This window comes from Muscardinus avellanarius (assembly GCF_963383645.1).
Source record: "Muscardinus avellanarius genome assembly, chromosome: 1".
NCBI classification, from domain to species: Eukaryota; Metazoa; Chordata; class Mammalia; order Rodentia; family Gliridae; genus Muscardinus; species Muscardinus avellanarius.
In genome coordinates this window covers 108,574,512-108,718,690 of record NC_137786.1, presented here as the reverse complement: position 1 = coordinate 108,718,690, position 144,179 = coordinate 108,574,512, and the positions used below count along the sequence as shown (strand labels likewise).

Sequence of the window (144,179 nt, the reverse complement as noted above, 5' to 3'; positions counted from 1 at the left end):
TCATAGTGGGATACATACTTTTGTAGACATACATGCACACATTGCCCAGTCAGCCCCCACCCGATCCCCACCCCATTCTCTCCCTATCCCCCCCTCCTATGCTTGGCTTAGTAGTTGACATCTAGTATTATAGCAATTTATCCAAAATTAAAAATGATAATCTCACATAACAGTTTCATTTGTCTGATACCAAGCTTTTGATGACTTAAAGATAACATTTCAATATTTCTTTTTGCTTTCTTTCTTACCAGAGAATCTATTTTTTTCTATTTTTTAGGTGAAACTATCATATATTTATATATTTATTTTTCAGAAAAAAAAATCTATCCTAATATGGAATATGGACTCTAGGTACCCACATCGATCTTGAAAAAGAACAAAGCTAGAAGATATATATTTTCTGATTTCAAACCATATAAAGCTACAATAATTGAAACAGTGTAGTACTATTCTAAAGGCAGATATATAAACCATTGGAGTTAAATAAAAGCCTAGAGATAAATTCTTCCATATATTGTCAAGTTATTTTTGACAAGGTTTCCACGAACATTTGGTGGTAGAAATAATAATCTTTTAACTAAATATTGTTGAAAAATAATAATTACATGGAAAAGAATAAAATTGGACCCTTACCTAATCCCATATACAAATATTAACTCAAAATAGATAAAAGACCTAAATATAAATCTTAAGACTATAAGCTTTTAGGAGAAAATCTGGGTCATAAAACCTCACAACATTGAAATTGGCAGTGATTTCTTGGATATGATTTCAATGGCACAGGCAACAGAAGAGTATACAAACTCCCTAAAAAATAAAAAAAATTTTGTATATCCAAAGACAATGTAAACAGAGTTAACAGTTACTAATAGAATGGGATAAAATATTTCCAAATGCTATATCTGAAGGTATATTAATATTCCAACTAGAAATCCTAAAAATTAACAACAATAAAGGCAAACAATACCCTTTAGAGATAGGTAACAGACTAACATAAATAATGAATCTCCACAGATAATCAATCTTAGTTGTCTGTTGGATGGAAAATCTTGTTTCTCTAGTTCTGATGTGTGTCACCTATTTCTTCTTTGTAGTTAATCTCTTTGAGTATTATCTCTAGTGCTGGTTTTGAAGACATAAATTCCTTCAGTTTCTGTTTGTCATGGAAGCTTCTTATTTCTCCATCTAATTTGATAGAAAGTTTTGCTGGGTAGGAAATTTTTGGCTGGAAGTTGTTTTCTTTCAAAATTGGGAATATGTTACTCCAAGCCCTTCTGGCTCTCATGACTTGGTTTGTGAAGTCTGGAGTGATTCTAATTGGTTTGCCTCTGAATGTCACTTGGCCCTTTGCTTTTGTTGCCTTTAAGATTCTCTGCTTGGCTTCCACATTGGTCATTTTGACAATTATGTGGCGTGGGGATCCTCTTCTCCGATCCTGTCTAAAGGGAGTTCTATAAGTTTCCTGGACCTGTGTATCGACCTCTTGCTCTATGTCTGGAAAATTTTCTGCTATTACTTCCTTGAAGAGATTGTTGATCCCTTTGGTTTCACTTTCTTTTCCCTCCTCTATTCCAATTATTCTTAGGTTATCTCTCTTAAAATGGGCCCATATTTCTTCAATATCAGATTCCTGCTGTTGGATATTTTTTCCTAGATTAGAAACTATGCGTTCATTTTTGGAATGATCATCTTCTAAGAGCGAGATTCTGTTCTCCATGTGTTCTAATCGGTTGTTTGTGCTTTGAATTGAGGCCTTTACTTCATTAATTGCATCCTTTATCTCTTTTTGGCTCTCTCTGAGTTCTTTTCGAAGCACCTCTATTATTTCTACAGTTATTTTCCTGATTTGATCTTCTAGAAATCTCTGATTTTCTGTTTTATCGGGTTCTGATGTTGTGGGGTTGTGAGCATTCATTGCTCCAGTATTATTCCTCTTTCCCATGATTTCGGAAGTTTGTGCCTTCTCTGGGTTCTTCCCTTGGGTCACTATGACTTCACTTAAGGTGCTCTGGATCTCGAGTCAGTAGTATCTCAGACCCCACTACTCCTTTACTGGGTTGTATCACAGAGTCTCCGACCCAGAGAGTCGATAGAGGCTGCTTTAGACCGTGGGGGGTGCCAGGTTGCATGTTCTCCTATGGTGTGATATCACTGCCACCGCCCCTCTCCCACTGGGTCAAGTCCCAGTGAGTACAGTAATGGGATTTCTCCTCTGTGGCCCACAATTTGACTCACTGTTCTTGAGTACGCAGATGTAGCTGTAGTGAATTCGGTGCTGCTGCCGCCGGTGGCAATATGGCGCCGCTGCTACGCCCTCGGCTGTTGGGCTGGCGTTTTTTTTTCTTGGTTTTGATTTCCACTCTGAATCCCTGCAGCGTGTGCTGAGCTCAGCCACTGGGAGCTTTAGATGTCCTCTGTGCCAAGAAATCCCGCCTGGCTGTTCCGCAGCGGCTCCCCTCGGCTTGCTGTGGCCTTCCCGTGAATTCGCCGGCAGTATGGCGCTGCTGCCGCGTCTGCCGCGTCCTCGGGCGTGAGGATCTCCTCTGTGGCTCTGTTCTCAGTCCGCTTTCTCTCTGGAGCCTGGTGATTTTTTTTGTTTCTCTGGTGGTGTTGTTTTCTGGCTTTGAAAGGCACTGATTTTGTGGTAATAGATATTTGTTGTTAGCGGGGCTCTTAAGCCCCGCTTTTCTCGGTCGCCATCTTCCCGTCTCTCGCTGCTCTCTGTGTGTGTTTGTGTGTGTGTGTGTGTGTGTGTGTGTGTGTGTGTGTGTGTGTATGCCACTGAGAATAAAACCCAAAGCACTGTGCATGCTAGATTAGGCAAGTGCTTTACCACTGAGCTACATTCCAGCACTTTAAAACATTTTTATTATAAGACAGCATCTCCACAATTTGCCAATCCTGAAACCAAACATGAGATCTTCCTGCCTCACATTTCAAGATAACTAGGATTACAGGTATGCATCACTATGCCCAGCAAGATTCAGCTTTTGGTGAGGTTCAAACAGGTAATGATTTTGGCTTCAGAGATATGTCCAAAATCATAAAGTTTCCTCTAAGACTTAAGGCAAAATCTTCACCATGAGCCTTGTTTTAAAAAAAATTACATATTTTCAACAAACAATGGTAAAGTAAACCTTTGCATTCCAAAAGTGAGGAATGGGAACATCATAGGAGGAAGGAACAAGATCCACACACAACCCAAATGTGGCATCAAAACATTAAATCCTCAAGCTCCATAGCTGGCATCGGGGCACACAGTGGTGAGATATGGTCATCAGAGGAATTCAGTTGCCCCAATGGCTTTGCAAGTTGTGACTTGTGTGGCTGTTTTCTTAGTCTGGCTCCTTGGAAGACATTCCTGGCATTTCTCAATTTAGTGGGTCTCCACTGAAGCATCACCTTCACTCTTAGAGTTTTACACATTTTCCTGTAGGGCCTTCCACAGAGATTTTGACCCAGCTACATTTTGTTTGGCCCCCAAGGCTTTCTCTTGAAATCTGGATGGGAGCCTCCATACGTCCTTAAGTTCAACATTGTACATTACTGTAAAATCAGCACTACATGGATGATGCCAAGGTCTACCATTAACTTGGACAGTAGCTAGATCTTTCTTGATCAGGGATGTAGCTGTCTCTTAGTTCCTTGGTGGTTGAGAATGGTGAAATAATTTTTAAGCACTTTCATGTGAGCAGTGTGCTGCCCTGGCTGCTTCTTAAAGCAAACTTTTCAAACAGCTTTCTATCGTTATATTCTTGAACCAGCAATGGGTGGGGTCTTGATAATTCCTGAAATCCCTGCTATGGATCTCTTCTATTGTCTCTGTACAAAGTACTTAACTTCTCTTTAGTAAGCACACCATTTCTGGTTCTAATTTTACACATACCATTCAAGCCAAATTGCACATTTAAAAACCTTTCTGCTCCTGATTCTTATAGTAAACCTAGATAAAACCCACCAGCAATACCCATGCCACTGACTGAATGCTCTGCTTCTTTGAAGTTTCCACCACCAGATTAATTTAATCATCACCTTTGAATTCAGCCTCACACAAATTCTCATGACATTGGCAATATGTAGACAAATTCTTTGCCAGAATGAATATGTGCATTCTACTTCATTTATCAACATTTTTGTGCTCTCTGCTTCATTTATCTATGGAGTTCTCCCTTTGAAACCTTGTGGGCATGGTACGTACTGTCCACATTCCTATCAGAATTCTGACTCTCCAGGCTCCCACCAGAATTGTCTATTAAGGTCTACTTACAATATTCTAAGGCTTCTCCAGCCTGCATCCCAAACTTTTTCAAATCCCTCCTGAAAGCCAGTTCCAATTTTTTCTGAACAACATGGTGAGGTTTAGACAAAGCACTGACAGACTCCATTCATGGCACCAGCTCTTTTTTAATTAGCTCTTTTGCCACTGTGACAAAAATAACAAGCACAACTTACAGGAAGAGATGTTTATTGTCTTATGATTTTAGAGGTGTCAGAGATTTTTGTCTACTGTTGTCTATCTCCAAGACAGAAACAGCTTGGCTGCAGGTCTTGGTGCATAGTGAAGGAAAAGCCACTCAACTCATGGTAGCAAGAATCCGAGGAAGAGATAGAGAAGCCAGGGACACAACTCATCCCTGAGGTCACACATCTAGTGGTACACCTCCTCCAGCCATATCTCACTTCCAAACCTGGCTGCATTGGCAACACATGAGGTTGGGGGAGACATCTTAAATTCAAAGTGTAACAAATAACCTCGATTCTATCCTACAAGCATAAGGGCTTTTTTTGCTGAATGGAATGATGTTGATTTTATTAACTAACCAAAATTAGGACCATCATATTTAAAAGGATTTCATAAAACAAAAATAAATCCCGAGGTCTTTTAAGGGCCTAATAATTTTATTCCAATATTTATTTCAATTCCATTATTAATCTGGGGAGCCAAAAACTATCTACTTACTTTTTATTCTCTATTAGTAAACTCACAATACTCTTTTGTTTTTGTGTTTCTTTTTGTTTTTGCTTTTGTATCTCAAATAGAATTCTAACCTAGAACCTGAGCGTGGTGACGCACACTTGTAATTCCAGTACTTGGGAGGCTGAAACAGAGGATTGCAGATTCAAAGCCAGCCTTGGCTCTCAGGAACCTAATGAGACCCTGTCCCTGTTTTCAAATAAAAAAATAAAACCAGGCCATGGGTGATCTTGGAGGTAGAATGTCTCTGGGTTCAATCCCCAGTACCTACAAACCCCTCAAAAAAAAAGAAAAGAATTCTAAGCTAGAGCTATTTCAAAGCTTGCAGTAAAAAAAAATCACAGGCATGATACTATTGATTGTTGCTTAATTAATAGATTGTATTGTTCAGTTGGAAATGTTTATGGTGGGCAGGTGCAAACATGTGTCGTGTGAGGAAAGAATTTTTGTTCTAAAATTTGTTCTGGTCATCTCTTATCAGTCCTGAAATTTTTAACACACTTTGTGAGTCTTTAGGAACAGAAAATTAAAAAAATATACTTTTATTGGTGCATTGTAATTATACATTATAATGAGGTTCAGAGTGATAAAAACATACATACATACAGCACATGGTATGTTTCCCTTTGGATTCCATACTATTCCATCCCCTTCAATATTATCGAGATTGGAATTGATAACTTCATATATGTACACAGAATTGTTTGAACTGTTTTCTTCAACAAGTCATCCTTTTCCCAGCCCCATTTCCCTCACCAAATCCCCTTCCTGTATTTGACTTGTATCTTCCCTCATTTTCTAGTCTCTTTTGTCTCCCAATTTTTCCCTAGGTTTAAGATAGAAAAGAAATTATATGATCACTCAATTTCTGAGACTGGCTAATCTCACTTGGTATAGTATCCTCTAGTTCCACCCATTTTCTACAAATAAATTTGTTCTTCATGGTTGAGTAAAATTCCAGTGTGTATATACCACTATTTTGTAATTAATTCATCTGTTGATGGACACCTAGGCTGAAATTATGCTGCTATAAACATGGATATGTATGTATCACTATAATATTGTGACTTTAACTCCTCTGGAAAAATACCTTTGGGTAGTACATCTGGGTCAGATGGTGGTTTCATTCCCAGTCTTCCAAGGAACCTGCACACTGATCTCTCTGTACTAATTCCCAACCCCTCCAACAGTATATAATTGTTTTTATTTTCCCATTTTCTCCCCAACATTTATTTTTATGCTTTTATTGGTGCATTATAGTCTCACATCATAATGTAAATCATGATGACAATGACATACATGCACACAGTACTTGCCCCCCCATTTCCCTCCCTCTTAATACCAAGTACCCAGATTGACACTGGTATATTCACATATTTACACATAGTCAGTGATAGTATTTCCATTAATGAACCTTAGTAATCCTCCTCCCCTCCCCTTCCTTCCTGGCTCCACTGAGGTTTTTCCTCCATTATCTGGAGTCCCTCTGGTATCCCAATTACTCTCTAGCTTGTGCATATTAGAAAAAACATGTTATTCTTCACTTCCTGTGATTGGCTGATCTCACTTAATATAATGTTCTCCAGGTCATTCCATCTTCTTGCAAGTGATGTAATTTTGGTTTTCTTTATTACTGAGTAGAATTCCACTGTGTGTATTTACCATAATTTTGTAATCCATTCATCTTTTGATGAACATGTAGGTTGGTTCCATAGTTTGGCTATTGTGAATTGTGCTGTTATGAACATGGGTATGCATATATTACTGTAGTTCTGTGGTTTCAGCCCCTTTGGAAAGATACCAGTAGTGATTTAGCCAGATCGTATGGTGGATTCATTCTCAGTTTTCTAAGGAATCTCCACATTGATCCCCATAGTGGCTGAACTAGTTTGCAATCCCATTAACAGTGTAGAAGAGTTCCTATTTTCCTACATCCTCACCAACATTTATTATTATTTGACTTCTTTATTATTGTGATTCTGATTGTGATTAGATGGAATCTCAGTGTAGTTTTTTAAAAATTTATTTTATTGAAAGTAAATGTTATACATTTAATCTGTATTTGGTGCCCTCTCCTCCCCTCATTTCCCTCCCCCCCTCCCAATACTTAATACCCAGGCTAACCTTGCTATATTTATACTTTTACACCTATTTGGAAATAGCCGCTCATCAATCAAGTTCAGCCTCCTTTATCTCTTAGTTTTCCATTCAAACTTTGCTGAGATTTCCCTTCCATTATCTGGAGTCCCTCTGGGATCCCCAATGCTCACTCGTTTGGGCATATTAGAGGAAATATATGTCCCTTCTCTTTGTGTTTGGCTGATCTCACTTAACATAATGCTTTCCAGCCCTTTTCATCTTCTTACAAATGACATGATTTTGTTCTTCTTTATAGCTGAATAGAATTCCATTGTGTGTATTTCCCATAACTTTGCAAACCATTCATCTGTTGATGGGGGCCTAGGTTGTTTCCATATTTTGGCTATTACAAATTGTGCTGCTATGAACATAGGTAAGCATATGTTGCTGTAGTTCTCTGTTTTCAACCCCTTTGGAAAAATATCCAGGAGTGGTAAAGCTGGATCGTATGGTGGATCTATTCCCAGTTTTCTAAGGAATCTCCACACAGATCTCCATAGTGGCTGAACTACTTTGCACTCCCACCAACAATGTAAAAGAGTTCCTCTTTCCCCACATCCTCATCAGCATTTATTATTGTTTGATTTCTTTATGCTTGCCAATCTGACTGGGGTTAGATGGAATCTCAGTGTAGTTTTGATTTGCATCTCCCTGATGGCTAATGATGAAGAACATCTTTTCATGAATCTATTGGCCATTTGTATCTCCTCTTTTGTAAAGTGCCTATTCATTTCAGTTGCCCATTTCTTGATTAGGTTGTTTGTTTTGCTAGTCTTGTTTGCAGAGTCTTTTGAGCTCTTTGTATATTCTGGATATTAGCCCCCTATCGGAGTGGTGACTGGTAAAGATCTTCTCCCATTCTGTAGGCTTCCTCTTTAGATTCTTGATGGTTTCCTTTGATGAGAAGAAACTTTTTAGTTTGATGCTATCCTACTTGTTGATTGCTTACTTTAATTTCCTGAGCTTTGGAGGTTTTGTTGAGAAAGTTACTGCCTGTGCCTATATGTTGTAGTGATGAGCCTATGTTCTCCTCTAATAACTTCACAGTCTCTGGTCTAATTTCTAAGTCTTTGATCCATCTTGAGTTGATTCCTGTGTATGGTGAGATATAGGGGTTTAGTTCCATCTTTCTACAAATGGATAGCCAGTTCTCCCAGCACCATTTGTTGAAAAGGCGGTCTTTTCTCCAGCGTATGAGTTTGGCCCCTTTGTCAAAGATTAATTGACTGTAAGTGCATGGATTTGTTTCTGTATCTTCTATTCTGTTCCACTGGTCAGTGTACCTGTTATTGTGCCAGTACCATGCTGTTTTTACTACTATTGATCTATAGTATAGTTTGAAGTCTGGGATTGTGATGCCTCCTGCGTGATTCTTGTTGCTTAGAATTGCTTTAGCTATTCTGGGTCTTTTCTTTCTCCATATAAAGTTCATGATTGCTTTCTCTCGGCCTGTGAAGAATGTAGTTGGTATTTTGATGGGAATTGCATTGAATCTATAAATCATTTTTGGCAGAATGGCCATTTTGATGATATTTATTCTGCCTATCCACGAGCATGGGAGGTCTTTCCATCTTCCATGGTCTTTATACCTTTCTTTAGTGTTTTATAGTTTTTGTTGTAGAGGTCCTTTACATCTTTGGTTAGGTTTATTCCTAGGTATTTTATTGGTTTTGAGGTTATAGTGAATGGAATTGATTGTTTTATTTCTTTATTTCTTTCATTGTGGATTCATTGTTGGTATAAAGAAAAGCCTCTGATTTCTTTAGGTTGATTTTGTATCCTGCAACTTTGCTGAATTTGTTAATTAACTCCAGAAGTCTTTTGGTTGAGTTCTTAGGGTCTTCTAGGTAAAGAATCATGTCATCTGCAAATAAGGATAATTTTAATTCCTCTCTTCCTATTTGAATTCCTTTTATTTCCTTCTCTTGTCTTATTGCTGTGGCAAGAGTGTCAAGGACTATATTGAAGAGGAGTGGTGATAGTGGACATCCTTGTCTTGTTCCCAATTTTAGGGGGAATTTTTGCAGTTTTTCCCCCATTCAGTATAATGTTGGCTTTGGGTTTGTTGTGTATTGCCTTAATGATGTTGAGGTATGTTCCTTTTATTCCAATTTTCTATAGTGTTTTTAACATGAATGGGTGTTGGATTTTGTCGAAGGCTTTTTCAGCATCTATTGCTATGATGATATGGTTTTTATTCTTGATTCTATTTATGTGGTGGATGACATATATTGTTTTGCGTATGTTGAACCAACCTTTTTTCCCCGGGATGAAACCAACTTGATGATGGTGTATTATTCTCTTGATATGGTTTTGAATGTGTATGGCTAGTATTTTGTTTAGAATTTTTGCATCTATGTTCATTAAAGATATTGGTCTGTAGTTTTCCTTTCTTGGGGTATCTTTATTTCGTTTGGGGATTAATGTGATACTGGCCTTGTAGAAGGAATTTGGGAGAGTTCCATCTCTTTCAATTTCCTGGAATAAGTTATGAAGTATTGGTTCTTTACTGAAGGCTTTGTAGAATTCATCTGGAAACCCATCTGGGCCTGGGCTTTTCTTTGATGGAAGAATTTTTATTGCCATTTTTATTTCATTGTTTGCTATTGGTTGGTTTAGGCTTGCTATGTCCTCTTGGTTTAGTTTAGTAGGTTAACTGTGTTTAAGAATCTATAGATTTCTTCCATGTTTTCTTGTCTATTGGAGTATAAATTTTTAAAGTAGTTTCTGATAATCCTTTGAATTTCTTCACTATCTGTGGTGATGTCTCCTTTTTCATTTCTGATTTTAGTAATTTGCATTGATTCTCTTTTTCTTTTGGTTAGGTTGGCCATGGGTTTATCAATTCTATTAACCTTTTCAAAGAACCAGCTTTTTGGTTTGTAGATTCTTTGAATTGTTTTTTTTTTTTGTTCTCTATTTCATTTATTTCTGCTCGGATTTTAATAATTTCCTGTCTTCTGCTGGTTTTGGAGTTGGACTGTTGCAGTCTTTCTAGATCCTTGAGTTGTGTTAATAGGATCTGAACTTGGTGATTCTGAGTCCTTCTTATGTGAGCACTCAATGCAATAAACTTTCCTCTTAATACTGCCTTTATAGTGTCCCAGAGATTTTGGTAAGTTGTGTCTCTGTTTTCATTTATTTCCAAAAATTTCTTTACTTTTTCCCTAATTTCCACTCTTACCCATTCATCATTCAATAGTGTATCATTCAATCTCCATGTATTTGAATAGTTTCTTTTGAGTTTCCTGTTGTTGATTTCTACTTTCATTCCATTATGGTCTGAAAAGATGCAAGGAATTATATTACATCTTTTGAATTTGCTGGTGCTTTCTTTGTGTACCAGGATGTGATCTATTTTGGAGAAGATTCCATGGGCTGATGAGAAGAATGTGTATTCTGTAGTTTCTGGATGAAATGTTCTGTATATGTCTATTAGGTCCATTTGGTTTATAGTTTTCTTTAGTTCTAAAGAGTCTTTAGTCAACTTTTGCCTTGAAGATCGATCCAGTGGTATGAGAGGCATATTGAAGTCTCCCAGAATTACTGTATTTGGGTCTATTTGAGATCTGATGTCCTGAAGGGTTTGTTTTACAAACGTGGTTGCATTCACATTTGGAGCATAAACGTTTACTATCATGATATCATCTTGGTGTATTTTTCCTTTTAATAAAAGGAAGTGCCCTGATTTGTCTCTTCTGATGTGTCTGTCTTAGTTTAAAGTCTGTTTTGTTGGATATCAGGATTGCTACCCCTGCCCTTTTTTGTTCTCCAGTAGCATGGTATATCTTTTTCCATCCTTTCACTTTCAGTTTGAGTGTCTTTGGCTGTTAGGTGAGTTTCTTACAAACAACATATATTTGGGTTATGTTTTTTGATCCACATTGCTAATCTATGTCTTTTGATTGATGAGTTAAGTCCTCTGATGTTAAGAGTTGTTATTGAAATATGATTTTTGTTTTCTGTCATTTTGTGTTCTGTCATCTGTTTGGTAGCTTTTTCTTTCTTCCTTACTTAGAAGCCCCTCTGATCACTTTCCTCTCTTCTCTGGTTCTGAAGTCTGCTTCTTTTTTCTTCTTTACGATTTATTTCTTTAAGTATTTTCTCTAGTGTTGGCTTTGAGTTCATAAATTTTTTGAGATTTTGTTTATCCTGAAATACTTTTATTTTTCTGTCGACTTTGAATAGTAGTTTTGCTGGATAAAGCAGCTTCGATTGGAAGTTATTTTCTTCCAAGGTCTGGATCACGTCATACCAGTCTCTCCTGGGATTCATGACCTGGGTTGTATAGTCTGGGGTGATTCTTATTATTTTGCCTCTGTATGTCACCCGACCTTTTGTTCTCACTGCTTTTAAGATCTTTTCCTTGGCCTCTATGTTAGTCATTTTGACTATTATGTTGCGTGGGGAAGTTCTTTTTTTATCTTGTCTTAATGGTGTCTCTTGAACATGAAGATCTATCTCTTGTTCCATGTTAGGGAAGTTCTCCAAAATTATTTCTGTGAAGAGATTACGAATGCCCCTGGTCTGTACCTCTATTCCTTCTTCAATGCCTTTTATTCGTAAGTTAGGGCGTTTCATGTTGTCCCATATTTGCTGTATGTTTAGGTTTTGTTGCTGTAATGACTTCTGCATACTATTGACTGTGTTTTCGGTGTTGGATAAACTGTCTTCTAACAGTGATATTCTACTTTCCATTTCCTCTAATCTTCCAGAATTTCTTTCTATTGCTGACTTCATTTCATTTATTGACTCTTTCATTTCATTCCAAGCCTCTTTCTGATTCTTTTTTAGTGTTTCTAACTCATCTTTCATTTCCTCTAAACTTGTTTTAAATCCTTTCATCATATTGTAGATCAAGATTCAAATCTCCCCTTCCTGTATTTCTTGTAGGTCAGTATTCATGATTTCTGTCATTTCTCCATTATTCCTAGATCTCATATTTTCAGATCTCTCAGGTCTGATTTTCTGCTGTCTTCCCATCATTACTGGGTATTATTTTTAGCCCAGTCTTTGTATTAGGACTTTAGAAAAGACTTATCCCCCCAGGAAAAAAAAAAAAACTTATCCCCCCAGAAAATCAAAAACAAAAACAAACCCAAAGACCCAAAAAGTAAAACAAACAATACCAAGCCACAATAGTAAAAAATAAAATATAAAAGGATAGAAAAATAGTTAAAAAAAAAAAAAGAATAAAAGAGATAACAGTCTTACTATGTTGTTGATATATGGTGAATCTTGTATTTGCTTGGAGTGTCCCCTTGTGGCCCCGTGCAGGTATCATGCCTTAAGCGCTCTTCTTTGGTCCTGGAGTTGAATTGGCCCACTTTGCGCACACTGGCACTCACATATATCGTACTCACTGTGTGCTCGCCGGGTCCATGGCTCCTCTGAATTCACGCTGGCAGTCCAATCTGTGGCTCTGAAGCTCTGGCAGCTCTCCTGTATCCTGCTGACTTTTCACTCCTGTGGTGAGCAGGTCCACTTCCTGGTCCCTGCCAATCTCTGGGCGTGTCTGCAGGGCTGCCTTTTTTGGGTGAACAGTGCCGCTCAGGAGCTCCAGTTAGCTAGCAACTTCAGGTATTGGAACTCTCTGGTCACTTTCAGACTTTAGAGCTTCTCTGGGAATGTTAAAGACCCAAAAGTCCTGTTTGGGTCAGCGGCCCTGAGGCCACTGCGCCTGCGCCTGCACTCCACCGGCCGCTGAGTCTTCAGCTCACTATCTGCTTTCTTTGTGTGTTGTGGTGAATCTTGCAGTTCAGTTGCTGGATTTTTTTTCTGCCGTACTCCGCAAATCTGTTTTGGATCGTATGTTTAATTTTTTCTTTATTAAGACACTTCTGTCTCAGTAGTTGAACTTAGTTTGCTTCAGCTAGTGAGGGACGCTGCGTCTCTTGGTCGCCATCTTGGAAAAAAAACCTCAGTGTAATTTTGATTTGCATCTCCCTGATTGCTAATGATGCTGAACATTTTTTTCATGTATCTATTGACAATTTGTATCTCTTCTTTTGTGAAGTGTCTATTTAATTCAGCTGCCCATTCCTTGATTGGATTATTTGTTCTTCTAGTGTAAAGTCTTTTAAGTTCTTTGTATATTCTAGATATTAGACTTCTGTCTGAATGATAGCTGATATTCTCCCATTCTGTAGACTTTCTCTTTAGACTCTTGATGATTTTCTTTGATGAGCAGAAACCTTTTAATTTGATGTCATCCCACTTGTTAATTCTTGTTTTAATTTTCTGAGCTTTGGAAGTCTTACTGAGGAAGTTACTACCTGTACCTATATACTAGAGTGTTGAATCTATTCTCTACTCTAATAGCTTCACAGTCTCTGGTCTAACTCCCAGGTTTTTGACCCATCTCAAGTTGATTCCTGTGCAGGGTGAGACGTAACAGTTTAGTTCCACTTTTCTATAAGTGAATAGCCAGTTTTCCAGCACCATTTGTTGAAAAGGCTGTCTTTTGTCCACCATATGTATTTGGCCCCTTTGTCAAAGATCAATTGATTATAAGTGTGTGCATTTGTTTCTGTATCTTCTATTATTTTCCATTGGTCTCTGTGCCTGTTTTATGCCAATAACATACTGTGTTAATAACTATAGCTCTGTAGAATAATTTGAAGTCAGGAATTGTGATGCCTCCTGCATGGTTCTTATTGCTGAAAGTTGCTTTGGCGAGTCTGGGTCTTTTGTTTCTCCTCATGAAATTTATGGCTCTTTTTTTAGGTTTATAAAGAATAATTTTGGTATTTTGGTAGGAATTACTTTTGGTAGAATGGCCATTTTATGGTATTTATTCTGCCTATCCAAGAGCAAAGGAGATCTTTCCATCTTCCAAGGTCTTCTTCAATTTCTTTCTTTAGTGTTTTATAATTTTGATTGTAGAGGTCTTTTACCTTTTTGGTCAAGTTTATTTCTAAGTATTTTATTGGTTTTGAAGTTACTGTAAATGAAATTGTTTTCTGTATTTCTTTCTCTGTGGATTAATGGTTGTCAATAGAAATGCTACTAAATTATTTAGATTGATTTTGTATCCTGCTACTTTGCTAGATTGGTTAATCAGCTCCAGCAGAATTTTGGTAGAGTTTTTTGGATCTTCTAGATATAGGATCATGTCATCTGCAAACAAAGGTAATTTTAATTATTTTATTTGAATTATTTTAAATTTTGGTGGTGCTGGAGATTGAATCCAGGGCCATTCTACCTCTGAGCTACACCCCCAGCCTGATTTTTATTCTTTGTTTTGAAATAGGGTTTCACACGCCGGGTGTGGTGGCGCACGCTTATAATCCTCGTGCTTGGGAGGTGGAGACAGGAGGATCGCGCTGGTTCGGAGCCAGCCTCACCGGCTTAAGAGACCCTGTTTCCAAATTTAAAAAATATATAAAATAGGTCTGGGAGTGTAGCCCAGAGGGAGAAGGGCTTCCAGGAACCCCAGTACCACCAAAAAAAAAAAAAAAATGAAATAGGGTTTCACTAAGTTGCAGGGTTTCTCACTAAGTAGCTGAGGTTGGCAACAAACCCAGATCCTCCTGTCTCAGCTTCCCAAGTACTGGGATTACAAGCATGCACCACCACACATGGCTTATTTGAATTCTTTTGATATCCTTCTCTTGTCTTATTGCTTTGGCAAGAGTCTAAAGGACTGTATTGAAAAGTAGTGGTGATAGTGGGCATCCTTGTCTTGTTTCTGATTTTAGAAGGAATTTTTGCAGTTTTCCCCATTAAATATGATGTTGGCCTTGAGTTTATTGTATATTACTTTAATGATGTTGAGATATGTTCCTTTTATTCCAATTTTCTGCAATGTTTTTTAACATGAATTGGTGTCAGATTTTGTCAAATGATTTTTCAGCATCTATTGATATGATCATGTGATTTTTGTTCTTAGTTCTATTTATGTGGGGAATAACATGTATTGATTTGTGTATGTTGAGACAGTATTGCTTTCCTGGGATAAAACCGATTTGGTAGTGTTGTACAATTTTCTTGATGTGATTTTGAATTTGCATAGCTAGTATTTTGCTTAGAAATTTTGTATTATGTTCATCAATGATGTTTTCCTGTAATTTTCTTTTCTTGATATATCTTTACCTGGTTATGGTATTAATGTAATATTGGCCTCATAGAAAAAAGTTTGAAAAATTTCATTATGAAAAAACTTGTAAAGTATTGGGTTTACTTTCTTTAAAAGTTTTGTAAAATTCAAATGGAAACCAATCTGGACCTAAGCTTACTTTGATGGAAGAATTTTTATTACTGTTTCTGTTTCTTTGCTTGCTATTGGTCAGTTTATTTTCTATGTCCTCTTGGTTCAATTTGGCAGGTTATATATGTTTAGAAATCTGTGGATTTCTTCCATGTTTTCCAGTTTGTTGTAATATAAATTTTCAAAATAGTTTCTGATGATTCTCTGAATTTCCCCACTGTCTGTGGTAATGCCTCTTTTTTATTTTTATTTTAATAATTTGAGTTGATTCTCTCTTCTTTTTGGTTATGTTGGCTAGTAGTTTGTCAATCTTGTTAATCTTTTCAAAAAACCAGGTTTTTGTTTTGTTAATTCTTTGTGTTTTTTAAATTCTCTATTTCATTTGTTTCTGCTCTGATTTTAATTATTTCCTGCCTTCTTCTGGCTTTGGAATTAGACTGTTCCTGTTTTTCTAGGTCCTTGAGGTGTGTTACTAGGTTGTTTATTTGGTGACTTTCTCTTTTATGTGGGCACTCAGTGCTATAAATTTTTCTCTTAACACTGCCTTCAAAGTGTCCCATAGGTTATGGTATATGATGTCTCTATTTTTGTTTAATTTCAGGAATTTTTATTTTTCCCTTTATTTCTGTTATGATCCATTCTTCATTTATGTATTTATGTAATTTATTTTGGTCTTCCTGTTGTTTATTTCTATCATTCCATTGTGATCTGAAAAGATGCAGAGAATTATATTACCCCAACATTTATTATTGTTTGTGTTCTTGATGATTGTGATTCTAAGTGGAGTTAGAAAATATATCAGGCCGGGCATGGTGGCACACGCTTGTAATCCCCGCACTTGGGAGGTGGAGACAGGAGGATCATGCAGGTTTGAAGCCAGCCTTGCTGACTTAAGACCCTGTTTCCAAATAAAGTATAAAAATAGGTCTGGGAGTGTAGCCCGGAAGTAGAAGGGTTTCCAGGAACCCCTATACCATCAAAAATAAGAAAAAATAAAAAAGAAAAGAAAATGCATCAGTATAGTTTTGAGTAGCACTTCCCTCTTTACTAATGATACCATTTGTATTTCTGCTTTTGATGCTTATTCAGTTCAATTTCCATTTTTAATAAGTTTATCTGTCATTTTCATATTTTCTAAGTTCTTTGTATATTTTAGATATTAGTACTCTATTAGAGAGGAAGCTTGTGAAGATTTTCCCTTTAAATTCTTGATGGTTTCCTTTGCTGCACACAAGCTTAACTTAATGTCATCCCATTTATTAATTCTTGTTTTTATTTCCTAAGCTTTGAGGGTCTTATTGAGGAAAAAATCTTCTAGTGCCTACATGTTGGAGAGTTGCTCTATGTGTTCTTCTAGTAATTGCAAAGTTTCTGATCTAATTTCTGGGCCTTTCATCCATCTTGATTTGACTTGTTGTGCAGGGTGAGAGACTATGGTTTAATTCTTCTACATATGTTATCCAGTTTTTTTAAATGCCATCTTTTTTCTAGCTTATGCTTTTGTCACCTTTGTCAAAAATTAACTGGCCATAACTATGAGGAGTTTTCTGTATCTTCTATTCTGTTGTTCTATATGTAAAGATTTTGGAGGTTTGTTTGTTTTGTGGTTCTAGGAATAAAACTCAGAGGCATTATAACTCTAAACTACACTTCCAGCCCATTTTATTGTTTTATTTTGAAACAGAGTCTCACTAAGTTTCAGATGGCTTCATTTAGTTGCTAAGGCTGGCTACAAACATGCAATCCTCCTGTCTTAGCCTTCCAAGTACTTGGATTATAAGCATGCACCACTATGCCCAACTCTATGTCTCTGTTTTTGTGCTACTACCATGCTGTTTATTTTACTATAACTCCATAGTATAATTTGATGTGGCTCTAACATGGTTCTTATTACTAAGAATTGCTGTGACTATTCTGGGTCCTTTGTTTTTCCATGTGAATTTTAGGATTATTTTTTCTAGCTCTGTGAAGCATGACATTGGTACTTTATTGAGATTTCACTGACCCTGTATATCAACTTTGGGTAGTATGGCCATTTTGATAGTACTTTTTCTGCCTATACATGAATTTGGAAGGTTTTTTTTTTCATTTTCTTCTTTTTTCTTTTTTAAAATATTTTAAATTCTAAACACCTAAAACAATCTCAAAAAAGAATACAGCTAGAAGATGTACCTTTTCTGATTTCAAACCTTATAAAGCTACAATGATTAAAACAGTGTAGTACTGCTATAAAGACAGATATAGAAACCAGTGGAGTAAAATAAAAAGCCTAGAAATATATTCTTCCATATATGGTCTGGTTATTTTTGACAAGGTTTCCAAGAACATTTGGTGAAGAAATAATAATCTTTTCACTAAATATTGTTGAAAAATAATAATTACATGACAAAGAATAAAATTGGACCCTTACCTAACACCATATACAAATATTAACTCAAAATAGATAAAAGACCTAAATGTAAATCTTAAGACTATAAACTTTTGGAAGAAAACCTGGGTCATAAAACTTCACAACACTGAAATTAGCAGTGATTTCTTGGGTATGATTATAAAGGCACAAGCAATAAAAGAATAAACAAGCCGGGTGTGGTGGTGCACGCTTGTAATCCCCACACTTAGGAGGCAGAGACAGGAGGAGCACGCAGGTTTGAAGCCAGCCGTGCTGGCTTAAGAGACCCCATTTCCAAATAAAAGAAAAGCATAAAAATAGGTCTGGGAGTGTAGCCCGGAGGTAGAAGGGTTTCCAGGAAACCCAGTACCACCAAAAAAAAAAAAAGACAAACTTCATAAAATATAAAAAAATTGTACATCCAAAGACAATGTAAACAGAATTAAAAGTTACTGATATAATGGGATAAAATATTTCCAAATGCTATATCTGAAGGTATATTAATATTCCAAATAGAAATCCTAAAAATTAGCAACAATAAAAGCAAACAATACAGTTTAGAAATAGGTAAAAGACTAAAATAGATAATGAATCTCCAAAGATTTTTATATGACCAATAAATACATGAATATCACTCATCATTATAATTATATAACTAATCATTAAGGAAATACAAATGAAAACTATAGTGGAATACTACTGCACATTTGTTAGGATGGCTACTTAACATGGGTTATCTTGCTCCAGCCCTTTACCTTGAGTTTGTTACTCTCTTTACCTCTAAAGTGTGTTTCTTGTAAGCAGCAGATGGATGGATTCTGGTTTTTAACCCATTTTGCCACTTTATGTCTTTTTATTGGGGAGTTGAGGCCATTTACATTCAGTGTGGTTATTGAGAGATAACTTTTAATTCCTAACATGTTAAGATTTTATTTCTGTTTGAAATACTGTTTTTTCTTCTTTGCTTAGTTTTCTGCTGGATGGAAAATCTTGTTTCTCTAGTTCTGGTGTGTATTACTTCTTTCTTCTTTGTAGTTAATCTCTTTGAGTATTTTCTCTAGCACTGGTTTTGAAAACATAAATTCCTTCAGTTTCTTTCTTTCTTTCTTTCTTTCTTTCTTTCTTTCTTTCTTTCTTTCTTTCTTTCTTTCTTTCTGGTGGTACTGGGGTTCCTGGAAACACTTCTACCTCCGGACTACAATCCCAGACCTTTTTTTTTGAAACAAAGTCTCTTAAGCCAGCACACGTGGCTGGCTTTGAACCTGCGCGATCCTCCTGTCTCCGCCTCCCAAGCGCGGGAATTACAAGTGCGCCACCACGCCCAACCCTATTCCTTCAGTTTTTGTTTGTCATGGAAGCTTCTTATTTCCCCAACAAATTTGATAGATAGTTTTTCTGGGTAAGAAATTTTGGGCTGGAAGTTGTTTTCTTTCAGAGTTTGAATATGTTACTCCAAGCCCTTCTGGCTTTCATGACTTGGTTTGGGAAATCTGGAGTGATTCTAATTGGTTTGCCTCTGAATGTCTCTTGGCCTTTTGTTTTTGTTGCTTTAAAAATTCTGTTTGGCTTCTACATTGGTTATTTTGACAATTATGTGGCATGGGGAACCTTTTCTCTGATCCTGTCTAAAGGGCGTTCTATATGTTTACTGGATCTGTGTATCGACCTCTTGCTATGTTTGGAAATTTTTCTTCTATTATTTCTTTGAAGAGATTATTGATCCCTTTGGTTTCACCTTCTTTCCCCTACTCTATTCTGATTATTCTTATGTTAGCTCTCTTAAAATGGGCCCATATTTCTTCAATGTCAGATTCCTGCTGTCTGATTTTTTTTTCTAAGTTATAAATTATGCGTTCGTTTTTGGAGTGATCATCTTCTAAGAGCGAGATTCTATTCTCCATGTGGTCTAATTGATTGTTTATAGTTTGAATTGATGCATTTACTTCAATGATTACATCCTTTATTTCTTTTAGACTCTCTCTAAATTCTTTTCATAAGTCCTGTATTATTTCTACAGTTATATCCCTGATTTGATCTTCTGGAGATCTCTGAATTTCTGTGTTATCAGGTTCTGATATTATGGGGTTGTGGGCATTCATTGCTCTATTATTATTCCTCTTTCCCATGATTTCAGATGTTTTTGCCTTCTCTGGGTTCTTTCCCGGGTTACCACGACTTCACTTAGGGTGCTCTGGATCTCAGCCACCACTACTCCTTTACTGGGTTGTATTGCAAAGTCTCAGACCCAGGGATTTAATAGAGCTGCACAAGACTGTGGGGTTGCCGGGCTGGGCGTTTCTCTGCCACCACTACTCCTTCACTGGGTTGGACTGTAAAATCTCAGACCTAGGGAGATTATCAAAGCTGCGCAAGTCCCTGGGCGTGCGGTGCTGGAATTTCTCCTTTAGGGGCCGCAATTTAACTTACGGTTGCTGAGTGCACTGATCTGGAGCTGTTGTGGGCATAATGAACTCCCAGCAGGTGCTGGCAATATGGCACCACTGCCACACCCTCAGCCCTGAGGCTAGCATATTTCTGGTTTTGAGCTCCGTTCCTAGTCCCTGGAGGGTATGATGAGCTTGGCTACTGGGAGTTTTAGACAGTCTTTGTGCTGACTTACACCCGATTGATCCGCAGCTGCTCACTTCAGCTCCTTGTTTACCTTTCCTCTCTGGAGCCTGGTGCTATGAGACAAGATGGCGCTGCTGTGGCTCTGCTGCCACAATGTGGGCTAGTTTCTTTTCTGATCTCTGGTTGTCCTTCTAGTCTTCTTTTTCTCTATCCCTTGTGTTTACATTTTCTATTTCTCTGCTGATCATGTTTTCTGGCTATGAAAAGCACTGATTTTGTGGCAATAGAGATCGAGTGTTAGCAGGACTCATAAATACTGGTTTTCTAGGTTGCCATCTTCCTGGAAGTTGTTTTTTCTTTTTTTTTCATTTTCTAAAGTTTTCTTCAGTTTGTTCTATAATTTTCATTGTAGAAGCCTTTTACGTCCTTGGTTAGATTATTTCTAAATATTTTATATTTTTTCAGGCTATTATAAATGGAATTATTCTCCAGATTTTCTTTTCAGTAGATTCATGAATGATGTGTAGAAAAGCTGGTGGTTTTTGTAAGTTGATTTTATGTCTAGCTAGTTTGATGAATGTTATGGTTTAATATAGAATGTCTCTGAAGAGCTTATCCACTAGTGATCAGAGTTGATATAATTAAGTCACAAGGTTTGTAATCTCATCAGTGTTTAAATCCATTGTATTGAATTTAGTGGGTGGTAACCTAGGTGGGTGGGATCTGGTTGGAAAAGCTCCCAAGTAGTGCTGCTGCTACTGGTCCTCAAACCACAGTTCAGTAGAAGATTGTTTACCTCCCCTCTTATGGGCATCTTGAGCCATTTTTAGTCTATGTGCTCATTTTCCTGTATACAAATATTCAAATATTCTTATCCTAACTTTAAAAATATTTAATGGTTTCATTCATATCTCATTCAACAATGGGCCCTACCCTTCATTCAAACTCTATTTTTCTTTTTTTTTTTTTTCTTTTCTTTTTTTGTGGTACTGGGGGTGGAACCCAGCGGCTTTCTACCTCTGGGCTATACTCCCAGACTCTTGGAAAAAGGGTCTCACTAAGTTGCTGAGAGCCTCACTAAGTAGCTGAGGCTGGATTTGAACCTGTTTAATCCTCCTGTCTCAGCCTCCCAAGTACGGAGATTACAAGTATGCACTACCACGCCCGGCTCAAACTCCAATTTTTTGTTTCTTTCTCTTTATAGCACTGGAGGTTGAGCTCAGGAGTGCTTTACTATTGAGCCCCACCCTTTTTTCTTTTTTTTCTTTTTTTTTTGTGGTACTAGGGGTGGAACCGAGAGGCTTTCTACCTCCAGGCTATACTCCCAGACCTATTTTATATTATTATTTGTAAACAGGGTCTCACTAAGTTGCTGAGAGCCTCACTAAGTGGCTGAGGCTGGCTTTGAACCTGTGCGATCATCCTGTCTCAGCCTCCCAAGCGTGGGGATTACAAGCATCCACCACCACACCTGGCTTTTGAGTCCCACCGTTTTTATGTTTTATGTTTCATTTTGAGAGACAGGTCTCACTAAATAGCAAAACTGGTCTTGAACTTGCCATGCCCCTGCCTCAGCCTCCTAGGCACTGGGACTACAGGTGTGAGCCAGCTCCAACCCCTATTTTTACATATCACTCATTAACACCTCAAGCTCCCTTCAGCACACAACATCTTTGTCTATTAGAAGAACAGCATTATGAATTGTCACCAGGGGGCATTCATCAGAGTCATCTTTGTAGAGTTGTGGAATTGTGAAATTACATGAACAGATTAAAAGTGAATGGGAGTTGAAAAAATATAAATAGGACCAAAGTTATATGAACTGCATGAGTTCTGACAAAGATCTCAGGCTGAATGGACCACTGCTTTTACTCATGACTTATTTTTCCTCATATTCCTTGCAAATGTGGTCAAAACATTAGTAGTTGTGGCTTAATTATACATTTATCTAACACTTGATAGTTTGCAGTGTGTGTGTGTGTGTGTGTGTGTGTGTGTGTGTGTGTTTTGCTGGAGTTTGAACCCAGGGGTGTTCTACCTCTGAGCTACACCCTCAGTCCCTTATTTCCCCCTCTTTTTTTAAACACAGTCTAAGTTTCAGAGGACCTCTTTAAATTGCTGAGGCTGGCTGTGAACCTGTGATCCTCTTGTCTCAGCCACTGAGATTACATTCTATTGAGAAGTAGTGAAGAAGACAGGTACATCCCCTGACTTCAAAGTTCAGCTTTCAGAAGCCATGCTCACTACTGTGGCCTACTTTCTGTCGGCTAGACTCAATGAGATTAATATTGATCCTAGACATCAGTCAGACAGTCACCTCAAGATGAAGGGGAAGCTAAGAAGTGCACTTTGTACTCCATGTAACCAAATGCTAGGCAAAACTCAGGTTTTCTATTACCAAGAAGAGAGAAAGGGAGCAGGGGTTACAGGGAGCAAGAATTACAGGCATGTGCCTGCCACCATTCCCAGCTTGCAGAACATTTTTTACTAACCTATATGATATAACTGTTGACCTCTCATTCCCCATGTAGATTTGTAAGCAAAGGTTATACCTCAGACTTTCAATGACTACATGAAGCTAATAGAAAAATCTAAATCCTTGATTTACCTAATTCATCAAATGTCTTCCTCCCTCTATCCTTGACTTGCCTCTTAGAAGAAAGAAGGTTGTCATAGAGCAAGAGAGATGAAGGTCAGCTTCATTCTGAAACACTGTTATAGCTTGAATTATGCCCCCTTCTTCACCCCAAATTCATCTGTTGAAGTCCTTAAACACCAGTACTTCAGAATGTGACTTCATTTGGAAAGGTGCTCAAGTTTAGATGAGATTAATGGTGATCCTCAGCCAATATGACTGGTATCCTTAATGAAAGGGAAATTTGGAGATAGACACATGCACAAGGAAAACTCTATGCAAAGACAGGAGCAGATTGGGGTGATACAGCTACACTCCAAGGGTGCCAAAGATTGTCAGAAACCACCAGAAGCCAGGAGAAAGGCATAGCCTTCCTCTCAACCCTCAGAAAGAACTAGGCTTGCACCTCCACCATGAATTTCTATACTTTAAAACTGTAGGACAATACATCCCTAATTTTCAAGCCATCTGGTTGGTGATACTTGATCACAGTAGCTCTAGCAAATGCTACATACAAGTTACAGGTGTGAACTGGCATTGAAGCACTTTAGATCAGTACCCTTTCCCTTAGTGACTCATAGATAATTGTTACTTTTCAAAATTGTTAATGGTTTTCCAGTTCATTGGAGAGAGCCAAGAAAAGTTAACTAGAGCATATTTAAGGTTGTTTTGTTGTTATTGATGTTGATATCAATAACTCTCAGAGCCATGTATGGGAGTGCACACTTGTAATCCCAGTATTTAGGAACCTGAGACAGGAAGCTCACAAGTTCGTGACCAGCCTCAGCTACTTAGTGAGGCCATCTGAAACTTAGACCCTGTTTCAAAACAGAAGAATAAAATAGAGCTGGAAGTGTAACTCAAAGGTAGAATGGTCCTGGGTTCCATTCCTAATAACACACACACACACACACACACACACACACACACACACACACGTTTCTCAATCCATAGCCTAATTAAATTACTGTTTATAAGAGCTAGAGTTCTGCTATGAACGGTTAAAGAACCAAATGCAAAATTTAAAAAAACAAGCTAGAAAACTGAATAGTTCTTAAAAGTTGATTTGAATGCCCTTCCCGTGGATCACAAGTTCAAGGCCAATATCAGTAATTTAGTGAGATCCTGGTTAAAAAAAATTTATATTTATTTATTTATTTATTTATTTATTTATTTATTTATATTTTGTGGTACGGAGGGTGGAACCCAGGGGCTTTCTACCTCTGGGCTAAACTCCCAGACTGATTTTATATTTTTATTTGGAAACAGGGTCTCACTAAATTGCTGAGAGCCTCACTAAGTAGCTGAGGCTGGCTTCAAACCTGTGTCATCCTCCTGTCTCAGCCTCCCAAGCTCAGGTTTGCCACCACGCCCGGCAAAAATAAATTTTTAAATAGTACCTTAGAGGTAGAATGTCCCTGGGTTAAATCCTCAGTACCAAAATAAATAAACAGATAAACAAATATCCTCCTTGGCCTGTTTATTGGCAAGGTAGGGTGGGGCTTAGGCAGAGACGCAGGGCAAATTGTGAAAGCATTAATAGAACTCCAGTCAGTATTATATACCTATATATAATTTACTTGTAAACATGCATAAAGAGTTCAGTGGAAGACTATTCACTAAACTATTACACTATTTTCTACAATAAGTAAGTTTCCCATTGAGAGTAAATCCTATTGAGTGGTTTGGGTTTTAGTCAATATCTCAGGTGAAAGAATCATGTCACATGAGGATCACTGACAGTTCCTGTATGCACACTTCTGCCATTCTCCAGTGGCAAGTCTCACGTTGCCCTTTGATAACTCCTTATTATTCCAGAGAGAAAGCGTATTTTGGGGTAGATTAATGACTTATAACTCAAGTGCCAAAGTCAGACTATATAGAATCAAATTTCAGGCCAAATTATACTAGCTAATATGACTTGTAATCCAGTCATATCAATCATTGTGGTGCACACTTATAACCTCAATACTTGGGAGGCTGAGACAGGAGAATAACAGTTTCAAACCCAGCCTCAGCAACTTAGTGAAGCTGTCAGCAACTTAACAAGACTCTGTTTTAACATAAAATGATTGGGCTGGGGATAGCTCAGAGGTAGAATGCCCCTGGGTTCAATCCTATGTAACACACACACACACACACACACACACACACACACAAATGTCAAAGACAAGAAAATAATAGCTACAGCAAGTTTTACCAGCTCGGTGATCCAATTTCATGTGATATCTATAGGCAAGAATGACCCTCTCTTTTTTTTTTTAATTTAAAAATCTTTATTGTAAATAAAATACTTGTTTGGGTTACAAATGCATCATTAATTTTTTCTTAGAACATGCTCAGATGAAACTGACTCATGTAACACTAACTTCTCAAAGTCTTTTGTTTTCTGTCTTGTACCCCTGCAATTTGTTGGTTGGATCACATGGTTTCTTCAAAATGTTTACCTCTATTTTCTTTTTTTTTATTAATTTATTTTTTAAGTTGGTGCATTGTAGTCATATATCAATCACATTGGAGTACAAGACTTGAGAGGATATACAAGCACACATCATCCAATTAGCCCTCCTCCAGCCCCCATCCCATTCCCTCCCCCTCCCTCCATCGCACGCTTCTTTGGTGATTTACTTTGATACATTTGTTTATGTACCTCCTGCGTTTTAAAGAGGATCCGTCCTCCAGTATTACATACCCTCTGATTGGTCACATTAGTTGCTTCACTATAGGGCCCTTTCTATAGCTCAACCTCTTCCTGTTGCCCTTTTCCTCCTAGTTATTGCTGATTAAGAGAAGCGTCTGATTTATATTTTCTGCGATATTTCTCTGTGCATGCTGTGTTGCAAGTACCGATCCCACTCTTGATGGTCCCAGTAGTGGCCTGGCTACTCAGTGGACTGATCCAGACCTCGCTGGCTCAAGCAGCGGCCTTGCCTCATGGGAGGCCCCAGTTCTGGTCTCGCTGGCCCCTGCACCGGTCTAACCCCTAAGCTGGCTTTGGTCCCAGCCTTGGAGGCCGCAGGAGTGAACTTGCCTCACACCAGGCTCCGATGCTGGCCATTGGCCCCTGCACCAGCCTAACCCCTTGGCAGGATTCCAATCCCGGCCTCGGAGGCCCCAGCACCGGCCTAGCCTCACGGCAGGCTCCAATGCCGGCCTCGTTGGCCCCAAAACCGGCCTAACCCCTCGGCAGGTTCCGTTCCCGGGTTAGGAGGCCCCAGCACTGGCCATGTCTCATGGCAGGCTCCGATGCTGGCCTCGCCTCACGGCAGGCTCCGATGCCAGCCTTGCTGGCCCCAGCACCAGTCTAGCCCTTCGGCAGGTTGTTATCCTGGCCTCGGAAGCCCCAGTACCGGCCTTGCCTCACGGCAGACTCCGATGCCGGCCTCGCTGGCCCCAGCACGGGCCTAACCCCTCGACAGGCTCTTATCCTGGCCTCGGATGTCCCAGTACTGGCCTTGCCTCATGGCAGGCTCCAATGCCGGCCTCACTGGCCCCAGCACCGGCCTAACCCCTCGGCAGGCTCTTATCCTGACCTCGGAGGCCCCAGTACCGGCCTTGCCTCAAGGCAGGCTCCAATCCCGGCCTCGGAGGCCTCAGCACCAGCCTTGCCTCATGGCAGGCTCCAATGCCGGCCTTGCTGGCCCCAGCATCGGCCTCACCCCTCGGCAGGCTCCAATCCCGGGCTTGGAGGCCCCAGTACCGGCCTTGCCTCATGGCAGGCTCCGGTGCCGGCCTTGCTGGCCCCAGCACCGGCCTAAACCCTCGGCCGGCTCCGATACTGGCCTCGGAGGTCCCAGAACCGGCCATGCCTCACGGCAGGCTGCAATGCCGGCCTCACTGGCTCCAGCACCGGCCTAACCCCTCAGCAGGATCTTATCCTGGCCTAGGAAGCCCCAGTATTGGCCTTGCTTCACGGCAGGCTCCGATGCCGGCCTCACTGGCCCCAGCACCTTCCTAACCCCTTGGCAGGCTCTTATCCTGGCCTCGGAGGCCCCAGTACCAGCCTTGCCTCACGGCAGGCTCCGATGCCGGCCTCACTGGCCCCAGCACCGGCCTAACCCCTTGGCAGGCTTCGATCCCGGCCTCGGAGGCCCCAGCACTGGTCATGCCTCACAGCAGGCTCCGATGCCGGCCTCGCTGGCCCCAGCACCGGCCTAACCCCTCGGCAGGCTCTTATCCTGGCCTCGGAGGCCCCAGTACTGGCCTTGCCTCAAGGCAGGCTCCGATGCCGGCCTCGCTGGCCCCAGCACCGGCCTAACCCCTCGGCAGGCTCTTATCCTGGCCTCGGAGGCCCCAGTACTGGCCTTGCCTCAAGGCAGGCTCCGATGCCGGCCTCACTGGCCCCAGTACTGGCCTAACCCCTCGGCAGGCTTCGATCACGGCCTCGGAGACCCCAGCACTGGTCATGCTTCACGGCAGGCTCCGATGCCGGCCTTGCTGGCCCCAGCACCGGCCTAACCCCTCAGCAGGCTCTTATCCTGGCCTTGAGGCCCCAGTACTGGCCTTGCCTCAAGGCAGGCTCCGATGCCAGCCTCACTGGCCCCAGCACTGGCCTAACCCCTCGGCATGCTCCGATCCCGGCCTTGGAGGCCCCAGCACTGGTCATGCCTCAAGGCAGGCTCCGATGCCAGCCTCGCTGGCCCCAGCACCAGCCTAACCCCTCGGCAGGCTCTTATCCCGGCCTCGGATGCCCCAGTACCGGCCTTGCCTCAAGGCAGGCTGATGCCAGCCTCGGAGGCCCCAGTACCGGCCTTGCCTCACGGCAGTCTCCAATGCTGGCCTCGCTGGCCCCAGCACCGGCCTAACCCCTCGGCAGGCTCTTATCCCGGCCTCGGATGCCCCAGTACCGGCCTTGCCTCAAGGCAGGCTGATGCCAGCCTCGGAGGCCCCAGCACCAGCCTTGCCTTACGGCAGGCTCCGATGCCGGCCTCACTGGCCTCAGCACTGGCCTAACCCCTCAGCAGGCTCTTATCCTGGCCTCGGAGGCCCCAGTACCGGCCTTGCCTTGAGGCAGGCTCCGATGCCGGCCTCGCTGGCCCCAACACCGGTCTAACCCCTCGGCAGGCTCTGATCCCAGCCTTGGAGGCCCCAGCACTGGTAATGCCTCATGGCAGGCTCCGATGCTGGCCTCGCTGGCCCCAACACCGGCCTAACCCCTCGGCAGGCTCTGATCCCAGCCTTGGAGGCCCCAGCACTGGTAATGCCTCATGGCAGACTCCGATGCTGGCCTCGCTGGCCCCAGCACTGGCCTAACCCCTCGGCAGGCTCTTATCCTGGCCTCGGAGGCCCCAGTACCGGCCTTGCCTCAGGGCAGGCTCCAATCCCGGCCTCGGAGGCCCCAGCACCGGCCTTGCCTCACAGCAGGCTCCGATGCCGGCCTCACTGGCCCCAGCACCGGCCTAACCCCTCGGCAGGCTCTTATCCCGGCCTCGGAGGTCCCAGTACCGGCCTTGCCTCAAGGCAGGCTCCGATGCCGGCCTCGCTGGCCCCAGCACTGGCCTAACCCCTCGGCAGGCTCTTATCCTGGCCTCGGAGGCCCCAGTACCAGCCTTGCCTCACGGCAGGCTCCGATGCCGGCCTCGCTGGCCCCAGCACTGGCCTAACCCCTCAGCAGGCTCTTATCCTGTCCTCGGAGGCCCCAGTACCGGCCTTGCCTCAAGGCAGGCTCCGATGCTGGCCTCGCTGGCCCCAGCACTGGCCTAACCCCTCGGCAGGCTCTTATCCTGGCCTTGGAGGCCCCAGTACCGGCCTTGCCTCAAGGCACGCTCCGATGCTGGCCTCGCTGGCCCCAGCACTGGCCTAACCCCTTGGCAGGCTCTTATCCTGGCCTCGGAGGCCCCAGTACCGGCCTTGCCTCAAGGCACGCTCCGATGCTGGCCTCGCTGGCCCCAGCACTGGCCTAACCCCTCGGCAGGCTCCGATGCCGGCCTCGCTGGCCCCAGCACCGGCCTAACCCCTCGGCAGGCTCCGATCCCGGCCTCGGAGGCCCCAGTACCGGCCTTGCCTCACGGCAGGCTCCGATGCCAGCCACACTGGCCCCAGCACTGGCCTAACCCCTGGGCAGGCTCTTATCCTGACCTCGGAGGCCCCAGTACCGGCCTTGCCTCATGGCAGGCTCCGATGCCGGCCTCGCTGACCCCAGCACCGGCCTAACCCCTCAGCAAGTTCCAGACCCGACCTCGGAGGCCCTAGCACAAGCCTTGCCTCATGGCAGGCTCCAATGTCGGCCTCGCTGGCCCCAGCATCGGTCTAACCCCTCTGCAGGTTCCAATCCCGGCCACGAAGGCCTCAGTAGTGGCCTTGCCTCACAGCAAGCTCCAATGTCAGCCACTGGCCCCGGCACCCGCCTAACCCCTCAGCAGGTTCCGATCACTGTCTCTGTGGTTATTATTTCAAAGGTTCCAGGTGTAATGTATCAGATCTCTGCCTCCCCTGAGTATTGGCCACTGGCATTACCACTGCCTCCACCGTTTCAAATCCTTCCCAGGCTCTTTTTCCACTCTGAATGTTGTCCAGTGTTCCTAAGCATGTGTGATGGTAGCATTCGACATTTGGTGTAATTTCTCCAAAAAAATAAAGTTGGTAAGATCCGGTTTCTGCTTCTCCTGAATACAAGTCTCCACCACCATCGCGGAGAACTCTTTCAACACCGCATTTCTCCTTGGTCTCCGCTAAACTCTCTCCTTATATGTGATGTCTGAGATTCTTAACAATATAGAGAAATAGCAGTCCTCTTTCACGGCGAATTTTTCCATAAGTTCCAGTGCATTTAGATAAGTTTTGTCTGCATCTCCAGTGTCCTGGCATCCATAACGGCTTTCTTACCTCCTCTCCGATATTTTTCTTTATCTTTTTCTGTTCTGGGCCCGGTTTCTCCAGGGGTCTGGCATGCTACTCGCAGCTCGGCCGGGGGCCCAGAGTCCTGAGACCCGGGCCCCAGCTGGCGTGCCCCGCGCGCGACCCCCGCCCAGAACCCAGCATCTTACTGGGCCTGGTTTCTCCAGGGGTCTGGCGTGCTACGCGCAGTTTGGCTGGGGCCCAGAGTCCCGCGACCCGGGCCCCAGCTGGCGTGCCCCGCGCGCGACCCCTGCCCAGAACCCAGCTTCTTACTGGGCCCGGTTTCTCCAGGGGTCTGGCATGCTACACGCAGTTTGGCCCGGGGCCCCAAGAATGACCCTTTCTAAAATGAATTGCCGGGACTTCTAGGAAGATGGTGACCAAGGAAAGCAGCACATACGAGTCCTGCTGACACCCAATCTCCATTGCCTTAAAAAGAGTGTTCTATGAAAGCCAGAAAATAATATTACTAGAAAATAACATGATAAGTACAAGGTGGCTGGAAAAAGAGATTAGAAGACCAATCAGAGAGCAGAAAAAAAAATCTGCTCCCTTTAGCCACAAGCACCACAGCAGTACCATCTTGCCTCACTACACCCAACTCCAGAGACAAACAGGAAAACAACCAAAACCTGAAGTAGGAAGATAAAGATCATCAGAATTGTAAGCCATCAGTTCCTCCTACACAAACACCATCTACAACTTCCAGCAGTGGCAGCTGAGCTCACCACGCCCTCCAGACATCCAAGCAGCACTCAACAAAACAGTTAAAAAACCTGCCCACCTTGAGACCGTGGGTGCCATGGTGGCACCATCTTGCCTCACAGCACCCAACTCCAGGAATGAACAGGAAAACAACCAAGGACCTCGAGTAAGCAGCTGCAAATCATTAGAATTGTAAGTCATCAGTTCTTCCTGCACAAACACTGGCTACAACTTGCAACAGTGGTGGCCAAGCTCACCATGCCCTTCAGAGATCCAGACTGGCACTCAACACCACCATAAGTAAAGCCACCATCCCTGAAGGAGAACACCCATCGCAGCACCCCCAAGGACTTGTGCAGCTGCATAAAGTCCCTGGGTCTAAGACCTTGTGGTTCAACCCAGAGAAGGTGGGTATGGAATCTGCTGTTGGACATAGCAGAGGCTCAAACAGACTTAGGCTCTGCAACAGTGGAAAGTGTTGGGGGAGACATATACTTAACACTAGATCCAACTAGTAGGATCTCTGGGATCATAACAAACCACCTAATCATGGTAAACAGGTAGGAGTCAGGCCAGTCCAGCCCTAGCTGTGGAGAACAAACACTCTTACATTGGGTTTGGACTCAGAGTCATCCACCACCTATAAAGGCAGGGAGAGACTGAGACTCCACATCTGTGGTGCATAACACTAGATCCAGCCTTATTGATAACAGCCATCTGCATAGACTGAGAAAAACTCAGAGAACCAGGATTGCAGAAGGAAAGGTGCCAGTGGCACTCAGTGTCTGGAGAGAGAGAGAGAGAGAGAGAGAGAGAGAGAGAGAGAGAGAGAGAGAGAGAGAGACTGAGACTGCAGAAGCCCAGTCTGAATACGTTTGTAGAGTTGCATTAATTTGTTGTTGATTTTTTTTGTTCTGTGTGTGTGTGTGTGTGTGTGTGAGCCTGTTTTTTCACTCTCTTCCAAAGCCCTCTCCCAAGCTTCTTCCCTTGTACATACCTACTCTCTTCTCTCTATCCCTTTTCTTTTTTCTCTTCCTTGTCTTTTTTAAAATAAATTTTTATTGGTGCATTGTAGTCATACATCTTAATGGGATAAAAAAATACCTGTGGAGATATACATGCACACATCACACAATCAGCCCTTACCCAATCCATAATCCCTTCCCTCCCCCTCCCTCCTACCCATGCTTGGTTTCCTGATTGACTTTGATATGTTTAAGTATATCATGTGCTTTAAAGAGTTTCCCTCTTCCCCACTCCCATCCCCTCAGATAGATCAACTTAATTGCTCCTCTGTAGGATCCCTTCTTCATATAGAGCTCCTCCTGTTACCCACTTCTCCCTAGTTTTCACACATTAGGAAAAGCATCTGATTTCTTATTTTTGTGACATTTCATGTAAATGACATAATTTTGTTCTCCCTTATGGCTGGGAAAAATTCCATTGTGTACACATCCCATAGTTTTGAAATCCACTCATCTGTTGAAGGACATCTTGGCTGGTTCCACAGTTTGGCAATGGTGAACTGTGCAGCTATGAACATAGTTGCTAATGCATTAGTTTGGTATTTTGGTTTTCATTCTTTTTGGTAGATACCCAGAGGTGGTATTGCTGGATCATATGGTAAGTTAGTTTTCCTTCTTCTGAGGATCTTCCATACTGTTTTCCAAAGTGGTTGCACCAACTTGCAATCCCACCAACAATGTATTAGAGCTTCTATTTCTCCATATCCAATTAATTACAGTTTCTTTCTTCCTTGGAAGCCCCTTTAATTTTTACACTTATTTCCACTTACTGAAAGAAATCCTGAGAAGGTGAGTAACTTTGACAAGATGATCCACTCATAACCAATTTTTTTATTAATAGAAGTCACTTGGATCTGGGAATCTGCTGAGAGATGAGGTAAGGCAGCAGCAGCTTCTAAAGCTTTCTGGCCACATGGTTGCAGGGACCTGCTAGCCCTTTGCTGTGGAGCAGGCCCCCATCCCAGGCCTGCCACACAACAGGCTCCGGGCCCAGCCTCACTGGCTCCAGACTCAACCTCACCATGTGGCAGGCTCCAGGCCCAGCCTCACTGGCTCCAGACCCAACCTCACTGTGTGGCAGGCTCCGGGCCTGGCCTCACTGGCTCCAGTCCTGGCCTCACCCCGCAGCAGGCTTCGGGCCCAGCCTTGCTGGCTCCAGACCCAGCCTTGCCACAGGGCAGGCCCCAGGCCTGGCCTCACTGGCTCCAGATACAGCCTCGTCACATGGCAGGCTCTGGACCTGGCCTCACTGGCTCCAGACCTGACCTCACCATACTGCAGGCTTTGGGCACAGCCTCTCTGGCTCCAGACCCGGCCTCGCTGTGGGGCAGACTCCGGGTGTGGCCTCATTGACTCCAGACCTGGCCTCGCTGACTCCAGACCTGGCCTTGCCCCATGGCAGGCTCCAGACCTAGCCTTGCCCCATGACAGGCTCCAGGCCTGGCCTCGACGTGCAGCAGGCTCTAGGCCCGACCTCGCTGGCTCCAGACCCAGCTCGCCGTGCTGCAGGCTTTGGTCATTGTCACCATGGGCAGGACATCTACAGAGATTCCTATTTTTCTTTACACACACACACACACACACACACACACACACACACACATATATATATATATATATATATATATATATATTTTTTTTTTTTTTTTTTTGGTGGTAGTGGGGTTCCTGGAAACCCTTCTACCTCCGGGCTACACTTCCAGACCTACTTTATACTTTTATTTGGAAACAGGGTCTCTTAAGCCAGCGTGGCTGGCTTTGAACCTGCGCAATCCTCCTGTCTCAGCCTCCCAAGCATGGGGATTACAAGTGTGCGCCACCACGCCTAACTACATTTTTTTTTAAGTAAGAGAAAATAGCACATGTTATTTACAGAAGCTGGGAGCCCAATTCTCTAGCAGCATTAACGACTTCACTTTCCTCCTCACTCAACATTCACTGTTGAATACAATACAACTTGCCCTTAGATATACCAGCTGACATTTACAGACTGACAGCAATCTATCAAAAGCAAAAGATACAAACTTCTGAAATCATGAGAAGGAAGAATAACAAGGAAGCAATGAGCTAACACAACACCACAATAACTGAACCTGACAACATAGAATTCCAGAGATCTCCAGAAGGTCAAATCAGGAACCTAACAGTAGAGAAAATACAGGACTTCAAAAAAGAATTTACAGAGAGACTGAAAAAAAAATAAAAAATGCAATCATTGGCCACGCATGGTGGTGCATGCTTGTAATCCCATACTTGGGAGGCTGAAACAGAAGGATCACAGGTTCACAGGCACCCTCAGCAACTTAGTGAGGCTCTCAGCAACTTAGCAAGACCCTATTTCCAAATAAAAAATAAAATGGAGCTGGGGCTGTAGCCCAGAGGTAGATAGCCCTTGGGTTCCATCCTCAGGCCACACACACAAAAAAAGTAAAAAGTAAAAAGTAAAAAGATGCAATCATTGAACTGAGGGCATCAACTCAAACTATAAACAATTGATTATACCACATGGAGAACAGAATCTCACTCCTAGAAGATAATCACTCCAAAAATGAATGCATAGTATATAACTTAGAAAAAACAATTTGACAGCATGAATTGTACACTGAAGAAATATGGGCCCATCTTTAAAAAGCTAACCTAAGAATAAATGTCATAGAAAAGAAAAATAGAAGGTGAAGTCAAAGGGATCAACAATCTTTTCAAAGAAGTAGTATCAGAACATTTTCCGAACATAGAGCAAGAGGTTGATAAACAGGTACAGGAAACTTATGGAACCCCCTTTAGACAAGATCAGAGAAAAGGTTCACTGTGCCACATAATAGTAAAACTGACTAATGGAGAAGCCAAGGAGAGAATCTTTTTTTAAGGCATACATTAAATATACTTTATTTAAATAGTATCAAACAAAGTTGGCTCTAAGCCAATAGGTCCTGGTGTTGAATAAAAAAAAAATATTTACAGGTAAAAAGGGATGAAGTAGAATCTAGCTTTCAGTGATTCTGTGTGTGTGTGTGTGTGTGTGTGTGTGTGTGTGTGTGTGTGTATGTGTGTGTGTGTGTGACTGGAGATTGAACCCAGGGGTATTCTACCTCTGAGCTAAGTCCCCAGCCATATTTTATTTTAATTTTGAAAGAGCATCTTGCTAGATTAATGAAGGTCTCACTATTTGATGAGGCTGTCCTCAAATATACAATCTTCCTGTCTCAGCCTCTCAAGTACTGGTATTACAAGCATGCATCACCACACCCAGCTCCCTTTTAAGATGGGATCTCCATGTTTTCCAGGCTGGTCTTAAACTCCTGGGTTTAACTGATCCTTCATCTCAGCCTCCCAAGTAGCTGAGAGGTATGTACCACCACACACAGCTTCTGTCCAGGTTGGTCAGAATCTGCAGTTGAGCCCAGAGATCTGTTGCTAAGCAACTGTTTTCCAACTTCAGTTGTTCTATTTGGCCTTTGCAGTACTTTAAATGGGCACAGACTTTTTCCAGCTGCCTGGAAACCTTCTGCTTCTCCTCAATTACAGGATCACGCTCCTGCAGGTCCTGCCAGCTCTTGGTTGTGAGTTTTTCTGTGAGCTGTCGAGACAGACTCAGCAAAGCTCTCCATGTCACATAATCCAGCTGCATGGATGTTCAGTCTTGTTCTAAGGTAGAAGTCAGACTCTCTGTCTGCTGAGCCAGCTCTTCCTGTTCTGTATGAAGCCCTACCAGCTGGGCCTGGACCTCCTGAAAGAGGCCTCTGAATTTCCTCATGGAAGTCACATCCTGTTCTAGTTGGCTGATGCACTGGCTGGCATGTGCACAAAAAGCTTCTAGCACTGTCTCTGCTGCATCTTTGCTTCTGAGGGCCAGCTCTTCTCTGTGTCTTGCCTCCTCTCTGTTTTGAGGCTCTTTACCCTCAATTTCTTCAACACATCAAAACAAGAGTAGGAGACCAAGGTTTCTGCACACCAAGACTCTTGACTCACAGTTGTTTTACCTTCTTATATGTGCAACAGGGTCAGGTGAAACAAAAATGTCAACTCTTTGGAGACTAGCCCCCATGATTGTGTGACATTTTTGGCCTTCTGCAAGGCCTAATTTCTTGGCTCTCCTGAGGATGCTGAGGTTTCTTCGTTACCCCACTAGGAAAGACATCAGTCTCTGTGCTACTATCCCAAGCTTCTTGGTGAAGGACAGCCATCTGGCTCCTCCAATCCTGCAGCTGGGGAGAGAGAATCTCCAGAATGACAAGAGAGTTCAGCAGGTTATCATCTAGGTCATGTCAAGACAAGGAAGTCAGATTTGGAGGACAACAGCTCTGCGGAAGGAGCTCTGCCACTGAAGTGCTATCCTTGGTGTCCAGCAAGCCTGCCTGAGATTTGTCCGTACTCTTTTCCTGAGTGCTGGAGGTGTAAACCAAGTCCTCACAGAGCAAGCAGAGAAAGGGGTAGTGCCAATGGCAGCATCCTGAAGCACCGAGGGAAGGAAAAAGCTTTGGTGGAGGTTTCCTAGCATAGCTGAGATATTTACATCTTTTTCTAGCCAGGCCAATGGGGATATCCAAGTCTCTGTTGACTCAGAGTCAAAAATCCCACCAGAATCTTCTACTGCTGGACCTGGAGCTGCCTGGGATTCCATTTTTACTAGATTTGGCATTAGGCATGGGGATGGAACATCTTCCACATTTGAGATAAATACCTGACCTCCCAATTCAACCTCCCCGGGAAGTGTGGGAGAGCTCATTTCTCTCTCCTCTATAACTCTGTGCTCTATAATTTCCTCCTCTGGATCCACATGGTTGATGGGGAAGTCTTCTGCCAAGGCAGGTGAAGAGGAAAGCCACAACATGGAGGCAGGTGAAAAGGCATTACTTTCAGAAGGTACTAAGTTCTCAGACACAGCTTCAGTCCTACTGTCCCTCAGGCTTTCCTTGGAGCAGTGTAGTTGTTGCTCAGAACATGGATTTGGTGGATATTCCAAGAGTTGGGATAGAGAATCCTGAAATGTAAAAAGCTGTCTTCTATGCAAGAAGCCACCTTTCTCTCCAGATCTACTGGCCTCAAAGGCTTACTCAGGAAGCTGCTGTATCTCTGCCATCTGGATAGGCCTCAAGTGTAATGTCTTGTTGCTGCTCCAATAGAGTAGGTACAAGGCTCATGGTTTTAACTACATAGTCGTCCACTGGGTCTACTGTTTTCTCAGAGGTTTTTGGAGTAGAATTTATTTGGGGAAGTCAGGTGTAGGAACTGTTTATATGATTCATACTGACAAGCTTCTAGCAACTTTGAAGGATGACTGACCTGTTCTGAAGAGGAGTTAGTCTTCTTGGCATTGACAAAATACAGTAGAGATGAGTTGTTGCTGCCTTCCTACAGCCCCAGCTTGTACAGTGATGGAATCAGTGAGGAGCACAAAGGAGGCCCTTTTCCTGAGTTGGTAAGGGCATCAGGCTGCAGAACAAGTTCTCAGAGAGGAGTCCTCATAGCTGGTTTTCCAAGTTGGGAGGGGGAAAGAAAATAGGCTGAGGTTCAGCTTTTTCACACATCACATCTTCAAGACCAAAGGCAGCTTGCCCGCATCTCAGGTTAAATAGAGTTCCATGTTCACTGGCCATCTTCATTTGAACCTCTAAGGAGAGAATCGTAAAGGCAAGAAAAACAAAAAACCAAGTGACATTCAGAGGCAAACCAATTAGAATCACTCCAGACTTTTCAAACCAAGTCATTAAATCCAGAAGGGCCTGGAATAGCATATTTCAAAATCTGAAAGAAAACAACTTAAAGCCAAAAATTTTCTACCCAGCAAAACTATCTCTCAAATTAGACTGGGAAATAAAAATCTTACATGACAAACAAAAGCTGAAGGAATTTATGTCTTCTAAACCAGCACTAGAGAAAATACACAAAGAGATTAACTACAAAGAAGAAATAAGTCATATATGCCAGAACCAGAGAAACAAGAATTTCCATCCAGCAAACAACTAGGCAAATAAGAACAAACATTACCTCAAACAGAAGTTAAATCTCAATATGTTAGGAATTAAAAATCATTTCTCAATAATCACACTGAACATAAATGGCCTCAACTCCCCAATAAATGAAATAGAGAATAAAAAACAATACAGAAAATCAACAAAACCAAAAGGTGGTTTTTTGAAAAAAATCAAAAAGATAAACCACTAGCCAACTTAAACAAAAAAAAGAAAGAGAACCAACCCAAATTACAAAGAGATGAAAAAGAAGATATTATCACTGACAGTGTAAAAATTCAGAAGATTATCAGAAACTGTTTTGAAAAACTATACTCCTACAAAATGGAAAATGTGGAAGAAATTGATAATTTTTCAGATAAATACAACCTTCCTAAACTAGGTCAAGAAGGTACAGAAAATTTAAACCAACCAATAGCAATCAAAGAGATTGAAATAGCAATAAAGAGCTACCATCAAAGAAAAGGCCAGGACCCAATGGTTTCCCAAGGGAATTTTATAAAACCTTTAAAGAAGAGCTAATCCCTGCTCATCATGGTGGTGCATGCTTATAATACCAGCATTTGGGAGGTGGAGACTGGAAGATCATGGTTCACAAACAGCCTCAGTTACTTTCCACAGCCCTTCACAACTCAGTGAGACCCTGTTTCAAAACCATAAAAAAGGACTAAAAAATAGGTCTGGGAGTATAGCTTGGAGGTAGAATGCCCCTGGGTTCCTTCCCCAGTACCACAAAAAAAAAAAAAGAAAGAAAGAAAAGAAAAAGAAGAAAAAGAGCTAATTCTGATACTCCTCAATCAAGTTCATGAAATAGAAAAAAATGAGACTTTCACAAATACATTCTATAAAGCCAACATCACATTAATACCAAAACCAAATAAAGACAACTCAAGGAAGGAAAACTACAGACCTATATCATTGATGAACTTGGATGCAAAAACAATGCTGGTTCAACATATGAAAATCAATCCATATAATTCATCACATAAACAGAACAAAAGACAAAAATCACATGATCATTTCAATAAATGCTGAAAAAGCATTTGACAAAATCCAACATCCATTTATACTAAAATTACTGCAGAAAATCAGAATAGAAAGAACATACCTCAACATCATAAAGGCATTCTACCATAGGCCCACAGTCAACATCATATTAAATGGGGAAAAACTTTGAGAATTAACCCTAAAAACAGGAACAAGACAAGTATGTCTATTATCACCACTTCTTTTCAGTACAGTACTTGAGACTCTAGCTAGAGCAATAAGGCAAGAAAAGGAAATCAAAAGAGTACAAGTAGGAAAAGAAAAACTCAAACTTTCACTATTTGCAGAAGATATGATACTATACTTAGAAGACCCAACAAACTCAACCAAAAAGCTTACAGAACTGATCAACAAATTCAGCAACATGTCTGGATACAAAATCAATCTTAAAAACTTGGAAGCTTTTCTGTATACCAACCATAAATCTACTAAAAAAGAAATCCAGAAAACACTTTTACTCAGGATATCCCACAAAAAAATAAATTACTTAAGAATAAACTTAACCAAGGAGGTAAAAGACCTCTAGAAAGAAAATTATAAAACACTGAAAAAAGAAATTGATGAAGATCTTAAAAGATGGAAAGATCTTCCATGTTCATGAATAGGCAGAATAAATATCATCAAAATGACCATACTTCTAAAAGTGATATACAGATTCAACACAATACCCATTAAATTACAAAAGTCATTCCTCAGAGACAGAAATATCAGTCCTTAAATTTATTTGGAACAACAAAAAATCCAAAATAGCCAAAGTAGAAACAAAAACCATGCAGGAAGAATCACAGTACCTGACTTTAAACTATACTACAAAGTTATAGTAATAAAAAACAGCATGATACTGTCACAAAAACAGATACACAGACCAATGGAGCAGAATAAAAGACTCAGAAACAAATCCACACATTTACAGCCAACTCATTTTTGACAAAGGTGCCAAAAACATACACTGGAAAAAGATAGCCTCTTCAACAAGTGATGTTGGTAAAACTGGTTAACCATCTGCAGAACAATAGAAATAAATTCCACTTTCTCACATGCACAAGAGTCAATTCAAGATGGATTAAAGACTTGGAAATTAGAACAGAGACCTTAAGGCTTCTTGAAGAGGGCATAGGTTCAACACTGTAACACATAGACACAGATTAAAAAAACTTTCTAACAAGACCCCAAAGGCACAAGAAACTAAAAGGTGAATCAATACTTGGGATTGCATTGAACTGTAGAGCCTCTGTACAGCAAAGGAAAATATCTAGACCCCCAACTGAGATCCAACAGAACGGGAGAAGATTTTTTTCCTACTACTCCTCCGATAGAGGACTAATATCTAGAATATACAGAGAACTCAAGAAACTAAGCACTAAGAAAACTAATAACCCAACCAAAAAATGGGCAAGTGAACTAAATAGACACTTCACAAAAGAAATTCAAATGGCCAATAAATGCATGAAAAAATGCTCAACATCACTGGCAATCAGAGAGATGCAAACAAAACTACCCTGAGATTTCACCTAACTCCAACTAGAATGGCAATCATTCAAAACACAAACAACAACAACTGGAAAGGAATACATTATTGGTGGGACTGCAAATTAGTGTAACTACTTTGAAAAGTGGTTCCAATTCTCAGAAGAATGGGAACAAACTTATCATATGATCCAGCAACACCACTTCTGGGTATCTACCCAAAAGAATGGAAACTAAACTACCAACTAATGCATATGTATCTATGTTAATAGCTACACAATTCACTGTTGCCACACTATGGAACCAGCCAAGATGTCTATCAACAGGTGAAAGGATTTTTATAAAACTATGGGATAGTACACAGTAGAATTTTACTAAGCCATAAAGAAAAACACAATTATGTTATTTACAGAGAAATGGATGGAACTGGAGGACATTATGATAAGTGAGATTAGTTAGTCACAAAAAATAGAAAATCAGATTCTATTCCTATTATGTAAAAGTTAGGGAGAAAATGGGTCATAGGAGGATCTTTAGAAGAAGCAGATACTATAGTTGAACAAATAAGGTGGCTCAACTGAGAGGATGGGAAGGAGGAAGAGGGAAATTCTCTAATGCATAATACATTTTTCTCATCAGCCCATGGGATCTTCTCCAAAATAGATCACATCCTGGGCCACAAAGCAAGCACCAGTAAATTCAAAAGATGTAATATAATTCCCTGCATCTTTTCAGACCATAATAAAATTAGAGTAGAAATCAACAACAGAAAGATCAAAAGAAACTATTTAAATACATGGAGATTGAATGATATATTATTGAATGACAAATGGGTAAGATCAGAAATAAGGGGAGAAATAAAGGAATTTCTAGAATTAAATAAAAATAGAGACACAAGCCAGGCATGATGGTGCACGCTTGTAATCCCAGAACTTGGGAGGCTGAGACAGGAGGATCATATAGCTTCAAAGCCAGCCTCAGCTATTTAGTGAGGTTCTTAGCAACTTAGTGAGACCCTGTTTCCAAATAAAATATAAAATAGGTCTGGGAGTATAGCCCGGAGGTAAAAAGCCCCTAGGTTCCACCCCAGTACCACAAAAAAATAAAAATAAATAGAGACACAACTTAACAAAATCCACCAAAATCTTACCAAAATCTATGTACAGGTAGTGAGGATTGAACCCAGGGGCATATTAGCTCTGAGCTAAATCCCCGGCCTGATTTTGTTATCTTAAAACAGGATCTCACTAAGCTGCGGAGGGCCTCACTAAGTAGCTGAGGCTGATCACAAACCCAGATCCTCCTGTCTCAGCCTCCCAAGTACTGAAATTACAAGTGTGCGCCACCAGACCTGTCTTATGGGACACTTTGAAGGTGGTGTTAAGAGAAAAGTTTATAGCATTGAGTGCCCACATAAGAACAGAGAGTCACCAAGTAAACAACCTAATCCATTCAACATGACACATCTCAAGGACCTAGAAAGACTGCAACAGTCTAATCCCAAAGCTAGCAGAAAGCAGGAAATTATTAAAATTAGAGCAGAAATAAATGAAATAGAGGACAAAAAAAATTCAAAGTATCAACAAAACAAAAGGCTGGTTCTTTGAAAAGATTAATAAGATTGACAAATCCCTGGCAAACTTAACCAAAAGAAAGAGAGAATCAACTCAAATTATTCAAATTACAAATGAAAAAAGGAGACATCACAGACAGTGGAGAAATCAAAGGATTATTAGAAACTATTTTGAAAATTTATACTTCAATAGACTGGAAAACATGGAAGAAATCAATATATTTCTAAGCACATATAACCTACCTAAACTGAACCAAGAGGATATAGCAAGCCTAAACCAACCAATAGCAACCAGAGAAATAGAAACTGCAATAAAAATTCTGCCATCAAAGAAAAGCCCAGGCCCTGATGGGTTTATACCTGAATTGAAAGAGATGGAATTCTCCCAAATTCCTTCTATGAGGCCTGTATTACATTAATCCTCAACCAAATAAAGATACCTCAAGACAGGAAAATTACAGACCAATCCTTGATGAACACAGATGCAAAAGTTCTAAACAAAATACTAGCTATATGCCTTCAAAACCATATCAAGAGAATTGTACACCATGTCCAAGTTGGTTTCATCCCAGAAAAGCAAGGCTGGTTCAACATATGTAAATCAATACATGTTATTCACCACATAAATAGAACTGAGTACAAAAACCACATGATCATATCAATAGATGCTGAAAAAGCATTTGACAAAATCCAACACCCATTCATGTTAAAAATACTGGAATAGAAAGAACATATTTCAACATCATTAAGGCAATATACAATAAACCCAAAGCCAACATCATATTGAATGGGGAAAAACTGCAAGAATTTCCCCTAAAATCAGGAACAAGATAAGGATGCCCACTATCACCACTCCTTTTCAATATAGTCCTTGAGAATGTTGTGACAACAATAAAACAAGAGAAGGAAATAAAAGAAAATAAATAGGAAGAGAGGAATTAAAGCTATCCTTACAAAGAAGTCAACCAAATGAATACTGGAGCTGATTAACTAATTCAGCAAAGTTGCAGAATACAAAAATCAATCTAAAGAAATCAGTGGCTTTTCTTTATGCCAACAATGAATCCACAATGAAAGAAATAAAGAAAACAGTTATATTCACAATAACCTCAAAACCAATGAAGTACCTAGGAATAAACCTAGCCAAAGATGTAAAAGATCTCTACAACAAAATCTATAAAACATTAAAGAAAGAAATTGAAGAAGACCTTGGAAGATGGAAAGATCTTCCTTGATTATGGATAGGCAGAATAAATATCATTAAAAAGGCCATTCTGCCAAAAGTGATCTACAGATTCAATGCAATTTCTATTAAAATACCAACAACAAGCCGGGCATGGTGGCGCGCGCTTGTAATTTCAGCATTTGGGAGGCTGAGACTGGAGGATCACGGGTCACAGACAGCCTCAGCTACTTAGTGAGGCCCTCTGCAACTCAGTGAGACCTGGCTTCAAAATAAAGAATAAAAAATAGAGCAGGAGGTGTAGCTCGGAGGGCGAATGCCCCTGGGTTCCATCCCCAGACCCGTAGAAATAAATAAATAAATAAATAAATAAATAAATAAATAATAAAGTAAAATAAAATACCAACAACATTCTTCATAGACCTAGAAAAATCAGTCATGAATTTTATATGGAGAAATAAAAGACCTAGAATAGCCAAAGCAATAATCAGCAATAGGAACTAGGCAGGAGGCATCACAATCCTGGACTTCAAATTATCCTATAGTGCAATAGCAATAAAAACGGCATGGTAGTGGCATAACAACAGGCATACTGACCAGTGGAACAAAATAGAAGATACAGAAACAAACCCACACATATATAGTCAACTGATCTTTGACAAAGGGACCAAACTCACATGCTGGAGAAAAGACAGCCTTTTCAACAAATGGTACTGGGAGAACTAGCTATCCATTTGTAGAAAGATGGAACTAAATCCTTACCTCTCCCATGCACAGGAATCAACTCAAAATGGATCAAAGACTTCAAAATTACACCAGAGACTCTGAAGTTAATAGAGGAGGGCATAGGCTCAACACTCCAACATATAGGCACAGGCAGTAACTTTCTCAACAAAATCTCCAAAGCGCAGGAAATTAAAGCAAGAATTAACAAGTTGGATGGCATCAAACTAAAAAGTTTCTTCTCATCAAAGGAAACCATCAAGAACCTAAAGAGAAAGCCTACAGGATGGGAGAAGTCCTTTACCAGCCACCACTCAGATAGAGGGCTAATATGCAGACTATACAAAGAGCTCAAAAGACTCTACACTAGCAAAACAAATAACCCAATCAAGAAATGGGCAACTGAATCAAATAGATGCTTCACAAAAGAAGAGATTCAAATGGCCAATAGATACATGAAAAGATGTTCTGCATCATTAGCCATCAGGGAGATGCAAATCAAAACTACACTGAGATTCCAATCTAACCCCAATCAGAGTGGCAAACATAAAGAAATCAAACAACAACAAATGCTTGTGAGGATGTGGGGGAAAAGGAACTCTTTTACACTGTTGGTGGGAGTACAAACTAGTTCAGCCACTATGGAGATCAATGTGGAGATTCCTTAAAAAACTGGGAGTAGATCCACCATATGATCTGGCTATAGCACTTCTGAGTATTTGTCCAAAGGGGTTGAAATCAGAGAACTACAGTAACATATGCATACTCATGTTCATAATAGCACAATTCATAATAGCCAAAATATGGAACCAACCTAGTCTCCATCAACAGAAGAATGGATTGCAAAATTATAGGAAATGCTCACAATGGAATTCCATTCATCTATAAGGAAGAAGAAAATCGTGTCATTCACAAGAAGATGGAAAGATCTGGAGAACATTATGCTAAGTGAGATCACAGAAAGACAAGGGACATATGTTTTCTCTAATATGCCCAAACTAGGGAGTATTAGGAATACCAGGGGGACTCTAAATAATGGAGGGGAAACCTCAGCAAAGCTAGAATGGAAGGATAGGAGAGGAAGAAGGCTGAGGTTGATTAGTGGAGGAACTACCTCTGAATATGTGTAAAAGTATGAATGTAGCATGGTTAACCTGAACACTCATTGTTGAGAGGGGGTAATGGGGAAGCAAAGGGAGAGGGTACCAAGCAGTCTGAATGTATGCCACTTTTAATATGTTCCACTTTTAATATGTTAAAAATAAATAAATAAATAAATAAACAAAAAATAAAGAATAAAAAATAGGTCTGGAAGTGTAGCTCAGAGTTAGAGTGCCCCTGGGTTTAATCCCAATAACTGTTAAAACAAATAGTCACAACAAATGTAAGCTCTAGAAATTATTCTCAAAGTTTAGAGAAGTCATATTTAACTTTGTTTAGACCAGAAATTCTCAAATTTACTAGCAAATTTTTAAAGATATATGAAAAAATATTTCACCAAAGATATCTGCACCCTGACAGGAATGTGTGCAGATGTTATCTTACTTGGCAAGAGAAACTTTTTAGATGTGCTTGAGGTAAGGAGTGTGTGTGTGTGTGTATGTGTGTGAGAAATACTGTGGATTAAACCCAGGGCATTCTTCCCTCAGCCTATACCCTAGCCCTATTTATGTTTATTTTGAAACAGTGTCTCACTAGGTTGATGAGGGTCTTACTACTTGCTGAGGCTGTCCTTGAACTTGCAATCCTCCTGTCTCAACCTACCTGGGATTATAGGTGTGTGCCACCACGCATGACAAGGAAAGTGATGGAACCCAGGGGCTTTTCTACCTCCAGGATATACTCCCAGACCTAGTTTTTTATACTTAATTTGGAAACAGAGTCTAATTTGCTGCGAGCCTCACTCATTAGCTGAGGCTGGCTTCGAAACTGTGTGATCCTCCTGTTTCAGCCTCCCAAGTGCAGGGATTACAAGAGTGTGCCACCATGCCCAGCAAGGGAAGGATTTTGAAGTGAAAAAATTATCACGTACAGTGTAATTACAAGGGGTCCTTTGTAAGAGGGAGGCAGGAGGGGCAATGAGAGAAGATGTAATGAGGGAAGCAGAAGCCAAAGAGAGAAAGGTGTGTGTGTGTGTGTGTGTGTGTGTGTGTGTGTGTGAGAGAGAGAGAGAGAGAGAGAGAGAGAGAGAGAGAGAGAGAGAAGAGAACGAACACGAGAGAAAGAGATGTTGAGATCTGAACACTCTGTACTGCTGGCTTTGACAACAGAGGAAGGGGGCATGAGCCAAACGTGGATGCCCTCTAGAAGCTGGAAGAGATAAGAACACAGATTCTTCTCAAGGGCCTCCAGAAGGAACACAGCCCTGCTGATACACTAATTGGAGTACTTCTGACTTTTAGAAGTATATGATACCATGAGTTTTTTTTGTTTTGTTTTGTTTTTGTGGTGGTACTGGGGTTCCTGGAAGCCCTTCTATCTTCGGGCTATACTCCCAGACCTATTTTATTTTTAGAAAAAGGGTCTCTTAAGCCAGCACGGTTGGCTTCGAACCTGCGTGATGCTCCTGTCTCTGCCTCCCAAGCGCAGGGATTACAAGCATGCGCCACCACGCCCAGCTAACATGAGTTATTTTAAGCTACTAAATTTATGGTAATTTACCCAGACAGCAAGAATAGGAAGTGAATAAAAAATGCCTGAAAACATCTCTAGAGATATCAATGACTCATTGGAAGGCTGGTCTCATGGAAAGAACTAAAAGCAGAATCAATAATACAAGGTCCATCTCAGTTCAGCAACTAAGCAGCTTTGTAACTATGAACAAGTCATGACCTCTAAGACACCTCGGTTTCTTCTATAAAATGATATCACAAGCCAGGTGTGGTGGCACACACCTGTAATCCCAGTACTTAGATGAGACAGAAGGACTGCAGGTTCAAAGTTATCTTCAGCAACTTAGTGAGGCTTTCAGCAACTTAAGACTTTTTTATAAAATAAAAATTTTTAAAAAGGGGTTGAGGTTATATCCCAGAGGTAGAAGGCTCCTGGGTTCCATCCTCAGTGCCTCCCACACATACTTTTGAAAGATTTGAAGTCTATTTGTTATTATTGATATTAAATATGTTACCAAACCAGGCTCATTTTGCCTACTGGGCAGTATGCCAATCACTGAAAAGACCAGTTTTGCAAGAGAAAGAGCATTCATGGGGTGGCCATGTGAGGAGAGAGAAAAGCATGTGCCTTAGCAAGTCTCAAAAACAGGTTTCAAAGAAAATTTACAGGCTGAGGCTGGGGAAAGGTGCTTGAATCAAACTTCATCAGTTGTTACCAGCATGACATCAGAGGTGCTATCTATCATTAATCAAATCAAAAGTAATTGAGAGCAGGTGAAGCAGTTATATCTCCAAAAACAAGCAAGTAGAAACAGATAAAGGGTTACTCAAGAACTAAGAGCAGGTGGCTTATTCAAATTTTTTTAAGATTCAATAATAAAATTTTTTTCAAGAATAAATAAAAATACCAAACTATAGATCATGAGAAGTGCCTCTCTCATTTTAAAAAGGACGGCAAAGTCTGTTACTCAAGTCAGGCAAGGTGCTTTTCCTTCTTCACATGCCACCAAGAAATCAAATTAGTGTTAGATCTCTGAATACTGTGCCATTCTTCCCTGGCTCATCTAGTCCTAAGATGTTGAAAACCTCTGTGAAGATGCCAAGCCAGCTGCTGGTATTTGTAGCCATGGAAACAGACTTAGTCCTGTTGAAGAGACCATCACAAAGCATGCTGGCCACTCAGGGTGGGCAGGATAGGAAAGAATGATAGCTTCAAACCATGAGCCATATGCTTTAATGGGGAATTGCAAAGTATGTAAATTTTAACTCAATGAAGGTGTGTTTGAGTGTGTGTGTTTGCGCGCACATGCGCAACATGGGCTTAAAGGATGTGAAAATAATTAACTGTACAAGGCAAATTGTGGCAATAAACTTTTTATTTCAATCATTAGATTTCCCTCCAAATGATGGGACATGTCTTTTAGTAAGAAATCACAGCACATACTTTCTATAAAAATGAGACATCTGTAGCCAGGAATGGACTTGTTATATCTAAAGTAGAGCAATTTTGGTCCCATAGAGACATCTTAGTGCTATATTTGCTAAAAAAAAAAAAAAAAAAAAAAAAAAAAAAAAAAAGCAGCTCTGTCCTAGGATGACATGTCTACAAAATAGTGACCCAGGTCTTCCCTATAGATAAATCAATTTTCAAGACACTTCACTTCAAGGTCTTTTTGTTGTTGTCGTTGTTGTTTTTGGTGGTAGTGGGGATGGAATCCTTCTATCTCCGGGCTACACTCCCAGATCTATTTTTTATATTTTATTTGGAAACAGGGTCTCGTAAGCCAGTGAGGCTGGCTTCAAACCTGCACCATCCTCCTGTCTCCGTCTCCCAAGTGCGGGGATTACAAACATGTGCCACCATGCCCGGCTGCAAGGTCTTTTTTGAATGACTAGGGCTTCTCATTACATTACAACAAAAATAATGAACGCAACTATAGTAAAAAAAAAAAAAAAAAAAAAAACTCTTCAGAAGGAAAAAGAGGGGTAAAACTACCTCAAAATATCAGCCACAATCATGTTTGGATAAAGCTGTGAATTTATTTTTTTACAAGAAAAGAAAGTTTAAAATTCTACATAAGCTGGCACATGGTAAGAAAAATACTCCTGTCTTACCCTCCTTTTGCTTCCCCAAGAGCCATCACATCTATTCATCAAGTCAAAGCAGGCAGTTATTACCAAAGACAAAGAATGCTGATAGGAAAAGTAGGAGAGGGTGAAGGAAAAATCCTATCTGCCTGGCAGCTGAGAGTCCTGGACTCCAGACCCTGGCTCTGTGGTTCTGAGAATACACAGGCTGGCTATCAAGCCTAGAAACATAAGAAAATAGATAAGGAATTGTTTATTTAATAGCATAATAAAAGAATCGTGTTCCAGGTTTGATGACTACCTTGAAACTACTGGCACAATCTTTGTCCATCATCTTCTTTGCAGTGGGACTTAAGAACTAAATGATCAACAGGAAAAGCCAGTGATGGGTCTCTTGTAGAAGTAGCCACTGAGACTCAACCATACTTTAGAGAAGGATCACCTTTGAGGTGGATTATTGCTCCACTTGCATCTGCAGCCTGGGCCGACACTGGGACATTGAACACTAAATCATGGGCATGTCCCTCAGGAAGACCCCAGAGCAGAAGATACTCCACAAAAACAAGTTAACTGTAGTCCAAATAGGAGTACAACCAGGAGGCTGAAGAAAGGGAAAACACAGCAAAACACAGGCGTCAGCCAGAAAGAAACACTGATTGCACATCGCTGCCTTCCCATAACATTGTGGGTGGACTGAACATAGAGCCAAGAGCTGCACAACTGAGGGCTGTGCAATGCCCACACAGAGACTCGGTGGAGCATATCCTACAAGCTCTACAGCCTGCTAACAAAGTGAGCCTCTCTGTTTCACATGGAGCTTCACCTGCAGTGTTCAAAGCCTGAATTAACACCCAAGAGATGAAGTAAACAGTACTTAGGTCTCTGAGAAGCAGGTGTGTTCTGGTGTGTTGAACACAGAATCACTGAATACACAGCAATGATGAGCTCCAAAGAGGTTCTAGCAGAGGTGAGGAGCAGGTGGCTGGCAAAGGTCTCAGCTCCAATATCATTTCTTCCAAGGAGACTTTGCTGACTCTCTTCTCCAGCTTCCGATTCCTGGAGTTAGATTATAGCTCCTCAAAGAAAAGGATTCTTCTACCATCCTGAGTTCTCAGGGTCTAGCATCCTACCTGACACAAGAAGAGCTCACTAAATATTCACTGAAAGAAAAGTACATGAGCTTTATTTGCCCAGTGCCAAAAGGCTCAAGTGATGCCTGTTGACTGAACTACACTAATTTGAGAACTACATTTCTTTTTTTTTTTTTTTTGCGGGTCTGGGGATGGGACCCAGGGGCATTTGACCTCCAAGCTATACCCCCTGCCCTATTTTTTATTCTTATTTTGAAACCGGGTCTCACTGAGTTGCAGAGGGCCTCACTAAGTAGCTGAGGCTGTCCTCGGGTATCAGCCTCCCGAATGCTAGGATTACAATCGTGAGCTACCACGCCCGGCTGAGAACTACATTATTTAAAGAACACTATCTCATAACTTCTTTGGTGAGGCAGGATAGCATACAGATCATCAACAGCTCTGAAACTCTAGCTCTGGACCTATGAGGGTTCCTTCCACAGCCCTGTCATCTACTGGCTGGGTACAACTCCACAGGCAAGTTGTTATATTTCTCACTGGGAGAATCTGTAAATAGAGGATGGTTAGTGATCATCCCTTTCCTGGAGTTGTTATGACGATCCTGGTACCTTAAACAGAGGATGACACTTAGGACATACTCAACCAAGGTCACCATAATCATTGGCTCTTCTCTTGAAAGCTACAGGACAAACTTTAGCCCAGTGCTGGTATGAGGTCATACTTAGCTCTGCTGCTACCAAAAGCTATTGATAAGGTTGGCCACCAACTTGTTTTGTCCAAGTTCTTTTGAAGGTTAGGCTGCCTGCAATTCCTTACTTTTTAAAAGATGCCTACCAAAAAAGGAGGAGGAGGAATACCCATGAGTCCCCAGTGAAACCGTATTTCATCAGAGACACCACTCTACCCTTATGAAGGAGGAAAGTGCAGGTTAAACCTGTGCTTCTAAAACCTTAAAGAATCACTAGAGATTGCAAAACCTGAACTATTTACTACCTGGCTATTTATAGAAAAAGTTTGCAGACCCTTATTCTACATAAATGCTCTTTAAACTGCAATAAAAAAAATCCAGAGACCTTAAAATGTATATTCTGATTCAGCAGAGCTGGGACCAAGATCCTTATTTCTAATGACCGCCTAGGAAATACAGAATCTGGGGTTGCAGGGCAGTCCCACTGACTTGGCAGCTCCATGTCACCAGGATCACAAGTAATCCTCATGCCTATTAATGACTCAACCAGAAACACTGGTGTGCACTACGAGAAAGCATGGCTTTTCACTTCAGACGAAACTAGGTTGAAACACCGCTCTCATTTATTAGGCAGGCATAACAATGCAGTCTTCAGTTCAAGCTCTCAGGACTCGGACTCATCTTCCTCACTGTTAAAAGTGGAAACAAAAATGCTTTGTCCACTCACATCAGAACTCTGTTGTGAAAATCAAAGGACACATGGGTAGCCAGTAGGATTGATGGCTCAATTAACTAAAAGGCACCTACAGCTTACATTTCTTGTACTACTGCTTCTCAATTTCTGGGGCAGAGGGTGGTGTCCCTGTCAGGAAAAGCAACAAGGGGGAACCAGCTGAGGCATCTGGGGGATGGGAGCTACACGGTTTCTAGAGTCTTAGCTCAAGTGTGTAAGTAGACGAGACTCAGCTGGAAATCCTTTTCCAAGCCAGAGAAACCAGGTAGCAGAGGTCACAAACTCCCACATTCTTGTTATCCTCTGTCCCCAAAACCTCTTTCCACCTGGCACTGTCCTTTGTCTTGGCTCTTCTAGGCCACAACCTTTTTCTCCATAAACCTCCCCTGCCTCTTTTATTCCCTAATTAATCTCAAAATAACACCCCCTCAGCTGGAAGCTACCCAATATTCTAAGAGCAAGGAAATCTCCACCCCAAATAACCTTTGTCTTGAGAAAAAAGTGTAATTTAGGTATTACAAGATTCACAAATTCTGAGTGTACAATTTAAGGATTTAGTAAATTAACAGTCATGCAGACATCCCTACAACCCAATTTTAGGACATTTCATCAGGCCAAAGAAGTCCTTTGTGCCTAGTTGCAGCCACTCCCTTTGGCTCATCTGCAGTCCTGGGAAACCTCTTATTTTACATCCCCACACCACTGACACTTTCCTATATATTGGTCAGAACCTACTGTTGAGTTCTGGGACTTTAAAGAATTTTAAAACATCATCCTTTTCTTTCCTGAGGAAAACGTGAAAGAATTAATACCAGAATCCAGAGGTGACTCTCAGTCCAGCACGCTGTCTCGGCACCACACAAAAGCCTTTCTGACACACTCAGGGTAGAATGCATTCACTTCAACTCCACAAATCACTTCCTCTGAATGATTTGAGCTCCTCTAATGCCCTCAAGTGTCCGCTGCCTTGTAACAGTTTTTCTTTCAGTTGTAGACTGAAAGAAATCATGTTATCTGTTTAGTTTTCAGCACTGGTTCTAGAATGTGTGTGTGTGTGTGTGTGTGTGTGTGTGTGTGTGTGTGTTACTGGGGGTGGAAACCAGAGGCTTTTCTACCTCTGGGCTATACTCCCAAACCTATTATATATATATATATATATATATATATATATATATATATTTTTTTTTTAAATTTGGAAACAGGGTCTCACTAAGTTGGTGAGAGCCTCACTAAGTAGCTGAGGCTGGCTTCAAACCCATGCGATCCTCCTGTTTCAGCTTCCCAGAATCATTTTATCTGATTAGTTTTCTTTTACCAATTGTATTCTTTTAAAATCTTAGATGCATTCAATATAGAAATTGTTGACTTTTGTCTCAGTAAATTCTTTAGGAATTCTCTGAAAAAAGCTTAATTTATCATGTGATGTGGTTGTCTGTATCAACATCACTTGCTAAGTCTTATTAGTATGAAAACCAAATTTAATTCAGAGCTCCAAAATTACATCTAAAACCTCACAATATATCAAACTCAAGGTGTCTACAAATAGGCTTAATAGGACTTCTTTTTGGCTTTTTATTATCCAGCTGCACTTGATAGCAGCCAGCTGTTACAGGACTGAGGAGTGGTAAGGGTTGCTTAAGAGAGAAAGCTCCCCTCTGCAAAGCAGGAAGGAGCAGCAGCATTGATTCTTCCTTTAAACCAGTGGCTCTCAGTGAGGTTTACCAACCACCTGCAACACCCCCCTGAACCTTGTTAGAAATATAAATTTGGGGGCCCTCATCCAGACCTACTGTAGCAAGCCATCCAGGTGATTCTGATGCATGTTTAAATATAAAGGACTTGGTTTGGACGTACATTTACTCAATTATAGACCTCAGTCAAGATTTTACAAATAGCTGGTTGAAAATAATTACCTTGACTGGCTCTAGTGATTTCCTCCCAGCCCTCAGGAACATATCCCACTTACATGTATGTCCTCATCTATCATTTATGGGTACATCTTTATTTCTCTACAGGGCTGGTATTTGGTATTAGACTTGCTAATGAGCAGCAACCATGTGTTCCTGCTGCCTGTCATCTAGTGCAGTCGCAGGTCCATAGCATGCAGCAGAGAAGAGCTTAGCAATCAACCTTCCAGCCTACTCTCAGAAAACAAGCAAGGAGGAGGGACCAGAGGTGTCATCTGACACTGACGACACAGTTTATTTCCTTCGCAGAAGAGCCCAGGCAGAAAGACATAACTAAATGAGAAGCTAACTTGTGAGGAACAGGATGGAAAAGATGCTAGCAGCTGCCTTTGCTGACTCCAACTCTAGCACCATGAATGTATCCTTTGCTCACCTCCACTTTGCTGGAGGGTACCTGCCTTCTGACTCCAAGGACTGGAGGACCATCATCCCAGCTCTCTTGGTGGCCGTCTGCCTGGTGGGCTTTGTGGGGAACCTGTGTGTGATTGGCATCCTCCTTCACAGTGCTTGCAAAGGAAAGCCATCCATGATCCACTCCCTGATTCTGAACCTCAGCCTGGCTGATCTCTCCCTGCTGCTGTTCTCTGCACCTGTCCGAGCTACAGCATATTCCAGAGGTGTTTGGGATCTAGGCTGGTTCGTCTGCAAATCCTCTGACTGGTTCATCCACATGTGCATGGCAGCCAAGAGCCTGACAATTGTTGCAGTGGCCAAGGTATGCTTCATGTATGCGAGTGACCCAGCCAGACAAGTGAGTATCCACAATTGCACCATCTGGTCAGTGCTGGTGGGCATCTGGGCTGTGGCCAGCCTGCTACCACTTCCAGAATGGTTCTTTAGCACAACCAGGCATCACGCAGGTGTGGAAATGTGCGTGGTGGATGTGCCTGCTGTGGCTGAAGAGTTCATGTCAATGTTTGGTAAGCTCTACCCTCTACTGGTATTCTGCCTTCCATTACTTCTGGCCAGCTTTTATTTCTGGAGAGCTTATGGCCAATGTAAAAGACGAGGAACTAAGACTCAAAATCTCAGAAACCAGATGCGTTCAAAGCAACTCACAATGATGCTGTTGAGCATTGCCATCACCTCGGCTCTCCTGTGGCTCCCTGAGTGGGTAGCCTGGCTATGGGTATGGCACCCGAAGGCTGCAGGTTCAACCCCTCCACAGGGCTTCATAGCCCTGTCTCAAGTCCTGATGTTTTCCATCTCTTCAGCAAATCCTCTCATTTTTCTAGTGATGTCCGAAGAGTTCAGGGAAGGCTTGAAAGGCTTATGGAAATGGATGGCAACTAAAAAATCTCCAACTGCCTCAGAGTGTCGGGAAACACCAGTTGGTCACTTGGAGGTTCTTCCAGACAAGGTTCCCTGCTCAGAGTCTCTAATATCCATTCCAGAGGAGAAACCTGGCTCTCCCAACTCCGGCAAAGAGAAAACCGAGAAGGCAGGGATTCTGATCCTCCCTGACGTAGAGCAGTTTTGGCATGAGAGAGACACTGTCCCTTCTGTACAAGACAATGACCCTATTCCCTGGGAACATGAAGATTGAGAGACAGAGGGTTGTGATAAGTAGATTTCAGTTTTAAAGAAAAACAGATTGTGACTATATTTACTTGTATTGCCATTTATCAACATTACTGGCTTTACCATATAAGATATAAAATTATTAGGAATTAGAAAAATTCTTCATATTGTATATTTTAAAAATGTACATAGACTACCATGTAGCAGTTATGCTTCAGAATTTGTACCTGGCTATTCAAAATACTTAAGTGTTATATAAAGATGCTACTGCGAAAGTGATTGCAGAGTCCAGCAGTTTGTTATTTGTTCAGAGTGTGTTTACTTACTCAGCAATCCTTAGGATCAACCCTGTATTGTGCTGGCTGGAATAAAGCTTATCTTTGTCAAAGGCTGAGTCCATCTATACTTTCCATTTCTTCCTCCCTCCTAATGTTATCAAGTTTCATTTCACATAACGTTACAAAGCTCAAAATCTACCTTCATATAAGAACTTTTAACACACTGAATAAAATTTACTTAATGAGTTGTCTTTGTTTAATAAATGCTAATTTACTTGACAAAAGTCCATAAAATTTTCCTGAGAAAAAATAATATACTATCTTATTCTGGGCTAATTTCAATTTTTGGTCAAATTTAAGTAAATTGAAATTTTGCTTCATACTATAAAGGCTGCTTAGGTGTTCTTTTTAAAGCCACCAAAATGAGTCTGTAGTTTCAAAGTCTGTGAATTCTAGCAGCCTAACATGACTCTTTGTATTGTGATATGCAACAACACTACAAGAAACAATTCTACAGGAAGAAATATTTTTCTTCCCAGTATCTTCTTTCCTCCCAAGACAAACTATTTAAGTAAGCTACAGTTAATGATACAGATATTCACTATGGATTAAAGGCAAGCGTCAAATATAAAGGAGGGATGGAGGATGTGGTCATTCTTGTTAAAAGATACAAAATTTACCCCTTACAATGAACTTGAATCCTGCTCAGATTTTAAAAATATCATGACTTCTAAGTTATAAAATAATCGAGAGCATAAAGTGTGAAGCACAGAAGAGGAAAAACCCAAGAAACATTATACCAGAAATTGAATAAGGATAGGGGAAAAAAAGACCCAAAAGGGTAATGCAGAGTGAAAAGCAATAAAAATCAAGTGTGTGTTCCTACACTTAAGGTAAAATTAAGTAACAGGTAATACCGCTCAATTTATAGAAAGATAAAGCATAATTATGATATGCTCCTTTTAAATATATAAAAGACATTTACTCATATTTTTCTTTCTTTCTAATGGAACTCTAAGGTACTCCCACTGAAGGGAGTCCCATTAGGGATGGAATGCCTCTAAAGCAAGTAACAGAAAATTCGAAATACAGAGAATATCCTGTGCTGAAAACTATTGTTTTGGTTTTAATGTTCATTCTGGGGTTTTGGATTGCTTTTTTACATATGATCATAGCCTGCTTTTCAACACAGAAAACAGACCTGCTTTTTATTTGCTTCATTACAAATTTTATTTAAAACTTTCATAATTCAATTAAGTATAATTCAAAACCCAAGAACCAAAATATTGTTTTGTGATACCATAGTTATACAAAGAATTATCACTATTTGTGATGAACCATTCAAATGAAATGTTTTTATGTTCACTATATATATGGTAAATGTAGGATATATGTTTTCAGTGTTTGGCATTTTAACTTGTAAAAAAATTTAAAAAATACATTTTACTCCAGATAGTTTTTGGAGACTTAAAGCTTTTTGTCTTGAATCATCTTTTCAAAGGCAGTCTGACTTTAATGGCAACAATCTCAGGGTAAGCTGATTCTCAGTGTCTACAGATTAACACCACAAAGGTGTAGACACTGGAACAAACTATCATCATAATGAATCATTAACAATTTAAGATTTCTGATTTGATCCCTTTAAAAATCTGTATAAAATAACATGGTTTGCACCCTATCTGATCAAACCCAAATATAAGACAAAAGTAAGACAGAGAAATACATATCATCAAGCCATTTCCTTTAGACTGCTCTACTGTAAGAAACACAATGTGGGGAGTAGAAAAATAATATCATGTGGAATTCAGAATAACAAAATAAGGCATTCTAGAAATGTCACCTTTGCAGGGCAGTCATACTTCTGTAATAGTTGTGTTCCTTTTAGCAATCATTTCAATTTCACTCTTCATAAAACTAAAAATCACCTGGTAAATTTATAAAAATAAATGACAAGATAGAAAAAAGAAAATAAAAATCCAGTTACCAATATTACAGGTTAAGACAGTGCCAGGTTTCTACATATAAAGTTCACTTAATTTCTACAGCACTTAACAGTTTTAAGTTATATACTAATATGAATGTGAATGTGTCTGTGACTATATACACAAATACAGATCTGCTGGCATTCCCTTCTTTCTAAGTTTTGTTGCAATCAATAATAGGCACGATAACAAGAGAAATAAATTATAATTTTCTTACACATTTTATTTATGTTGTACTCTGGTAAGCTATGAGATAAAATAGAATATTTTAAATTGAGGAAGTAAGACAATTGGGAATCAAAAATCTGTTTCATAGTGTGATATGCATGACATGATGAAAGCATGCCAAAGAGGCACAAACTGTCAGTGTTAATGTAAGAGGCAAAACCCAAAATCAGCATGTTCTTGCTATTAAGCAATCCTTATAACTAGGAGATAAGCAAAAACATGGTTCTCTGCAAATTTCTTCTTTTATACTGGAAATATTGTATTATATTGAAGCCTTTAAAAACTATGTAATACTTAAGATTTAAAGTGAACTTTCAACTGGGTGTGGTGGGGCACAACTATAATTATCAGTACTTAGGAAGCTGAGACAGGAGGAGCACAGGTTCACTGCCAGTCTTAGCAACTTAGGTCCTTTACAACTTAGTGAGATGCTGTTTCAAAATTAAATATAAAATAAGGTTAGGTATGTAGTTGAGGTAAAACACCCCTGGGTTCAATTCCCAGTACTACAAACAACAGTAATAAAGTAAACTTTAGTTGCACCAAATTTGCTGCTTCTTTTTAAAACAGGTTCAACATAGCCGGGAATGGTGGTGCACACTTGTAATCCCCAGGCTTGGGAGGCTGAGACAGGAGGATCGCACAGGTTCAAAGCCAGCTTCAGCTATTTAGGCTCTCAGCAACTTAGTGAGGCCCTGTTTCCAAATAAAATATAAAAAATAGGTCCGGGAGAATAGCCCAGAGGTAGAAAGCCCCTGGGTTCCACCCCAGTACCACAAAAAAAAAAAAAAAAAAAAAAAAAAAAAAAAAAAGTCAACATAAATTTTTATAAATCATGTAACAATAACCATATACAATCCACATATATAAAAAGGATTGGTTTATTGTAGTTCAAATACATAAACTGAACATTCAAACATCTTAAACTTTAGAAACAGAAGTTTAACATTCAAACAGGAGTATAGTTTACAGGGAATATCCAGAAAGGTAATTTTGTTGTCTAATCCAGAATATTGATGAAGATCATATAATAGAGAATAAAATATGTTTAACCAGCAGTTCTATTCTGGCCAACATGTTAGTTATGAACGTGGTTCCATACCTGAGAAGAAATTACTAAATAAATCTTCTCTTAGGCTAAATAATAAGACTTGGCCTATAATTCAGAGGGAATAATCAAAGTACATAAGTGAACAAATAAAACTAAACTGTTCTTTAGAGACAAAGGTAAAAGTATGCCCATTATAATACTCTTAGCCTCTGGAAGAATTCAATTTTCAGTGTTTTCTTTTACCCGCTTTAAAAAACAAAATAAAAACAAAACAAATTCCAACTTAGGTTTTCTTGGAGTCTGGTGTTCGCATCTTGCAAGGTCAAACCACAAATGTTCTTTTGTCTTGCATGTATAACACTGCTAGAAAGAATGTCACCAAGTCACTGACTTCCACATCTCATAAAAGGATGATTTTTAGCTTCAATATTTGAGATTTACTAGAGACGGCCTATATTTGAGTATGTATGTCAGTCATGCCACACAAAGAAAAGCATAAATATTTCCAAAGCGTTCTGTTCAGACTGTTCATGAATGCTTCTCCTTCTGTTCATCAGATAGTTTTGCAATAGGTTGACCAATGTACATATATGTAAAAACCTGAAAATTGGCTCATGCAAGCATTTTTAATTAATAGATACTCCCTGTAGAAGAATATCTAGAATTATTTTGTTGATCGTCTTGTGGGCTCTGATGCTGTGGGAGGTGGGGGAGGACCCCGGCGATCCAAGTCATCAACATATGCCACAATCAGTTTCCGCCTCTCCTCTGGCACGCAGTCCAGTACCAGATACCGTTTGTCATTCTGCAAAATCTTTTCTACATCTTTCAGGTGCTGATCAGATTCTTGGATTAGCTTTTTGGATCTGAAATAAGAAAAAGAAGTCCAAGAATTACTGACTACTATTCACTGGTCTCTCAAAAATGAGCTGGAAATGTCCATCTAGTTCCTAATTGTGTTTCCATTTTTTTTTTTTTAAGAAAAATTTCACTGCAGTAATCACCTTTGTAAGTCGCCTCAGCAAAGACTCCAACAAGTGAAAGGGCCTCAGAAGCTAAATTACCCTCCCACCCCTACTGGTGGTCCCTCCAGATCAGGGCTGAGGGTGGGTGGGTAAATCTTGCCCGTGCTGTACCTGTTCTGTGGATGAACAGAGGACTTCAGTCTGCGGGGCTGCCAATCCCAGCATCTTTCACAAGCTTTCACTTTCACATCTGTCACTAAATTAACTATAAAAATGTAGAAAGAAGTCTTACTTCACATCTAATTTAAAAGCCCAAGCTGATGCAAAACATTAAGGAACCTGACCAAAAAATCCAAATGACAAAATATCTAAAAACCACACCCTCAGCACTATCTATCCTCCCGTGCAATACCCTTCATTTAAATGTTTCCAATTTTTCTTTTAAAGGAAGAAATGCTGGAGCATGGAATAAAAATGGTTTCCTGCATACTGACTGGTAAGCAATGAAATCTTATTTTCCTGATGATATATGGGAAGGGGAGAGTTTTGGGCATGCTATACAAAAATTTTGTTTTAAAGATTCTGATTTAAATGTACCCAGAAAACTGCTTTCCTCTTAAAAAAAAAAAGTTGTGATAAGTAATCAAAATGGTCAAGCCATATTGGACAGTCTTCAAAGAAGACAAAGATAATCATAGTGAAGGGTTAAAGGTCTCTTCATGAAATATAATGCTTATATAGTTGGGGTGTGCTCCTTAAAAAAAAAAAGCAGTGAAGTAAAGACCAAAGTATATTTTAAAAACTGGATGGGTGGGTAACACAAAATAAGAACATCTGGGCCCTTTCTTTCAAAAAAGGAAAAAAGTATGGTATATATGGACTATATTTGGTTTTGGATAAAAGTTAGCATCTTCATATTCCTAAAAATTAATAATGTCAATATGTGTGTGAATGCAAAGTATGCTTTGGCCGTTAGAGTCAAGACTAGTAAGGACAACAACTGTGATATGAAACATTTCCTTACACGCACCTATATGTTATAAATTTGGTCTCTTTCAAAAGCGTCCTAAAGTCAGCTTTGGCTGTGATGTATTTGTCTCTGATGTATTCTTCAAACTCTCTTTGTTTTTTCTGCAAAAAAAAAATAAAAATCAAGAGACAATAAGATTGAAAAAAAAATCAGTAACTTCAAAATATTATTATTCATTAAACCAGTAATTTGCTGTCATGAAAAAAATTTTAAATTCAAACAAAAAGGCAAAATTTTAGTTCCTATAAATTCACTGAAGTATATAATCTGCAATGCATATTTTTAAGGCAAAAAAGCAAGAATGAGGAACCATTCTTGAGGGCTTACTACATGCTAAACTTTTAAAAAAGATCATTGCCTTCGATCTTCTCAACAAACTCAAGTAAATACTTAGACACTTGAAAATAAGAAAATTAAGGGTTAAGTATTAATTTCCTGAACTGTATATCTTCAAGCACAAAGACACTAATAGCATACATTTTATGGATACAATAAGTATAACTCTCAGAAGTTATATATTTTACACTGGACATTTAGTTCTAGTAAGGAAATAGTAATGATATATACTCTTTGGTTTAAAGAAGACCACATTGCTGAGTGTTGGTGCACACCCGTAATCCCAGTACTTGGGAGACGGAGACAGGAGAATCACAGGTTTGAGGCCAGCCCCAGCAACCTTTGTGAGGCCCCTGCAACTTATGGAGACCCCCCCCCCCAAAAAAAAGAGGGCTAAGGGTACTGCTCAGAGGTAGAACGCTTCTGGTTTCAATCCCCAGTACCAACCTCCCCAACACACACACAAATGAATAAGACCTTACTATCAATTCTAAATATGTAAGTTGGAAATGGAGAGTACGTCTCCCAAGCCACGATTCTTTCCCAGTCATGTATTTAAAAAAAAATTACTACCAGAGTTTGAAGGAATAAAAGACTATATATATGGGTTTTTAGATGGTCAACCTAGGGAAACCAAGTAGGCAAGGGAAATGATGGGAAGAAAGAACACAGAAAGGCCAAGGGATAAAATGGACTACAGTAAGCAATATTTTTCTTAATATCATTCACTATCCCAGACCTTCAACGAGTTTGTTTCCTACATAGGAAATCAGATGCACAGGGAACAGAGCTCAGCTTTTATAAACCCCATGCATTTACAAGTTTCCTATGCTGCAAAGTTTGAAACATACAAGAATTTGAATCTCGTTGAGGTTTTCCACCAGTGTGGCTTAAGAGTCAGGTGCTTTAAGCCAGGCACACGCTTGTAATCACAGCATTTGGGAAGCTGAGAGGGGAGGATCGTGATTCAAGGACAGCCTCAGCTACTACTTAGTGAAGCCCTTTGGAATTCAGTGAGACCCTGTCTCAACATAAAGAATAAATGAAAATAGGGCTAGGGGTATAGCCCAGGGTAGAATGCCCCTGGGTTCCATCCCCAGGACTGGAAAAAAAAAAAAAAAAAAAAAGAGTCAGGTGCTTTGATAGCTTGGCAACTACCTGAACTACTTAGTGGGACCTGACTATAAAGTAAACTAAAACCAAGGTTTAAACTCCGATTCTCATTCATATTCATATTCATATTCATTCTCTCTCTCTCTCTCTCTCTCTCTTTTTTTTTTTTTGTGTGTGTGTCACTAGGGAAGTAACCCAGGGTTTCTACCTCTGGGCTACACTCCCAGACCTATTTTATATTTTATTTGGAAACAGGGTCTCAGTAAGTTGCTGAGAGCCTCACTAAGTAGCTGAGGCTGGCTTCGAACCTGTGTGATCCTCCTGTCTCAGCCTCCCAAGTACTGGGATTACAAGCGTGTGCCACCATGCCCGGCTATGGTTTAATCTCTTAAGATCTCACAATATAAGCTTAACTCCAAGAAATAAAATGCTAACTTTAATATATTGTGCAAAACAAAACAATATAGATGAACTTAAATTCAGAATCATTTTTCACAGATCTAAAAGTAATTGACTTAGCTGGGTACAGTGAGGCATATTTCTAATCCCAGCATCCAGGAAACTGAGACCAGAGAATCACAGATCGTGGACAGCGTCAGCCACTTAGGCCTTCTGCAACTTAGTGAGACCCTGTTTCAAACTAAAGAATAAAAAACAGGGTAGGAGGTATAGCTCAGAGGTCGAATGCCCCTGGGTCCCATTCCCCAACCCATCAAAAAAACCCAAAACTTAAAACCATCAATTTCATTATGACCAAGATAATGGTGCTGCTGCTAACCACCCAATTAATATGTATAAAATGACACTGTCAGACACAAAATCCTCTTACCCTGTCACTAGAAGAGAACTTAATGCACCGAGGATCTTCTTTAATGATTTTTTTAACTTCCTTCCATGTAGATGTTAAGGTAATCTTTGAAAAGACAAGTGAATTAAAAGCATAAATACAATTTATTTTTATTTAGAGGGTCAAACTGCAGTACATACAGTACATAATATTACACACTGACCTGAAATCTCTTGTAATGCCCAAGCGTAACTGGACTAGTTAGGGACAGGGAACCAGCTTTAATGCAATTTCTTTTTGTTCGCTTGCCACAAGAGTTATTTTCATGGCCAAACTTTCAAGGTGGCCTAAGACAATCACCTGCAAACCCTGTGTTTACGTGGGCAAACATCATAACTTCTGGAGAAACCATCACCAAAAAGAGCAGATAAACAGGAACAAGACCTGGATAACAAAGTGTACAAACTCCCAGACAAGGGCCATAGTACCAAATTGAAAATGGAGCAAAAGATGGAATTCACTAAACCTATAGTCAGGAAGGATCATTGATCACGCATAGCTAAGGACACTTTGAATTAGCATAGGAACAGCTGTGAATCTGTAAACTGCAAAAAGTAGTTGTTTCTAAAAAGTAGGTAGGAATGCCATAACATATTAAAAAGAAAGAAATCAGAGAAGAGTGTAAAAAAAACAAAAGAAGTCCAGTAACAGATCTAAAGATCATAATACTAAAAATCATATCAATATTTTACTTTCTGAAATTATGAGAGATTCATCCAGATGAATGAGAGGAAAAATAAGATTCTCACCGCAGAAGTTTCATCCAGAAGCTGCCTAAAGTGCTCCCTTTTCTTTTTGGTGAGTGCTTCAATATGTTCATTAAAAAGCTTCTCTTTCTCCTCTCTTTCCAATAAGGATCCAGATTCCCAACGATGATCTTTTCGGAGGGTTCTCCGAGTATCAGACCATGAAACATCTGAAGAACGTACCTAAAATGAAGAACTATACATCTCACCAAATGAACTTTTCATATTTCAGTAAGTAATAAAAGGTTAAAGAAATAAAAAGAGGTTCAATTATTTAGTTGAGAAATTTTTATTTTAAGAAAGTAGAGTCATATTCAGAAAAGAAGACACAACATTTTGAGGAAAATAAATATGTCCCATTGACTAGAATATATTATAGGTGAATCATGTAAAATGGCCACTTGTATAAAACTTTACCAAGTTAAAGCCGGGCGTGTTGGTGAGCTTGTAATCCCAGCGCTGGGGAAGCTGAAACAGGAGGATCATGGTTCGAGGATAGCCTCAGCTACTGAGTGAGCCTTTTTGCAATTCAGTGAGACCCTGTTTCAAAATAAAGAATAAAAATAGGACTAGGGGTATAGCTTGGAGGTAGAATTCCCCTGGTTTCCATCCCCAGTACTGCAATAAAATAAAACTTTACCAAGTTAATTAGTTCAAGATACTAGAGTACCATTAAATTAAGCAATGTACATTTCCAGTGATCCAGAAAAGAAGCTTCTATTAATTCCATCTTGGATAAGAAGTCACTGAAAATCTGTTTTATTTTAGGCCATGGTTTATTGGGGGGGGGGCATAGGGGATTAACAACGGATTGAACACGGAAGCTTTGACCTATATCCCCAGCCCTATTTTATTTTGACTTTTAAAACAGGGTCTCACTAAATTGCAGAAGCTGGCCAAAAACCTGTGATCTTTCTGTCTCACCCTCTCATCATGCTTAGTGCTTTAAGTCATAATTCTTACCACCCAGTGCTCAACCAAACTGTTAAATGTGTTTACAGATTGGAGAAAGAAAGATATCTCCCATCAACTATAATATTTTAAGAACTTTAGCCGGGCGTGGTGGCGCACACTTGTAATCCCCGCACTTGGGAGGCAGAGAAAGGAGGTTTGCGCTGGCTCGAAGTCACCCTCGCCGGCTTAAGAGACTCAGTTTCCAAATAAAAAATATAAAATAGATCTGGGGGTGTAGCCCAGAGGTAGAAGGGTTTCCAGGAAATATATTTAAATATATTTAAAAATAAATAAATAATAAAGGTAATTTTATCATTTAAAATAAGTATGAACCTAGAGAATTCTATGTCAAGTGAAATAAAGATAAGCACAGACAAAAACCCTCTTATGTGTAGAATCTAAATCTAAACCTAAAGAAGTTGAACTAGAAATAGGCAACAGAATCATGGCACAAGAGAAGGAGGCAGAATGGGAAGGGAGAAAATCAGGACTTAATGTTTAATAGGTACAAAGTTTCAGACAGCAGGAAAAAGTTTTGAAATTGAATGAACAAGAGGCTAACTAGTTAATGATATTGTATTGTATACTGAAAATAACTATCTATTTAAAATGTCTTACCACAAAAAATAAGTGTACAAAGTGATGGTTATGTTATTAGCTTGATTTACTCAGCCCACATTGCATATATATATATATATAAAATCAAGGAGATTATAGAATACCCCACTGAGTATACATAATTACAATCTGTTAAATAAAAATAACAAAAAGACAAAGTAACAAAGGATATAACTGGGATGGCTGTCTCACCAATACCACTGACTAATGGCATTAAAAGTTAAGTTGCACTGTTGCCAATCTAGGAAATATGGGAGAATAAAAAGGAAAAAAATTAAAAAAATACAAAAGATGCTATCACTTTGTTCAAAGAGTACACTTTGAAGGCCGGGCGTGGTGGTGCACGCTTGTAATCCCCGCGCTTGGGAGGCGGAGACAGGAGGATCGCGCAGGTTCGAAGCCAGCCGCGCTGGCGTAAGAGACCCTGTTTCAAAAATATAAAATAGATCTGGGAGTGTAGCCCAGAGGTAGAAGGGCTTCCAGGAACCCCAGTACCACCAAAAAAAAAAAAAAAAAAAAAGAAAGAAAAGAAAAGAAAAAAAAAAAGAGTACACTTTGGTGGGGCAGACAGACATGTAAGCAAATAATACATGTAATAAGTGCTAGAGAAGTGTATGCTGAGCACAAGGTGGTAAAAAGAACAATAAGATCAAATCTGTCTACATGCACAAGGACAGACTCACAGAAGAGAGATTTGATTTGTGTGCCTGACTAAATTATGAGAAAGTGTGTAACCGCAGTGGGAACAGTTTCAAGCATTCCAGTGGAGAGACTGCCATAAAGCAATAGTGGGATGGTAAGGGTTCCAAGTCTGGAGCTCGAGGAACAAGTGAGGAAAGCAAATGTTGATAGTTTATATGCAGGTGGGGAAATCAAAGAATGGATGGTATTTCATATTCTGCTAAGGAACAAAATTTAGCCTGTAGGGAACTGCCAGGAGTACAGAGAACAGGAGAGTGACAAAATTAGATTTTTTTTTTATAAAGATTTCTTTCTTTTCTTTCTTTCCACATTTTTCATAAAGATTTACTATTTTCCCCTCTCCCTCTCTCTCTGCTGAGGACTAAACTGCAGAACTCAAGCATGTTAAACAAGCATTTGATTTACAAAGATTTCTCTGATAGCAGTAAAGCAGATGAATTTGGGGAAGTGTTAAAATCTTCATAACTGTCTAGAATGAACCGGGCGTGGTGACACATGCTTATAATCCTAACATTCAGGAAGTTGAGACCAGAGGATTGTGGTTCACTGACAGCCTCAGCTACTTAGTAAGGCCCTTCGCAACTTACTGAGACCATGTTTCAATTGCCATCTTCCCAGAAGTCCTCCATGTTTCAAAATAAAGAATAAAAAATAGGGCAGGGGGTGTAGCTTGGAGGTAAAATGCCCCTGGGTTCCACCCCCTGTACCAAAATATAAAAAAATAAAAAACTATCTAGAATGTACAAAAAAAGGGGAGAAATCAGAGGAAGCCAGAGGAGTAATAAGAGTTCCACTGAAAGAGAGAAAAGAAACAGTATACAGAACATACTGACAAAGAGGGGTAAAAATAGAACAATTACCACAGCATAGCAGTGTGGGGGAAATCAGTGTAGGAACAAAAACCCCTGCACACCTCAACAGCCCTGATAGTAAGGCAGAAGGATTTTCAAGAAAGGCTCAGAGTATCTCCTGGGGTCAGTATACCTCCAGTCCCACATCTCATACCAACTATATGGACAATAACTGATCATCACAATGATGACCTTAAATCATCCAAAAAAAAAAAGGCCAATTATATTCAGCATACTTTATTATGGCAGGTGTGTAATTAAGATGATTTCATCAAGAATAAAGAATATAAATGTTGAGACTAAATGGTTATAAATTTTTATATGTCTAAAACATAATTTCTAAATTTATTTAAATAACAAGGATTTTCCTCTTCTAACAGTGATAATATCAAACATTTATTTTTTGAAAGCTTTATAAGTAAATACCAAGTCAATTTAAAGAACATCAAAATATTCCTAATAATTAAGTAACATGATGGATTTCTAATATCCAGTACTGGAGAAAGGAAAAAGATTAGCATACCATGTCAGACAGAAGAGCCTTGAAATTCTGGATAGCTTCTTCTCGCTTGTGTTGCTCTCTCTCCCGGTCTATTTCTTTTGTTTGTTCTGAACGTGCTTTCTGAACTTCCCTTTCCCGTTCTCGAAGGCTCGCCTCAATGCGAGCTTGCCTTTCAAGCTCCTTTTCTTTTTCTGAGTCTAAATTCTGTAAAAGTAAAATTACATTATTTTTCTTACCAACTCCATCAAAATGTTTTCACAAAAAAACAAGTTTACCAAATAAAAGTTTCAAGTCTAGTTTTTACCAAGAATATATCTAAACACTGTACATTTCATGCCCAAATCAACTACTAGAGATTCTTCCATTAAAAATACAAACAACAAAAGAAAATTCCAACCCTTTTCCAAACAGCAACATATAACCTTAAACACAGTTAAGAATTTTACTATTCAATGACAAGCACACAAGTAAATACAATGGTTACCTTAGCTATTTTTTCAATGTACTGCTTGAAAAGGTCTTCTCTCATTGAGGAGCTATCCACTGCTTTATACCGTGGATCACTTTCTACTTTGTCTTTTACTTTGCTCCATCGAGATTGACTATCCAAATGATGATTGGATAAGAGTTCAAAGAAATCTGATTTAATCTGTATTTTAAAACAGAAAAGAGAATTGCAGAGAATACTGTACCATTAAAAAATTCTCATTCCTAAATATCTACAAATAGAAAAGATGTACTTACCTTAAATATGAGAATAATAACTTTAAACAACATACAGGCTCTCATTTATAATCTGCCAAATTCAAGATAAGTAACATTTCATAAAGAAAAAACTATACAGAAAAAACATTTTTAGGTAGTTTTATAACTTCTTAGAACTGCCATGTTTTCAAAGGAAATATAAATTTGCATTAAGCTACATTTATGTTTAGCTTAGATTCAGCCTTATAAATTGACAGTAATATACTTTAATATCAAGATGGTAAGAACAGCCAGGAGTGGTGGCGCATGCTTATAATCCCAGCATTTGGGAGCCTGAGACAGGAGGATCTTGGATCACGGGACAGGCTCAGCTACTAAGTGAGGCCCTTTGCAACTCAGAGAGACCCTGTTTCAAAATAAAGAATAAAAAATAGGGCTGGGGGTGTAGCTCAAAGGTAGAATGCCCCTCGTTCCATCTCCAGTACCGTGTTAAAAAAAAAAAAAAAAAAAAAAAACATGGCAGGAGACAGGAGGATGGCGCAGGTTCGGAGCCAGCCTTGCTGGCTTAAGAGACCCTGTTTCCACATAAAAAAAGTTTAAAAATAGGTCTGGGAGTGTAGCCCGTGGGAGTGTATCTGGAAGAAGAAGGGCTTCCAGGAACCCAGTACCACCAAAAAAAAAAAAAAAAAAAAAAGAAAAAAAAAAAGAAAAACAAACAAACAAACAAAAACATGGCAAGAATAAAAAAAATCAGATGAATAAATTTATTAATAGACTTTAGAAATCATTTAGCACAAATACCAAGATATATCTAAACATATTTAATATACTTCATATTTCAAATTTATATTCGGATCTGGCATAATAGAGCATGCATATAGAATATTTCTTGGGAGGCTGACACAAAAGCATTGCAGATTTGAGGACAGCCTTATTAAGTAATGACACGCAGTAACCTAGAGACCCTGTTTCAAAATTAAAAAATAAAATAGGGATGGGTGTCTACAGAGGTTTTGAATGCCATTGGGCTGGATCCCCAGTACCACACACACATGCAAAAAAAAAAAAAAAATTATGTTCTTGTTTAAAAAAATTAACATTTGCTGGGCGTGGTGGTGGCACACTTGTAATTCCAGTACTTGGCAGGCTGAGACAGGAAGATCATACGTTCACGGCCAGCCTCAGCTACTTAGTGATGCCCTCTGCAACTTAGTGAGACCCTGTTCCAAAATAAAGAATAAAAAAATAGAGCTGAGAATACAGCTCAGAGGTATACTGCCCCTGGGTTTCATCCCCAGTAACATAAAAAAAAAATTTTTTAATTAAAAATAAAGCTGGGCATGGTGGCGCACGCTTGTAATCCCCGCTCTTGGGAGGCAGAGACAGGAGGATCGCGCAGGTTCGACACCATCCATGCTGGCTTAAGAGACCCTGTTTCCAAATAAAAAAGTATAAAAAAATAGGTCTGGGAGTGTAGCCCGGAGGTAGAAGAGTTTCCAGGAACCCCAGTACCAATAAATAAATAAACAAACAAACAAATAAATAGATGGCGGCGGAGGAAAGCGGGGCTTACGAGCCCCACTAACAACCAATCTCTATTACCACAAAATCAGCGCCTTTCATAGCCAGAAAACACCATCAGCAGAGAAACAAAAAATGTAATTACAAGGGACAGAGAAAAAGAGGGCTGGAAAAACAAGAAACCAGAAAGAAACCAGACCGCAGTGCTCCGGCTGGAGCCACGGCGCGGGCACCATCTTTTCTTGCAGTACCAGCCCCAGAGAGGAGGGGGACTCAGAACAGAGCCCAGAGACACAGAGATACGCCGGCCTCACACCCGAGGACGCGGCAATAGCGCCTTACTGCCGGTGGCAGCGGCGAATTCACCGGAGGGCTACGGCTACGGCTACAGACTAACACATTCAACAGCCCACCAGACTCCAGAGAGGAGCGGCAGACAGCGAGCCGAGGTGAGCCACTACGGATCAGCCGGGAGGAATTCAGCAGATTTCTCAGCGCAGGGAGCATCTAAAGCTCCCAGGGGCTGGGCTCGGCACACCTTGCAGGGACTCAGAGGGGAGCTCAAAACCAGAGAAGAAATACGCCAGCCTCACGGCCGAGGGCGTGGCAGCACCGCCATATTGCTACCAGCGGCAGCAACAGCAGTGAATTCAGAGTCCACTACAGCTCCATCTGTGCACTCAACAACAGTGAGTCAAATTGCGGGCCCAAGAGGAGAAATCCCAGTACTGTACTCCGAGGGACTTGACCCAGTGGGGGAGTGGCGGTGGCAGAGATATCACACCATAGGAGAACGCCAAACCTGGCACCCCCATGGTCTAAAGCAGCCTCGATTAACTCCCTGGGTCTGAGACTCTGTGATACAACCCAGTAAAGGAGTAGTGGGGACCGAGATACCACAGACTCGAGATCCAGAGCACCTTAAGTAAAGTCATAGTGACCCAAGGGAAGAACCCAGAGAAGGCACAAACTTCCGAAATCATGGGAAAGAGGAATAACAATGGAGCAATGAATGCCCACAACCCCACAACATCAGAACCTGATAAAACAGAAATTCAGAGATTTATAGAAGATCAAATCAGGAAATTAACTGTAGAAATAATAGAGGTGTTTCGAAAAGAATTCAGAGAGAGTCAAAAAGAGATAAAGGATGCAATTAATGAAGTAAAGGCCTCAATTCAAAGTACAAACAACCGACTAGACCACATGGAGAATAGAATCTTGATTTAAGAAGATCATTCAAAAAATGAATGTATAGTTTCTAATTTAGAAAAAAAAATCCGACAGCAGGAATCTGACACTGAAGAAATATGGGCCCATTTTAAGAGAGCTAACCTAAGAATAATTGGAATAGAAGAGGGAAAAGAAGGCGAAACCAAAGGGATAAGTAATATCGTCAAAGAAATAATAGCAGGAAAACTTCCAAACATAGAGCAAGAGGTCAATACACAGGTCCTTTAGACAGGACCGGAGAAGAGGATCCCCACGCCACATAATTGTCAAAATGACCAATGTGGAAGCCAAGCAGAGAATCAAACAAAGGGCCAAGTGACATTCAGAGGCAAATCAATCACTCCAGACTTCCCAAACCAAGTCATGAAAGCCAGAAAGGCTTGGAGTAACATATTCCAAACTCTGAAAGAAAACAACTTCCAGGCAAAAATTTTCTACCCAGCAAAACTTTCTATCAAATTAGATGGGGAAATAAGAAACTTCCACGACAAACAGAAACTGAAGGAATTTATGTCTTCAAAACCAGCGCTAGAGAAAATACTCAAAGAGATTAACTACAAAGAAGAAATAGGTAACACACATCAGAACCAGAGAAACAAGATTTTCCATCCAACAGACAACTAAGATTGGTTATCTGTGGAGATTCATTATTTATGTTAGTCTTTTACCTATCTCTAAATTGTATTGTTTGCCTTTATTGTTGCTAATTTTTAGGATTTCTAGTTGGAATATTAATATACCTTCAGATATAGCATTTGGAAATATTTTATCCCATTCTATTAGTAACTGTTAACTCTGTTTACATTGTCTTTGGATATACAATATTTTTTTTTTATTTTTTAGGGAGTTTGTTTACCCTTTTGTTGCCTGTGCCATTGAAATCATATCCAAGAAATCACTGCCAATTTCAATGCTGTGAGGTTTTATGACCCAGATTTTCTTCTAAAAGTTTATAGTCTTAAGATTTATATTTAGGTCTTATCTATTTTGAGTTAATATTTGTATATGGTGTTAGGTATGGGTCCAATTTTATTCTTTTTCATATAATTATTATTTTTCAACAATATTTAGTTAAAAGATTATTATTTCCTCCACCAAATGTTCGTGGAAACCTTGTCAAAAATAACTTGACAATATATTGAAGAATTTATCTCTAGGCTTTTATTTAACTCCAATGGTTTATGTATCTGCCTTTATAACAGTACTACACTGTTTCAATTATTGTAGCTTTATATGGTTTGAAATCAGAAAATATACATCGTCTAGCTTTGTTCTTTTTCAAGATCGTTTTGGGTATCTAGAGTCCATATTCCATATTAGGATATATTTTTGGTGAAAAATAAATAAATAAATATATGATAGTTTCACCTTAAAAAAAGAAAAAGAAAGAAATATTCTCTGGTAAGAAAGAAAGCAAAAAGAAATATTGAAATGTTATCTTTAAGTCATCAAAAGCTTGGTATCAGACAAATGAAACTGTTATGTGAGATTATCATCGTTAATATTGGATAAATTGCTATAAAGCTAGATGTCAATCACTAAGCCAAGCATGGGAAGGAGGGATGGGGAGGGAAGGGGGTGGGGATCGGGTAGGGGCTAACTGGGCGATGTGTGCATGTATGTCTACAAAAGTATTATTTTTATCCCATTATGATGTATGAATACAGTGCACCAATAAAATAAATAAATAAAAATAAATAAATAGTTTCAGCTGGGTATGGTGGTGCAGACTTGTAACCCCAATGCTTGGGAGGCTCAGACAGGAGGATCACAGGTTCATGGCCAGCCTCTGAAACTTAGGGAAACCCTGTATATTCTTTTATTTCAAAAATAAAATAGTAAGAGTTGGGTATAGCTCAAGAGGCTGAATTTCCCTGCATTCGATCCCCAGTACTACAATAAATAAAATTAATGTTCATAATTGAATATAAGAAAATTACAGAATTTCTATGGTCATAATTAAAAATATACTCAAAGAACTTCACTCAAATTTTGTTACCTTTTAGATATTACGCACAAGTGCCTGTACTGTTACAGAACTCAGAATTCCACATTCACCATTTACTTTGTGGTGGGCATTCTAACTGAGCCACACCCCCACCCCTATTTTATTTTATTTTTATTTTTTGTGGTGCTGGAGATGGAACCCAGGGGCCTTCTACCTCTGGGCTACATTCCCAGACCTACTTATATTTTATTTGAAAATAGGGTCTCACTAAGTTGCAGAGGACTACACTAAATAGCTGAAGCTGGCTGCAAACCTGCTATCCTCCTGTCTCAACCTCCCAGTACACAAGTACCACTGCACCACTTGATACCTTGATATAATTTTTCTGTTCATTCTGTCTACTTTGTATCTAACATGATAAATGCCAAACTTATAACACTTATTATAAAAAACATTCAATTTGTAGCAAACAAGAATTTCTCTATGCCATTGGAATTTATATTAATTTAAACCAGTCTTCAAATATTAGTCCAGAAATAAGGGTTATCATGTAATGGATAATGTATAAGCAAATGAACTATAAATAAATTAAACTTCAAATTCCTTTCACTTAAGAAATTACCATGATAGACTAAAATGGGTGTACTGAGGCTGATGTGTAAGAATTAATACTAGTGCATTAAGTTCCAAAAAATGTCTTTTAATATTAGTTTAATTTAAGGCCCAGATATTGTTTTCTTCTCTTACTCTAACAAAATACTTAACTTCTTTAACAGGAGTTGATTTGTTTTTTGGTGTGGTACTAGAGAAAGAACCCAGGGCACTTTATAACTGAGCTATATCCCGAACTTTTTTTATTTCTTATTTTGAGACAGGGTTCATTAAGTTGACCACGTTGACCTCGAACTTGTAATCTTCCTGCCTTAGCCTGGGATTAGATTTGCAGCCTAAATTGCTGGAATTAGATCTGCTGGAATTAAGAGGCACGTACCACCTTGCTGTAATCAGCAGAAATTTTGAGGAAAAAAGAAAAATGCCAACCTCCTAAAACAGTGATAAATTCCAATATGTGTAACTTCAAATGTGCTGTTCCAAAAGCATAATTGAGCCAAATTTTACAAAACTTGATTATAGTAATAAACAATAAACAAAAATTTAAAGGTAGTTGCTTTAGCAAACAAAATAAATGTAAGCCAAGTAAGTTAAAGGAAATTTTTTGTTTTTTGGTGGTAACTAAAGATCCAAAGGCATGCTACCTCTGATATACACCACCAGCCCTACTTTATTTGTAAGTTTGAAACAAGAGTCTCACTAAGTTGCTGAAAGCCTCACTCAGTTGCTCAGGTTTAAGTTGGTTAAGATCATAGGTTTAAGTTGCCCTTAAACCTATGATCCTGCCGTTTCAGCCTTCCAATACAGGGATTACAAGTGTGTACCACCATGCCTAGGTAAGGGCTTTTTACTTTTTTAGATAAAATAAAAAATACTGATCAAAACAATGATTGTACCCTTCAGCTTAAAAATGCTAAAGAAAACAATTTCACTAGAAGTCAATGTTCACAGGTTTTTGACTTGGCAAGTAATTAGTTTTAAGCCTTTATTGTTCAGCTATTGATTCTTTATTCAGTCACAAAGTTATAACATGATTTTTAAAAGTATAGACAATATACTTCATAAGAATATTAATAATACAGTAGAAGTCATAAAAGTGACAAAATTTCATCAACCCGATAGTTCTTAGAATATGAATATAAAATCCACTCTATTCAAACCCTTATTTTATTTTTTAGTGGTACTGGGGTTCCTGAAAACCCTTCTACCTCCAGTCTACACTTCCAGACCTATTATTATATTTTTTTATTTGGAAACAGGGTCTCTTAAGCCAGCAAGGCTGGCTTCGAACCAGCGCCATCCTCCTGTCTCCGCCTCCCAAGAGCGGGGATTACAAGCGTGCGCCACCACGCCCGGCTCAAACCCTTATTATAGTCCTTGATTTTACCTTCTTTAAACTAGCTAAGAACAGCAATTTCCTGTCTTAATATTTTTTTTGTTTAGTCATGGCATCAAGCCAAATTAATATGTTAGAGAATTCAATACAGCAATTAGAGGAAATAAAGCTGAATACATTAGGTTTTAGATGTCATGTCTATTTAAAATTTCATTTTTCAAATTAACACATTCTGAGCACAACTCTCATCACTTCATAAATAAAAGGACTAAAACAAGTAATGTACCATAACTGCCGGAAGCTAAAGCCGTCACACAGAGAGATACTACCTCTTCCCTCACTAGAAAATCCTGAAGCTGGGCATGGTGGCACACGCTTGTAATCCCAGCATTTGGGATGCTGAGACCAGAGGATCACAGTTCATGGACAGCCTCAGCTACTTAGTGAGGCCCTCTACAACTCAGTGAGACCCTGTTTCAAAATAAAGAATAAAAAATTGGGCAGGGGGTATAGCTCAGAAGTCAAATGCCTCTGGGTTCCATCCCCAGACCCGCAAAAAAAAAAAAAAAAAAAAAAAATCCTGAATCCTCTGATTGACAGACGAGACGAGACAGAGCTGACAGGTAGGTGGTGGCATGACACAAAACTGTAAAGTCTATCCACTTGTTATTTCACTTAATGTTGTTTTTTAAATGAAAAAGGCTTCTTCTGACTAAGATTAGTGTTACTAGTGTTAACACTAATTATCAAAATTTTTAATACAGAATAAGCACTTTTCAGAATAAGCACTGGTTTGAAATGTCAAGAAAGATTAGGCTCTAGAGGTTACACTCTCCCATTCATAAAGCACACCGGGACACTAAGGAAAGTGGCTGAATGTTTTGATGGTGATGAGCCACTGGTGCCACCCCCTACCAGTCTGCCTCCTCTGTGAAGAGCTTTGCTCTAAATCACAACATCGCTCTCCAATGACATTTGAAATTCATTAATCTTTAATAAATGACCTTTAATTCTGATAAGCAATAATTTATATGTTTGCTCAAAGATTAGAAAGTCACTAAAATGCTATTTCATTAGAGGGTTAAAAAAAGATAAAGAAGTTCTTTGAAATTCAAATGTTCCCAACTATAAAGAATCTTAAAAACTTAGCAAGCACTTAGCAGATCTGGGTTTAAAAGGCATCGTAGTGCTGATGAAATTTAAAAGCAGCCCTAGAGTTTAGTGAAGCTATTAAAATAAGCACATGGAAATAAAGTGATAAAATATATAAGTATAAACCATTGTAAAAGATAATGTGAAAGAGCAATAAATGTAGCTCAAATTATTTGTGCCACCAGATCAGTACTTTCCTATTCACACTATCATCTATCACACATTGAAACTAAAACCAACTTACCTTCTCACCTCTGGTCTTCGAATCTTCTTTCTCTTTCTTCCTTGCAGCTGCCACAAATTCATTAAACAATGCTTCTCGATCTTTCATCTTTTCAATTGCTTTGAATCTTGAATCTTTAGCATGTTTGGCTGCAAATTCACTAAAAGTAGCCCTGGAACAAAATGGTTAGTGTGTTAACTTTGGTTGAGCTAAATCCGCTTAAAGTAAAGCAAAGCAAGAAGATACCATTTTCCTAGTAAAAACATACACCAGAGACAATGGGTTTGCAAATCTGCCTCAACAGTGAACAATGAGTCACAAAAGGAGTAAAAAGCACTAAAGGGTAAAAAATGTAGTTGGTGATTGGTATACCACTGGCATAGAATTAGGAGGGTATACATTTGTTATTTGAAAAAACGTGCAGGTTATCAAAAGATTATTTATGTGCTTTAATAGACTTAAGAGCTCATCTGTGTATTACCCTGATGAAGCTAAGTTCTAGAAATACAAATAACGCTTGGGATTAGCTCTCTTTCCATAGCAATGATAAAACTAGACATAATATATGAGGCAACTAATTTCAGCAGAGTAAAACTGAGAAGATTGAAAATAGGGAAACTCATGAAGTGACCACTGCCATCAGTGTTCAGTTTCAGCTCAGACAATTTCCCGATGTGTAAATAGCTACACAGTGCAAGTAGAGCATGGTGGTCCGAAAGCTGCAGAAGGCAAAGGTCCGAGTGTGGGTGCTAAAAGAGCAGAGACAGAAGCTATAAAGAAAGGGGACCCTAGAATAATCCTTCTCAGGAATTATTCCCAATGAGATCACAGATATGGCTAAATTGTCCCAGAGGAAGAAATGCCCATTTCCTATGCCATGCTGCCACAGGATTAAGAGTGAAAAGAGAGAACTAAAATGTCAGCAGTGCTGAACAATGAATATAATCAAGCCCACAAAGTTCACAAAAGATCCCCAAAGAAGATACCTAGGAAGAAGAGAAAAACACATTGCAATTTCTGAGATTCATCCAAATAAAACATAAAAATCAAGCTTAAATTAAGGGGGCAGCCAGTAATTAAACTGCCTGATGAAACAAAAATCCCAATCTACATATCATCCACAATGTCTAATAACCAATTAAAAAGTCACTACACAAAGAAACACACAAGATAAAAAATTTAGTATCAATAGAAAATGAATCCAAGATGTACAGATATCATTCTAAATAGACATTTACTTTATTTTTTGTGATTAACTAGATATTGAACCCAGAGGCATTCTACCTTTGAACTATACCCCCAGTCCAATTTTATTTCTTATTTAGAAACAGGGTCTTGCTTGGTTACTTTGCTAGGAAAAAATTAACCAGGTGGACTTAACATGAGTAGACACAGAATAGTTATTTACTTGATGGTATATTAATAACAATTACCTAATCAAGAGATACTAAGAATTAAAAAAAAAAAAGACTGGAGTACCTGTGTGATAATATCAAACACTTGAGTGAATGAAGACAAAAAAATTACTACCCAAAACTTGAAAAAAAAAAAAAAAACCAAAAAACTTATAGACCCAAAAAGTTCAGAGAACTCCAACCAGATTAAAAAACAAGATTAGAGCCAGGTGTGGTGGCACACACTTGTAATCCCAGTACTTGGGAGGCTGAGACAGGAGTATTGCAGGCATTCAGCCAGCCTCAGCTACTTTAGTGAAACCCTATTTCACAATAAATTTAAAGAGTAAAAAACAGGGCTGGAGGAATAGCTCGGAGGTAGAGTGCCCCTGGGTTCAATACCCAGTACTACAAAAAGGAAAGAAAGAAAGAAAGAAAGAAAGAAAGAAAGAAAGAAAGAAAGAAAGAAAGAAAGAAAGAAAGAAAGAAAGAAAGAAAGGAAGGAAGAAAGAAAACTCTTTCAACCCAGAAACAAAACACTTTCTCTTTTATGTTAGAACAAAGACTATACTTTAATTATGAAGAAAAACTCGCTGGCTAATTTCTTAATTTAAAACACCAATGAAAGATTAAGAGTAGCACTCACAGGTAAATTTATTTCAAAGCTTTTGCTAGCAAAAAAAATTAGATTATAATCTAATTATCTTTGTACAGCCAAGTTGCTTACAAACCTTCATTAACAAAACAGTTAAAATAACAGGATAGTTAGACCTGGTTTGAATGATATACAACCATTAAAAAAAAAAAAAAACATTTTAGGTAAAATAAAAATGTGCATCCCAGTAATCAGATAACATTAAGTCCATTAAGACTGTTTTCTTTCCATGACAAGTTAAATACCTTGCTTTATAATTTTAGGACAAATATAACTAAGCTTAAGAAACAAACCTCCTAATAATGTAAATAAAAGTATTAATTATTTTAGACATTATAGTGGGTAAAACATTTGATATCTTTTACTATAAAAAATCAAAATGAAGTTTTAGCAACAGTCTTGTGGAGATGCTTCTTGATCACATTTTGTAACTATGAAAACCATTACTTAAGATGGACTTGGTTTAAAAAAAAATTCCCTTTGGAGGAAACAAGTGATTTTGTAATAGAGGCTGGGAGGATGAAAATATACTTGACCAGAGAAATTATGTCTCAAATTTCCACTGAAAAAAGAAAATAAAAAGGCACATAAGATAACAAGCAGGTAATTCTCCCTTGGAACAAACACCAGTGTCCTTTATTAGCTGCACTAAAAAGTCTTATGATAATGGCCTCCCAGTCCAAAATGAAAATTAAATAAACAGTATTTTCCCACCTTATTTTCTTCTACTGACTACAGATGGTCTTAATCTATATGCTAGAGTTAAATGTACCAAAGTTGTGAAATAACGCCCTAACTGTTAAATGGTTTTAGTTTCTGAGTAACCTGTAAGTTATCATTTGAATAATCCTATCTGCTCAAAAGGAACACCCAACAGGACACCAAGATACAATATGACTTAGATTTACAAAAGAAAAACCTCTTCAGAGTTTCAATTCTTCCCAAACTCATAGATTTTTCAATAAAATTATCTTACTGAATCATTTAAAAATAAGCTACAGTTAAGCCGGGCGTGGCGGCACACACTTGTAATCCCAGCATTCGGGAGGCTGAGACAGGAGGATGGCGGTTCGCAGACAGCCTCAGCTACTTAGTGAGGCCCTCTGAAACTTAGTGAGACCCTGTTTCAAAATAAAGAATGAAAAGGGGGGGGGGGGCAGCAGGTGTATCTCGGAGGTCAAAGTCTCCTGGGTTCCATCTCCAGACTGGCACCAAAAAAAATAAAAAATAAAAAAATAAAAAAAAAAAATAAAAAAAAAAGCTACACTTATCATAAGCCTTCGTCTTTTAACTATTTCAACCCCTATGAATAAAGCCTTCTGTCATAATCACAACTATAGAAAATTAGTAATTTTCTAATTTTGTCAAATATCTAATACATATTTAAATTTCCTTAACTGACCCCAAAATGTCAGTCTCAACTACTCTGAACCATGAATTCGCTCTTCTAAAAAAAAGCTGAAGACCACCCATAGAAAACTTTACTATCCCCTGAAGATTAATGGTCACAAAGACTTTATCACCCGAATTTTCTGAAATTTAATATTAATATTAATATCACAGTTTTCACATTTCAAAATTAAAATTACAAAACTAAGATACTCTCTATAAATACCATCACTCTTTCCTACCTACACTAACAAAAGTAAGTATTTAAGATAAACTTTTATTTAAGTCAAAAACTCCATGATTCTACCCTATAGTTTTTGAAAATTTCCATGCAAGCTGGGCATGGTGGTGCACGTTTGTAATCCCAGTACTTAGGAGGCTAAGACCAAGGATCATAGTTTTGTGGCCAGCTCAGTTTACTGAGGCCCTCTGCAACTTAGTTGAGACTACGTTTCAAAATAAAGAATTAAAAAAAAAAAAAAAAAAAAAGCAAGGGTAGAATGTCCCTGGGCTCAATCCCCCATAACACAAACAATAAGATTCCATGGGGTTAGGAATATATTGCTCAGTGGTAATGGGCAAGGCCCTGAGGTCTTATCCCCCAGCACTGAAAAAATAAATATACAGTTTAATGGCTGGGTAGGGTGGTACACACAGTCATAGCATTTGGGAGTCTGAGGTAGGAGGGTTGATCATTTGAACCGAGGAGTTTAAGGCCAGCCTGTCCAGTAGAGAGAGATCCTGTCTCAAAAAATAAAATAAATTCAACATGTACTGAGGTATTCACAACAACCTAATTATCACTATTGTTGCAACTAATCCATAAATTAAGAATAATTCTTCCTGCTGGTACTATTCTATGCAATATTGGAAAAAACTGAAATTCCAGTTTTACCACCTAATTTGCTAGTCTTACTTTCTTACATGTAAAATAGATATGACATGACTACCCAAATCATATTGATTGTCGTAGAGATTTAATGAGGTGTACATATAAAAATATATGTTTTACATGCACATAAGCACATGAAATATTCAATGATTGCTATTATTATACTCGTACACATATGAGTTTAAAATATCTCATTTTCTCCAGCTCATTACATGTATTCAATACACATAAACAATCAACTGAAAATATCAGACAAGATCACAATCAAGAAACTTAGAAAACTTTGAAATGAAACATGATTCACCACCACTTCAGTTTGATCAAAATGTTTCTCTTCTGCAGTTTATTATGCATAGAACTTTAATAAAGACAGGGACAGATTTTAAATCAACTGCCATTTTCTGGGGAAGAACTTAGTTCCACAGGGAGAGACACTTAAATCAAAGGTACTTGCAGGCTCCCTCTAAAGGAAACATTTTAAGAATAAAGATTAGAAAGGCAGAAACCAATAACAAACGTGGAGCTTTGCATGTCCAAATATCCAAGAGACATATACACACACGCACGCACGCACGCACGCACGCACACACGCTAACTAATCTTAGGAGAAAATGCATACCTACTTTGATATTTGACAGTAATAAACGACATACCTTGGATTAAACTTTGCTTCTTCCATCATTTTTTTGAAATCTTCCTTGGCTTGCATTATTTTATTTTTCTTTTCCCTGCGTTCTTCCTCTGCCCTAGTCTTTACATACTGATCAAACACCTATCACAAAAACACACCAATATGACAAGTCAGTCTTGCATATATGTATTTAACTACCCAATTATATCTTTGTCTAAACTTTAACAGGAAAAATTTACTAAATACAGATAGTTAAAAGCAAATTATAAGCCGGGCGTGGTGGCACACACTTGTAATCCCTGCTTCAGTTACTTAGTGAGGCTCTCAGCAACTTAGTGAGACGTTGTTTCCAAATAAAATATCAAATAGGTCTGGGAGCATAGCCCGGGGGTAAAAAGCCTCTGGGTTCCACCCTCAGTACCACCAAAAAAAAAAAAAAAAAAAAAAAGGTAAATTATAGCTGGGAATGGTAGCACACACTTGTAATCCAAGTACTTGGGAGGCTGAGACAGGAGGGTCATAGGTTCTCAGCCAGCCTCAGCTATACTTAGTGAGACCCTGTTTCAAAATCAAGAATAAAAAAATAGGGCTGGGGTTGTAGTTCGGAGATAAAATGACCCTGGACTTAATCCCCAGTTCTCAAAAAAGTGGGGGAAGGCAGATTATAACAAGTATCACTTTAAAGCTTTACTAAAGTGCTATACAAGCATATAATTCTCTGCTTAGGATTCCAGAACAAAAGAATAAAAGCTAAGCCAGGCATGGTGGCACATGCTTGTACTCTCAATACTTGGGAGGCAGAGACAGGAGGATTGCAGGTTTGAGACCAGCCTCAGAAACTTAGTGAGACCCTGTTTCAAAATAAACAATAAAATTGAGCTGAGGGTGTCGCATGGAGGTAAAAAGCCCCTGAATTAATTCCCAATAATAAAAAAAAGCTAAGCTGAACCTCTTTAATTTTGTAATTTCCCTAATTACAAAACAAATATATGATTATTATAATAATTATAAATAACTTTAAACAATTTAGAAATGTGAAAGAGAAAGCATAGTCCCCTTTAATCTTTTAGGAAAAAAATAAAATATATAGTTTAATTTTACTTCAATGCTTAAGACAATCATTTTCACTAAAATACAATCATGCTGTGTATGGGGGGGGAGGGGTACTGGGGATGAAACACAGGGGCATTTTACCTCTGAGAGCTACACTCTCAGCACTATTTTATTCTTTTTTTTTTTTTTTTTTTTTGAGACAAGGCCTCACTATGAATAGCTGAGGCTGGCCACGAACTGTGATCCTATTATCTCAGCCTCCCAAGTACTAGAATCACAAGTGTGGGCTATCACACTAGGTATAATCATACTTTAAGTCTACATTTTTCCCTATTGATTAATGTACAGTCGGCCACTTGGGAGTGTGAGAAGGAAGGAGCATGAATCCAAATACAGACTAGGCAACACAGCAACACTCCATCTCAAAAAAAGAAAATAACACAGTCAAGAGGATGAACTACAATCCAAATCCCACCTTCTTCAGACCACAATAAAATGACAGTAGAGGAATTGTTTTCTTTAAAGTCAGAAATCAACTAAGGCCAGGTAATAAGAAAGAGCCATTTGGGAAGTTGCTAATGAAAGAGGCAAGAGGTAAATTGGGAACTATTTTTGTCTTCTATCTTTCCTTGACTTAAAATAAACTTTCATATTTCTTTAAAAGGGATATAGCTCTTCTGTAGAGCAAAGGGTTGGCAAATCATGGCTGGCAAATTGTTTTTATACAGTTCAATAATAATATTTACATTTTAATAGGGCTAGAAAATTTTCATGATACATGAAAACTAAGTGAAATTCAAATGTCAGGATACATAAATAAAGCTTTATTTGAATATAGTTATGCTCATTCCTTTACATATTGCCTATGAGTGCTTTCACATTCAAACAGTAGTTAAACAATTACAAGAGATAGAATGGTCCACAAAAGCCTAAAAATATTATGACCCTTTCCATTAAAATAAAGCTGATCCCTGTTTTTTTTTTTTCTTTTTCTTTTCTTTTTTTTTGGTGGTACTGGGATTCTGGGAGCCCGTGTACCTCGGGCTACACTCCCAGACCTATTTTATACACTCCCAGACCTATTTTATACTTTATTTTTGGAAACAGGGTCTCTTAAGCCAGCGCGGCTGGCTTCGAACCGGCGTGATCCTCCTGTCTCCGCCTCCCAAGCGCGGGGATTACAAACGTGCGCCACCACGCCCGGCCAAGCTGATCCCTGTTCTACAAGGTAAAACAAAGTATACCTGGATCAAGGGACCATAAACTGAGATGAAGCGTACCACAGATTCTCCAAACACTTACTAATATCATACACAGTTCTCTCAGAACCAAAGCAACAAGGCAGAATATTAGACACCCTCATCAGAAATCTAACCAGTCTAAACAACACTGCCTCCAGGAGATTCTCATCAAACCAGCCTAAATCACCCTACCCAAGTTTCTCGGCATTGGTATTATTAACATTTGGGGTTGGATGTTTAACAGCATCCCTGGTCTCTACCTCCTAGATTCCAGTCACCCCTTCCGCTGTGACAATCCAAAACGTTTCCTGGGTGCAAAACTGCCTCTGGTTAAGAACCAGCACTTGGAATAAAATCTCAAATCATGAGGGCAGACCCAGAAGCTAGAGTGCCCAAACAGTGTGTTAATGCTTCATAACTACCAACCAGGCAAAGATTGCAGGAGAGTTAAGGAAGTTCTCCAACACAAAATGCAGAGCCCTAAACAGAAAAACCTAGTGAAATCAAAGGCTATGCCATAAAATAAAAAGTTAAAAGAAAAAGATAAATCCTAAATAAACTCATGGACTTAAGATACTATTACCATAAAACAAGGAAAATACTTCAAAACAACAAACTCTTAGACACTGGAAGATGAGAAAAGAAATTTAAAAAAAATTTTTTGAGCTGGGCGTGGTGGCTCACCTTTGTAATCCCAGCATTCAGGAGGCAGAGACAGGAGGATCACAGGTTTGCAGACAGCCTCAGCTATTTAGAGAGGCCCTTGCAACTCTGTGAGACACTGTTTCAATAACAAAGAATAAAAATTAGAGCTGGGGGTGTAGCTCAGAGGTAGAATGCTCCTTGGTCCCACCCGTGGTACCACAAAAAAATAAATAAATGAATAAATAAGATAAAATTGAAGAGTTGATTTAGAAAATCAAATAAAGTTTCAAAAAATACAATGGAATTCTACTCAGCTATGAAGAACAAAATTATGCCATATGAAGAAAAATGGATGGAACTAGATATAACAAGTGAGATCAGCCAGTTTCATAAAATTAAGGAGGTAGGGAGGAAAAAAACAAGGCTAGAGGAAGGGTACAGTTCAAATAATGTATGTACATACATGAAGGCATCACTACCAACCTCACTACCAACCTGTATAGGCAAGGAGAGTGGATTGGGGCAAGATAGAAAAGGAAATATAGTGATTTGTGCATGTATTAATTTATCACTTTAAATCTCTCACAATGTATCAATAAAAGTCTATTTTTAAAAGACAAGTAGAAAATAGGATAGTAAAAAATCAGCAAATTAGAAAACCAAGTGTTTTGGCCGGGCGTGGTGGCGCACTCTTGTAATCCCCACGCTTGGGAGGCGGAGACAGAAGGATCGCACTGGTTCAGAGCCAGCCTTGCTGGTTTCCACATTAAAAAAAAAAAGGTAAAAAATAGGTCTGGGAGTGTAGCCCGTGGGAGTGTATCCCAGAGGTAGAAGGACTTCCAGGAACCCCAGTACCGCCAAAAAAAAAAAAAAGAGAGAGAAAAAAGGAAAACCAAGGTTTTTTTTTTTGTTTTTTTTTTTTTTGTAAGAGAGAAAACAGAAAATGGGTGGAGAACCAATTTAGGAGGACAAATTCTTTGTCCCAGAATGACAAAACAAAAAACTGGAGGGGAAAAAAAAGAATATAAAAAAAAAATTAAAGGTATATTTCCATACTAAAAGATCCCCCCACAACCTACACAATGATTCTTTTCGCCGGGCTCTTTTGATTTTTTATTTATTTTTGGTACTGGGGATGGAACCCAGGGGCATATTCTTCCTCAAAGAGGCACCCTCAGCCCCACATTTTATTCTTTATTTTGAAACAGAGATGGGAGGATTGTAGCTCATAGACAGCATCAACTACTTACTGAGGGCATTTTTTTTTTTTTTTTTACCAGTACATGTCAGTACACTAAAGAGTAAGAGAAAGTCTACATACTTATAGAGGAAGAAAAATAAAGTAACAAGTAGTAGACTGACTTCAAAAACAACAGTGAAGCCAGGCGTGGTGGCGCACGCTTGTAATCCCAGCATTCAGGAGGCTGAGACCGGAGGATCGCGGTTCGAGGACAGCCTCAGCTACTTAGTGAGGCCCTCTGCAACTCAGTGAGACCCGGTTTCAAAATAAAGAATAAAAAATAGGGCAGGTTGTGTGGCTCAGAGGTTGAATGCCCCTGGGTTCCAACCCCAGACCTACCAAAAAAAAAAAAAAAAAAATAGTGAAAGCTACAAGCATAGAATGCCTTCAAAATCCTGAAAGAAAACATCTCCAATTCCAAATTCCTTAGTCAAAAACATAAGGGTGTGAGGTAAAGGTTTTTCAAAAATATATAAAATGAGAGGCCATTCCTCCCCCCACCCCCCAAAATGAAGAAAAAACCCAGGAAAATGGAAGAGAACTACCATCCTCAAAGATGATAGATGTACAGGTCACCATTACAGACCGAGTCAAATCACAAGGATATAGTTATTTTACATGTGAGTGTGAGTGTGAGTGTGAGTGTGAGTGTGTGTGTGTGTGTGTGTGTGTGTGTTACTGATGATGGAACCCAGCGGCTTTCTACCTCTGGGCTATACCCCCAGCCCTACTTTTATAATTTATTTGGAAACAGGGTCTCACTACGTTGCTGAGAGCCTCACTAAGTAGTTGAGGCTGACTTCGAAAGATCCTTGTCTCAGCCTCCCAAGCGCAGGATTACAAGTATGCGCCACCACACCCGGCTCATAATATGATTTATTTTGTGTGTATATTGTGTGTGAGTTACTAAGGACTGAACTTGGGGGTATTCTACCTCTGAGCAACACCCCCAGCCTGATTTTATTATTATTTTGAAACAGGATCTTGCTGAGCTGCAGAGCCTCACGAGGTTGCTGAGGCTAGCCATGAACCTGCAATCCTCCTTTCTCAGCCTCCCAAGTACTGAGATTACAAGCATGTGCAACCACACACAGCTAAAATACCGAAGATATCTTCCCAGGTCAATCTATATGTGGTATATAATCATAAATCTTTAAAAGCTATACAGAGCCGGGCGTGGTGGCAAACGCTTGTAATCCCTGTGCTTGGCAGGTAGAGACAGGAACACTATGCAGTTTCAAAGCCAGCCTTGCTGGCTTAAGAGACCCGGTTTCCAAATTTAAAAAAAAAAAAAAAAAAAAATATATATATATATATATATATATATATATATATATATGTATATGTATAAAAAAAATATGTCTGGGAGTAGCCTGGAGGTAGAAGCATTCCATCCCCAATACCACCAAAAAAAAAAAAAAAAAAATCCACAAAAAGTTATACTACAGAAATATCTTCAAATATTATCCCTAAGATCACAGAGGTATATAGATCATTCTTAATGCCCTCTAAATATAGCACTGCTGTAAATCATATGAAAATATTTGTATGCTGAAGAGGAAAGAATTGTTTCTAACTCCTTTCTTACAAAGTCAAAGGAAATTTATATTAACTTTCTTTTAAGGTGCTAGAAATTTCTTCTTCTCCCCTAGGATATCCAAGGCCAATGCTAAGAATCACTCTTTCTGAGATGAACATTCCATAAAAAATTAGGAGTTCTGGCCAGGCATGGTGGCACACATGTGTAATCCCAGACTTTGGGAGGCCGAGACAAAAGGATTGCAGGTTCGAGGACAGCCTCAGCAAGTAGTGAAACTCGTCAAACCTATCCAGACACTGTTTAAAAATAAAAATAAAAAAATAGGGCTGGAGTATAACTTGGAGGGTAAAATGCCTGAATTCAATTCCCAGTACAAAAAAAAAAAAAAGAAAAAGAAAATTAGAAGTCTGTCAGACTTCCAAGTTTCTCCTAATTACTCAGCCATGCTTCCCATATACTTAAGTACATGTTCCCTCTTTAAGCAATATGTGTGTGTATGTGTGTGTACACAAACAAGGTATGCACAGCAATATTTTCTTATAACATCAACTCATGAACAAAATGCTACAATATTTATACTATCAGAGTAGATATTTTTAAAAGCTGTTCCCAACTAAGTTTACCCTAAAGAAATAAGCACAAATATATATTAAATTGCTATACTAAGCCAGACATGTTGGTGGACGTCTATCATTCCCACCAGCCTCAGCAACTTAAAAGACCCTACTTCCAAACAAAAAATAAAACAGGGCTGGGGGTGTAGCTTGGAGGTAAAATATTCCTGAGTTCAATCCTCAGTACTATACATACAAGAAAAAAAAAAAAAAAAGGCTATACTGTCTGGATTTAAAGTTGCCTTCTGGGGTACTAGTAAGATTCCATTTTCTTGATCTAGGCAATTAAAATTTCACTTATGATATTTTAAACGTTTCTGTATATACATTTTCTTTTAAAACATAAATTTCCTGAAAGTATGAATCTCAATTATTTCTATCAGTTTAATTCAATTTAAAACTTGACAGTAAATAGTGGTCTCAATGGACAATCATGAGTAATCATCTTGGTAAATGTTAACACATCATAACACTGTCAACTTTAAAAAGCACTGAACAGAATATAGTGTATTAAAGTGTTTATTTTGAAATAAGAGACAACTTATCTAAAAGTGTTTGCATAATTATTATCTACAATAGAGCCTAAGATCCCATGGAAACAGGCTGGTTTTTCTGAAAAATGTTACTCATCTAAAATTGTATCATACAAATAAAACAAAAACAAGATTGAAGAATCTTGTTTATCAAGATTCAAGATTATGAAGATTGTTTATCCAAAACAAGATTGAAGAAAAATTTTAAGTTAAAATGATTAAAATTATATAAAATATATCTTTTATAATGATGCAATTACCTTTGATAGTGATGAAAACTATATGTAAATCTATAACGAGGAAAAGACAACTTAAAGAGATTTAATACTAGATTATGAAACATTTCCAATGAAATTCTTTGTTATTTTTAAATCAAAAAAGAAATTTCAGAAATGAAATTACAAAGAACAAGTGTGGTAGTACCCTACCTGTTAGGTCTCTTTGATTTTCTATTTCCCTACATATAATAAAATCAAATATCCTAAAAATACATATATACCAATGCTAAATGTTAACCTCTCCTTCCTCTTAGTTCTTGTGTGTGTGTGTGTGTGTGTGTGTGTGTGTGTGTGTGTGTTTGTACACATACAGGCGTGCACAGCAATATTTTCTTATAATATCAACTCATAAACAAAATGCTACAGTATTTATATTATCAGAGTAGATATCCTTTTTTTTTTTTTAATGGTACTGGGATTCCTGAAAACCCTTCTACCTACGGGCTACATTCCCAGTACCTATTTTTATACTATTTTTATTTGGAAACAGGATCTCTTAAGCCAGAGCGGCTGGCTTCGAACCTGCATGATCTTCCTGTCTCCGCCTCCCAAGTGCAGGGATTACAAGCATGCGCCACCACGCCCGGCTAGAGAGTAGGTATCTTTTAAAAGCTGTCCCCAACTAGTTAGTTTACGTGGAATTCTATTTGTTTAAAATAGAATTATACTTTTCTCTTTTTAAGTATAATTCTATTAAGGTGATAATCACTTTCAACTTGCAGAATGCTACCAATATTCAGAAGAATTTTAGTTTTCAATGTATTAACTTATATTTTCACTCAAACAGAATGTATAACATTCAGCCCGATGAAGAATAAATCAAACTGGGCATGGTTATGCAGGCTTGTAATCCCAGCATTTGAGGCTTAGACAGGAGGATCCAGAGGATTGTGGTTCGCAAACAGCCTCAGCTACTCATTGAGGTCCTCCGCAACTTAGTGAGACCCTGTTTCAAAATAAAGAATAAAAATAAAAATAAAATAAAATATATCTGGGATTATAGCCCGGAGGTAGAAAGCCCTGAGTTCCACCCCTAGTACCACCACAAAAAAAAAAAAAAAAAAAAAAAATTTTTTTTTTTTTGAGGGTCTGGGGATGGAACCCAGGGGTATTCGACCTCCGAGCTACACCCCCTGCCCTATTTTTTATTCTTTATTTTGAAACCAGGTCTCACTGAGTTGCAGAGGACCTCACTAAGTAGCTGAGTCTATCTACGAACCGCAGTCCTCTGGTCTCAGCCTCCCAAATGTTGGGATTACAAGCGTGCGCCACCACGCCCGGCTTATTTTATAAAATTGTAAACAGGGTCTCAATACATTGATCTCGCTAAAACAGGTCTAGGTTAAAATGCCTAGGGTCTCACTAAGTTGCTGAAGCTGGCTTCGAGTCTGTGATCTCCTTTCTCAACTGCCCAAATACTGACCTGGGCCACTGTACCCAGCTGTAAATGTTACTTTAAATAAGAAAAGTTGGGCATGGTGGCTCACACTTTTAATCCAGTACTTGGGAGGTTGAGACAGGAGGATCACAGGTTCACCTCAACAACTTAATGAGGCCTTATGCAACCTAGTGAAATCCTGTTTCAAAATAAAAAATAAAATAGGGCTGGGGTGCAGCTCAGAAGAAGAAGCCCCTGGGTTCAATCCCCAGTATGACAAAAAAAATAAATAAATAAAACCATCAAAGCTGCCTTCTATTGTTACCAAATAAAATCTTATAGTGGCTCAAATAATCACCATTTGTTAGAGATCAGTTTAAGAACGGTTCAAGTAATTCAATTATATGAATGGGAAGTATGCAATGCTTTAAAGAAAGAAGCAATCACCATACGGTGGTATTTGTCACTGAATCATCATGGGACCAAGGGGCAGCTTGGCTACTCTAGTTTAACAGAGATTCTGAAGTGTCTGTGATTTTTCTAAGATTATGATACAAACAGTTTAACAGATGCTACTTAGATGTGGGCTTTGTGTGTATGGTGTGAGACATAAACATATGCCAAATATTGTCTATCTACAATACATATACATACATGTATACATATGTAAGTATATGTTGGCACATATTGATCAAGAAAACTATAACACAAAGTGTTCAACAGTTGTCCATTGGATAGGCTTGTAGACTTTTTTCCCCTTTATGTAATAAAGAAATCTATATTTCACTATTTTGCTCTATACTTGCATTATTTGCAAAAACAATATTTTAACTGCAAAAAATAAATAATATATACATTTAAAATAAAATTTAAAATCATCTTACTTATAACCTCCACTATGTATGGGTATAAAGATAAAATAAATGCAAAAACAACTCTGTCCATAAGGACAAAAGTATCCTGGTATTTCTGTGGCAAACAAAAAAAGAGTCACAAACAGGCCCATAAATGATTACATACTAAGATGCAAGAAGTACTGTTAGGAGAAAGAAACAAAAACAAGAAAAAGATGGCACTTCATCCCATAAGAATTATGGCTGTCAAAAGATACATACATTTCCTACAATGTTTATTTTTCTTTTACCTGTTTTCTTTCTTTAGGATTGAGAAGTAAGTACCGAGGGTCAAAAACTATCTTGTGCAACTCTTTCTCCCATGTTGAAAAGGCAGACACCTTTAAAATAAAATGTAATGCCTCATAATTAAGTTTGCTCTAAAAAACATAAAGGTCATAATTTCGCTTGAAATCTACAGGACATCTGCTTATTAAAGAGACATAAAAACCATACTGAAGTTTCCATCACTAATAAATGACAAGCAGTGGGAGGCTAGCAAAAGCAAAATTCCACACTAACTGGCTCTGAACATTTCTATATTATACAGAAATAACACCCTTAATTACTCATTAAAATAACCACTACTGTGTGACATTTTAAAAATCAGTACATCAGAAAAAGCCTTGAAGATCAGCATTTTGATTTGCCACACAAGCTCCAATCTTGTGAACAGAGCAATTCAAAATCGAACAATTTTACTTATTCAAATGAACTGTGAACCCAAAGGTTGAAATTCTTTCTTAATTAACCTTCTAATATCAAAAAGTATCAATTCTTGTTTAACCAAGTCACTCTGAAGATATCAAAGTAAGAATCATATATACCTTACCTATCCGAAGGAGTCCGCCATTCTGCAATGTTAATACTTGTATATATTACTCACCCAAATTAAATGACCCCCAAAATGTTAAATGTTATTTGTACTTAAAAGGACAGTAAAATGGCATTTAGTTAAACATATGATTAGCCAAGGAAAAGGCTGTTCCAAAAACGTACATTAAGTTGATAGTGTTCCCCTACCCCGCCCCCACAACATGAGCACTAACCTTAGATTTGACCTTTTAGCAAGACATATTATATTACTTATACAAAACAGAAATATCTCCCCCAAAGATTGTTTTCTGACCCCTCTCTCTAGCAGCATGTCCTTGAACTGCTTCATTCGGGCCTCCAGAGGGACAATGGCCCTTTCTCGGGCAGCTTTAATTTCAGCTTCCATGGCGGCTTCTTTCTCTGAGTCAATGTCTTTATTATCATCTCTCCTATAAAAACAAAGAATAAGGCATCAACTGACAAAATATTAATAACAAATCCTACTAAATTCTTAAAATCAATGGAATTTTCAAGACTCACTACTGAGCAGCATATTTTTGGCAAAAACAAAATTATATTGAGGGTTTCAAATGAATTTTAAGGGATGAACAATTTTCATTCTAATAATATTAAAATTAAATGCATTTCTAAGGATGTTACAATGGCTACATTATTAGGAAAAAAATATATACCTTTAACATGCTATCTTTCCCTGACACTAGTTGATATATGACTATTTTACTAAGGAAAAAAGGCTTATGTAGCACTGCTTGTAAAACAAGTTGGAATTAAACAGCACAAGAATATAATTTTTTAGTTCAAGAAGTGATATAAAAAGGCAATTTTCCAAAACATTTTATAATTCATAAAATACATATAAAATATAAAAATTGGTAGTGTTTTATCTTAATAATCAGATTTATTCTAAAGATAAAATATCTGCAAACTTGGCCAAGTGGATATGTGAGATATATACCTTACCTACCTGACATTTTTATTACTCACTTTATGGGTGATAAGTTGAGATTTAAGTTGAAGGACAGGTCCCAGAGAGCAAAATGGGCCCAGGAGTAGTTAGGAAGTAGTAGTAGAAATTAGGAACTGTTCATCAATAACTAAACTATTTCTTGTTCCTCCAAAAATGTACCTCAAGGCTACTGGTAGGCCTGTTACTTGTGTGGTACTCCAGTGAGATTGTAAACATGAAATCAAGTCACCTCTCAAAATGTATGTACTATGAAAAAGGCCCATTTATGTAAATAATTCAAAGAAGTAATTCAATAATACTCAGATGTATTTGAACAGATCTTCCTTCTTAAACATAATCTGCTAAATATATAGCACTAATAAAAGTGGCTTAAATTCCCTACATAACTTTAGTGGAAATTTAAAAATATTCTATATAGGGAACTGTAGGTAGCCCAGAAGATTTCAATGAACTAAGGCTAACCCACAAATGTGAGAGGTAATGAGCAACTTAGGAAATGAGTCAAAAGAAATAGAAGACACAGTCCATGACCTGCAGGAACTTAGTGAGATAGTCTGTGACCTATGATATGCACAAAACAAACAGGTAAAAGAAATTTGCCAAACAATATACCCTCTTAAAATAATTTAAGAACTACTTATATAAAGAGTTAAAAGACATCCAAGAAATATAATAACTAACGAAAACAAACTATCTATCTCAATAAAAGAAATAAAAGAAAAACTAAGCCAGGAAAAATAGGCTTTTAGCTTTGTACCTAAATAGAGAAGCTCGGGCAATCCACATAAAGGACTTCTTTGACATTCTCCTGATAAAAGCAGTTAAAAACCTTACAGAGTTGTCTATAAGAACAAACAATTAAAAACAACCTAAAAGTTTAACATCATAGAAACATCCAAAATTATGGTACATAAACAGAATGAATACAGTCATTTATAATTAAGAACATGAATGTCTTACTCAGAATTTTTTAAAAACACAAAATTGGTTAATCACAACTAATAAAAATATATTTGGTCAAGAACTAAAAAGACAATTCTAAAACTAAACACAGCTGTGTCAAGGTTACAAGTGATTCTCTTTAATACTTTAACACTGCTGTCAATAAACAAAATTTGTGATAAAGAACCACCCTTGACAAAGGTTGTCATACTCATTTCCTTGCCATAATTTGGCTGCATTCAATCTGTCTTTTCTGACTAACACTATGATTAACTATTCCCTAATCATGTCTTCAAAGTTTCCTTTTTGCTGCTAAATACTGGTCCCATTCCCATGGCACAAACACCCTCTATCCCACCAACCTTCCACCCCCATAATAAGTAACATTCACATTTTGCCCAACTCTAGAACAGTGGCCAAGCTAATGCTTCAACTTCTAGCAGTCTCATTTACTCAGAACACTTTCTAAGCTCATGAGTCTATTCTTCTGCTTCCATTTGTATAAGATTTCTGGAATGATGTCTATTGGGGTCTATACTGGAAAATGTATTTTTAATAAAATTTAGACATAGAGAATTTCTATAAAGAATTAATCAACTAATTCCTAGAAAGTCATTTGGCTCATAATACATACTGATCAACCAAATCTTCCCCAAGTCTAGCAACAGAGCAGATACCATTTCTAGGTCTTAAAACAAAGTTATATAAGATCAGGCCTAAGAAATCAGTAATGACTTCCGTCTCCTAATAACATATATAAACCTATCCCTTTCATCACAAACTGACAACCTAATCAATGTTAAAAGGTAAATCTGCCTGGAATGGCACAAACTATATTCATTACTTACTTCCGTTTTTTTGCTTTCACAGGCTCATCTTCATTAATTTCTTCCATTAATTCTTGCTCTTCTTTAACTATAAGACAAAATTTTATTAAATTTTGAATAAAAATAAGCAGCCAAGCAATAAATTAAGCATGAATCCTTCTGTTAGTCAATATCAGAATACTTGCTTTAATGGCATTAAAAAGATGTTGCAATTTGTAGTTATTTCACTCACTTGCACTCATAGAGAACTGCCACTTTTGGATGGACAGCATTGTCGGGGTCGGGTGTCCTAGCAAAAACATTTCAAATATTGTTATGAACAGTTATATGCATGTATTTCAGAACCTTTTATTAAAAAAAAAAAAACTTGCTGTTTACATAAACTATCCACATCTTCACATCTACTTTTTTTCTGTGTGTGGTAGACGATAAAACGCAGGGGAGGTTATTCTACCTCTGAGTTATACTCCCAGCCCTCTTATTTTCGCAGGTCTGGGGATGGAATCCAGAGGCATTTGACCTCCAAGCTACAGCCCCTGCCCTATTTTTTTATTCTTTATTTTGAAACAGGGTCTCACTAAGTTGCAGGGGGCCTAAGTAGCTGACGCTGGCCACGAACCACGATCCTCCTGTCTCAGCCTCCCAGATGCTGCCAGACCTATTTTTTATTCTTTATTTTGAAACAAGGGCTCACTTGAGTTGCAAAGGGCCTCACTAAGTAGCTTGAGGCTGTCAGCAAACCACAAGTCCTCCTGTCTCAGCCTCTCAAATGCTGGGATTGCAAGTGTGTGCCACCATGGCAAATTTCACATCTACTTTTGTATAAAATGTTAAAGTAAAAAAAATTCTACACTTCTACTTATCCTCCATTTTCATTAAATTTTCAATTCATATTGAAATGGTTCTTTCCCAAACCTTAAGTTTAAAAATTTATAACTTTCTTGACTCAAAATATATAGTACTTTATTTTTTTTTCTGGCACTGGGGATGGAACCCAGAGGCTTTCCACCTCCTGGCTATAGTCCCAGACCTATTTTATATTTTATTTAGAAACAGTCTCACTAAGTTGCTGAGAGCCTCACTACGGTGCTGAGGCTGGCTTCGAACCTGTGCGATCCTCCTGTCTCAGCCTCCCAAGTGCAGGGATTACATGCTCGGATGCCACAGGGATGCCACCACGCTTGGCTTACAGTACTTTTATTTTTTTTTTGGTGGTACTGGGGTTCCTGGAAGCCCTTCTACCTCTGGGATACACTCCCACGGGCTACACTCCCAGACCTATTTTTTTTTAAACATTTTTATGTGGAAACAGTCTCTTAAGCCAGCGAGGCTGGCTCCGAACCAGCATGATCCTCCTGTCTCCGCCTCCCAAGCGCGGGGATTACAAGCATGCGCCACCACGCCCGGCTTACAGTACTTTTTAAATAAAACATGTCAGTGTACTTATCAGATGAATGAATCAAATCTTTGAAAACAGACTCATGAAACACAAAAGTCACACTTTCTTAGCGCCTTTCAATACTACAGTTATACATTATTATCACATCTACAAAACAAATATTGCTGAAGGAGGAAAAACAGGTGCAAAGTACCTTCTGCACCAGACAGGAAAAGTTGCACTGATTCAGAAATTACTTATAAGCAGAAAATATCAGGACCACCACATACATACACTCCACAAAAATATTTGTAAAAGATATCTATCTAGATTTTATTAGTAGTATTAAATGATTCATCATGCTTTTATACCATGTAGAGAAGGGATTTCCATAAAAATAATCATAAAACATCAATAAGAAACATATAATGTACAATAAAAGTTATTTACAAATATTTGTTCTCAACATATTGAAATATCTGAAAATGAAATATATTATAAAAATAATCATTTAAAGTTGTCTCTAGAGTCTCAGGAATAAAGCCTGTCAGCCAGTTAAAAGACTAAATTTTTATATTTTGATAAAATTTGCATTTTCCTTTTCACAAAATTATGGAAGCAAAATATTAAAAACTACCTTGTACAGTTTTGATTATTGCAAAAATATCACTAATCCCAAAAGGGGCCAAAAACCTGAGGAGTAATTCAGTAGTATTCAAGCAAATAGCCATAGTTCCAACATCTCTATGTTGGACTAACTGAAAGTATCAAGGACTATAAATTATTCTTATTCAACTTCTCCATGTTTTATATTTTTATGACTATACTAAAACCAGAAGAGTAATTTATTTTTAGCAACTGTGTTCTTAAATGGCCTTTTACAATTTCTATCAAAATATTAAAACTAGAGGATAAATTCCTAATTTAAAACTTACTTAGTTTCTTCAGGTCTTCCAATCCTTTTTTATGAGGAGGCTCCTGAATAATTTTGTCAACATCTGCCCTTCCAATCAAATCATCAGGTCGGTCCCACATAGAAAGTCGGGTGGTGGGATTATAAAAGAAGACCCGCTCATCACCAGTCCAAACAACACACCTAAGAATTGATTCGAAGCCATTATTATGTTACAGAACATATTTTATAGTTAGGTCTTTTAACCTGTCAAAAGGGGAGAAGGGCAGGGTACTGAGGAAGGACATGTTCCTCTTACTAACAGTTCTTAATAGACAACTAAACATATCCTTTAGAACTAAAAAGAGCTGGTATGCCCACAGAAAACCAACAGCACAATATCCTACAAAAACCAGGAAACGTAAATCACTTTGCAATCAGTTAATGGTACTGAAGAATTTGGTTTGGCAGACTCAATTTGAAGTTACTAAGTTTTAAAGTATCATAGAGAATGAGTTTAATGCTATTTGACAGCTTTAAAGCTTACTAAACATAACATAGCATCCTATTTCATAGTAATTCTTAACACCTATTAGTATTTAATAATAAACCAAAATTATATATCAATGCAACCTTCTCTGAAGCTATTAAGATCTGTTTATATTGGCATTAAAGACTAAAGAGAAACACAAACTGCTCTAGGGCACCAGAGCCCAATGGTCTTCTTCTTCTTCTTCTTTTTTTTTCTTTTGTAACTAGAGAACTCAGACAAAATAGAAAAATAAATAAATGAGAAGATGCTAAAGTTTTGTTCTCTACAGTACTGAGGGCTTAATCCAGGGATGCTCAACCACTGAGTTACATCTCCAGCCCTCTGTATTTTTTGAGACAAGTGACACTAAGTTGCTTAGGCTATCCTTTAGTGTGTGTGCATGGGAGTGGGGGAAGATAATGGGAATTAAATCTAGGGGCATTCTACCTACAAGCTATACTCCCAGCCCAATTTATTCTTTTTTTTGAAACAGAGTCTCACTAAGTTGCAGACAGCCTCAGAAGTTGCTGAGGCTGGCCACAAACCTGCAATGGTCCTGTCTCAGCCTCCTAAGTATTAGAATTACTGAGCATGCACCAAAACATCCAGCTCTAGGTATCTTTTAACTTGCAATCCTCCTGCCTCAGACTCCTGAGTTGCTGAAATTACAGTTGTTTCTTGTTGTTTTTTAAATAAATAAACCAACAATCGAAAAGTACAGAGAGACTCAATTTTTTTTTTTGGGGGGGGTGGTACTGGGGTCCCTGGAAGCCTTTCTACCTCCGGGCTACACTCCCAGACCTATTTTATATTTTTATTTGGAAACAGGGTCTCTTAAACCAGCGAGGCTGGCTTTGAACCAGCACGATCCTCCTGTTTCCTCCTCCCAAGCGCAGGGACTACAAGCATGCGCCACCACACCCAATGAAAGACTCGAAATTTTAAAAAAGCAACTGCAAGAGAATACATTTCCTATTTTCTGCTCTCATAAGTTTTAACCCAACAGTGGTCCCTAGCTGCAGCAGGACCACTGTAAAAGTTCAACAGAAACCAATCTTCATGGATAGATGATCAGAAGTTAACCAACAGATATTAAGCCCAAAGTGACCTATATGCTAAAATAATAAAAAAAATTCTAACAATGATAGACTTCCTGATATAAAAAACACATGACACTTAAAAGAAGTGAAGAGGGCTCTCAGTAGATAAATAGAAGCTGTAGTCACATGTGGTGGTTCAAATTTGCAATTCCCTTGTATTTGTATTTGGGAAGTTGAGACAGAAGGGTCAAAGGTTTTTGGCCAGCCTCAGAAAATTAGCAAGGACCCCTTCAATTTAGTGAGATCCTGTTTCAAAATTAAAAATAAAAGAGAAATGAGGGATGTAGCACAGAGACAGAATGCCTCTGGATTCAATCCCAGTGTGTGTGTGTGTGTGTGTCTGTCTGTCTGTCTGTCTGTCTGTCTCTCTCTCTCTCTCACACACACACACACACACACAAATAGAAAATTTAGAATTTAAAAATAACTGAAATTAAATTTACGAGATTGGCTCAAGAGCATCAGAGAGATGACAGGAAACAGAACTAGAAGATGGGTCAATAATGATCTCAGCTGAAGAGCAAAGGAAAGAAAAAAAAAAAAGAACAGATTTTCTAAAGAAGCAGCTATAAGACTTTAACAAAATGTCTAAAATATGTAACTGGGATCCCAGAAAAAATGGGAGAAAAAGATAGGGGTACACATACACATAAAAAAACACTTCTGAAAACATAATAGCCAGCAATTCTCCCAATATAAGACCTAAATATACACATCAAAGAAGCTCAGAAAACCCCCACATATGAATTTCAAGAAAACTAGTCCTACAAAATAAAATCAAGCAGATGAAAATTAGAAATAAACTCTTAGTAGTGGCTAGAAAATAAAAATGGCAAAAACAATGCATACTAGGAAAGGATTCCAAAGACTATGAATTTCTCACCAAATACTAGAGACCAGAATACAGTGGAACAATAGCGATAAAATTCTAGAAGCTGGCTTTCATGTATGTAGTAATTACTCATGGTAGCTAGAGCATAAGGTCAGTAAATATAAGGTTAAATATAAAGACAAGGCCAGGTGTGGTGGTGTACTCTTAAAATCCTAGTACTTGGAGGAGGATCACAGGTTGAAGGCCAGCCTCAGCAAGTTAATGAGGCCCTCCACAACTTAGTGAGACCCTATTTCAAAATAAAAAATAAAAAATATGGCTGAGGGTATGGAGGGAGGGGTAAGAATGCCCCTGGGCTCAATTCTCAACACCACAAAAACAATAAATAGGCCGGGATCAGTCTGCCATGAGGCAAGGCTGCTACTGAGGCCTCCAAGGCCGGGATCGGAGCCTGCCGAGGGGTTAGGCCAGTGCCGGGGCCAGCGAGGCCAGGATTGTCGCCTGCTGTGAGGCAAGGCCAGTGCTGGGGCCTCGGAGGCCTTAATTGGAGCCCACCAAGGGGTAAGGCTGGTGCCGGAGCCAGCGAGGCTGGGATAGGAGCCTGCCGTGAGGCAAGGCCGGTGCTGGGGCCTCCGAGGCCAGGATAGGAGCCTGCCAAGGGGTTAGACTGGTGCCAGGATCAGCGAGGCTAGGATCGGATCCTGCCTGGAGGCAAGGCCGGTGCTGGGGCCAGCGAGGCCAGAATCGGGGCCTCCCATGAGGCAAGGTCGGTGCTGGAGCCGGCGAGGTCAGGATCAGAGTCCTCCAGGTAGCCAGGCCACTACTGGGGCCATCAAGAGATGGGATTGGAACTTGCAATGCGGCATGCACAGAGAAATATCACAGAAAATAAAAACCAGATGCTTCCCCTAATTAGCAAAAACTAGGAGGAAAGGGGTAACAGGAGGAGGTCGAGTTTGACCAATCAGAGGGGATGGGATGGGGGAGGATAGAACCTCTTTAAAACTCAGGAAGTATGTAAACAAATGTATCAAAGATAATCACCAATCAAGCATGGGATTGAGGGAGGGGGAGGGAACAGGATGGGACTTGGATGAGGGCTAATTGGATGATGTGTGCTTGTATATCCTCTCAAGTCTTGTATTCCAATGTGATGTATGATTACAATGCACCAATAAAAATAAATAATAATAAATAAATAAATAAATGAGGACAAGTACTTGGGAGGCTGACAGGAGGATCATAGGTTCAAGGCCAGCCTCAGCTCCAATGTTTCTAAATAAACAGTTAAAAATAGATCTAGGAAAGAGAAGGGTGGTAGCGCATGCTTGTAATCCCAGCATTCAGGAGGCTGAGACTGGAGAATAATGATCTGCAGACAGCTTCAGCTTAGTGAGGCCTGTTGCAACTTAGTGAGCCCCTGTTTCAAAATAAAGAATAAAAAATAGGGCAGGGGTATAGCTCAGGGGTCGAATCTCCCTGGGTTCCATCCCCAGACCCACAAAAAGACAAAAACAAAACCATAGGTCTTGGGGTGTAGCTCAGAGGTCGAATGACCCAGAGGGTTCAATCCCTGCTACCACAAAAAATAAAAAATAAAGACCAATCTGATTCCAAGGTGTTCACATTTTAATATGGAGTGTACAATATTAACTCTAACTAGACGGTGGAAGTTAGGTAAGTTTATTATAATCCCTTAACCAGTAACTGCAAAAAGAACAATGAAAAGTATTATTTCCCAAAAGTCAAAAGGTAAATTAAATGGAATGCAGTACTAGAGATGGAACACAAGCATTCTACCTCTGAAGTACGTACCTAGCCCTATATTTTACTCTTTATTTTTGAAACAGGGTTAAAAGTTTTATTTTTGAAACAGGTTAAAAGTTGTGGAGGGCCCAAGTAGCTGAACCTGTGATCCTCCTGTCTTAGCCTTCCACATATTGAGGTTACAAGTGGGTACCAGCACACCCAGCTAATGAGGAGGTTTAATGAAGATGGAATTCTATAATTTTAACTTCACAAATTCTTTCGTATTGTATTTTTAGTTAATATAGCTATTTTTTAATATTACAGCCGGGCGTGGTGGCGCACACTTGTAATCCCCGCGCTTGGGAGGCAGAGACATGAGGATCTCGCAGGTTCGAAGCCAGCCGTGCTGGCTTAAGAGACCCTGTTTCCAAATTTCAAAAGTATAAAAATAGGTCTGGGAGTATAGCACAGAGGTAGAAGGGTTTCCAGGAACCCCAGTACCACCAAATAAATACATAAATAAAACGTAGGCCTAAATAACCAAAACTGTGTTCCAGTGAGTCAGAATGGAAAAATAACAGCCTACCTAAGGTTAAGGGGGTAAAGTAATAAGAGAGAGGGAAATAACATAGAATAATTAAAACATATCCCAATTTTAAGGGCAATAGCAACACACTAAGACAGACCTGCAGATTTCAGAACAAGATTCTCCAAATTATGATATTCTTTAGAACTGAGGAAGGTAACTATCAGACCTCATTTAGTGGTTGTATAATCAGTAAGAAAATAAAGCAGAGTACAAAACTATAGATATAAGATGGGCATGGTGGCGCACGCTTATAATCCCAGCATTTGAGAGGCTAAAACAGAAGGATTGTGGTTCTTGGACAGCATTAATTGGTGAGGAGGCCCTTTGCAACTCAGTGAGACTCTATTTCAAAATAAAGAAAATATAGGACTGGTGGTGCAGCTCAGAGGTAGAATGCCCCCCTGGGTTCAATGGTCAGTACTGGGGGAAAAAAAACAAAAACTATAGGTATAAATTAAAAAAAAAAAAAGAAGAAGAAGCTTGGAGAGAAAATCATCTACCTTACATACAGATTACAGCTGTCCCAAAAAAGGAAAAAGAAACAAATGAAAACAAGCAAAAATTTAACTAAGGACAGATCCATATCTAAAAACTGATGAAGCTTCAAAGTTCAAATTGATGAAGCTTCAGAGTTCAGAATTCCTTAGTGGCTTTTTATATACAATCTCAAAGAAATCACAATTTAGCAATCTCTTCTTTGAATATAAGCTACTTTCATAACTTTGACTTTGGAAACAGATACATATTTTTCATTTTTTAATGTTTGTTTATCAAACCAGTGAAATAACTAAAGAAAACAATTATGCCATGTGTCTTTAAAATACAGTAACTTCACTATATATCCCTAGAGTAATATGCCCTATACACAAAAATAACTAATAGTGTTGGTAGTGATATTCTGTGACTTAATGTAAGAAATACAAATAAGTGATAAGGTTGCCAAAATGTCTCACAAAAAGAAGTCAGGGCTCCTTGGAGAAATGGCTGATTCTATGTCTGAGACATGAAATATGCAAGATAAGCCTGGAACATCTTTCATAATTAAAAAAAAGTTATAAAAGAATTATAACAAAAAAGCTCAGGAGTCAGTCCTAACAGAGATAAAGATGAGACAACTGAATATCAAAAAGGATAACTCTAATGGATAGTAATATATAAAATATATTTAATATGAATAATACTCAAATCATCATTTAGAAAAGTTGTAAGTCATTTCTGATACAGTCTGTTATGGTTTGGATATAGAATGCCCCCTGGAAGAGTATTAATGCAAAAATGTTCAGAGGTAAAGTGACTGAACTGTGAGGGTTTTAACCTCATTAGAAATTCACTTAACCCATTACGGATTTAACGTCCTGGGTGGTAAGGTAGGCAGGTAGGTCGTGACTGGAGGAAGTGGGTCACAGGGAGTGTGCACTGGGGACTATACAGATGCCCATGGAGACACTGGCCCTCTTTCTCTCTGCTTCCATCCTTCATGTGAGAGCAGTGTCCTGCCAACATTCCCTAAGCACCACAGATCTCACCAGCCCAACATAGACTTAACCCTCTAAAACCTCCAATGCTGGGAAAGCAAAGAAATCTTCCTTAAGTTGTGACTATAACATAATCTGTACCTCTAAGTGACCAATGTTGAAAAGGGAAAAATATTATCTCACTATAAGCAATTTCAGGCATTAAATCAAAAAATAAATAACAGAAATGCTACAACTTCAAACCCTTAATGATTTATAGGATATAAACCAGGGTTTTTCAAGCTCACATTATTGATACTTTGGGCCAAATAATGAATTCTTATAGGGAACTGTCCTGTGCATGTTAGGATGGCTAGAAGTGATCCTGGCTCCTATTTATTAGATAATTAACACCCTCAAAGTTTTGACAAGCAAAACTACCTTCAGACACTGACAAATATCCACTGGGACGCAGAATTACTCCTGGCTGAAAAGCACTGATCTAGGCAATAACCATCATCAATGGCTACCAACATGACCAAAAACCCCAACTAGATGCTTTTTTTTTTTTTTTTGGCAGTACTGGGGATGGAACCCAGGGGCATTCTACTTTTGAGCTACACCCCCAGACCTATTTTTAATTCTTTATTTTGAAACAGGTTCTCACTAAGTTACAGAGGTCCTCACTAAGTAGCTAAGGCTGGCCTCAAACCCATGATCCTCCTGCCTCAGCCTCCCAAGTACTGGGATTTTAAGCGTGAGCCACCACACCCAGCTACTAGATGCATTTTGAAAGACTAGCCTTTCCCAAAAGATTAAACTTCAATCTGATCACACCTTCAGCTCCATCTGCTATTTTGTAGGAAATTCATACTAAATAGCACCATGAGAATATAATTTTAAAAACCCAGACTTTGAATTTTTTTTTTCAGTAACAAAGACAAATAGAAAAAAAGAAAGGGAACCTACAGGTTACAAGACTTCAGAGACAAACCAACCTACTACAGTATGTCCACTGTATATGGAATAAATGATCTAGGCAGAAACAAAAGAGGAATCATTGAGACAGGGTGAAGAAAACTAAGCCCAAGAGGAAAGAAACAAGTAGACTATTCAATACTTACATAAAAGGACATCACATAGTTCTACAAATGCAATTACACAGTGGCATGTGTGTGCACAAGCACATGTGCATGTACAAACACCTACATATACATAAACAAATTTAAAACATCTTAAAAAATATAAAGTAGATTCAGGATTCATAAACATTAAGAGAGTAGAGAGTAGCATGAAAGGAAGAAGACATTTGTAACAATTAAGTTTTAGGTCTGAACATCTAAATATAACAAACATGACCAAAAAACTCATTAGAGGAAAAGGTATTTACTTATTTATTTTGTGGTTTGGGGAATTGAACTCAGGAACATTCTAACTCTGTGCTACAATCATAGCTTTTTTTATTTTTCATATTCAAACAGGGTCTGGCTAAGTTACCACGCACTGGCACCAAACCTGCAATCCTTCTATCTCGGCCTCCCAAGTGCTACGGTTACAGGCACACACCACTGTATCCAGCTTGACATGTTTTTTTTTTTTTCTATAGAAAAAACTATTTTAACAATCAAGGATGACTGATAAATAAGAAAAAAACAACTGATAAAGCTGAGTTCATACCATGGAGTACCAGGGATAGGAGTAGTAGCTACTGGCTTTGCCTTCTGGGCAGCCTTTTCTTCTTCAGTCATCTCTTCTTCTTTGGGCTCCTAAAAGAAAGGACATTACTCACATTTAATTAGTAACACACAAAAAAAAATGTATAAAAATTAGTTGTTACTGAAAATATCACAAAGTGCAAGACAAGGTCTATTGCTACAATTGGGAGGGAAGATCCTGAGCATGAATTTCAAAAAAAAAAAAAAAAAAACAAACAAATCCCTGCCCTACAGAAAGAGTTGTTGAATTCCACAATACCAGAAAACAGCAGCAACTGGTCCTCTCTTAAAAATGTACTACCTACATGCTAGTACATGCAAAAATGGAAAACTATGGTACAGAAAATTAGAGACATTAGGTTGCTTTTTATTTCTAACTTTGCTAGTACTAAAACATGAGTTCTAGGTGGCCCCCTTACTGAACAAAGGAAGTTTCCACAAACAGAAACTTAGTGTTAGAAAAGGATCATTCCACAACAATAGGGAGGACAGATAAAATACACCCAACATTATATGAAGTCACACCTTTTTTTTTGGTACTAGAGATTGAACCCAATCCATTTATTTATTTATTTATTTATTTATTTATTTATTTATTTATTTACTTATTGAGGTACTGGGGATGGAACCCAGGGGTATTCTACCTCCAAGCTACACCCCCAGCCGTATATTTTATTCTTTATTTTGAAACAGGGTCTCACTGAGTTGCCAAGGGCCTCACTAAGTAACTGAGGCTGGCTGCAAACCACGATCTTCCTATATCAGCCTTCCCAATGCTGGGATTACAAGTGTGTGCCATCTACACCTGGCCAATCCTTTTATTTTTTAAACAGGGTCTCACTACATTGCTGAGGCTGATTTCAAACCTGATTTCCTCCTGTTTCAGCCACCCAAGTACTTGGACTACAATCTTGAGCCATCACACCTAGCAGCTACACTTCTTTTTTTAAAAAATTTTTATTAGTGCATATCAATTGTGTAGAATGGTAGGTTTTATTGTGACACACACATATATATATATACACACACATATACATATGTATACATATACATTTAAAAACATGATTTGAGCCACACATGGTATCCCAAGCCTATCATGTCAGTACTGGGAGGCTGAGACAGGAGATCACAAGTTTGAGACTAGACTCAGCAACCTAGCAAAACCTTGTTTCAAAATAAATATAAAGGAGCCTAGCATGGTGATATACCTCCATAATCCAAGTACTTGAGAGGCTGAGACAAGATGATCACAAGTTCTAGGCCAATCTCAAAAACTTATGCCCTTAGCAACTTAGTGAGACCCTGTTTCAAAATTTTTTAAAAAAAAGGGCTGGAGGTATAGCTCAGTGGTAGAGCTCCCTTGGATTCAATTCCAAAAAAGGGTAATTTAATAATTGTTCACTCCCAAATACCTTTCTCTCTCTCTGCCTCTACCCTAATGGTTTCCCTTTTACTTTATAGCATTCCATGATTCTTTCCCCCCCTCTAGCTCCCAAATATGAGAAAAGCATGACACATTTGATTGACATACTTCACTCAAAATTATGGTCTTTAATTCTATCCATTTTCCTGCACATGACATAATTTGTTCTTTATGACTAAGTAAGACTCAACTCTGTGTGTGTGTGTATCTCACATTTTCTTTATCCAAAGAAGTAGTGCTTCTAATAACATGCATGAATTTGAAAGTAAGGAGGCTGGAAATCAGGTTCAAGATCTACTTCAATATCTCAGTTTAGTATAAAAGCTAACTGAATAACCATCTCAAAGAAAAAAAATTGAATTAAAAATTCAAAGTTTAAAATTTCAGACATCAAGCCAGGCGTGGTGGTGTACACGTGTAATCCCCGTGCTTAGGAGGCAGAGACAGGAGGATCGTGCAGGTTCAAAGCCAGCCTCGCTGCCTTAAGAGCCCATTTCCAAATAAAAATATAAAATAGGTCTGGAAGTGTAGCCTGGAGGTAGAAGGGTTTCCAGAAACCCCAGTACCACAAAAAAAAAAAAAAAAAAAAAATTCAGACATCAAATTTATAACACGTATTTAAAAATATATCAAATAGATGTTCAGTTCCTACCAATCAGTGAAAGTTAGCTCTTAGTTACAAATCATTATAGGCCTTTACCTCCTTTATCTCCTTCATAGGTTCCTCTTTAGGATCCTCCTCCTCTGTCTCCATTGGCAGAGGTTCTTCAGAGGGCTCTTTAATTGGTTCTTTAATTTTCTCTTCTAATTTTTCTGTTAAAAAATTAGGATAATGTCACTCAAAAGTTACTAAGTTACTTCTTGGTGTAACTTTTAGAAAACCTGCAGAGAATAGACACTTGAGATATTCTTTTTATTTGTTAACCATAAAGACAAAATTCCTTTCCTTGTAATATCACTGACTTGAATCTAATGTAATCAGGAAACTCCTCAAAGACTTCCACACTTCAAACAAACATAAGATCTTTCATACATCACTAGCAATATTCATACATTTTGCTGAAAGGGATAAAATACTAAGATATTTAGGAAGAAAAACTGGGAAGTATGAAGTTTTCTGACTCTAAGGGCTCAATTTTTTTCTTTACAACACATACAATACACACATTCCTTCCTGATCAATGTTACCAACCTCAATAAGGACAACTGACAACAGAAAAACATGTGCATGTGTATTTAACATATATATGACTTAATTTCAACAAATGGAAAAAATTACAACAAAAATTTAGAAGAAAACCTTTTAGGACTGGCTTTTAAAATAGATATTCTGTAGAAATAATTTCATAGTCATAATTATGTATTTAACATATTAAAAAGTAATTCCAGATTTCAAACAGCATTCTACTTATTACAGTTTGTATGTCCCAAGTCACGAAACTCTACCTTTTTCTTTTAGTTCCTGGGGTTTTTCCCAGGTTGATTCTAATGTCCTATTGTTGTAATAATATGTCTTTCCATCTGCCGTTTTATATTCTGTCCATTCAGAAACGGCTGTTGCTCCAGCTAAGGTAGCAGGTGAAGCTGCAATGGCGACCTGGGGATGTATCATGGGTACAATAGGAGGAGCCATTCCTGGCAATACACCTAAAAAAGATTACATGAAATTAAAAATTAGATCCAAATATTAAATTGGAACATTAAACTCTAAAATATGAACTAAATCTATTAAATATTATGGACCAACTGAAACAAGAACTCGTATGAAAAGATAATTTAACTATTGTTCAATTCTATTTCCCTAAATTCAATTCGCCATGGAAACTCAATCCAAGAAGTACTTTTAAAAACAGTCAGAAATTTAGGTTTCTTTTATGATGAAAGTCTGAACATAAATTATAAGCATCATGATACATTCTCTACATATAAATAGAAATGTATTTTTATAAAAATTTTCAAATTCTAATGAAATGATGGCAATGAATATATTTATTGAGCATATTTTCCTGAGGCAAATTATCTAGTTCTAAAATATTTCTAAATGTATGAATAAAATTCTCAGTATTAATATGACTCATTTACCAAATCTAAGTGATTAAAAGTTTTTGTATTGTGTTGAGTTTACTCTTCCTAAAAAAAATCAAAGCTGCTTCTATTTTTCAAAAGACAAATCAAAATTTCTATTTTAATAAAATAGTTGATACTATATAAAATTAAATATGATTTGAATAAATATATGAATCAAAATTGGGGGAAACATTCTTGAATCTAAGATCCAGATAATTATCTTACTTTAATAACTAAAGTAAATTTATACTATACACACAAATATCCACACACATTTACTCACTAGCATGCAAGCATAATCACATCACTTTACACATGGAAATGATTTTTTTATATTTAACTTAAAAACACACATGAAAAATAAAGTTAAATGTTATGAATATGAGAATGAAGTTGTTTACACTTATTACATAAATTAAGATATAAAGTGATCTGACCTTATTTGCTTTTGTGAACCAAAGAAGCTAATACTACAGGCAATTGGGAAAATTAAGTGTTGGCCAAATATGACAACTGTATTTATACTGCTCATTAAAAAGAAAAATATAAAAAAATCCACTCACTTCGGCAAAAAGAAAAATAAATAAAAGGATAAACAACAACATTCACTACCATGCCAACTTACAGACAAAACAAACTAAGATGGTTTTAAAAATTACCGGTCTTGGTGGTAGCGACTGTCTTTACATACGGGCAGCTGACTATTTGCATCATTGCTACACCTGTAAAATGGATAAGCAAGCACAGGTTGGAAAGCTGCCATTGTATGTCAGCTACCACTGGAATTCAGGGAAATAATTTACCACTACAATTTAGAATGCTATTTCCAATGAAAAAGACCAAGAACGGAGTAAAATTTTTTTTGTTTAACATTTTGTGGGAAGTAGTATTGAATCCAGTAATACTAATTCTAAATCATTACATCAATAACCTACCAGCCCTGATCATATTTGAAAGAGTCTCACATGTATGTAATAGATTCTCATGTGGGTGTGACACTTTCCCACAGGATATCAAAATGCTGCTGCTCAGAAGCCAATGAAAGGAAGATGCTGAATGGCACTGATAAGATAACTTGCTATGCTGCTGCTAAGCTAAAACTATGCAGGATTCAAGGGATGAAGCACTACTATGCAAAAGTAGAAAGGAATAAGATAGGAGAAAGAGGAATGGTAGGAACAGAAAGAAAATAAGCCATGAAATGGATGCAAATATTCCGCTGCAAGTAATTTAAATAAAAGACAAAGATGAAAGAAAGTAGCACTCAACTAATGACAAATATGCAAGGTTAGTGCTGCTCCATACACAGGATCTTGGAGGCGGGCTACAACAAAGAGACACCTAGCCTTTCTAATATTTTTACTAATGATATGGGCTGATGGCCACGGAAAACTATCACTTAGGCTGACCAAGGAAATACCACTTGTACTGAAGATTGGAAATTACGTACAGTTCTGAGAAGAATGAAGACTCATCATGATGCATTGCGATGGTGATATGCAAGGATATGATAGGAAAAGCTGGAAAACTAAGACTGATTAACTGAGATAATTCAAAATTGAGGCTGAAGAAGAGTGTAGGTCAAATCATTTTTAATCGTTGTGTGTAAGAATTAAAGTTTGGTACCCACAGAAATTAAAACTAACAGTAAACTGCTTTCCCTACTAATGGACAGGAAAAGATATCTTCCCTAATTCAGACTAAAATTTAAGTCAAACTCCTGGGTTTAGAAGTAATGTAACTATGTTCACACACACACACCACACAAACACACACACACAAAATACTGCCAATTTTTTAAGTGTCTTTAGTTTTTTAATTACTATTTTAGATACAGAATACTAGAGCTACCCTTTTCTATTAGCTCTTACTAAAATAAAAATAATGCATCATAAAAATATGCTGAGTAAAGTTATACTGTAACTTTATTTCCCCTATTGGTGAAAGAAAGCAACAGAAAAAGTCAGAGCATGTGTTAAGTTTAAATTAGGATAAATACTGCCATCTACAGGATCACCAAACATTAAACCAGCATTAAAAATGCAATCTGTATACCATATGAACGAAACTATCCTCCAAAAATAACTTAAACAATATAACAAAAGAAAATCAAATATTTTCAGATTTAGACTTAACTGCCATTTTTAAAGCTCAGGCCAACACAAAACTCTATCAACAAACCATACCATGCCAAACATCATGTTTCATCTCATGCTAAAAAGATGTAAAGCTTTCTCAAAGTATTACATGTACATTATGACTACTCACAAAATAATCACATAGCTAAAGTCCTAACTTTTTATTAAAAAGGAGAGCATTTATCTAAGTTTCCTACAGTAGTCATCAAATTATGCTAATGAAAAATTAGAAAATTTCGTTTAGTGTTTTGGGTAATTCTTTAGTCAATGACAGTAAGTTCTTTAAAATTCTAAATAAGATTTTAGTTTTATAGAAATCCAGCTGGGCATGAAGGCACAAGCCTGTAATTCCAGTACTTGGGAGGCTGAGACAGGTTGGAGGACTGTCTCTGCAAGTAGTGAAACTAAACAACCAAGCAAGACCCTGTTTCAAAATAAAATCAGGCTGAGAGTGTAGCTCAGAGGTAGAATTCTCCTAGGTTTAATCCCCAATACTACACATACACAAAAAAGTAGAAATCCTATAATACCAATCTAATTTATTACTCCCAAATACTACCCTTTATTCCTATATGTCACATAATTTATCCACATCAAAGTGTTTAATTATTCTGTTTAGTCATCCTAATTAGAGCCATACAATGTTATTTCAAATAGAATTTAAGGCTTCAAGATAATTACATACACATCCCTCCTGCTTACCTTAATGCTCAGTTGAAATAAAGAGGGAAAAACTGACAGACAGATGTCATTTTACATAAAACCAAAGATCTGGGGAGGAGAAAAGTCTCAATTGCATTTTTCACTGAGACACCTTATATAGAACCAAATTAAAGGAGAAAATAAGAAAAATAAAATAACAGAAATGCCTTAATATAAACAAATATAACACTTTCTATAAGACACTGACTCTCTTTATCTTAGATAAGATCTTAAAAATTATCAAATTCAACTTCTCTTCCAATTGACCTACAAAATATTAGCAGCTGTCATATATCATATGCCTTTTACTACCAAACTTCACAAGTACACCTTGATCTAGTGACCCAAATGGTCATCACCATTTAGCCTATATTTTTTAATGATAGGGAAAATGTCTGGAAGAACATGTGACATCAAATTGCAACTATAGCTGAAGGGATTTATTGTGACAAAGTTCTACTTTCTACTGAAATGAATTTTGCTAGTCTATAACAGGTTACCACACTACCTCAGTCTTCTCTCTACAAAATAAACAACCGAGCTTTGTCCAGATCACCCAGAATCCACAAGTGATATTAATACTGTCCTAAACCCTGCAGCACACCCAGATTTCAAGAAGTGATTACAACATATATCTTCCTATAAAAATTATACCCAGAGGAAAGCATTCAGCTGCTTGTCTTAAATTTAACTTAGAAAAGAGATAATCCGTATCAGAGAGAACATTCTTGTTTTTATCCTTGTATTCCAGTAATTTCAGTTTCTTCAACATCACATATAGGGTATTCAATACTGTATCACTAATGTGTAAAAGGCTTTTCAAAAAAAAAACTAATAATTTTTTCTTTCTTTGTCAGGTATATTATCTGGAAATATCCTTTTCAAAGTGGTTACAAAAGTCTGGGCACAGTGGTGTGTGCCTGTAATCCCTGTACCTGAGAGGCTGAGATAGGAGGATCTCAGGCTCAAAGTCAGCTCAACTTAACAGCAACTTTGAAACAGATCCTGTTTCAAAATAAAAAATTTTAAGCCAAGCATGGTGGCGCACACTTGTAATCCCAGCATTCCGGAGACTGAAACAAGAGACATTTCCTGGACAGCTTCAACTACTTAGGCCCTCTGCATCTCAGTGAGACCCTGTTTCAAAATACAGAATAAAAAATAGGGCTGGGGATATAGCTCAGAGGTAGAATGTCCCTGGATTCCATCCCCAGTACTGAAAAAATAAATAAATAAATAATTTTAAAAAGAGCTGAGGATGTAGCTTACTGGACTCAATCCTCAATACCAAAAAAAAAGAAAAAAGTGGTTGTAAGAGAAAAAAAAGACAACTAGAGCAATAGAGATAAAGGTGTATAAAATCAAAATAGGTGTGTCACAACTCTATTTTTACACAGAAACTAATGTAATTATATAGGGGCAATAACGGAGGAATGTGAAACGAGAGCAAGAGGCCTGGGTTCTATTCATCCTTGCTACAAACTAGCCCTATAAAGATGACCTCTTTAAGATATCAATCAGTATTTTCAACTATGAGAATAAATCATAGACCATGGATTAAATAAATGCATTCAACATCAACAAATGCACTTAAATCAGAATGTCCAACATGATCACTACTTAATTACTATAGGAAGAATTCTACTCTACAATCTTCTAATTCTTTCTCTAGTCTTAATACCTTTTCATCATAAAACACAAATTCATCGTTAACAATTTAAACTTTTAGATGATACACGTTATCCTTTACTTCACAAATGTTATAAAGGAAGCTTTTGGTGTATTTTATGAATTTAACAGTTCAGTGACTTAAATTTTCTTCCCCAAAAAAAACATAATTAAGAGTGTGGTGTCTGGATCTGGAGGCTACGGGACAAATCCCAACACCATCACTTATTAGCTATATGATCTTGGGCAAATAACTTAAGCTGTCTGTGTACCTACCTCACAATATGGTTGTGAAAATTAAAGGAATTAATGCAAATAAAATGCACTGTATATAAATGATTCAACTTTGTTGGCTATTATGACTTGTGGTTTCTCAACTCAAATGCAGAGACTCAATCCCTTAAACATAATGCATTAGAACATTATATGAGATCATTTTTAATCCTCTGAGGCTATTATCCAAAGCAAATGTAGCTTTAAATGTGACTCTAATTTTAAAACATGTAAACAACAACAAAAAAAGGACATTTACCAAAACTTAAGAGAAAATATTGCAGTTAGCCATGAATCTTTCAAAAACGTTTCACACAGGTGAGATTCAAGGCAAATTTCTAATGCAACAGACACATGAGAACAAACTAACTGACAATATGAAAAAAGCTAGAAAGATTACTGTAATCTGTTGGTTTACCTGGAAGTGGGATTGGCATGCCAGGCAGGGGGACACGGAACGGAGGCACCATCACTGGTGGAAAAGCAGGTATTGCTGCTGCTGGCTGAGGTACTGAGTGAGGGACAGCCGGAGGTAACGTCTGCGGGTGCGGCTGGGGAACGGCTTGCACAGGAGTGGCTGTAGGGGCAGGAGCTGAAACACTAACTGTAGGCGTGGCAACAGAAACAGCAGAACTTGGGGTCTGATCTTGTGTTGTGGGTGCTAATAAAAGATAAAACAAAAATACATATCACTCCTTCATAAACCACCTTACAATGTTCATTCATCATTCACTCATTCAGTAAGTATTTAAGGGCCCATTCCATGCACTGTAAGAAATCTGTCAAAAAGTCTGTTTTCAAGAAGCTTGAAAATAATCAGTTAAATGAAATAGAGAAAAATAATTAAAATACACAGTGAAAAGGGATAAATGTATGGGCCTACAAACCAAGACCCAAAGACTGCCTTTAAATGTGGAGAGGGTACAGGAAAAATTTATAGTAGGGTGGCCTTTAAAGAGTAAAGATGTCAAAAAGGAAAAAAGGTAGTGGAAAGAGAAAATAAGCAAGTGATAGAAAAACTATGAATAAAGGCAGAGTAGAAAGAAACAAGGAATTATTCAGAAAATTGATGGTAAAGCAGTCAACTAGTGAAGGCATACCAACAAAACCAGTGAGTTGGAAAGGTAGGCCAGAGGCAGTTAACAGAAGCCTTGAACAGAAAGCTAGGGAATTTGTACTTCACTTGGTAGGGAAAGAAGAGAATTTACATAAATAAAAGCACCTATAATACCTATAATACCATTTGTGATGGAACAGTAGTTACCTCTGTGTATCTTTCATGTTTTCCTTTTCTCTCTCCCTTTTCTTTTTCTCTGGTACCCAGAACTGAACTTAGAGCCTGTGCACACTAGGCAAGCACTCTCTAACACCTAGCCACATCCTCATCTCTCTTTATTTTGAGAAAGGATCTCAATAAGTTCCCCAGGCTGGCCTCAAATTTGTCTTCCTGCCTCAGCCTCCCAGGTAGCTCAGATTACAGGAATGTGTCCCCTCATTAACTCACTCCTTACTTATATGCCTTGTTAAGAATTTGACATTTTTATAAGAATGCATTCATGTGTTATCTATGTGACTTCACCAATGTATTGAGGAAGGCGGAGTAAAGGGTTTTGTATGGGAAAATAATAATATCACTTGATAAATAAACCTGGTAGATGAACAGGTAGAAAAGGAAAAACAGCTGTGGGGAAAAAAATCAATTACAACACTACCAGGATTGTCCGAGCAAGGAAGAACAGAGGAAGAAAGATATGCAGATAACTGGTGACTGACTGGGTATGAACAAGTGGAGTAAAAAGCCTTTCAGGCTTCTCTTCAATTATTTCAAAACAATTTTTAAATGCTCCTTGTTTTAAGCTCAGGTTTAAGCTGTGGGTATAGCTCAGTGGGAGAGGGGATTTCTGGGTTCCACTTCCAGCATCACCTCCCCCCATTTTTTCCCCAGATTTCCATTGTGAGACCAGAAGAATGTGAAATTCGAGATTTGGAATCTATTAACCCATTATTTTTTAATTATAAAAAATAAATTTCATCTCTAGTTACCATACTTAAACTGACCTACAAAATCAAATCTGTATTTCATACTTTTTAAAGTTTCAGTTCTCATATATTACAAAATATTTGTTATTCATAACTCATCTTTCAAATTAAATTAATTTTGGTAATTTTCTGGTAGAAAATACTTCATCCATTTCCTGATATAAAGTATCAAATGCCACCTATACTGGACTAAGAATGAACTGACCAAATTAAATAATATAAACAGTGCTTTCACAATTCTTATGCCACTTCAATTATAAATGAAAGCATACTGTTTGATACAAACCACCCAATAATCCATCTGTCAGTATATTTCCAGCTTCTAACAATGAAAAACTCACTTAGGCTGGGCAGTTGTGAGCAATTTCATACTTGTTAATAAGGGACTCACCTTGGCTAAATAGACAGCAGGGCCAAACAAGTATCTTCAGGGGCCCAGGAATGAATTGTTGGTCTAGCATAGACCTAGCCTTAAGGTACAGTATCATATTAATATAATTTTATAACAATGTGAAAAATACAAATTACATGCAACATTTTCCCAGTCCCATACATATACCATTTAGCATTTGAAATCTACTGAATGGCTGAAAATATATTTACTTATTCTTCCCAACTTCCTTGAGAAGTAGATTTCGTGATCACTTTTTATTAACTTACACAAAATGAGTTTATACTCAACAGGGATTAAAACATAAATATTCTTAATTTTAATACTATACATCTATAGATCGATGCTATATGTCACAGAATTAAATTTTGCATTATAATAGTATTCAGATAATTACTCAAATTATGATCCAAAGTAATACCACCAGAAAATATATAAAGTGAGTTCATAAGGGGATCAAATATCAAGTGGAAAGGAACAACAGTAGATATGGCAAAAGTATTCACTCAACTTATTATTTTCCAGCATAGTATATTCTGAATTTGATGAGTAGCAATGAGTCATAAGAGGAAAAAGATAAAAGCAATCAAAGAATTAAATGGGAAAATGAGAGAAAAACACCTAACCTTTAGTGTGTAAATTCCAACTAACTTCATTTGTTAAAATAACTAGTAAAGCTCTAGAAAGACCTCAATATACCAATCTAATCTCAGATTTTAACTAAAAAAAATCAAGTGACTATATAGCCAATAGAGAAAATATTAAGACTAGTATAACACTTTATGATACTGAATTAACTGAAATAAAATAGATACCAAGAATATTCAGCACGAACATCAAAACTGATGTTTAAAGCAGTAAAAAGCCAGGCGTGGTGGTGCACACTTGTAATCCCAGCATTTGGGAGACTGAGACAAGAGGAACGCAGTTTGCAGACAGCCTCAGCTACTTAGTGAGACCCTGCCTCAGTGAGACCCTGTTTCAAAATAAAGAATTAAAAAACTAAGGCTGGGGATGTAGCTCAGAGGTAGAATGCCCTTGGGTTCCATCCCAGTACTGCAAATAAGTAAGTAAGTAAGTAAGTAAGTAAGTAAGTAAGTAAGTAAGTAAATAAATAAATAAATAAATAAATGCTGTAAAAAGAAGATGATTTTGCTATTCTGTTCTTAGAAGAAAGGCCTCCCAATCACTGAAGGGCAGCGCAAAAAATAGCAAATGGCATTTTTAATAGAATAGTTCATAATCACAAGACAGTTATTAGCTTAGTGACAGTGCTGATACAGGAACGGAGTAGATGTAACATGATTAAAATATCTGTATGACCACCGCCCTTGAAACAAAATGAAGTATAGCGATTTCTTCTTCATAATAAGGCAGGAAAGAAAATTTCAGTAACAAATGGAACTACATTTGATTTCATTAATACCCTTCTCCCATTAGTACCACTCCATAAACACTGGCAGTTTTCTGCCTGGCCACATTGGATTCAGAAGCATGAAGCCTATAAAAAGGTGAAGACCTCAACCAGGTAACCAGTGCACTGCTGCACTTCCATGTTCATCTCAGCTACAAAGAAAAACTTGTAAAGTACTCTGCCTTTTCTGTTTTGTACATTTCCCCTAGACTGTCTAAAAAATATTAAGTAGTCTAAAAGCTGTTGCCATGTTACATGTGTCTTCAGTTATTTCTTGTATCCATAAAATAAATTCAAATTTTAGTATTTTACCATTTAATTTCTCATAAACATATATGTATTTCTTACATACTAATAATTACCAAGCTCCTGACGCTATGGGGGGGGGGGGAGAGACACCTTTAAAATTTGTATTCATTATCCAGAGAGTAAAATAATACAAATTACAATCATCCCACCAGAAAAACTATGAGCCCTTAGTACCGCCTTACAACAATAATTAAGTCAATAAAATCATTACGTACTTTTGGGCTCAGTCTTAGCCTACTGAGTATGTAGCAATGTCAACATACAAAGAAGAATAAAGAATACTTCTCTTTGAGAATACCTCTCTGGTTATTTACAAACTCTTGCCTTTTTTTTTTAGAAAAGATCTAATCTTTGAACCTCTGTAACTTAATACTTAAAAATTCTCTTGCAGCCAGGCGTGGTGGCACATGCTTGTAATCCCTGCACTTGGGAGGATGAGACAAGAGGATCCCACAGATTGATTCAAAGCCAGCCCCAGCTACTTAGTGAGGCTCTCAGCAACTTAGTGAGACCCTGTTTCCAAATAAAATATAAAATAGGTCTTGGAGTATAGCCCAGAGGTAGAAAGCCCCTGGGTTGTTCCACCCCCAGTACCACCAAAAAAAAAAAAAAAAAAAAAATTCTCTTGCCTTTCTGACTGCCTCTATCATAAGTTTTCATTTCATCTACCTACATCCCCTTCTAGGACTGAGCACTGCTAAGAGATTACTGAAAAATACCTAAAAAGGTCTCCTGATTTCAAAACTACCCTAAAAACTACTGCCAGAAGAATCTTTCAGAACACTGCATTTAAACAGACCCCTGATGTTTGTCTCACCATTTGTCTGGTTCTTAAGCCCTTTCATATTCTGACCTCACTGTTATCCAGGCTATTCAACCAATATAAACCAACTCACCTCAGAAGTTTCCTGGTCATTCCATAAACATTAATCCTCATTACCTGATCTTTGTTCATACATGAAAATTATTTCCTTACTGCAAACATAGTCAAATCCTATTCCATATCCTTCACAATAAACCTCAATACCCATGTAATATACCCATTCATCTCTCTGTTAAGTCTTGCATCTTTTATTTTCACTGTATGATTCTGCATTATTATTCCATTTCCCATGTAGTACTCTTGCCTCCTCAATTAGAAAACTTTGAAACTCTGTAAGGTAGGGGTGAAGGATTAGGCTTATTTTGCAAATCCCAAAGCACTTGCCATTAGTGTTGGCCAAATAAGTGCTAATTGCACTTTTGCCACTTAACTTCATGAACTGACTTGAGCAAATATTTTTTTCTACTAATGTAGATTTCTGTTTTTCTCTAACAAAAAAGTTTAAACATAAAAACTGTTTTAAATAACATCAAGGATAATACCACAAACAGTAGGGTCATTTTAGAATGCAGTCCTTATTTTTCTCTACCCCCTAAATATAAACACATGCTAGGGTGGTACTCACTTGATACTGTCTGTGCAACTGAAGTGGCAGTTGTTGTGGTCGAAGTGGTAGAGGATGGGGTGGACGATGATGCCGAAGTGGACACTGCAGCTGCTGGGCTGCTGGTCGTAGGGGTGGAGGCTCCTACTGCTTGTGCTTGCGCCTGGGCCTGCGCCTGGGCCTGGGCTTGTGCCTGGGCCTGGGCCTGAGCTTGTGCCTGGGCTTGCGCCTGGGCCTGGGCCTGAGCCTGCGCTTGAGCTTGAGCCTGAGCCTGAGCCTGGGCCTGAGCCTGGGCCTGGGCCTGGGCCTGGGCCTGGGCCTGGGCCTGCGCTTGGGCTTGTGCTTGCGCATGGGCTTGAGCCTGAACCTGCGCTTGAGCTGCAAGCATAGGTGTCAGTTCTGACTGCTGAACAACCTTAACTCCATCTGGCTTAGTCCATGCAGATTCACGTGTCCGAGCATTGTAATAATAAACCTGCAGAAGAAGCAAAATTCACTGGTATCACAGAATCTGCCAACTATTATTAAAAATAATTAGTAACTATTTTATAATAAAAGGCACTTAAAAATAACCTAGAAAAGACAAAGTATACCAAAATAGGTTACTCATATTATAGGATTATAGGTACTCCCCACCCCAAGGTTTCTACAGTGAGTACACTGTATTTTCAACACATACACAAAAAACAAAAACCAGTGTTATATTTTGCGCAGAAAATTAACATAGCAGGCTCAAGCCTGCTATCTTTAGAAAGCCTTGCTTACAAAATTGGCCCTTGGCTAGAGTTTGACAACTTGAGATTTCTGGAGCCATCACCATTCTTCACTAACAATGGCTCACTATGCCTAAGCTGTTCTGCAAACCACAAAACCATGCAGCTTATACTGAACATCCACCTTCCTTCTAGAGATTGTGATCTGGGTATGCGTCAGAAAGATGGTGCATATGTAAGCAGCCCCAGTGAAAACCCTCAGGTGAGCTTCCTGGCAGAAGGCCCTTCACATGTGCCTCTGCAAAGGGAACCAAGCACATCCTGGGACTCCTCTGGAGAAGGTGCTTAGACACTGTGGTTTTCCTTCATACTTTGCCTATTGCCCTTTTTTCCCCTTGGTAGTTTTGCTTTGTGCCCTTTCACTATTAGTCTTAGCTATGACTACAACTACATGCTGAATCCTGCTAGCAAATCAACAAGCCTGAAAATGGTCTTGAGAATCTGTAACACATTATTTATACAAGCTACCAGAATCAAGGCAGGTTAGCACTTCAGGAAACCTTGTGACTGCACAGAAGTCTAAACCAGTTACTTTTCCTGGAGTTCTAACCCATCTCCTGCTTAACTGAGGATTCTTCTGAATCTTCTGAATCCTCAGTTGGTCTCAATCTGATAAAACTCAAGTTTTATTCTTTTGTCACCATGGGGTTAACAAGTTAATTGTGTTTTATGATTTTAACTTACCTTCCCATCTGGAGTTTTATTTTCAACCCATATCTCCTCAGTAGGAGGCAGTGCTGGAGTACCAGGAGCAGTCACAGGAGGCATTCCTGGTGGAAACATCATACCCGGAGGAGGAGGCATAGTTCCCATGGGTGGAGGCATAAAAGGTGGTCTCTGTTAATTCACAAGAACAATTATAGTCACTTATAATTACCTTATTTCCTTTAAATTTTCACTGAATCCTACACAAAATTAAAGCACTATAAGAAAAATGTTTTATGGTCTACTCAAATACCTCAATCAAAATTCACCTATTGTGTAAGAAAATTTCTCTGTAACAATAAAATGATTACTAAACAGACAAAAAAGAAATACATCAAAATACTAACATTAGTAAGATCTAGATTACATTATGATGGATGACTTTTGTGTTCCTTATACTTTATCTGCTTTTCATACACTGGGTTACTTTTAATAGAATTTATTTTTATACCCTATTTTAATACCAGGCACGCCAATGCCTTACAGTTCACCCACAACAAACAGTAACCAAGAGAAACATTATTCTACAAAATAACACAGCAATACCAGAAAGAAAAATTGTACAACTGAGCCTTCATTGTCTTTTTCTACAGGAAAAAAAAATTAGCTAGAAAAATATTTACATATCCTAGGTTCACTAATAATAAGGCTCACTTGGGAAGCTGAGACAGGAGGATCAACGGTTTGCGGACAGCCTCAGCTACTTAGGCCCTCAGCAACTTAGTGAGACCACTTCAAAATAAAGATTAAAAAATAGGGCTGGAGGGTGTAACTCAGGCTGAGGGGTGTAGCTCAGAGGTAGAATGCCCCTGGGTTCCATTCCTAGTACTGCAAAAAAAAAAAAAATAAGATTTTGAATAGAAATTTAAGATTTCTTCTGTGACCCATAAGTAATATTAAAATTCAATTGTCCAAAGCACATTCCAATGAATAATAGAAGTGAAAACTAGGCTACTAACATGAAACTAAAAAATGTATTTTTCTAAAAACATTTTCTTGGCTGGGTGTGGTGGTGCACACTTGTAATCCCCGCCCTTGGGAGGTGGAGATTACTTTTTTAAGTATAAAATAGGTCTGGGAGTGTAACCTGGAGGTAGAAGGGTTTCCAGGAACCCCAGTATCACCAATAAAATAAAATAAAATAAAATAAAATAAAGCCTTTTCTTGTTCATACTCATTTTTGCTGGATTGTTTATCTTTCGAGTATTAGCACACAGACCCCACAGATAAAATATTCCATAAAAATAAGTAGGTTTATCTCTTAAATGCACAAAGTACAAATTCACATGCAATAAGTTCTCAAAGTCACTAGATCAAAAAGACATCTTTTTCTAATCTTGAAGAATATATAAAACCATATCACTTGAACAGTAAATCACTTTTTCTAATTTTTAGTATAGTTCATTCTTAATTACTTGATCTAATAGAAAGCAGAAACCATTATGTTTACTTGGGTTTCAGAAATGTACAGGCTAAACTAAGAAAACATAAATGACAAAAAGAATACAATCCCAAAAGCAGACATTTGCAAGTTGATACCTCATTCCCTGCCCTCAATCAGACAATAAATAAGTCTAGCTACACTAGAGAGAAATATAAGTTTAAGCCTCAGGTTAAAATTTGAGAAAGATTTTATTGAAAGAAATTCCATAATAAATATTTTTCTAAAATAGAAATAACTTTTGTTCAGGGGAGAGGGAAAAAATTCAAGGTTTGTGCTTACAAAATCTGTTTTTACTTCCAGATTCTATCATAGGCATTTTTTCTGGGAAGAAAAATTACCCAGGAACACACACACATACTTTTACACCCATCGACAACATAAACCATTGAAAATAAGTTTCTTCCACTCAATACCTTAAGATTTCAAACTTCTTTTCTTATTAAGAGGATAGTCTACTAAAGAAAATCCACACAGCTAAGGTAAATAAGAACTACCCTACTTAGCCCTGGCATTACATATATACTTTTCCATCACCATCTAAATTCCTGTTCGGAATTTCTTACAAATTACTACAACCACAGGGAGAACAGCATATTAATATATGTCTCTTTTGTTTCCCTTTTCCTAGAAACTGAAACTACTTAAAATGCAAGTTTTTAAGGCAAAACCTATATATAATATTGATAATCATACCAACAAGAAATGGCAATTCTGTATCCTTTACCTGAAGGTGTGGAGGGCCCATAGGTGGAGGTATCCCTCCAGGAGGAGGCATTGGCGGCATGTTAGGATCAAAAGGAGGACGCCCAAAGGGGGGCCGAGGCGGTGGAGGGGGGCCTCGCATCATACCAAAAGGTGGAGGAGGTCGCATGAGAGGTGGTGGGCCTCGCATCACTGCATTTGGTGGGGGAGCAGGGCCTCGGAACCTCAAGGCCTGCTGTTGAGCCATCCTGGATAAAAAAGCAACAATTAAAATTCTCTTTCTCAGAATTACAAAGGAGTAGCTTTAATTATATGGAATTTACAAGGACCTTAAGTGCAAGTGGAGTTGGCAACTTTCACAGTAGAAGTTGAATCAGTGAGAATAACCAAAGGATGCGGAATCTCCGGGAAAATTTAAATGAGAAGAATATAGGGAAGGTCTTAAAATGTCTCCCAACATGCTTACAGTAATAAAAGAAACCACCACATAATAAGAAACCTGGCCAGGCATGGTGGTTCACACTTGTAATCCCAGCATTTGGGAGACTGAGACAGGAGGATCGCAGTTCACAGCCAGCCTCAACTACTTAGTGAGGCCCTCTGCAACTCAGTGAGACCCTGTCTCAAAATAAAGAATAAAAAATAGGGCTGGAGGTGTAGCTCAGAGGTAGAATGCCCCTGGGTTCCATCCCCAGTACTGGGGGGGAAAAAAAAATAGAAAATCTGGGCAATACTTTGACCAGACCATCAAAACTATTATCATCTAAGGATGACTGATGGATAATGTATGACTGGGAAGGACACATCACTTATTCCAGCAAAGAATGCACAACTTTGATCTAATAATTAGCAAATACTAGACAAATACAGAATGAAAAATGTTCTATTAAAGGAAGGGATGTTCTCCTAAAACATCAATGTTACACAGAAGACAAAGGAAGGCTGTGGAACTGTTCCAGATTACAGAAAGCTAAAGAGACATGATAACACAATACCAACTTTAGACTGAATTCTTTACTAAAGGGAAGAAATGCTATATAATGAATATTTTCAAATCAATTGACAATAAAATTGCATATGAAGTTGATAACTGGGCTAAATAGGTAAAAAAATCTCTATTCTTAGAAAGTACACACTAAAGTATTTAAGGACGAAAGGCCACAGCACATATCTAACCCATAAATGAATAGAAAAGAACACATATGCATGCAAATAATAAAGCAAAAAAAAGTAAAGTATTAACATTAACTATTCTATCTTACTCCTGCAACTTTTTTTAAGTGTTAAATTTTCCCTTCACTGGTCCTGCTGCACCCCTTACTCTGGCTAAACATTCCAGTGTTTTTTCCACGGTATTTAAGCAGGTGTTACCATAAATGACAATATTATCTAACTTTCCCAAATGCTTTTTTTTTTTTTTTTTTTTGGTGGTACTGGGGATGGAACGCAGGGGCCTTCTACCTCCGGGCTACACCCTTAGACCTATTTTATGTTTTATTTGGAAACAGGGTCTCTCTTAAGCCAGCTCAGGCTTCAAACTTGCCTGATCCTCCTGTCTCAGCCTCCCAAGCGCGGAGATTACAAGCGTGCACAACCACGCCCGGCACCAAATACTTTTTAAAAATTAATAATCCACCAGGCATGTTGACACACACTTGTAATCCCAAGTATTTAGGAGGCTGAGATAGGGGGATTGTAGATTTGAAGCCAGCCTCAACAACTTAGTGAGGCTATCAGTAACTTAATGAGACCTTGTTTCCAAATAAGAAATAAAATAGGTCTGGAGGTGTAGCCCAGAGATAGAAGGCCCTAGGATGCCATCCCCAAAAACCACAAACATGGAAGAAGAAGAAGAAGAAGCTGAAGAAGAAGAAGAAAAAAAAAAAATATATATATATATATATATATACATACACACACACACACCCCTCCTTTAAAGTGCGGACAATGTGCCGGGCGCGGTGGCACATGCTTGTAATCCCCGCGCTTGGGAGGCAGAGACAGGAGGATCGCGCAGGTTCGAAGCCAGCCGCGCGCGCTGGCTTAGGAGACCCTGTTTCCAAATAAAAATGTTAAAATAGGTCTGGGAGTATAGCCCGGAGGTAGAAGGGCTTCCAGGAACCCCAGTACCACCAAAAAAAAAAAAAAAAAAAAAAAGTGCTGACAATGTGCCACTGCCACTGGTAGTGCTCTAAGTTCTTTTCAAATATTAGTCATTTTAACAATCCTATGAGACAGACACTGTTATTAACCTCATTTTACAAATAAGATACCAGGGCACAGGGAAGTGAAGTAACTTACTCAAGGTACACAGCTGGTAAAGCCAGGATTCAAACACCAGGCAAATGGCTCTTAAACGCCATGGTGTTATATACGCCCCCTAGAGAATAGGAATTCTGTTCACTTGTATGTCCCCAGCACATGAGTAGGTCTAGACATAGTAAGGCTCAATAAATATTTGATGATTAAACCAATGAACACCTAGGTGGATAGTGTACCTAATCTACCATACAAATAGAATATATAAAGCGCTGGGGATGAAACCAAGGACAATCTACCTCTGAGCTATATCCCCAGCCCTATTTTTTAAGTATATTTTGAAACGGGGTCTCATTAAATTGCAGAGGGCCTCACTAAATTGCAAAAGCTGATCTAGAATCTGTGATTCTCCTACTTCAACCTCCAAATATTGAGATTACAAGTGTATGCCACCATGCCTGACTTAGGATATACAGAATTTTAATTATTTTTTCTCTAGCTGGGGACAATGGCACATGCCTGTAATCCCATCTACTCAGAAGGCTGAGGCACAGCCAGGCTTGGTGTTGCAAGCCTGTAATCACAGTACTTGGGAGGCTGAGACAGGAGGATTTCAGTTTCAAGAACAGCCTCAGCAAGTAGTGAGACTCTCAACCTGTTTCAAATAAAAATAAAGTAGAGCTAGGGGTGTGGCTGAGAGGTAGAAGGCCCCTGAGTTTAATCCCCAGTACTACAAAAAAAAAAAAAAAAAAAAAAAAAGGCTGAGGCAGGATTCCAAGTTCAAGGCCAGCCTGGGAAGCAAACAGCAATTCACGGTCTCAATCTGTCAGTCAATTTACAGAGCACCAATCGAAGGTTTCCCTGTAGCTACTATAAACTTATTGATTATACATGTAATTTACATTTCTATACTCAGGAGTAGATTAATAATAATATTCTTCACGTATATTTTTAAATAATCATTCTTAAATTCTCTCTTCACCAACCTAGGTTTTGTGCAACTTTCCTACATTTTTCAGTTTTCTGGTTAGGATTACTTTTTGAACTTTCTCTAAATTTTCCATTGTATCACAATTCTGACATATAAAAAAAATTTTTGTAATCCCTGCATTTGGGAGGCTGAGACAGGAGGATCACACAAGTTCAAAGCCAGCCTCAGCTTCTTAGTCAGGCTCTCAGCAACTTACTGAGACCTTGTTTCCAAATAAAATATAAAATAGGTCTGGGAGTACAGCCCAGAGGTAGAAAGCCTGTGGGTTCCACCCTCAGTACCACCAAAATATAAATAAATTAAAAATCCAATTAAAAAACTTTTAAAATAAGACCTGGAACTACTATACCAAGTATACTTAAACAAATTTGCAAATGATTCTATGCTCCAAAAGTTTTCTAGAAAATGTGAGTCAAAAAAGATGATTGCAAATAAAAATACAGATTGTATCAGAAAAATCAGGTCTTTTCCAAATCATATGCATCTCCAAAACACAGCCACTTTTACTTAAGGAATGTTTGAGCCTTTAGGAGAGATAAAAGGTAACCAAAGAAAAATAGCCTGTTTCAGTCTTGAGTTAATAATATACCTTAATATACCTTAAGCTTGGATTTCAATTCTTTTTCAAAAATGTACAATATTTCTTTCTTTAAAATTTCAGATTACAGTGCTGTAAGAGGAAATTATTAGTTTGACTAGATCCTTTCAAAAGTCTGCTACTAAAATAGTGACAAAATTCCTATCATTTCCTCCCAGACTAAAGTTGCCATTTTCTAATGTCCATTATGTGTAGAACATGGGCTTCATCACAATCACCTCAAAAGAACCTTCAATGAGAAAGCACTTAGAACTGCAACTGAGTGCTACGTAAGCATTGCTGTTAGTACAGTAACAGTATTGGTAATTAAATGATGAATTTTAGTATTAGCATTATTATTGTTACCTAGCTAACTATATATTATCAGGCCCCAAATAACGTAGCTCTTGTTAACCTTTCTAAAGACTAGTATTTGTGTGTGTGTGTGTGTGTGTGTGTGTGTGTGTGTGTGTGTATGGGGGAGGGAGAGGGGTTACCAGGGATTGAACTCAAGGGCATTCTACCTCTGAACTACACCCCTAGCCCTATATTATTTTTTATTTTGAAAACAGGACTTCACATTGCTGAGGCTAGTCAAAAACCTGCAATCCTTCTGTCTCAGCCTCCCAAGTACTGGGATTACAAGCATTTCTGATCATCAAATACTTCTAGTTCATCATCATTATTACTACTATTATTATTATTTTCTTTTGTGATGCTGGGGACTGAACCCAGGGACATTCTACCTCCAAGCTACACCCCCTAGCCTGATTTTTTATTCTGTGTGTGTGTGTGGGGGGGGTTACTAGGGATAAACCCAAGGGCCTTCTAATTCTGAGCGACACCCCCAGACCTATTTTATATTTTAGTTGGAAACAAGGTCTCACTAAGTTGCTAAGGCTGGCTTGGAACCTGTGCAATCCTCCTGTCTCAGCCTCCCAAGCACTGGATTACAAGTATGCATCACCACGCCCAGCTCAGTTCAATAAGTCGAAGCTTGTGTTTACAGTTCCCTGACTAACGTGTTCTTCCCAGATTTTTACATGACTGATGGCTACTTTTCATTATTCTGCCTCAGTTAAAGTATCACCTCAAACTGTTTCCCTACCTCTAGCTTCTCACAGCCTCTCTCTGGCTCATTACACAACATGAGTTTTCAATTATGATAAATAAAAGCTATGAAACAATCTTTCACTTGTTTATTTTTTTACACTAATATATGGTTCCCTTTAGTATACTGCTATACCACATTACTGTTTGACAATAATAGTAAAAACTGGGTACTTCTTATAAATTAAGGCAACTCACCAGTAGAAACACCAGGATATTCTTATTCTCCATTTTTAAAGGTGAGGAAATTTAAATCTGAAGTACCTTGTCATAAATATTAATAGGCAGCCGGGCATGGTGGTGCACATTTGTAATCCCAGCATTTGGGAGGCTGAGACAGGAAGATCTGGGTTCGCGGACAGCCTCAGCTACTACTTAGTGAGGTCCTTTGCAACTCAGTGAGACCCTGTTTCAAAATAAAGACTAAAAACATAGGGCCGGGGGTGTGGCTCAGATGTAAAATGCTCCTGGGTTCTATTCCCAGTACCTCAAAATATAGATAGATAGACAGGCAAAGGATCTATACACATAAGAATCTAAAAGTTACTTTAGTGGCCCTCAACAACCATAGAAGAATGGCATTTGAACCTCTGAATTGGAGATTTGCATTCCCACCTCTCACAACATTTTGGGGGGGAAAAAGCCTTCTCCCATAAATAGAAACACATGCAAAAAATTTCACAAGAACACAATAGAGATACAAGTTTACTTTTCTACAAGTATGACAGCCACATACGTGATCTTCCTAATGGGAAAACAAAACTGCAAATACTTTAATTAAAAGGCTAAAAATATAAAAATGCTACAAATATATGGAAGACAAATTATAGAAACTGAGTGAGGGAACCTAATTTTTTTTTTTTTTTTTTTTTTTTTTTGGGTGGTACTGGGGTTCCTGGAAGCCCTTCTACCTCCGGGCTACACTCCCAGACCTATTTTTATATTTTTATTTGGAAACAGGGTCTCCTAAGCCAGCGCAGGCGGCTGGCTTCAAACCTGCGCGATCCTCCTGTCTCTGCCTCCCAAGCACGGGAATTACAGGCCTGTGCCAACACGCCCAGCTGAGGGAACCTAATTTTAATGAGTAAATCCAGTGACTGTAAGTCATTTCATAACTGCAGGCTGATTTCCTCATTTAATGGGGTCCAGTTAGTTTAAAAATTTTTTTGTAAGCTGGGCATAGTGGTACAGGATTGTAATCCCAGTACTTGGAAGGCTGAGACAGGAGGATCACAGGTTCATGGCCAACACCAGCAATTTAGTGAGGCCCTCTGAAATTTGGCGAGACCCTGTTTCAAAATAGAAAATGGGTCTGGGGGGTGTAGCTCAGAGGTAGAATGCCCCTGGGTTCAATCCCCAGTAACACAACACACACACACATATATCCTTGAGGGCAAAGACCTTTTTTGATCTGGGCTTTACATGCTGCCAAGTAAATCATCTCTAAATTGCCTAACTTTGCTTATTTACTGCTCCTAAACTTATTTGCCAGGCATTATGATAAAACACACCACAAAATACAGGATACAAAACAAAGCCCCTACTTCTGACATCAAAGAAGCCACATAAGGCCGGGCGTGGTGGTGCACGCTTGTAATCCCCGCGCTTGGGAGGCAGAGACAGGAGGATCGCGCAGGTTCGAAGCCAGCCGCGCACGCTGGCTTAGGAGACCCTGTTTCCAAATAAAAATGTAAAAATAGGTCTGGGAGTGTAGCCCGGAGGTAGAGGGGCTTCCAGGAACCCCAGTACCACCAAAAAAAAAAAAAGAAGCCACATAAGGCTAATTTATAAATCATAGGGAAATGCTAAAATAAAGGCCTATACAAGCAACTTCTAACTTATGAGGTTAGGCTATAAGATATTTGCAAAAGGCCACCTAATTTAAAGCCCTACTTAGTGCAACAGTGTCTGGACTTGAAAGTAACCTTTTGAGATAAAAATCAAGAATATTTTTTCCATCACTAATAGCGTAACACTCCCCACAATGTACTTTGATCACTAACTACTGTAAAATACTTATGGGGATTTAAAGGATGAGACTCATCTCAGAAATAAGACAAAAATTTCATCTTGCCAAAGTGAGAATTTTTGTGTGTGACAATTCGGAACCTGACTTAATATACAACAACAATATACATTTCTTTAAGCAATTTCTCCCTTAAATCCTGGACAATGAGAGTCCTCAGAATCTACATTGCTGGGTTTTTTTTTTTTTTTAACTTCCAAATGCTGACAACAGCACAATTCCATTCAGAATGGAAACTAAATATCTGAAATGACATTTCTCATACAGAAAAAAAGTACCTATAAATATAAAGCATAGATCCTCTTATTTCCTCAAAACCCACCTACAAATTAGCTTTTCCCAAATCACTCTAACTTTATGAAATCTTAATTGCAAATTCCATAAGCATTGATGTTCCAGAGGAAGAGAGGTCACTGCTCTCTCCAGGGTAATGGCGTGAGTGGAGGGACAGAACACTGCGGATTGGGAATGCGAGTTTGGAGCCTAACTGCCAGGGTTCAGGCCACTTCCTGGAACCACAATTCCACCACTCGCCCCGGACCTCGACTCAGCCTGGAGGAGGCTCTTTCCTCCGGGGAGACGGGCGAGTAACTTAGCTGACAACGCCTCTCATCTGTGGCCTGCAAAGGAAGACAGCAACTAGTGCACGGAATGGTCTAAGAATGAAACGCGAGAACCCCGAATAAAGGGCTTCCTGGCACTCAGTAAGCTCCTTACGAACGGTGGCTGCCGTGCTTAATCTCAACGACGGGATAATAAGTAAAAACCATGTGAAAGAGAGGAAGAGAAGCCCCCCAAGTTAAGGCGAGGCGTGCGGGAGGGAGGCAGGTAACAAAGCGGCCGCGGGCCGGGCCGGGCGGCCTCGGAGGCCGGGCCGGCGGGGCGCCCGCCCGGGGCTGCACGCGGCTGAGGCGGGGCCCCAGGGCGGCGGCGGCGGAGCGGGGCGCGGGCCCCGAGGGCCGCAGGGGGCGCCCGGAGCGCCCGCAGGAGGCCGCGGCCCAGCCCCGGCCCGACTCTCATTCAAGCCACCTTCCCCTTCCCCCTCGCCAACCCATGCGGGCCCGGCCCGGGCCGCCGCGGGCCCGGCCCACCGCTCGCCCCGGGCCCCCGCGAGCCGACCCAGCCCCTGGGACTCCAGCGCGCCGAGAGGCGTGGGCAGGCAGCGTCCCTCACCTGAGCTCCCCCGGGTTGAATCTCTCACCGTCCCCCCCGTCCCCGCCACGTTCCGCCATTACACAGGGCCGCGTTCATCCACCCGCCGACCGGGCGTTCGCTATTGGTCAGGAGGATCGTCAATCCCAAGCGAGCAAAGCGGAGGTAGCTAAGAGCTATCGTGTGATTGGTGCAACTTTTCATCAATCGTGGAGCTAGGGGCGGCATCTGCATTACTATTGGGCAAAGGGCCCGCCGACTTTGAAAGCGGCATTGAGAGAGCCAGTTGATTGGTTGTTCGGAGGCTTTATGGGAAAAGAGACTGTGGCTGCGAGGAACAGCTGGCGCCCCCTCGCGGTAAGGAAAACCAGGTCCTCCCACGTTCGCCTCCGCCTGTGGTAGCCACGTGTCTGCCGGTTTCCACGAGTCAGATCTGGAGCCATATTGGCCACTAATTGCTCAGGCTGAGACCATTGGGTGAGCCAGTTAAAATCGACCTGGGTCACACCTAAACCAATCACAGTGGCTGTGGAACCAGGTATTTTCCAGCTTTACGGCAACTGGAACCTTAAGTCACCACTGGGCTTTGTAAGCTTGCTGTAAAATAATATATGATGAATTACAAGCATACCTCTCAATGACACTAAACAATTAGTTGTGGGCTAATGGGTATTATATAAGTTATAGCATTAAGAAAACTAAGTTGAAGAAGTAAAGCCTCTGCAATTCATGGCTTTAGAATTTCAACCTCAAAATGCAGTTGTCGTAAGATGCAAGTAAATAAATGCTGAAAACATAATACTAAGTGAAAGAAGCCCAACATAAAATGACACAGAGCGTATGATTGTATTTATACAAAATGTCCAGAGGAGGCAGATCACTCAAAAAAAAAAAAAAGTTTATTTTTGGAAATGTTCTGAGCCGACCATAGTGGTGCACTTTTGTAATCCCAGTACTTGGGAGGCTGAGACCAGATGATTGCAGGTTACGGCCAGCCTCAAGGTACTTTGTGAGGCTGTATTCCAAAAAAATAAAAACACTAAGAAAATAGGGCTAAGGGTGTAGCTCGGGGGTAGAATGTCCCTGGGTTCCATCTCCACTACCGCGAAAGAAGGAAGGAAGGATGGATGGAAGGAAGGGAGGGAGGGAGGGAGGAAGGGTAGGGAAGAAAATACAGGATTGGTGTAGTTCAGAGATGGAATGCTCCTAAGTGCAATCCCTAGAACTGCAAAAAAAAAAAAAGAAAAAGAAAAAAAGAAAATGTTCTGGAACATTTATTAGTGACAATAGTTGAACACTTTGTAAATATACCAAAACTCATCTAATTGTACACTTTAAACTGAACTTTAAGCTGGGCGGGGTGGCACATACTTGTAATCCCAGTACTTGGGAGGCTGAGACAGAACAATTGCAGGTTCACAGCCAGTCTCAGCTACTTAGTGAGGCCCTGTCTCAAAGAATTTTTAAAAAATAATAATAATAGGACTGGGGTGCAGCTCGGAAATAGAATATCCCTGGGTTCAATCTCCAGTACCACAAAAATAAATAAGTAAATAAATGAATAAATAAATAAACAACTTTATTCTATGTGAATTATATTTCAACAAAAAACACCATGCTGTTATAGGATGACCACCAGAGAAGACCACTCAGACTTAGTTTAAGCCGAATAGAAAGTCTTTATTATTACTGCAGCGTGTTTAGTCCTGAGTGCAGCCCCGATCCATTTCTCAGGGCTCCTTTTAAACATCAAAATTACAAGCTATGGAGTGAAGAGTTTAAGTTCCCATAGTTTCTTTTAGTGGGTGTGCAAGTCAAGCAGAAAGTACAGAAACCAGGAACAACGATGTACACTAGCGCAACAAGCCATGTTGGTCCCTTCTATTGTCCACCATTTGATTGTTTTAAGGATAGAAAGTTCCTAACTGCCTTAGTTTCTCTGCAGGTGCGAGCTAAGCAGGAGTTACAGAAGCCAAATGGGCAGTTATGCGTGACTAGCATGGTGAACTTTAGCTGATGAACTTTAGTGTCACCTAGGGTAACATCCGGTTACTGAAACTAAGGCCTAGGCTCAGTCTATCACAGTGCTATTTTTAATCTAGCTAAATATTCCAAATCAATTAAGTATGATACAATGTAAAAGGGCTGAACTTATCATTTTTTGTGTTTGTTTGGTGGTACTGGGGATTGAACCCAGGGGCATTCTATTTCTGAGCTCTATTTTTTGTTGTTTGTTTTGAAACAGGGTCTCACTAAGTTGCGGAGGGCCTAAGTAGCTGAGGCTGGCTGTGAACCTGCGAGCTTCCTGTCTCCGTCTCCCAAATGTTGGGATTACAAGCGTGCACCACCACGCCCGGCTTTCTTTGCATATTTTGAGAGACCAAATGAACTTTCTAAAGCCAAAGCTTAACTCTTCCCATACTAATAGTGTGCATTACTCTACAAAAAAAGAATAACATGTACCAAGCCAGGCGTGGCGGCACACACCTGTAATCTCAGTCCTTGGGAGGCTGAGAAGATGCAGGTTCACCGTCAGCCTCAGCAACTAAGTGAGGCCCTCTACAACTTAATGAGATCCTGTTTCAAAAAAAAGTGCCACATGCTTGTAATCCCAGTACTTGGGAGGCTGAGACAGGACTCTCTCGGGCTCGGAGCCAGTCTCAGCTACTTAGTGAGACCCTGTTTCCAAAATACAGAATGAAAAATAGAGCTGGGGGTATAGTTCAGAGGTAGAATGCCCCTAGGTTCAATACCACAAAAAATAAAAATAAAAAGTAAAATCAGGCTGAAAGTTTAGCTCAGATATAATACCCTTGAGTTCAATCCCCAGTACAAAAAAAAAAAATCATCTTGCCCAATTGGTAAAAATTGAATTATAGACATCCACAATTATGTAAAAATGAGTTGAGAAGATAGTATTGGCTTAAAACTAGTTCCTACATCAAAGATTAAGTTCTACTCAGAAGATACCTCTCAGAAGTGATCACCTCTGGAGAAGTGATTTTGATGCAGAATCCAGCTTTTTAAAAGTAACTACCATTTTTGAATGAATGCCTATCTTAAACCCGTGGTAGATATATTGTATATACTATTTCTAATCCCTTCAACAGCTCTGTAAGACAGATGTATTGTTCTCATCTAATAAATGGAGAAACTGAGGTTCACAGAGATTACGTGACATAACTGTGCAAGGTGACATTCCCACACCTGACAAGAGAGAGCCAGGCTCCAAGCCCAGGCGTGCTTCTCACACCAATGCCAGGGCAGGACCACCAAATCCCAAGTCTCGCCCAAATAGAAAAGATAGCATGGCTAATATGTCATTTCTTCTTCTATTCACTAGACGATAAATAAGCAGACTGTCCTTTAAAAGGATTCTCTGTTCCCCATGCTGAATCTCCAGGTCCTAATAAAGCATTCACCCATTAGGCAAGCATTGTCTACTGTACTGTGCAGCTAGGTTATTCCTAACTGGAAACATTGGTCTTTGAAACATCTAAATCTCAGAAATGAAGATCACCAGACTGGATACACCTGCCAGATACCTCACAGGCATTATAAATAGCAATTGCTGATAAGCTTTGAGTGAGTAAGAATAGGATTCTAGTCCTGGCTCTACCAAATATTGGCTATATGATTTTGGACAAATTACTTGACTTCTTATCCCTTCCACTTTTTTTTTTAATGCTTGGGATAGAACCCAGGGGCATTCTACCTCCAAGCTACATCCCCAGCCCTCTTTTTTATTCTTTATTTTGAAACAGGGTCTTACTAAGTTGCGGAGGGCCTCACTAAGTAGCTGAACCTAGTCGTGGACCACAATCCTCCTTTCTTAGCCTCCCAAATGTTGGGATTACAAGCATGTGCCACCACACCCAGCTCCCTTCAGCTTTTTTATGTAGAAAATAAAGAATCATTGTGAGGTTCATAAACTATTTAACTTGAATAGGCAGCAACAGAGTTGATTTGGGGCTGCTATGGTCTGGTGTTTATGTTCCTCCTCAAATTCACAGGTTGAAATCCTTACACCCAAGGTGAAAAGATGAGGTGTTTGGGAAGTAATTAGGTCATGGGGGTAGAATTCTTATGAATGGGATTTATGCCTTTATAAAAATGCTCAAAGAAAGAATCCTCACCCCCTTCTGCCATGTGGGGTTAGAAGAGAAGGTTTCTGTGAGAAAGCTGGCCCTCACCAAACAACCAGACATCAGGTCTTCCATATCTTGATCTTGGAGTCCACAGTCTCTGTTGTTTGAAATCAGTACAAACTATGGCATTTTGTTATAGTGCTCTAAGGACTAAGGCAAGCATTTTGTTACCTAGTGCTTTACCAAAAAGATCAAAATCAAGATGCTTTTCAGCTTTTCACACATGTATATGCGAAGACAATGGGATAGCCAAGAAACAAATAATACTATCGTTTGAATAAGAACCATATCATATTAGCTTTCCATTGCTGTGATCAAAATATCTGACAAGAATAACTTCGAGGAAGAAATGTTTATTCGGGCTCATGGTTTCAGAGGTTCCATCCACAGCTGGCAGGCTCCAAGGCAGAACCGTATTGGAGGCAGGGCAAGGAGGAGGAAAGCTGCTTGGGCAGCTGGGAAGCAGAGCGAGAGGAAGGGACCAGGAGCAGGTACTGCCCTCGAGCCACGCCCCCAGTGACCACTTCCTCCAGCCATACCCTCCCTGCCTACAGTTACCACCGAGTAAATCCACTCAAACTATAACCCATGAGTGGACTTACTTATCCACTGGTAAGGTTAAAACCATGATTTAATTATTTCATCTCTGAACATTTCTGGGTTTGTGTGTGTGTGTGTGTGTGTGTGGTACTGGAGATGGAACCTCAGGAGGCTTCTACCTCCAGCTAGACCCTTAGATCTATTTTATTTTTTATTTGGAAATAGGGCCTCACTAAACTGCTGAGGCTGGCTTAAAACCTGCAATCCTCCTGTCTCAGCCTCCATAGTATTACAAGTATGGACCACCATGCCCAACTATCTCTGAACATTTTTGCATTGCCAACACACAAGCTTTTCTGGGGCACTTTCCACATCAAAGCTATAACACATATTAAATCAACATACAGGATGAGAGCAAAAATTAACGATAGTAGCTGACATTTTCTAAGTCCCTAACATACTGAGCATGTTCCACAAAAGCATCTCATTTAATAAGTAACATTAATCGATCATTTCCTATGTGCTAGGCACTGTTTTAAGCACAGCAAATGAACATGTTTGATGCTTTGTAAAAACCCTACTTGGTAAGCTTTTTTTTGTTTGTTTGTTTTGGTGGTACTGGGGTTCCTGGAAACCCTTCTACCTCTGGGCAACACTCCCAGACCTATTTTTTTTTAATATATTTTTTATTTGGAAACAGGGTCTCTTAAGCCAGCACGGCCTGTTTCCGCCTCCCAAGTGCGAGGATTACAAGCGTGCGCCACCATGCCAGGCATGGTAAGCATTTTTAACACTTCATTTTACAGATACCATAGGCACAGAGAGATTAAGTCATGTGCTCCAAATCACACAGCTCGTGAGCGGCAAAAGTGGAACTCAAATCTAGGCCATCCGGCTAGGGCCCACATCCATAACCAATATGCTGTACTTCCAACCAACAGTTAAGTACCACGTGTCCCGGCCACTGCCATGCTGCACTGGTGCGGGAAGGCAGCAGGCAATACTTTTCCAGATGGCGATTCAATTCCATTCCCGTCCTGTCACTTCATTGGCCTGCGACCTAATTACAGAATTTAGAACAAAAAATTCTCACCTCCTATACTCTTCACTGGGTCTAAGAATGTGAGAGAACTCAGAAATCATTGTCCTGTGCTTAGTCATTATGTAGTATCAGCATATGGGCTGCCTGGATGGGGCTCAGAATTTCTGAACTCCAAAGATATGTCTACAGCAATATAAAAGTGCTAGGAATAGCATAAAAGAGAGTATTTGTATTATTTCCCTCACATAATTTTTTTCTTCTACATCATCTACACAAGTCAAATTAGCTTGTCAATCATGAAGCAGAAGTCTACTCTAGACAAGTTTTTTTTTTTTATTTAGTTGTAAGGTAAAGAATAAAAATTACTGCCAGAGAAATGGGTATTGATTGAAGAAACTGAGAATTCATAAAATCCATGGACAGGAAGACTGGTTGGCCTGACCTTTTACAGACCTTTATTCTTCTTTTCTTTCTGGAGCCACATGCCTTCTCCCCTCTCGTTATCTGTTTCTAGAGCCTTCTTTCTGCAAACCCACTCCCTCCTCTTATCCTATTCAGTGTAGACAGAAAGGCAACAGCCAGGTCACCTTGGTGCCTAGTGTCTGCACATCATTGCCAAATCTCTGGTTATCTATGGGTATAAATTCTTTAGCTAGAAAAAAATCTGATTTGTCATGGGGTAGCCAGCATTTTAGCCGGTGTGTATTTGTATTTCCATCCCTGTGCCAATTCTGTATAGCCAGAGTAAGGTCACAGAGCAGCGCTGACCTTTCCAAAGCCTGGGTTGAGAAAGGCGATGGATGTTTTCCATGGTCATCGTGGGTGATTCAACTCTTCTTCCAGATTAGCTTCCTTCTTTTCCCCCTTTGTTGCCTTCTATGTGGAATGGCCAGTTGAGCTCCCACAACACCTGATTCTTAAATCCTCTCAATGATTTCTAATGTCCCACTAGGGGGAAGAACAGACTTTTGGCCTGCTTTTAGCCATCAACATCCACGCCATGCCCATCTCTACAGCTGCATCTTCCTCTTGGCCTTCTACTTCCCACTCAGATTTGGCTTCTCTCAGGTCCTCAGACTCCCGTTCTTTGCATCTCAGATGTTTATCTCCTATGTTGTCCCTCTGCCTAGAATGCTTGTGTTAACCTCTTGTACCTAAATAAGTCTTTCCTATCTTAGTTATCTATGTCTACATACCAAATTACCCCAAAACTTGACAGCTTAAAATAACAAAATTCATTATTTCATAGCTTCCATAGATCAGCAACCCAGGCAAACCTCAAGGTCTCTCAGGAAGCTGTGGTCAGGCTGTCAGCCATGGATAAAGGGACCTGACATTAAAGGATCTGCTTCAAAGGCAACTCACCTGGTGGTTAACATGAATGACTCCTTACAAGTGAGTAGGCTGGAGGCATGCTGCCTGGACCTCTCCACAGGGCTGACCACAACATGGCAGTGTCCTCCTATCAGCACAAGCAATCTAAGGAAGAGAGAGAATGCCCAAGATGGAAGCTGTATATTTTGGTCACTTAATATCAGAAGTGAAATTCCTGGAGGGTGGGAGAGGGCACCAAGCACAGTTTGAATGTATGCCACTTTCAATATGATCCACACAAAAATAAAAAAATAAATTTAAAAATATATAATGAATACCAATACTAATCAATCCCCCAAAAGGAATACATTTTATATTTTACAAAAATAAGTTCAAGCCATATTTGAATTGGGTGATGTGTGCATGTATGTCTCCGCCATCTTGCATCCCATTAAGATGTATGACTACAATGCACCAATAAAAAAATTTTCAAAAGAAAAAAAGAAGTGAAATTCCATCACTTCTGCCCACATTTTGTACACTATAATCAAGTTTATAAGTCCAGACCACACTCAAGGGGAGGGCTGAATATCAGGAGGCAGGAATTGCTGGGGTTGTCTTACCTACCAAGTGGCCATTTGGGTCTCAATTTACAAACTAGTTCTTCCAGGAAAAGTTCTTCAGAGAAAACCCAACCTCCTGACACCCAGGTGTAGGTTGCTTCCCGTTATATTCTGCTATGACATCATAGGTGTCTTTGTGACACAACACATTGTGGCATTTAACAGTACGTGCATGATTTTTACTTACTTTGTCATTTTTTTCTTGCCAACTTACTTTACTGATTTTAATTCCTAAGTGTTTTTTGCTTTATTTTATTTAGTTTGCAGTACTGGGATTGAACACAGTGGTGCTCTACCACTATATCCCCAGCCCTTTTTCTTTTCTATTTTGAAACAGGATCTCCCTGAATTGCCTGGGCTGGCCTTAAATTTGCAATCTCCCTGCCTTGGTCTCCTGAGTTGCTGAAATTACAGGCATATGCCACGGAACCCAACAGTTCTAAAGCATTTTTAAGCAAATGTATAGACATCATAACATTCCACCCTGAATATTTCAGTGTATATTTCTTAACAAAACACAATTTTCTACATAGCGAAAATATTCTCATACCTAACAAAATCAACAGTGAATCCAAATCCACATTTAAATTTCCCAGGTGTTTGCAAGATGCCCTTTCAAGCTGGCTTGGCCAAATCAGGTTCTAATTCAGAACCAACCCAAGACACTTTTAACCTACAGACTCTTTTATCATGATACTGACTTGCTGAAGATCAAGCCAGTTGTACCTTCTGGATCTTCGATTGCTTCCTCTAATCCTTATGTTTTCTGTGAGTAGAGAGTTAGATCTGAAGACCTGACCAGCTAAATTGAATTTTTATGTGTGTGTATGTGGTGCCGGGAATTGAACTCCAGGGCATTCTACCTTCAAGCTCCACCCCCAGCCCTATTTTTTTATCCTTTTTTTTTTTTGGCGGGGGGGGCAGGAATAGGGTTGGAACCCAGGGGCATTCTACCTCCAAGATTTTTCTTTATTTTGAAACAGGGTCTCACTAAGTTGCAGAGGGCATCAGTAAGTTGCCGAGGCCGGCCATGAACCTCAGATCCTCCCATCTCAGCCTCCCAAATGCTGGGATTACAAGCATGCCCACCACACCCAACTAAAAAATGTTTATGTTTTTATGTGTGTGTGGTACAGGGGAATTAAACCCAGGGCTTCGCGCATATTAGGAAAAGCATTCTATCACTGAGCTAGGTCTCCAGCCCCAAATTGAGCATTTTTATCTAGAGAACTTCATAGGTAAGCTGTGCGTGTCTGTTGTGTCACATCCAAAGACACACAGGTATCTAGTTTTCCCACCTTAGTGACACTACGACTGACCGTGGGCGAGAAATGATGGCAGCTCCATCCTTCCACTGTGATCAGAATATTCTCTTCAAGATATTATTTTGGCTTCATACAAATGTCCAATTACCTATCAATAGGATGATCTTATAATTTATTATCTGAACCCTCAAACTGAGTCTGAAAGGGGCACTACTAATGATGATACTTAATAATATAAATATAAATTATACTTAATAATTGACAACAGTCATAAACCAGGACCATCTCAGGCAAAAGGGAGATGAACAGTCAACCCACCTGCCAACTATTAACCTAATGATATAATGGTTTTATCCTTTCCTGGATCAATACTTTCCTTGGGGGTAGCAAACTAATGATTTTCTAATTTTATGTTACCTTCTACATTTACTAGCTGACAGTCTTCTGTAAATCAGAAATTTCCTCCAATAACAGAAGCTATTTAGTTACCCTAAAATACAGTTTCTATTTTAAAAGTGAATAAATGCTTCATTCTTTCCTTTTACCAATTTTTAAAATAAAAAGTTTTGCTAATGATGTCGACTGGAAGCAAATGATTTTTTTTTCTGATTTCTTCTTCAAGGATTTTCAAGAGAGCAAATGGTTTTTGATCAACTGTAATCAACCTTTTTTATGCTCAAATTTCCACATATTATCCATTTATTCTTTTTTTTTGTTTTAGTACTGGTATGGAACCCAAGGGGCATTGTACCTCCGAAATACACCCACAGCCCTATTCTTTTTAGTATTTTTATTTTTATATTATTATTATTATTATTATTATTATTATCATTTGGTGGTACTGGGGTTCCTGGAAACCCTTCTACCTCTGGGTTCCACTCCCATACCTATTTTTTTATATTTTTTTATTTGGAAACAAGGTTTCTTAAGCCAGGGAGGCTGGCTTCGAACCAGCGCAGTCCTCTTATCTCCACCTCCCAAGTGCAGGGATTACAAGCATGGGCCACCATGCCCGGCCTAGTCTTTTTATTTTTGAAACCGAGTCTCACTGAGCTGCGAAGGGCCTGCTACGCATCTGAGGCTGTCTGCAAACCGTGATCTCTGGTCGGTCTCTGCCTCCCCAGTACTGGGATTACAAGCTGGCATTCCATTTATTCTTTACAATTGTCCAAATAAGGTATCCCTGCCATCCTCTCTTTACATATGAAGAAATGGAGATAAGAAGACGTTAAATAATTAAGAATAAAGTAACTACGTAACTAACTCAGATAATGACTTCAGCATCTCGTAGAATATAAACTCTTAACTCTTAATAGAGAAGGAAATGTGTTCATGACTTTTTTTTTTTTTTTTTTTTTTTTTTTTGGTGGCACTGGGGTTCCTGGAAGCCCTTCTACCTCCGGGCTACACTCCCTATTTTGTATTTTTTTATAAGCCAGCGAGGCTGGCTTCGAACCAGCGTGATCCTCCTTTCTCCGCCTCCCAAGTGTGGGGGTTCATGACTTTTTTATCCTTTTCCTCTAAATGTATCTCAGTTCCAATAAAAAGGTCAATGATCATATTAATTAATTGTTTATCAGTTCTAGTCAACACCAAAACCATTCTAACACCTACTGAAGACAGATGAAATAACATAATATCTGGGTGTGCTTCAAAATTGACAAGGGGGATAAAAAGGATGGAGAAAGAGTGGGAGGTAGTAGGAAGGGGATATAGATTACAAAAGGTACAATTGACTACAGTTGATTGTGTGTGTGTGTGTGTGTGTGTGTGTGTGTGCTGCGCGCGTGCGCCTGTGTGTTGCTGGGGATTGAACCCAAGGGCATTCTACCTCTGAGCTACACCCCCAGACATATTTGATTTTTTATTTTGAAACAGGGTTTCACTATGTTGCTGCAGCTGGCCTCGAACCTGCAATCTTCCTCTCTGTCTCCCCTCATACCCTGCTCTGTGATGGTTTTAACCTAAATCCACAAAATTATTTGAAATTCCTTCCTCCGGCAGGTGGAATTTAATCCTCTATCTGTTTGAGTATGAGTTGGATTTAGTGACAGGCTTCTAACCAACCAAGTTTACACTTACAGTGGAGACCTGGGAGACACCATCTTAACTAAGTGATCCATGGTTGATATCCATGAAGTCGTGCACGGCTGACAAGATGACATGAGAAGGAAACTTCACCTCTATGGTTTTCTTTCCCAAATCCACAAGTTGAGGAAACACTAAACAATTCTAAACTGAGAGACAGTCACCTGATTAATCTTCTTCAAAAGCTCAAGGTCATGCCGAGGGTGGTGGTGCAAGTTTGTATTCCCAGCATTCGGGAGGCTGAGACCAGAGGATCACAGTTCATGGCCAGCCTCAGCTACTTAGTGAGGCCCTCTGCAACTCAGTGAGACCCTGTTTCAAATAAAGAATAAAAAATAGGGCAGGGGGTGTAGCTCGGAGGTTGAATGCCCAAGGGTTTCATTCCCAGACCCGCAAAAAAAAAAAAAAAGTTCAAGGTCATGAAAAACAAATGAAGATTTAGAAACTGGCTCTGTTGAGGGCAGCAAAGGAGACATGATGACTAATTATAATGTGGTGAACTCTGAAATGGAAAAGCCCAAATAAAACTTGTCCTTTAGTTAAGATTGTACCTCTTGATTTTTTTTTTTCTTTTTTGGTGGTACTGGGGTTTCTGGAAACTCTTCTACCTCTGGGCTACACTCCCAGACCTATTTTGTATTTTTATTTGGAAACAGGGTCTCGTAAGCCAGAGAGGCTGGCTTCGAACCTGCACAATCCTCCTGTCTCTGCCTCCCAAGTGCAGGGATTACAAGCGTGCACCACCACACCTGGCCCTGTACCTCTTGATTTTCATCAAGGTTCTTTGGTAATGTAATATATACTATTAGGGAAATTGGATGTGGAGAATATGTGTACTAACTTTGAAACTGTCTGTAAATCCAAAATTATTACAAGATACAAAGTGTTTTTTTTTTAATTTTCTTTAAGTGTTCAGATAGCTAGTTCTCAAAGATCTTAAGTACTGAGCGTAGAAACCACAGTCTTGCTGTCATCTTTGCCTTATCTTCTCTGTCTACCAAATGAGAGAACTGGATAAGATGTTCACATGGTGGTATGGCGGGTGGCGCACAGTGACACACAGAGGTGTCCCAGCAAAGCTTTGGCTGCATGAGTCACAGGAGCGCTTCCAAGCTACCCTTGATCTGGAAAAATACATATGGTCAAGGATTGCACTTCTAACTTTACAGCTCCCCACATAGATATTGTTGACAAAATGAGACTAGAACCAAAGTAAAGCACTCTCAGTGTTGAACTTGAGAACACAAAGACTCATCTTGATAAACCAGAATACAAATTTATTAATTTATAAGGAGAATTAGAACTATCAGGTGGACCAGATGTTCCTGTCCTCCCTGTAGGCAAACTTACATAGAAAACAAAACCAGCAGAAAGTAGCTCAATGAGATTGGAAGCAGAACAAGGACAGTAAGTTATTTGATGTGAGTTTTTGTGGCATCAGGCCACAATAGCCTGATAAAGTGACTATTCCAAACAGAGATAATACCTTCCACTGGTACCGGGCTTTGAATTGGGAGAACTCTCTGCCCTACTGAAGAATTTCTTTCTTGGATATAGAGCTAAGATTACTTCTCCAACTGAAATGGGGAGGGAAGAGTGTGTTCTTTTCTACTGTGCACTATAGGAAACATATAAGGGAGTAAAGTTCATTTGGGTTTTGACTTAATAAAAGATGATCATAGAGCCAGGCGTGATGGCACATGCTTGTAATTCCAGCATATGGGAGGCTGAGACAGGAAGATTGAAGTTTGCAGTCTCTGCTACTTAGTGAGGCCCTTTGCAACTCAGTGAGACCCTGTTTCAAAATAAAGAATAAAACACAGGGCTGGGGGTATACCTTGGAGGTAGAATGCCCCTGGGTTCCATCCCCAGACCTGCAAAAAAGAATGATGATCATATTCTCTAATATTACCCTAATCAGTGTTTTTCCCTGGAATAATCAACCACATATTTGCAGTCTCTTGGCTTATTAACATAGATGACTATGCCTATATCCATAGTGTGCATACTTTATTAGCTTAACTCTCAGAAACTCTGGATTTGTCCCAAAATAATTAACGACATATTCATAGTCTCTTGGTTTATTAACATAAACATTAATCAAATAAACTGTATAAAGTCGGTGTTATTTCTTTCACCAAATTTGTTGAGGAGAGCAGTTGATTGACAGCCTCTCTTATTCTTTTATATCTATAGCAATGACCTCCTTTATGTTTATTCCAGTTCTCAAATTCTACCATTAGATTTTTTTTCTGTTCCTCAAAATTAAAAACAGGAACAATAACAGCAAAATCTTGGTAAATTTACATAAAGATAATATTTAAAACTCTATTATAATAAAATCGTTTCATACACTATTTTTCATATACAAGTCCTCCAAATTGCCACTTTGAGAAGTTATAAAAAAATAGTTGATTGAAAGGCTGAAAAGAATGCCAAGAACTTTATGTCCAACATTGTCTGCCTGCAGATGAGGAAATTGATATGGTAAGAGTTTAACTTTTTCATGGTCACATGAGAAATTTTTGGCAGAGACAGACTATAACCGAGGTCTTTATCACATTGAGCCTCCTCAATTTAATTTGACTGAGCTCTATTACAATTGTCTCTTAACAATTTACAAAATGCAGTATATTGTAGGTCACTAAGTACCACATCAATCTCGACATAGGGTAAGATGAGAACGTCTTTATTGTTATAGCAACTCACCATTTTGGAAGTTACTTGAACTCTTCTCCATAAATTAGACATGTCAGATCAAGGTTCCGACTTTGGGTCCAGAAAATAATTCTCCATCCATTCATGTTTCCATTTGGCAAACATTTGATGAACACTGGACGTGCCAGAAACTACCATGATTGCTAATGACACAGAGTCCATGGATCACACAGTCTAATGAAAGCAGACAAACACACCAAACATTAGCCAAAACAAATGGCCAGTATTTACTAAGTGATAGCATATGCAAGTATTTTATATAGAATTCCTCTTTAATTCCTCATGAAAACCATATATACCTGTTTCACAGATGAAGCAACAGAGACTTAGAAAGGTTAAGCAAGAAGCCAGACATGGTGGTGCACCATTGTAATCTCAGTACTGGGAGATTGAGTCAAGAGGATGGTGGTGTGCGTCTAGCCTCAGCTACTTAGTGAGGCACTCCGCAACTTAGGGGACCTTGTTTCAAAATAAAGAATAAGAAAGTCAGGCTGGGGGTGTAGCTCGGAGGTAGAATGCCTTTGGGTTCAATCTCCAGTACTGCAAAAAAAGAAGAAAGAAAGAAAGAAAGAAAGAAAGAGAGGAAGAAAGAAAGAAGGAAGGAAGGAAGGAAGGAAAGAAAGAAAGAAAGAAAGAAAGAAAGAAAGAAAGAAAGAAAGAAAGAAAGAAAGAGTTAATCAAGTCTAAATGTAGTCAGGAAATCCCATACTACTCTGAATTTTTATGTCATACTTCTTAGAATTTAAGGAGAAACATGGACTCAGAGCCCATTCTGTCAAATGGAGGTAAAAACTGAGGAAGCCAATGAGAGTCAAGAAAGGATACATTAGGAATAGTGTTCTGGACGTAATCTTAGGATAAGGATGTCATCAAGGCTAAAGCACTGGCATACGAGGGAGTGGCGGGCAATGGGACTGGATAGGTAGACAGGTGATATACTTCATTCCATGAGTGATACAAATGTGGAAGTGGCAGGTCAGATTGCCTCTTAGATCAGTATGGCTACCATGAGAAAGACAAGTTAGAGCACAGCACTTGCAGCGGGGGAGACTATAGAAAACTGTTGGGGAGGAGACCTTCAGCTAAGACCTTAAAACAAGGATACAGAAGAAGGGATGAATTTGGGAGCTATTTAAAATTCGGAATCAGCTGGGCATGGGGGTGCCTTCCTATGGTCCCAATACCTGGGAGGCTGAGACAGGAGGATTGCAGGTTTGAGAACAGCCTCAGTAACTTAACAAGACCTTCAGCAACTTAACAAGACCCCATTTCAAAATTTAAAAAAAAGGAAGGGCTGAGGGTGTAGCTTGGAGATAGAATGCCCCTGGGATCAATCCCTAGCACCAAATAAAAGTAAAATAGAATCAACAACACTAAATGATTGATTAAATTTGTAGGGGGTTTGGCACTAAAGATTGAACCCAAGGGCATTCTACCTCTGAGGTATATACCCAGCCCCTTTTTTACATTTTTTTGTGTTGAAACAGGGTCTTGCTAAGTTGCTGAGAATCTCACTAAGCTGCAGAGGCTGTTCTCAAACCTACAATCCTACTTTCCCAGCCTCCTATTACCAGGAT

The 144,179-nt window shown here is 38.9% G+C and overlaps 2 protein-coding genes and 1 pseudogene across 14 annotated transcripts; 1 reads left to right on the top strand and 2 right to left on the bottom strand.

Moving 5' to 3' along the window:
* Positions 1 to 33,448: 33,448 nt before the first annotated feature.
* On the bottom strand, positions 33,449 to 49,960 carry LOC308274290 (sperm-associated antigen 5-like; annotated as a pseudogene). The gene is made up of 3 exons: positions 49,894 to 49,960; positions 34,849 to 36,989; positions 33,449 to 33,486 (listed from the first exon to the last, which is right to left on the bottom strand). The product of its transcript is annotated as a sperm-associated antigen 5-like (transcript).
* Positions 49,961 to 52,933: 2,973 nt separating this feature from the next.
* Positions 52,934 to 54,175, top strand: GPR151 (G protein-coupled receptor 151; the record flags this gene model as incomplete). Its single annotated transcript, XM_080701545.1, has 1 exon — positions 52,934 to 54,175. The coding sequence occupies one exon, from the start codon at positions 52,934 to 52,936 to the stop codon at positions 54,173 to 54,175; it is 1,242 nt and encodes a 413-aa protein (XP_080557671.1).
* A 4,178-nt stretch (positions 54,176 to 58,353) lies between these two features.
* TCERG1 (transcription elongation regulator 1) lies at positions 58,354 to 128,944 on the bottom strand (the record flags this gene model as incomplete). Of its 12 annotated transcripts, XM_080709570.1 has the most annotated exons (23): positions 58,354 to 58,555; positions 59,685 to 59,785; positions 61,963 to 62,046; positions 62,730 to 62,909; positions 66,375 to 66,557; positions 66,838 to 67,002; positions 75,105 to 75,255; positions 80,067 to 80,185; positions 89,711 to 89,800; positions 90,589 to 90,724; positions 92,021 to 92,071; positions 93,054 to 93,120; positions 93,265 to 93,321; positions 95,346 to 95,506; positions 103,236 to 103,324; positions 105,397 to 105,509; positions 106,143 to 106,343; positions 107,423 to 107,485; positions 111,963 to 112,205; positions 117,147 to 117,600; positions 118,583 to 118,735; positions 120,772 to 120,997; positions 128,886 to 128,944. In XM_080709570.1, 23 exons carry the CDS (start codon positions 128,942 to 128,944, stop codon positions 58,354 to 58,356), a joined length of 3,348 nt encoding a protein of 1,115 aa, XP_080565696.1. The 12 variants fall into 12 exon arrangements, with proteins under 12 accessions (XP_080565696.1, XP_080565700.1, XP_080565701.1 ...); XM_080709574.1 differs by lacking the exon at positions 92,021 to 92,071; XM_080709575.1 differs by lacking the exon at positions 107,423 to 107,485.
* Between the last annotated feature and the right edge of the window lie 15,235 nt (positions 128,945 to 144,179).